This window comes from Hyperolius riggenbachi, chromosome 1 (assembly GCF_040937935.1).
Source record: "Hyperolius riggenbachi isolate aHypRig1 chromosome 1, aHypRig1.pri, whole genome shotgun sequence".
NCBI classification, from domain to species: Eukaryota; Metazoa; Chordata; class Amphibia; order Anura; family Hyperoliidae; genus Hyperolius; species Hyperolius riggenbachi.
In genome coordinates, this window is record NC_090646.1 from 55,782,012 (window position 1) to 55,926,190 (window position 144,179).

The window sequence follows — 144,179 nt, forward strand, 5'->3', positions numbered from 1 at the left end:
TTTGTATAGATTCTTTCCAGGGAGAACCTTTGTAAAAAAATAAATTGAATACTGAGAATCCCCATGAAGAGATGAACTAGTTAAAAACCTGTCACTTCCGTTATGACAGCAACTTAGGAGAAAAGTAATTTATGGCTCATTTTACTCTGGAAGACACATATTTCTTATACGCACATGTTTACATGTATTTTACACTAGCTGGTGGCCCGGCGTTGCCCGGGTGTGTATTTGGCCGGTGTTGGCTCTGCCCACTTTTCCTAACCCTAACACACAATTACTCAATTACTTAATGATGAAATGTGTGAGCTTTGTGGTCTTTGGCATCAATAATTTGCATTGAAATAAAATAAATCTGATTGGCTGTGGCTCCACCCCTTTTCTGAATTAGAACCCCAATCACCCAATGGCCAACTGTACCAGGTACAGGTGATTAACAGTGCAAGAGGCTTGTGCCATTAATAGTGCAAGAATTGCAGCAATTAAATATTCCCCCTTGAAAATCAATAGGTGGATTTTGATTGGCTTTCATAGGCTCCACTCACTTTTCTGAATATTAATCCCTCCCAGTCACCCAGTGACCAACTGTGCAAAGTTTGAGAACCCTGCCATTTACAGTGTAAGAATGGCTGCAGTTTACAGTTTATCAGTGAAATTTGTATTTGTCTCTGCCCACTGATGACCCGGTATTGCCGCTTATGTATTTGGCTGGTGTTGACTGCGCCCACTTTTCCTAACCCTAACACACAAACACACAATTACTCAATAACTCAATGACCAAGTTTGTGAGCTTTGCGGTCTTTGGCATCAATAACTTGCATTAAAATGAAACAAATCAGATTGGCTGTTTGTGGCTCCACCCCCTTTTTTAATGTAAACCCCAGTCACCCAATGACTAACTGTACCAGGTTTGAGGCTTGCGCCATTAACAGTGCAAGAATGGCAGCAATGAAATATTCCCCTTAAAAATCAATATGTGAATTTTGATTTACTTTTGTAGGCTCCACCAACTTTTCTGAATATTAATGCCAGTCACCCAGTATTCAACTGTGCAAAGTTTGAGAACCCTACCATTAACTGTCTAAGAATGGCTGCTGTTTACATTTTCCCAGTGAAATTTGTATTTTGTCTCCGCCCATTGATGACCTGGTTGTTGCCCGGTTATGTATCTGGCTGGTGTTGGCTGCGCCCACTTTTCCTAACCCTAAGGGCCCTTTTACACCTAATCAGTTGCTCTCAGTTAAAACGGAAAGAAAACTGATTTTCAAAGTAATGCCCATGTTTTCCTATGGCACCTTTCACACTTAAAGAGAAACTCCGACCAAAAATTGAACTTTATCCCAATCAGTAGCTGATACCCCCTTTTACATGAGAAATCTATTCCTTTTCACAAACAGACAATCAGGGGGCGCTGTATGACTGATATTGTGGTGAAACCCCTCCCACAAGAAACCCCTCCCACAAGAAAAGTACGTACTTTTTTTGGCAGTTTCCTGTCTGTGAACCTTGTTGCATTGTGGAAAATAGTTGTTACAGCTGTTTCCAACTGCCAAAAACCATGCAGCAGCTACATCACCTGCCAACACTAAAATGTTCACTGGAGTTCCTCTTTAACGCGTTTTAACTGAAATATTCTTCCCAATGCACTGCTATGGAAAAAACGCGTACCAACGCGCACTAATGCATACCAACTGATTAAGTGTAAAAGCACCCTCACACACAATTAATCAATTACTCAATTACCAAGTTTGTGAGCTTTGCGGTGTTTGGCATTAATAATTTGCATTGCGATGCAACCAATCTAATTGCCTGTTTGTGGCTCCACCCCCTTTCTCAATTTGATCAACTGTACCAGGTTTGAGGCTTGTGCCATTAACAGTGCAAGAATAGCAGCAATGTAAATATTCCCCTTGAAAATCAATTGGTGATTTTGATTGGCTTTTATAGTCTCCACCCACCTTTCTGAAAATTAATCCCAGTCACCCAGTGACCAACTGTGCAAAGTTTGAGAACCCTACCATTAACAGTGTAATAATGGCTGCAGTTTACATTTTCCCAATTAAATTTGTATTTGTCTCCGCCCCCTTTTTGGTTATGGGAATAAAAAGTATCCTATACTTTATTCCAGGTAGTGTACTATGTGTGTGCCAAATTTCATTCAAATTGTTCAGCCATTTTTGCGTGATCGAGTAACAAACATCCAAACTTTCCCATTTATAATATTAGTAGGATTTTATTTAATTTTTCACAATAGAGGTCCTTTAACTAATTATAAGTAGTTTCCCTTCATTTTTTGGGGTGGCGTGGTAGTTAGCTCTCTCGCCTTGCAGTGCTTTGTCAGCGGTTCAAATCCCAGCGAGATCAACATCTGCAAGGAGTTTGTATGTTTTCCCTGTGTCTGCATGGGTTTCCTCCGGGCACTCTGGTTTCCTCCCATATCCCCAAAACATACAGATAAGTTAATTGGCTTCCTCCTAAATTGGCCCAGACTATGATACATACACTACACAATACATACATAGACATATGACCATGGTAGGGACTATGTAATAGACAACAGAGGCGCCAATAGGATAAAATGAGAAACTGTATTAAAATCAATAAAATGAAGGGGGGCAAGGGTGGACTTACCTCCCCAAAACAACACAACCACTGTGATCAAATGGTAAAAACATTTAATCTGAACTCCAACAATAAAGAACAATTGCAACGCGTTTCGCGGGTCTCAAGCCCGCTTCCTCAGGCAAAAATACAAAAGACAAGGAGCAGCTGTAACAAATAGAAAAAAATAATAATAAAAATAAAGTATAATGTAAAAAGATGAAAAAAATAGAAAATACATACAATACAGTACAATGCGTCCACTCGTAGACGTCCAATAGAACGCATATAATAAAAAATGCAATAGTATCGAAGTACACAACACATAATTGATGAAATAGATGTCTCTATAAATATAGATGCATCCATCCTTATACATGAAACAAATTTAAATATAGCATGGTCATAAAATAAATAAACATAAATAATCCATACATAAACATAGGGGTGACATATGTTTATAAATATACATATACTATTCCTATTTAGTGGGAAAAAATAGGGGAGGGGGGGGAGGGGCTTCCACCACTACCCTAAGTACCAAATTATAGTGCTATTGTGTCCCTTAACGGGTCCGCTCTAAGCCTATTTTGTCCTTAATACTATACAGATCCCTGGGGTTGTTGGTATCCCCCATGTTATGAATAATCATCACTGTTACATATAATAGATGGTCTGTTACCTTCAATGCCTATTTTACCTTAATGCACACGGGTATATCCCCATGTCATAAATATAGATGTCCCATATGAGGTGTCTCTTACCTTTACGTTGTGTAGTGACAGCGTAGCGCCTCTGTAACGGACAGGCGCCGCGCTGGCTTGTAATATACTTTCTGGATGTAGTTCTCGTGTGGGGCTGGCGGGAAATTTTGTGCAGGGGGCGTGGTTGGCGTGGCCGTGTCTCTGCTGATAGGAGTGTAGGTGTGTAGGTCCCAGCGGCAGAGCGGAAGTGCGTCACATAAGGGCACACTGTCCGCCGCCGCCATGCGTGAAGAGGGCATGTATGGCTGTGCCGCTCTGCTTTCCGATTCAGCGGGGGGTATAGGGCGGAAGTGTGTTGTACATAGTTTAGGCGGAAGTGCGTCAACGAAGGGCACACTTCCCGCTATCCCCATGTTACAAGAGGGCTGATGTTGATGTGGGGCAAATGACCTATATGTACTATATTGGCACTATTTGTATAATTTTGATTGCTATCATAGTAAACCTGAGGGAGGTTAGGTAATAACCAAATTAATTCAGTGTTCTTACTATTAAATACTCGAGAAACCTTACAATCAATGGATTAGGGTGGATGTATGGTGTTATGCCGCCATCTAGTGGCGGCGGCGGACAGTGTGCCCTTATGTGACGCGCTTCCGCTCTGCCGCTGGGACCTACACACCTACACTCCTATCAGCAGAGACACGGCCACGCCAACCACGCCCCCTGCACAAAATTTCCCGCCAGCCCCACACGAGAACTACATCCAGAAAGTATATTACAAGCCAGCGCGGCGCCTGTCCGTTACAGAGGCGCTACGCTGTCACTACACAACGTAAAGGTAAGAGACACCTCATATGGGACATCTATATTTATGACATGGGGATATACCCGTGTGCATTAAGGTAAAATAGGCATTGAAGGTAACAGACCATCTATTATATGTAACAGTGATGATTATTCATAACATGGGGGATACCAACAACCCCAGGGATCTGTATAGTATTAAGGACAAAATAGGCTTAGAGCGGACCTGTTAAGGGACACAATAGCACTATAATTTGGTACTTAGGGTAGTGGTGGAAGCCCCTCCCCCCCCTCCCCTATTTTTTCCCACTAAATAGGAATAGTATATGTATATTTATAAACATATGTCACCCCTATGTTTATGTATGGATTATTTATGTGTATTTATTTTATGACCATGCTATATTTAAATTTGTTTCATGTATAAGGATGGATGCATCTATATTTATAGAGACATCTATTTCATCAATTATGTGTTGTGTACTTCGATACTATTGCATTTTTTATTATATGCGTTCTATTGGACGTCTACGAGTGGACGCATTGTACTGTACTGTATGTATTTTCTATTTTTTTCATCTTTTTACATTATACTTTATTTTTATTATTATTTTTTTCTATTTGTTACAGCTGCTCCTTGTCTTTTGTATTTTTGCCTGAGGAAGCGGGCTTGAGACCTGCGAAACGCGTTGCAATTGTTCTTTATTGTTGGAGTTCAGATTAAATGTTTTTACCATTTGATCACAGTGGTTGTGTTGTTTTGGGGAGGTAAGTCCACCCTTGCCCCCCTTCATTTTATTGATTTTAATACGGTTTCTCATTTTATCCTATTGGCGCCTCTGTTGTCTATTACATATTGTTATCCACCTGGTGGATGGGTGTGTACGCCCACTCTTTTTTCTACTACAGAGAGCGACTTCTTAACCTGAGTGGGGACAGGTCTAATATCCCCACCTGCGATATAAGTGGTTGCCTGACCCTTGGCAACCCGTGTTTGTGAGTATACATCTCTTCCTTACTTATTTATCCATCCCATCACCAATAATACACTATTGGGGGCTCCCGTCTCTGTTTTTTTGTCTTCTTACATGGTAGGGACTAGATTGTGAGCCCCTCTGAGGGACAGTTAGTGACAAGACAATATACTCTGTACAGCGCTGCATAATATGTTGGCTCTATATAAATACTTAAATAAATAAATACATCTTTAGTTTGACCTCAGTTTGTGTTTGGCTGCTACATGCTGAACATTATTTGACATCAGACTGAATTACCGTATATACTCGCAAGCAAGCCGAATTTTTGACCCCCCAAAAGTGGGCCAAAAGTTGGGGGGTCGGCTTGCTTGCGAGTCATGTGTGGGTGGGTGGATAGGTGCTGTCCCTCCCCGCTCCCCCCGCGGCCACCGCTGCTATTACCTTAGGCGGCGCCGCTGCCTCTATCCCCGTCCTCCTCCGGTAACTCATTCACAGCAGCGCGCCCCCCGCTGCTGTGATGACGCAGGAAACCATAGAGAGCGGTTCCCATAGTAACGGCATCACGCTACAGGAAGCCGCTCTCTATGGTTTCCTCGTCATCACAGCAGCGAGAGGCGCGCTGCTGTGAATGAGTTACTACCGGAGGAGGACGGGGATAGAGGAAGCGGCGCCGCCTGAGGTAATAGCAGCAGCGGCGGCCGCAGGGGGAGCGGGGAGGGACAGCACCTACCCACCCATACTGGGGCACTATGCTAGCTATATGGGGCACTATACTAGCTATAATGGGGCACTATACTAGCTATACTGGGGGCACTATAGCTATACTGGGGGCACTATACTAACTATACTGAGCACTATACTAGCTAAACTGGGGCACTTCACTAGCTATACTGAGCACTATACTAGCTATACTGAGCACTATACTAGCTATACTGAGCACTATACTAGCTATACTGGGGCATTTTACTAGCTATACTGAGTACTACCTACCTATACTGAGCACTATACTAGCTAAACTGGGGCACTTCACTAGCTATAATGAGCACTATACTAGCTATACTGGGGCATTTTACTTGCTATACTGAGCACTACCTACCTATACTGGGCACTATACTAGCTATACTGGGACATACTGGGGGGATCACGCGGCCAGCGTTTCCTACCCCCGGCTTACATGAGGGTCAATCATTTTTTCCTGTTTTTTGGGGTAAAAGTGGGGGGGTCGGCTTACATGCGGGTCGGCTTGCTTGCGAGTATATACGGTAGACTATTAGCAATAGCAAGCTGATGCCAAAAGCCACTGTGCTCTGGCCCTAACGCTTCCTCTGTGGCGCTGTCCTTTCTGCCCCCCCTGACCCTATTCAGGGTCCTCACCACGTAGGCCAGCACCTTATGTTGCCTGCCGCTGCATGGAAATGCTCGTTTACCCAGGATATCGCAGTGTCGGGTTCACTTTAAGCATTTCATCTTTCTGGTCATGTAGAAGTCGGAGTTGGCAGCCGCCCGGCTCTGTAGCTGGAAGGGCAGAAGAGAGAACTCACAAGTCATCTCAGGTTAAGGGCTGGAGCTGCGTGACCTCACATAACCACTCGTACAATAGGCTGAGGCACTGCGTGTCTCTGGGCATCAGAGTCTGGAGCACATTCACTAGCATGTGCTGCCTGAACAGTATCCGAACTGCTGGCCCATCTGCTCCTTCCCTTCCATTTCAGGCCTGCCAGTCAAGGCCGGCTCGGATGGGGCTCTCAGGGTATAAATAGTGGCAGGCCCTTCGTGGGTCACCGCCGTCAGCCTCTCAGAGTCACATTCGATGTGGACCTTGAGCAGAGGGGCTCAGTCAGGCTTCACTGTGAGCGGGATGTTCCGCTGCAGCCTGTGCGCTGAATCTGACATCGGCTCGCTGTGACCTTGCCTTGCCCTGTATCTGATCTGATAACGGGGCTGCCTGTTCTCATCAGTATAACAGTCAGTTGTGCGCTGTGCCTACTCCCCATTTGTTTGCCAACAGTCAGGTGTCCCATGGATAGGTCCTCCGCCAAAGGCACCAGCGTCTAAAGTGCTGTATTTGCATTGTTTGAAGTCAATGGGAATCGAGAAAAAAACAAGAACCAATACTTATCTAAGGAGAGGGAAGGCTCTGGGTCCTATTCAGCCTTCCTGCTCCTCTCACGGTCCTCCTCCAGCGCTGGCTCCTCCGGTAGCAGTTTTCAATTGATCGTTCAAATACTGCCCTCTGCTGCCGCTGGAGGCTTCTGGAGTCATTCTCCTGAAGATGGGCGGCTCCATAGTGTGCATGCGCGAGCCCGCTCTCTTGCATGCTCACGCATGTGCCAAGCTACCTGTCATTGTTAGCACTCAGACTCCCATGACTTCCAAAGCCTCGCGCGGCAGCAAAGGGCAGTATTCGACCGATCAAGTGAAAACTGCTACCAGAGGAGCCAGCGCTGGAGGAGGACCCAGAGCCTTCCCTCTCCTTGGGTAAGAATCTGGGGTTCTTTTTAAGCTTCCTATTAGCTTTAAAGAAACTCTAAAGCGAGAATAAATCTAGCTTCAGAGCTCATAGTTAGCAGGGGCATGTGTGCCCCTGCTAAAACGCCGCTATCCGCTATCCAGCGGCTAAAGAAGAGGGAAGGGGTATTGGAGTGGAGTTTTATTTGGTTTTTGTATTTTGAAGGAGAAGAATATGAATTTTTGTGCAAGTTAATTGTTGTGTTAAGAAAATATTCTCTTTTCTTTAATAAATTATATTAAAAAAAGAAAGTGTTTTTTGTGGAATACTTAATATTGTCTAACTCGGAAATGCTCGGTAGTATTGGGCCAATCAGAGAATGCAAAACTTTAACTCAGAAATTGGAAAATCACAGAAGATTTGGTAGTATCCGAGTCCCGTGATTTGTCTATAAATTACAGGAGAAATTTGATATCCATGGAAAAATCCAGCATTCTCTGATTGGTCCAGCGCTTCGGAGTTCTGTGATTGGCCTAAAATTTCCAAATTCCGATAATGTGGCATTCCGATGGATTTCCAATTTTCGAGTGCCGATTAAAAGCCAATTTCCCATCGGAAACTTGGAAATAGGCATTCGGCTGGAATGTTATGACCACCCCTAACTACAGGTGCCCTTTTGCGACCAGTTTTACACCTGGCCAGTGCGTGAGCGGTGCGATGCTCCGCCCCATCGCATTGCATCACAACTCACAAAATGTCATCAGAATGCGCTGATGATGGAAGTCCGACGGTAACACGCTGTTGAGTTTGCAACGGATTGGTGGCTGATGCGACATGGTGAGTGTGCTAGGCCCCATTGCCTTGCATTGCTGTTGCATTACCCTGTGGTAAAACAGGGTAACACAACGCAGGTTTGCGTTTCATTTTGCAACACACTGATTAAACAGCATGGTTTCCCTCTTTACAAAACATGACTCATCACAAGACTCTCTATTGGGAGTAATTGCTGGGGAAGGTTCATGCTTACCATTGTCCACACAGGTACTGTACATTGCATGTGACTACACACATTGGATATAGCAGGGGTCCCCAAACTTTTTCAGTCAAGGGCCAGGTCAACATACTTCAGACTGCTGGGGGGCCGGAACATACATAAAATGATGTTGAAAAACTTTACATTAAATCTAAGTATTGATTCCCCTCCAATCATGCCTGGTGGAGAACTCCCAGCAGCAGCCATTCAGTCATGCGGCGCCCGAAGATCATCTTTGTGCACCAGACAGTGAAGCATTCAGGTGACAACCTGCCATCCAGTTGGATAGTAGGGTCACCTGATGCAGAATTGGATTTGAAGCCAGCAATTGACTGCTCACTGGCTTCTACAGTATGTGGATGGGTGGTGCCAGCACTGCTATTCTATGTGTGGGGCGCCAACATTTAAAGGTGCAGTGGGCAGCATCTATAAGTTATACATTTTGTGTTTGGTGGGCCAGTGAAAAAGCCTTGGGGGGCCGCATTCGGCCGGCGGGCCTTAGTTTGAGGACCACTGGTATATAGAGATGGCCCGAACGGTCCGCCGGCGAACCAATTTGCGCGAACATCGCTGGTTCGCGTTGAACCGCGAACTATATGCGAGTTCGACCCACCCCCTATACTACATCTTTAGGCTAAACTTTGACCCTCTACATCACAGTCAGCAGACACATGGTAGTCAATCAGTCTGCACTCCCTCCTGGAGCCCCCCTTATATAAGGCAGCTGCTTCGGCCATTATTTCACTCGGTGTGGCTGCAGTAAATAGAGAAGGGAGAGAGGTTGCTGCACAGATTAGGGAAAGCTTAGTTAGGCTCTTGTTAGGCTTGTTAGCTTGCTCCTTGCTGATAGTTATTGCTAAGAAGCACCCCAAAACAGCTCTTTTGAGAGCTAATGTTCTTTTGATGTGTTTTTTTTTTTTGTGGTCACCGTGGTGCAGAAAGTACCAAAGAGAGTTGACCACACAGTTGAATTAATGGCAGACTTGCCCTCCATAACAGATTCCTGTTAAAGGATTGCAAGTGTACTCATCATTATATAGGGCCTCGAAAGAGTCCTGTATTGTTATTTTTCATCACTACCTCGAGTCTGGACTTGCACGCCGTGCCTGCTGCGTTCCTTGGATGTATGGTGGTAGCCGTTTCTCAGGCTCCCACTCCAGACCGGAATCCAACCCCGATTCCCCGGCCGTACCCTTTCTTTAAAAATGGTAGAGAAAGAACCATCAACAGTCTGAGCATCGATGAACCCCTGGACTACTGGGTGCAGGCTTGACCTGTGGCCAGAGCTGTCACAATTTGCCATCCAACTTCTGTCTTGCCCCGCCTCAAGCGTCCTGTCAGAAAGGAGCTTCACCGCAGCTGGAGGCATTGTCACTGAGAAGAGAAGTCACCTAGGTAAAAAAAAAAGTGTTCAGTACCTCACCTTTATCAAAATGAATGAGGCATGGATCCCGGAGTCCCCACACACACAGCATCTCTGCCTGCATGCCGTGTGACTGCCTGCCCCAAGACTAAGTTGGTCCCCACATAGCATCTCTGCCTGCACGCCGTGTGACTGCCTGCCCCAAGACTAAGTTGGTCCCCACATAGCATCTCTGCTTGCAGGCCGCTTGACTGCCTTCTCCGCCACCACCAACAGGGTCCAGGACTCCAGGCAGATTCCTGAATTTGTTAGCAGCGGCCGCTAACAAAACCAAAAACAATTTTTTTCTGGTGTGTGTACATGCCTGCCTTATTATTCTGGCTGCACTGCAGCTGCAACAACAAAACAAAAGGCATGTACATGTGTCAATTCCCCTTCATGATCGTTACCTTGCAGCGGTGAAGGGGCTTGCAATGACCGCCAGCTATATGAGTGTCTCGGGGGGGGGGGGCAAACCCAAGATAATAAGGTCGTTGCTTCATTGTGGACAGACCAAATTTGATCAGCTGGACACTCAGTCACTGTTGTTCTATCATTGAGCTACCTCAGCCCGACGACCATATGGGCTTGAAAACCGCTATTGCCTGCACTCTCGCCATGGCACGCACCAGTCCAGCACGGCCGTCACACCACAAACAGCTGTTTGCGATGCGTTACACAGTGAGTTTGGTCTGTCAGTGTGAAGCAGTACACTAATTACAGTACCTGATTGATGTATACACATGCAAGATGTTTTAAAGCACTTTACGCCTCCAATTTAGCATTCAATGTGATTTCTGCCCTTAAACGCTGTTGTGCGTCAAATAATTTTCCCCGGGACTTTTGGCGTGTATCCCACTCATCCATGCCCCCCTCAAGGTGTTAGACCCCTTGAAACATCTTTTCCATCACTTTTGTGGCCAGCATAAATGTTTGTAGTTTTCAAAGTTTGCCTCCCCATTGAAGTCTATTGTGGTTCGCAAAGTTTGCGCATACCCAAACTTTTGCGGAAGTTCGCGTTTGAGGTTCGTGAACCTAAAATCGGAGGTTTGAGCCATCTCCAATTGTATATCCTCCTCTCGTATCCATTGTGAATGGGGTTCAAATGTGCCTAGAACCAGGTTTGATGGGACATACACATATACTACTAATCAGAGGTGTAACTAGCTAGATATCATGGGTTCCCAAAGCAAAATTTTGATTAGGCTTACCCGCAAAAAAAATTGAGACAGTACCTTGTGCCCCAGGTCACCCCATCAGCATAGGTAGACACAGTATAAGTAGCTAGAAGTGCCCCAGTATAGGTATTCATAGGGGGCCCCAGTATAGGTAGCCAGAGGATGCCACAATATAGGTAGCCAGAATAGCCCCCCCCCCCCCCCCATTTGCAGAGTTAGCAAACGGAGCTCCACTGACAATCTGCCTTCTCCATGCAATCCACTGTCCTCTTTCATCATGTGACCTTTGTGAAGAGAGGAGGTACTGTAGTCATGGTTACAAGGATGCTACAAGGAATACAGATCATTGGTGGAGCCCACAGAGTTATAGTACATCCCTTCAGTGCTCCACTCGCTTATTCTGCATATGGGGGGGCTGCTGCAGGGCTCCATGAGGCCTGCTTTGAACACCGTTTATGCTAGCCAAGACAAACCGGCCTCCTCCTTGGCCATGGGCCCCATAGCAGACACTATGGCTGCAAAGGTGATCCCTACGCCACTGCTACTAATACACAGAGCTCTCTGGATAATTCTGAGGCTTTCTCCTCCCCCCCCCCTCCCCCAGCTCGCCATTAAGCACTTAGACCCTCTGAACCTATTTCACAAGGGCTTGACAAATAGTTTCACACAGCTGCGCTCCTGTATGTGTACGAGTGCAGCCGTATACAGCGCACGCCTGCTCAGTAACACGACCGCTTCACACTTGACCCTGCATCTCTCTGTAGATGAAGATGGACGCCAGCATAAAGACAGGGGTAAAGAGCAGCCTCCTGAAGGCAAGTAATGCCTGGTCATGCAGGGACTGGAAAATATGGTTCTGTAGCATTCTTCAATGCAAAGCTCTGCTGGACCTTCCAGTCTGGAGGAACATCTCCCACATGGACAGACAGCCAAATTGCTATAGTGGCTACTCCTAACCACAGTAACCCAGAAGCAGGTAGAAGGAGTTCCGCCATAGGCGGCAATGTTAAAAGACAAGATTAGCTGCTATAAATGGTAATTTGGGCGTTGTAGTTTATAGCCACTGTTTTCCATTTATATCCACTTGAAGTCACTATTTAGCCATTTATAGCTGCTATTTACCATTTATACCATCTAATTGCGGCTTTTAACATTTATCGAGGGTTAGGAAGTAGGGGTCTTTAGTGTTAAGAGTGTGAGGAGTCATTAGGGCTTAAAGAGAATCTGTACTCTAATATTCTTACAATAAAAAGCATACCATTCTATTCATTATGTTCTCCTGGGCCCCTCTGTGCTGTTTCTGCCACTCCCTGCTGCAATCCTGGCTTGTAATTGCCAGTTTTAGGCAGTGTTTACAAACAAACTGACCAGCTTGTGATAGGCTCACATAAGCAGAGTGTGTAAGTCATACAGAGCCTGCAGGGGGCCTGGAGAGGGTGTGTATAGCTTCTAGCCAATCACAAGCAGCCCTGCACAGTCCAGTCTGACTGCCTGAGCCCGACAGAGGAGAGAAGATTAGATCATATAACAGAGATAACACAGTCACTGTGCAAATAGGAAAGGCTGCAGTAAGACAGAGCACATTAGAACAGCTATAGGAACTTATAGGATAGAAGAACTAAGGATGAAAATGTTGTTACAGAGTCTCTTTAAGGTTAGGCACCACCAGGGAGTCTTAGGTTTAGGCATCTGTAAATGAAGGCTCTGTGTGGAAGGTAGGGTTAGGTAATTTTACCCATATTCTGGTAGCGGCTATCTTTGGCACCCTTCTTACCGGATTACTTTTTTACATGTACGCTAGGAGCGCTCATTCCGATTCACCGGAATTTAAATTTCTGCATTTCCGATCAGAAAACGTCATTTCCAATCGGAAAACAGTAATCCGAAATGGAATTTCTGTGGAAATACCACATTACCGCAACTCAGTAGTTTACGCCCAATCACAGAACTCGGAAGCATTGGACCAATCAGAGAATGAAGAATGTTCATCGAAAATCAGGTTACCGTGGTCATTTTAGACAAATCACATAACTTGGATACTACCGAGTATTCGCAAGTCTTGTGACTGGTCTAAAGTTTTCATGGTATTCCGATAACCCGGTAAAATTCTGCATTCTCCGATCGGTCCAATACTTCCGAGTCAGAATTTTGCCAGAGAATGCAAAAAATGACAGAAAAAAAAAAAAAGAAAGACTCAGAAATCTGCCGAATCAGAAATGGGCATTTCTGACCAACTCTAATGTACGTCGGTAATCCCAAATCCAGAGTAACAAAGCCACATACAGATGTACAACTTCTATCACCTGCAGAGATAGAGAGAGAGAGATATAACACGCGAGAGAGAGAGAGATAGGCCTCAATTCACTAAGGGCAGTTTGGTAAAATAATTTAGGTCGGTAAAATACAGCATTTGGTATTTTACACTTTTGTTTCCAAATTCACTAAGATTACCCGCAATTAGGCCCGGATTTACTACGCAGGAGCCTATAGGCACTGATGTCCTGGCACCCTAGACTTCGCCCCTCGTGAACCTACAAACACCTGCCGAATGCACCGCAAGTGTGCTGGCTGTCCCAGTTGTCACTTCTCCCTTACTTCCCTTGCCTGTCATAGGTAGCTACAGGTGTCCCTTAGCATTAGGTAGCCAGAGGTACCCTCAATATTAAGTAGCTACATGTTTCTCTTAGGCATTAGGTAGGCAGAGGTACCCTCAGTATTAAGTATTAATAGTCGTGCCTCCAACTGAAGGGAAATCTCGACAGTGGAACGTCAATAGGTTGTTGAATTCTCATTTACACTCTGTTCAAGACTGCATAGGGAAGGAGGGAGGCACTTGCGGAGGGAAGTGAACCGCCTTTCCATCATCAGGCGCCTGTAGGCATGTGCCTACAGTGCCTTATTGTAAATCCAGCCTTGCCCACAATGTGGTAGAAGTTTGGTAATATACCTAAAAAACATGCTTCAATTCACTAAGCCCTGCTCGGTAAGTCTCAGCAGCTGTGGAGCAGGTCAGGCAGGAAGTTGGGAGTCTTCCCACAAGGGTGTGCATGAGTTGAGTTTTTTTCTGTGAAGTGATTCCGCAGTACCGCTTAAAGTGATCACCGGCCGACAGGCATGGGAACGCGAGTGATTGTTCGCGTTCCCAGCCTGTATATCTATACAGGCCGGGAACGCGAAGAATCACTCGCGTCCCCATATACAGGCTGGGAACGCGAAGAATCACTCGCGTTCCCATGCCTGTCGGCCGGTGACGGCCAAAACGGAAGTGCTCGCCGGCGGGTCCTGGGACATCGGAGCGGAGCTGCGAGGGCACCGATCGGCTGCTGGTGGCTGAGGGAAGCCCCAGGTGAGTAAATCTCATTTTTTTACAGTTGACTTAAGGTTCACTTTAAGATGTGCTAAAGGGAGCTCTAGAGGGAGCTCTTCGGTATACCAGTAGATATGCACATCTCAAGAAATGCAGAAAAGCCTTTCTAAATGTATCCTCCTCCTGCTCTGCCTGTTCTGAAGTCCCACCCTCCAGAGTATCGGCTCAAATGGGGTGAGTATCAGGGTTGATAGGCTCTCCCTATTGGTTGCCTGGATCTCCCTATTGGCTTTCTGCTTTGCAGTGCTGGGTATCCGTTTGAATCTCAGGCAGGTCAACATCTGCATGAAGGTTATACTGTATATGTCTGTGTGGGTTTCCTTCAGACATTCTGGTTTCTTCCCACATCCAAAAAACATACAGATAAGTTAATTGGCTTCCCCCTAAAAATTGGCCTTAGACTACGATACATACACTGCACCATACATACATAGACATAGGACTAGGGATTAGATTGTGAGCCCCTCCAAGGGACAGTTAGCAACAACAAAATATACTCTGTACAGCGCTGCAGAAGATGTCAGCGCTATATAAATACTAAATGATAATAATAATAATGGAAGTCAGGTGACACAGGGGAGAGATCAAATTACAACTTGTGATTATATCCAAATGAAGGGGAATTAAACATGCTAAGCTTTCTAAACACATACAGGGTGCATTTTTCTCTCTTTAAGATAGCGATATACCTTATATAGCTTGTGTTTTGCTGCCCTCTGGTGGTAATGTTGGTTTTACTGTGTTGCGTTACAAGGAAGAAGGACTGTGCTGCATATCTTATGTCAGACTGACACCTTGTGGCAGTTTTAATAATTGCAAGGATGTACTGTTACATAATGACATTTGCAGAAAAAAACAAAGCTTAGTGTAAATTCTAGATTTGGTTTATAAAAGACACCGATATTCCTTTTTATGATCAGAAGTACTGTGTAATGTATGCAGGTGGATATCAGTGTTGCCAACTCATCCCTTTAATTACTGACACATATGAATTATACAGGTTTTGTGGCTAGGTAGATGCAGTTAAGGCACTGATTATGTGCAAATAGCCCCAGAACCTGTATAACTTAGATGTGTCAGTAATTAAAGGGATGAGTTGGCAACACTGGTGGATATGCATTTGTACACATGTAGTAGTATTGAGACACAGGTGAAGTGTGAGCTCCTAGGGTAGAAGCTCAGGATATGTTGCATTTGCTTAGAAGCTGTATGCCACCTGGTGGACTTAAGTGGAACTGATTTTTTTGTTTGTTGTACATTTTTGCATCAGGCTGGGTGCAAACATAGTAGAAACGCTAGCCTAGCGGGAAACGCTGCGTTTTATGCAACAATGTTAGCCTATGGGATGCAGAAGAAGCTGCGTTTCAATGCGTTTTTACATTATGCGTTTTGCAAACGCTGGTAGTGTTGCATAATATGCAGGCTGGCTGCCAAGACGCCCATAATGAAAGTCTATGGTAACGCCTATGCATTGCGTTTTGCATGCGTTTTTTAAAGAGAACCAGAGACGAAGCACCCTCATGTATTTTATTACATTTATCAGTGGGAACATGACAGTAAACACCTACCCTGCTTTTAGTTTTATTCTTCTCAGTCTAATCTATCTGTTATCAACTGTGATAAGAATCCACCGACTATTCAGTCGAGGTTTGACCTGGAATCATTATAGCTGAGTCACTCTTCTGTGGAGTCTTTTCAAGCCCAAGCCTTCCCCCTCCTGGCTCAAATTTCATGCTTTACATACTGAGAGCTGTGATGATATGGGAGGGGCTGATGCTGCAGGAAAAATCTCTGTCTAACAGACAAGTGTGGCTGTGTGATCTGTGTGCTCTGTGTGTGCAGCCTGTCATTATTATCTACTGTATGCAGTTTCATTATTATGAGAGACACTTCCTACAGGCAGCCACAAAGCATACCAGAATATGAAGTTGAAAGCACACAGATGAAATGCTGCAGCAGCAGCCCTGCTTGCCTATAGTCTCATATAGCCTAGACAGCACATCCAGAACACCTCATAACCTGGAAGCAAAAGGAACATGAGCCGGCGGCCATATTGGATATTTCCTGGAGCAATAATGGATAAAAAGCACTCAAAAAGGCACACCAGAGCGGCGAAATTTTCGGGTAGAGCATTTATTCTTTACAAGCTATCAACTAATATGTTTATTTTTGTGTGAATCGTTCATCTCTGGTTCCCTTTAATGTGTTTTTGATTAAAAATTGAAGATTTCTGATGTGTTTCTGCTTCCTGTTTTCTTCCTAGTGATTTGCATAAATTTAAATTATAAAAGCATACAAAATGCACATGCGTTTTACAATGACGGACCGAAAACGCATGCAAAACGCATAAAAACGCAAATGTCAGTTAAATATATCATATAGGAGACACACATAGTGATATTTGAGAAGTGAAATTAAATTTATTGGATTTACAGAAAGTGCGCAATAATTGTTTAAATAAAATTAGGCAGGTGCATAAATTTGGGCACTGTTGTCATTTTATTGATTCCAAAACCTTTAGAACTAATTATTGGAACTCAAATTGGCTTGGTAAGCTCAGTGACCCCTGACCTACATACACAGGTGAATCCAATTATGAGAAAGAGTATTTAAGGGGGTTAATTGTATGTTTCCCTCCTCTTTTAGTTTTCTCTGAAGAATAGCAACACGGGGGTCTCAAAACAACTCTCAAATGACCTGAAGACAAAGATTGTTCACCGTCATGATTTAGGGGAAGGATACAGAAAGCTGTCTCAGAGATTTCAGCTGTCTGTTTCCACAGTTATGAACATATTGAGGAAATGGAATACCACAGGCTCAATTCAATTTAAGGCTCAAAGTGGCAGACCAAGAAAAATTTTCGGATAGCCAGAAGCGACGAATGGTGAGAACAGCCAGAGTCAACCCACAGACCAGCACCAAAGACCTACAACATCATCTTGCTGCAGATGGAGTCACTGTGCATCCTTAAACCAGTCGGCGAACTTTACACAAGGAGACGCTGTATGTGAGAGTGATGCAGAGGAAGCCTTTTCTCCGCCCACAGCACAAACAGAGCCACTTGAGGTACGGTAAAGCACATTTGGACAAGCCAGCTTCATTTTGGAATAAGGTGCTGTGGACGGATGAAACTAAAATTGAGTTATTTGGGCATAATAAGACGAATCCCGATTTCATTGGCTCCTGGCCGTGCCTATCAATGTAAGCCGCTCCCATTGGCTTACATTGATAGACACGGTCAGGAGCCAATGAAAGCGGCCCCTGACCGGCTAACATGACTCTGCCGTCATAGAGACAGCAGAGTGGATGTCAGGAGGATCCCGGCGTGCGGCGATGATGGTGGTTGCGGCAGGTATGCGCTGCGATTCGCCGGGATTCAGTCGTTCTTGTACCAGTGGTCTCTGGCAGGGCCGCGCAGAGGGTCCTTAAGTGGGAGGTGCTCAAATTTAAAAAAGTTCCTCACCCCTCACCAAACCCACCCCCTACCCCCAAAATGCACAGTAGTACCTACAAGTGGTGGGGTACCTCCCCCCCAACCAACTTGCTATGCAGTGATATGTGACCTTCACCCCCGGGCTCTCCTGTTACAAACCATACCCCTGATCCCCTCTGCTTGACACACACATGCTGGCTGCATGCAATGGTGAGGAGTCAGTCGGACCTGTCACAGGTAGTCGTACGTCCCCCCCCCCTCCCTCATTTCTGGCTAGCGGGGTACTGGTTGTCATGTGGGTGCTGAATGCAGATGGTGGGTGCCAAGTGGGTTCTGGGTGTGAGTACAGGTTGTCATGTGGGTTCTGGCTATGGGTAGGTATCTAGTGTCATGCGGGTGTCGATTGCAGGTACTTAGTGCCATGTGAGATCTGGGTGTGTGTTCTGGATGTCATATGGGTGCTGGGTGCAGGTACTGGGTGTGACATGGGTACAAATACTTGGCGCCATGCCTGTACTGGGTGCTGGCTGTAGGTGGGCATTGGGTGTCATGTGGGTTTTAAATGCCAGTATTTTGGGTGTGGGTACTGGTTAAGTGGGTGCTTGGTGAAGATAGTGGGTACCATGTTAGCGCCCTATTTTTACACATACCCATGCTGGGTGGGAGAAATATCTCTGTAAATGGACAATTGTGTGTAAAAAAATCAAAAGATTGTCATTTACAGAGATATTTCTCCCACCCAGCATGTGTATGTGTAAAAATACACCCCAAAACACATTAAACTACTTCTCCCGAGTGCGGCGATACCACATGTGTGGCACTTTTTTGCACCCTAACTGCGCTAAAGGGCCCAAAGTCCAATGAGTATCTTTAGGATTTCAAGGGTCATTTTGAGACATTTGTTTTCAAAACTACTCCTCACGGTTTAGGGCCCCTAAAATGCCAGGACAGTATAGGAACCCTACAAATGACCCCATTTTAGAAAGAAGACACCCCAAGGTATTCCGTTAGGAGTATGGTGAGTTCATAGAAGATTTTATTTTTTGTCACAAGTTTATTGATTTTTATAGTTTTTTTTCACAAAGTGTCATTTTCCGCTAACTTGTGACAGAAAATAAAATCTTCTATGAACTCACCCTACTCCTAACAGAATACCTTGGGGTGTCTGGGAGATATTTCTCCCACCCAGCATGGGTATGTGTAAAAATACACCCCAAAACACATTATACTACTTCTCCTGAGTACGGCAATACCACATGTGTGGCACTTTTTTGCAGCCTAACTGCGCTAAGGGGCCCAAAGTCCAATGAGCACCTTTAGGCTTTACAGGGGTGCTTACAATTTAGCACCCCCCAAAATGCCAGGACAGTAAACACACCCCACAAATGACCCCATTTTGACAAGTAGACACTTCAAGGTATTCAGAGAGGGCCATGGTGAGTCCGTGGCAGATTTCATTTTTTTTTGTCGCAAGTTAGCAGAAATGGAAACTTTTTTTTTTTAACGAAGTGTCATTTTCCGCTAACAAAAAATAAAATCTTCTATGAACTCACCATGCCTCTTTGTGAATACTTTGGGATGTCTTCTTTCCAAAATGGGGTCATTTGGGAGGTATTTATACTATCCTGGAATTTTAGCACCTCATGAAACATGACAGGTGGTCAGAAAAGTCAGAGATGCTTCAAAATGGGAAAATTCACTTTTTGCACCATAGTTTGTAAACGCTATAACTTTTACCCAATCCAATAAATATACACTGAATAGTTTTTTTTTTAATCAAAGACATGTAGCACAATAAATTAGGACAAAAATGTATACAGAAATTTTACTTTATTTGAAAAATGTCAGCACAGAAAGTAAAAAAAAACATTTTTTTTGACAAAATTCATGTCTTTTTTGATGAATATAATAAAAAGTAAAACTCGCAGCAGCAATCAAATAGCACCAAAAGAAAGCTGTATTAGTGACAAGAAAAGGAGGTAAAATTCATTTAGGTGGTAGGTTGTATGACCGAGCAATAAACCGTGAAAGCTGCAGTGGTCTGAATGGAAAAAAAGTGCTTGGTCCTTAAGGGGTAGAAAGACTGTGGTCCTCAAGTGGTTAAAGGGAACCAGAGATGAAATAAAGAAAAGCTTTTATACATACCTGGGCCTTCCTCCAGCCCCATACGCACGGATCGTTTCCACGCCGCCATCCACCGCTACCTGCAACTACGAGTACCGGCTCCCGCCACTGACGTCATCTGAGCCAGCTACGCAGGAGAAGTGCGCCCTCTACGTATCTCTCCAGCGGCTGCTGCAGAGATACGCAAAGAGCGCACTTCTCCTATGCTAGACTGGCTCCGACTGACGGAAGGGCGGGGACCCGGTGCTCGTAGATGCAGGCAGCGGTGGACGGCAGCGTGGGAGCGATCCGTGCATATGGGGCTGGAGGAAGGAAGCCCCAGGTATATATAAAAGCTTTTCTTCATTTCATCTCTGCTTCCCTTTAAGGGGGCAGAGACTGCTGGTGCTTAAGTGGTTAATGTATTGCGAATTTTACGCTTTGACATCCCTTGAGCATGCTCAGTGGACACAAGCACATGTTCAGCAAGCCACAAACATTTTTTTTTGTTTGGTCGATTTTTTTGCTTTTGTGTTTGTTGCTATTTATTATGCAAGAAGAAAACCTTTCGCATAACTTTTGGAAAGTAATTATCAGAATTAAGTGAATTCCAAATCTCAATTTGAAATTGTGAAATCTGTGCACTCTTTAGTACATTATATGTAAAGGCAGTGTAGGAGAGTGATCAGTAGGCCTGGTGCATTGCTGAAGGTGCAACCTCTGACAGCTCCTGCAGCATCATTCTCGCTTTGTCATCATGTAGGTTAGGGATAGGTATCAGGGAAGGATTTACATTTGGTAATTTGTTTGTCCCACACTGTGGCCCATATCTGTCACCCTGTGCTCCCTCCTGTCTCTCTGTGTCCCCTATGTGCATATTCCTGTCCTCTGTCTTTGACAAGACAAGACAAATCACATTTATATTGCACTCAAAGTGCTAGAGCTGCAGCCACTAGGACATGCTGTATAGGCAGTAGCAGTGTTAGGGAGTCTTGCCCAAGGTCTCCTACTGAATAGGTGCTGGCGTACTGAACAGAAAGAACCAAGATTCGAGCCCATCTTGTGTCAGAGGCAGAGCCCTTAATCAGTACACTATCCAGCCACCTGCATACTTTGGTCTCCCTGTGCCCCATTCTCTCCCTCTGGGCCTCCTCCTATACATATGTGTCCCCAACTCTCTGTGCTTTGTCTGTTGCCACCTTCAATCTTCCTATGCTCCCTCTGTGCCTCCTCTCTGTCTGTGTCCCCTCTTTGCCTCCTCCTGCCCCCCTCTGTGCCTCCTGCTCTCCGCCTTTTTGCCTCCTCCTGCCCCCCTCTGTGCTTCCTGCTCTCCACCTTTTTGCCTCCTCCTGCCCCCCTCTGTGCCTCCTGCTCTCCCCTTTTTGCCTCCTCCTGACCCCCTCTGTGCCTCCTTCTCTACCCCTCTTTGTCTCCTCCTGCTCCCCTTTGTGCCACCCTCTTTTCCATCTCTAACAATTGTGCCCCCGGTGTGACTCTTCCTGCCCCCCTGTGTACCTCCTCCTCTCCATCTGTGTCCCCTCTTTGCCTCCTCCTCGCCCCTTGCATACACTTCCTTCACTTACCAGTTCCTCTTCTTTTGAGACTCCTGCAGCCATGTTTTGTAGTCCTATATCAGTTATGCAGGACTCCGGTGGCCATTTTTTTTGTAGTGCTATATTAATTACCATGGAACTACAGGGGGAGTGGAGGAGGTGGCAGAGATACCAAAATGGATGCTTGAGGTGCCACAGCAAATGTCTATTGGCCACATTTAAAGAATCAAGAGGGCTTTGGGGGCCACAAGAAAAGGCTTGGCGGCAATGGTGGGGCCATGCCGCACTTGGCCAGACTTTGGACATGCCTGCTCTATAGGATCCAGAGCCTTTTCTCTTCCTAGGTGAGTATCAAAGTTCTTTGTCAGGTTGCTTCAGGGGCCTTTCACACTAGGACGGTGCAGTGCAGCATTTTTACTGTACCCCACCGCAGGGCAATGCAAGTGTATGGGGACTTTCATACTGACAGGGAGCGGAGCAATGCAATGGAAGTAAAGTTTTTGCCGCATCCGCAATGCAAGGCCATAACTACGTTACCGTGTGGCTCTGCGGCAACGTGTGGTGGACCGGAAGTCATGTAAGTCTATGGTGATGCGTGTTTGCTAAAATGCCCGCTGCAAATTTTAAGTGGCGCGCATGCGCAGAGGCAAATTTTAGCAATATGCTTCCGTGCATGTGATCACTTTGGCCACAGGAAGTGAATGTCACTTCCTGCCAGGTGGTGATTACTACTGGAGGCCTGTTTTTAGCGTAGCAGTGCGGCCCCTAGGCCACACCACACTGCACTGCTACCGCCAATTCTCAGTGTGAAACCGGCCTCAAGGTTGCTTTGAACTTTCCCAAACTTGACTAGATACACAAACCTCTGTCTGTCTGAATTAGTCTGTAAGTTAAACAGCGATTTACAGAAATAAAATATGTAATAACTGTTCATACTGTGAAATGACGGCTGGTTTATTGAGTGTTATGCAGATGTGAAGGTTGGAAATAGCCTATATTTGTCAGTAAATGTCCTCAGATTTGTCGGTAGAAGTGTTTTATGAAGTTGGCGGTGCTGCTGCTCTCCGGGCCTCTGAGCGGTACATTCCATCTCTAGGAGATAGACAGACACACCAGTCAGTATAATAATGGCATTTCCAGCAGGTAGAGTCGCCACTACTAATCACTGAATGCCTCAGCATTTTCCCGGGCCGTCCTCTCCATCTGTCAAATCAGAATGTTCTGCCTGTAACTGGAGAAAATATCTGTAATTACAACTCATGTAAGTTAAAGAGCAACTCCAGGGAAAATAATGTAATAAAAAAAGTGTTTCATTTTTACAATAATTATGTATAAATGATTTAGTCAGTGTTTGCTCATTGTAAAATCTTTCCTCTCCCTGATTTGCATTCTGACATTTATTACATGGTGACATTTTTACTGTTGGCAGGTTATGTAGCTGTTTTGGCAGTTGGAGACAGCTGTAAACAGCTTTTTCCCACAATGTAACAAGGTTCACAGACAGGAAACTGCCAACAGTACCTCGGTCCTCAGAGCTTCTTGTGGGAGGAGTTTCACCACAATATCAGTCATACAGCGCCCCCTGATGGTCTGTTTGTGAAAAGCAATAGATTTCTCATGTAAATGGGGGTATCAGCTACTGATTGGGATAAAGTTAAATTCTTGGTTGGAGTTTCTCTTTAAGCTAGGCCTGTGCAAAGCAAAGTCATTGTAATGACACCTTTTTTTAATTCAATAATTTTTTTTAGAAATATCATACTTTTAGAAATGATATGGGGAGGGGGGGGGGGGGGGGGGTACTAGGTTATTTTAATTTTATATTTGGATAATGTGGCAACGGGATAGAAATGTTTAAAGCGGACCTGAACTCAGAACTTCCTCTCTGCTCGAAGAGATAAGCAACAGCAAATTAACCTTTACAGGAAAACATGCATTTGCTGCAGCCCACAGAACCTCTGCAATAAATCTGCTATGTGTACTACAGTGGGGTTCTCTAGAGAATGAGCCGCGCATGCACAGGAGGCTTACGGCGACCGGCGTGATGATGCGATGTGCACGCGTCTCCTTACCCGAAGTCGCCGATTACCGGAGCCACCAGCGGGACGAGGAGAGGGAAGAAGAGGATGCTGGAGGACCTCGCAGACTACAGGGGACAGCCCCAGGTAAGTCCAAATTTCAATTTTATTTACAGTTCCGGGTCACTTTAAACAATACCTGTTGCCCAGCTGTCCTGCTGATCTTTCTGGCATCCGTAGAATCCGAATCACACACCTGAAACAAGCATGCAGCTAATCTTGTCAGATTTTTGTCAGAAACATCTGATCTGCATGTTTGTTAAGGGATTATGGATAAAAGCACTAGAGACAGATGATTAGCAAAGCAAGGGCAGATTGACCATCTTTGGTAATGGGCAAGATGGTCTCCATAAGAAAAAAAAAAGATCAATCTACCCGGGCTTCTTCCAGCCCCTGGCAGCCGACATGTCCCTCACCACAGCTCCGCTCTCAGCCGCCGGCCTGGGGTCCTTTCCATGAGGTCGTCCTCTACAACGCCTGCACGAGCGCTGCTGTCAATTGAGTACACTTTGTCCAGAGTGTACTGCGCAGACGCAGCAGTTCTGCGTCTGCGCAGCACACTCCGGACAACGTGTACTTGATTGACAGCGGTGCTCGAGCAGGCGCAATAGAAGTCGACCGAGCAAGGTTGGCCTCTGCAGCGGAAGGGACCCCGGGCCAGCGCTTGGGAGCGGAGCTGCGGCGTGGGACATGTCGGCCGCCAGGGGGCTGGAGGAAGCCCAGGCCAGTTGATTTTTTTTTTTTTTTTTAACAGAGCCTGGACATGTCCTTTAACCACTTCAGGATCACAGGTTTTCTTCCCTTAAAACCAAAACAACTTTTACATTTCAGCGCTCCTCCCATTCATTCACTGATAACTTTATTGCTACTCATCACATGTGAATGATCTATAGGTTGTTTTTTTCGCCACAAATTAGGCTTTTCAAGGGTGATATTTTATTTTAGTAATAATGTTATTCTCTATGCATTTTAAAAAGAAAAAAGAGAAAAAAATGAAAAGATACACTATTTCTATATTTCCAACCATAAAAAAAAAGCAAGGGAGGCTAGGATTAGATCAGGGTTAATCAGGGTTGATCAGAGGTATATAGTCCTGGTATATTTATTTATAAGTCCTGGTATATTTATAAAATCCTCTAGGTGGCAGTCAGAATACAAGAAAAGAAGATCCAGTTACCTTGTAATCCTCTCAGGAGTGATTACAAGGTAACTGTATCTTCTTAAGTGCTGGCAACATTGTTTGTAAACCTCACAAATGAATGAGCACTGCTATTGGCTTATAGCAGTGCTCATTCATGGTTACAGGCATCTGATTGGTGATGGGAGTAATTACTCCCATTCATCAATCCCACCCAGAGATAAATGAAGCTGGTGCACGCGCATGTGCACGCACGGGGGCGCGCACCCGCGGGCGGGAGCGCGCGGGAGCGGGGGCGCGCGGGAGCGCGCGCGTGAACGCGCGCGATCGTGTCCGCACAGCACAATAGCGGCAGGGGCGTTTATCAACGCCCCTGATCCGCTCATTAAGTCAATAGGGGCGTAGTTATGCGTCTGGGAAATCCGAAAGTGGTTAAGACCAATTTGAATTATATATCTTGTGTTGAGTCTTCTTCTTGCCCATTACCAAAGATGGTCAATGATATAGGAATAAATATGGTTGCGAATTGTATGCAGCTTGGGGGTTGAGCCCATCAAAATTGGACAGGCAATGCATCCAATCGGCCTAGTTCTATGGCGCATACAACTTGCATTTAATCCATCTATCCCTGGGAGCACAGTGATGTTCAGAAATTCCCAATCAAGGGCCATGTGGAACACATAAGTGTAAAGCCTGGCAGGTGTAATCTAAATTGCTTTAATAAATATAACCCTATGCCATATGTCCCCCTATTACACTGACTGTTGAAAATATTCTGCCCATCTCATTCTCTTTGACCTTTGGAGGCCAGAAAATTGAGATTAGAACTCCAGTCGCGGGCTACTGCACAAGTGCGGTCCCGTCTGCACACCTCCTCCCATCGCCGAGTGGGTGTGTTCTGCACATGTGCAGTAAAATTAATTAAAGAACCATGTATGTGCATGAACAAGGAGATAATGTGCATGACATGACATGTGCGGTAGCCTGGGGATGGAGTTCTAGTTGCAGACTTTTCACGGGGGGCAGCGGCACAGGTAAGAAAGATCTTCTTTTTTGGTCCAGTTCAGGTGTGTTTTCAGTTTTGCTTTAGACATACAGGTACCTGTGTGGTGTCCTTGTTGTTCATCTCCATAGAATCCTCCTCTGTTTTCAAAACAAACCTCTCTTTAATCCTGCGAGTAAAATACAAAAAATTAGAATAGAAGGAAGTGACATGAGTATACTATGAATCAGGCCTGTCAAGCTGTCACCCTGTGGCTGTACCTGGCCCGCCTAGCCACCTAATGCTGTGTACATTTTACATGGGCAACATTTCATTTAGGTTTCAATAGTGCAATAGTTAGAATATAAGTAAAGTATAGTTACTGATATTCTACTATTAGCTTAGTGATTTTATTTTGTTTGAGGTTTTGTTGCTTGTCCTATGTTGACTGAATATACAGTAGCAATAAAAAGTATGTGAACCCTTTGGAATTACATGGATTTCTGCACAAATTGGTCATAAAATGTAATCTGATCTTCATCTAAGTCACAACAATAGACAATCAGTCTGCTCAAACTAATACCACACAAATAATTAAGTATTTCCATGTTTTTTTATTGAACACACCAACATTCATAGTGCAGGTGGAAAAGGTATGTGAACTCCATACATGCCATTGTTACCAAAATTGCTAATGTAATTAAGGAGAAGAGAGAAAACTGATTTTAAAAATGCAAAAAAAAAATGTTTTTAAAACTCACAAAAAATGACAATTTTAAAAACCATTTTTCCTCTGCATTTTTAAAATCAATTTTCTCCAAAACTACAAAGTCTTTTTGAAAAAACATGACATGTGACATGATGAGATAGACGTGTACGTACAGTGCCTAGCACATAAATAACTATGCTGTGTTCCTTTTTTTCTTTCTCTGCCTCAAAGAGTTAAAAATCAGGTATCAGTATTTCCAAAGTAGCAGGCACACCGTCAAAGGCTCTTCGTGCTTGGTGAAATGACTTATGGCAATTGGCAAAGTCACAGTAATCACAACAGTCAACACAAGTCACCAGCACACCAGTATTTTCATTAAATGCTTTGCACTTTTATTGTGCAATCATTTCCACACAGTATCCGACAATTATTTTGGGAGCCTCATACGGTCCCCCTTTATCACATGCCTTGAGAAAGGGGGACCGGGCAAGGCCCCCGAAACAATTGTCGGATACTGTGTGGAAATGATTGCACAATAAAAGTGCAAAGCATTTAATGAAAATACTGGTGTGCTGGTGACTTGTGTTGACTGTAAAAGTCAGGTATGGAAGTGACAGTTTCTGTCCGGGTCGGGACCGGGTCGGACTAGGTCAGACTATAGCATAACCCTCACTGATAAGTAAGTACAGCCATAAAACACTTTCCTGTCAGTAAATGGCTTCTGAGAGCAGGAAACAGATAAAAAGGGTTCATAGATTTGAGCTCTGGCATACTGAAATGAAGGTGTCATTGAGCAGAGACAATGAAACAGTAAAAACTAGATTTACTGTATATCCTGGCGTATAAGACTACTTTGAAAATTTTCTGATAAGTCAGGGGTCGTTATACGCCGGGTGTCATTGATGCCGGGTGATACGCCCTATCCTGTTACCGCCTCTCAGATCTCGCTCCTGAGGACTGTAGTGAAGCGGCGCAGGCGCACATGTGTGAGATCTGAGAGGCAGAGAAGGAGGTAAATGGGATACAGGGGCGGGCCAGAAGGGTGAAAGAGGCGTGTTTTATGGGCCCAGCAATATCTATTCTTTCATACTTTTCTGATAAACAGGGAGACAAGGAGAGCTGACCAATCCACTAGAGGGAGAGGGAGAGCTGACCAATCCAACCAGTCACTCGCCAATATACTGTTATATACTGGGTACCACATACAGTACAGCACCAGTATATGTATATATCACATCCAGTCGTCTTATACGACGGAATATACGGTAAATATAAAATAAAACTGTGGGAAATCTAAAAAGAAGTTATTTCTAGGAGAAGGAGGATAGATACAATTGTTTTTCTCATCAGTTTATTTTCACCTTGGATGTCCTTTAACATATATACATTCCATATATTTCTCCATAACATAATTTTGATGACAGTAGTATGTATGAAGGGCTTTGCTATTAACCACTACAGTTGGCACAAAATTATGCGAAAATTGCGCAAAATTACGGATGGATTATACAAAATCAATTGAATGTCCAAATCGTAATTACATATGGCCATAATTGTGAAACATTATGCAAAACGTCACGTAATCATAATTAGCAGATTAGGAACATCACTACTTGCTAATACCTAACCCTATCCTGCCCCAATGGAAGACCCAATCCATATGCCTAACCCTAACCGCTCACCTGCAGAATGTAATCCTTGCTTAACCTCACCCAACAATTGTCCTTCCTCTCTTGCACAGCTCAGAGGTTTACGAGAATCCCCCTTTACACCAGCTCATAGAAAACAACAGGGCAAATATACCGTAGCAATACAAATATCAAAAAGTTTTCAAAACATACACATCCAGCCTGGTGGTGGACAGGATTGATTGAATGGACTGGGGGTATCTTTAGAAGACAGGCTGGAAATAGGCTTCTGTACACAGGAGTACTTACCTGTCCCAGTACAGAATTCCAATGATGCCAGCAACCAGCAGTACAATGCACACGATTGCAACCCAGGATGTGATCTTGTATGGGGAATCTGCTTTCTTTGCCTGGAGTGCTGAAACCGGCGAGAGAGAGTCTGGGGTGGAGAGAGGGAAAAGACAAGGAGAAAGTTAATGCTTTTGCTTTGTCTGTCCTTAAAGGGACCCAAGTACCTATGTAATAAAATACATAAAGTGAACCACCCCTTAAAGGGACTCTGAGCAGTAACTCAAAATCTTAACTTACCTGGGGCTTTCTCCAGCCCTGTGTAGGTCGGGAGGTCCCTCTGCGTCCATCTGGCTCTTCTCCCAGGCCTTGGTCAGAAATGGCTCCCGGCGACACTGGGCCCGAGTGTTGGGGTCCTTCCTGAAAGATGACGTCAGTCGTCACCACGCCGGCCGCCTCGCGTCATCTCGGCGGCCGGCGTGACAGTACTGTGCATGCGCAATTAAACCGCTCATGCGCAGTACTGTCACGCCGGCCACCGTGATGACGCGAGGCGGCCGGCGTGGTGACGACTGACGTCATCTTTCAGGAAGGACCCCAACACTCGGGCCCAGTGTCGCCGGGAGCCATTTCTGACCAAGGCCTGGGAGAAGAGCCAGATGGACGCAGAGGGACCTCTCGACCTACACAGGGCTGGAGAAAGCCCCAGGTAAGTTAAGATTTTGAATTGAGTTACTGCTCAGAGTCCCATTAAAGGGAATGTCCAGGCTACCAAAAAAAAATGATTTTACTTACCCAGGGTTTCCTCCAGCCCCTTGCTGCCGACATGTACCACGCTGCAGCTCTTCAGTTATATAGGTTTTGCTGGTTCCCTGAATTTCTCCATTGTTTAACTTACCTTTGGAGGGCTGCTCCCTAGCCCCCATCTGTATGAGTTCCTTCATCTTCTCCAGGGAGAACCACACATGCTGCAGACTCAAGCTCTCATGGAGGTGTTGTCACCCCCAATGGCCACAATGTATGGCAGAAGATGTTGTCTTTCAATTTGTGTACATCTCCCAACAGGACCACATCTCCCGGCATGCATTGCAGTGGTCAGGAGCACATGACAACGCCGGTAACAAAATGCTGCAGCTGGGTGTCTGCCTGGAGAAGATAGGAGAGCCCATAGAGAAGGTGGGCTAGGGATCAACCCCACCAAAGGTAAGTAATGCCTGTTACCAACATCCAATGGCCCAGTCTAATTTACAAATCTCCCTTATATATTTTGTTACATGGGTGCTCGGCTCACGTTATCATACTGGCAAGAATTTTACCATGTGATTGGCTGAGGAGGTCTTTGTTAGTACCAGGAAAATGCGTCATTACTCAGTAGAGTTGGCGTTACCTGGTGCGGAAACTCATTGTGTCACCCCTCTCTTACCCCCTAAACCTCCAACCTTAGTAGCTTACAATAATCCTACTAATATAATAAATGGGAAAGTTCGGATTTTTGTATGTTTGGATGTTTCCATATTTGGATGTTTGGATATTTGGATGTTTGTTACTCGATCATGCAAAAATGGCTGAATGGATTTGAATGAAATTTGGCACACACATAGTACATTACCTGGAATAAAGTATAGGATACTTTTTATTCCCATAACCAAAAAGGGGGCGGAGACAAATACAAATTTCACTGGAGAATGTAAACTGCAGCCATTCTTACACTGTTAATGGCAGGGTTCTCAAACTTTGCACAGTTGGTCGTTGGGTGACTGGGATTAATATTCAGAAAGGTGGGTGGAGTCTATAAAAGCCAATCAAAATTAACCTATTGATTTTTAAGGGGGATATTTACATTGCTGCCATTCTTGCACTGTTAATGGCACAAGCCTCAAACCTGGTACAGTTGATCATTGGGTGACTAGGGTTCAATTTCAGAAAGGGGGTGGAGCCACAAACAGACAATTAGAATTGTTTCATTTCAATGCAAATATTGATGCCAAACACCGCAAAGATCACAAACTTGGTAATTGATTAATTGTGTGTTAGGTTTAGAAAAGTAGGCACAGCCAACACCAGCCAAATACATAAGCGGGCAATGCCGGGTCACAAGTGGGCGGAGACAAATACAAATTTTACTGGGAAAATGTAAACAGCAGCCATTCTTACACTGTTAATGGTAGGGTTCTCAAACTTTGCACAGTTGGTTACTGGGTGACTGGGATTAATATTCAGAAAAGTGGGTGGAGTCTATAAAAGCCAATCAAAATTAACCTATTGATTTTCAAGGGGAATATTTACATTGCTGCCATTCTTGCATTGTTAATGACACAAGCCTCAAACCTGGTACAGTTGATCATTGGGTTACTAGGGTTCAATTTCAGAAAGGGGGTGGAGCCAAAAACAGCCAATTAGATTTGTTTCATTCCAATGCAAATTATTGATGCCAAACACCGCAAAGCTCACAAACTTGGTAATTGAGTAATTGATTAATTGTGCGTTAGGGTTAGAAAAGTGGCCACAGCCAACACCAGCCAAATACATAAGCGGGCAATGTGGGGTCATAAGTGGGTGGAGACAAATACAAATTTTACTGGGAAAATGTAAACTGCAGCCATTCTTACACTGTTAATGGTAGGGTTCTCAAACTTTGCACAGTTGGTTACTGGGTGACTGGGATTAATATTCGGGAAAAGTGGGTGGAGCCTACAAAAGGCAATCAAAAGTTACCTATTGATTTTTCAGGGGAATATTTCATTGCTGCCATTTTTGCACTGTTAATGGCACAAGCCTCAAACCTGGTACAGTTGATCATTGGGTGACTGGGGTTTAAATTTATAAAAGGGGTGGAGCCACAAACAGCCAATATGATTTGTTTCATTTTAATGCAGGTTATTGATGCCAAAGACCGCAAAGCTTACAAACTTGGTCATTGAGTAATTGATTAATTGTGTGTTAGGGTTAGGAAAAGTGGGCGCAGCCAGCACCTGCAAAATACATAATCGGGCAATGCTGGGTCATCAGTAGGCGGAGACAAATGCAAATTTCACTGAGAAAATGTAAACTGCAGCAATTCTTACACTTTTAATGGTAGGGTTCTCAAACTTTGCACAATTGGTCACTGGGTGACTGGGATTAATATTCAGAGAAGTGGGTGGAGCCTACAAAAGCCAATCAAAATTCACCTATTGATTTTTAAGGGGAATATTTAATTGCTGCCATTCTTGCATTGTTAATGGCACAAGCCTTAAACCTGGTACAGTTGGTCATTGGGTGACTGGGGTTCAAATTCAGACAAAGGAGTGGAGCCACAAACAACCAATCAGATTTGTTTACTCTCAATGCAAATTATTGATGCGCACAAACTTGGTCATTGAGCAACTGTGTGTTAGGGTTAGAAAAAATAGACGGAGCCAACACCAGCCAATTATTATTATTATTATTACTATTATTTTTTATTTATATAGCGCCAACATATTCTGCAGCGCTTTACAAAGCACAATAAGACGACAAGGGGAACATAGATACAACTAACAAATGTACAGCAGAGTTCCAAGCAGCACAAATATTGTTACAAGAACAGTAAACATTAGGAGGATGACCCTGCCCTTGCGGGCTTACAATCTAATGGGTTGTGGGGGACACACTAGGTAAGGGGGTGGAGGATGGATGAGGCAATTAGCGAAATACATACCTGAACAATGTCAGGAAATCAGTGGGTGGAGAAAAATACAAATTTCATTGGGAAAATGTAAACTGCGGCCATTCTTACACTGTTAATGGTAGGGTTCTCAAACTTTGCACAGTTGGTCACTGGGTGACTGGGATTAATATTCAGAAAGGTGGGTGGAGCGTACAAAAGCCAATCAGAATTCACCTATTGATTTTTAAGGGGAATATTCAATTGCTGCCATTCTTGCACGGTTAATGGCACAAGCCTCTTCCACCGTTAATCACCTGTACCTGGTACACTTGGCCATTGGGTGATTTGGGTTCAAATTCAGAAAAGGGGTGGAGCCACAGCCAATCAGATTAATTTTATTTTAATGCAAATTACTGATGCCAAAGGCCGCAAAGCTCACAAACTTGGTCATTAAGTAATTAAGTAATTGTGTGTTAGGGTCAGGAAAAGGGGACGGGGCCAACACCAGCCAAATACATACCCGGGCAACGCCGGGCATCCAGCTAGTTAGTAATAAACGTCTTAGCCTGGAGCTTGGTGTCACCACTTCTGCTGGTGACATCTGGTGCAGTCCACACCTACTGCACCCCCAGTGAAGCCACTGGCACCAGGACTAAGATTCAAACTGTCCTCTCCAGTGGTTCTGAAGATGTACTGTCCATGTCACAGCCAACCTCAACAGGTAGACTTGAACACAAGAGATATTTACCTTCAGTATTGAGGAGTATGGATGAGCTCGTAGTGCCTATTTTATTTTTAGCAGTGCACACGTAATTCCCAGAATCCTCAGGGGTGATGTCTCTTATCTCTAGTCTCAGGTAGTTATGAGAGATGAATGTCCAATACTTGTCACCCCGATCAGCATGGGTTGGCACTGAGCTGCTGACCTGAACATCATTCTGCATCATCACAAGAGTGGACGGGGGGTCACTATCAGCCCGGCACACAACGATGGCTCGTCTCCTGTCATGTGTCTCAAGGTATGAGATCAGTGTCAGGTTTCGAGGACTATCTGCAAAATATCATTAATGCCAAAAATGTCAAAGAACTCTATCCAAAAAGAAACAAAAAAGAGAGAAACCCTAAAAAAGGCATAGGAATGATACACTTCCCATCAGCGTAACCAGAGGGGAGCAGCATCTGCAATCCAAGGGGGGGCCGAGCTTTGGGGGGCCCCAACTACCAACCCTCCCTTCCTCCAGTACAGGGGAACTATTCTGCAGAGTAGGTGTTTTTGTGGCCACACCTGTTATGGGTGTGAAGATCATGATGGCCACACTTGTTTATGACCCCTGTGAGATGGACCTCCTGGCCCTGAGGGGCACCAAGGATAGGCAAAGGAATGGGTGGGAACATTGGGGGGGGAGGGGCACCTATCAAAGTTTTGCTGGGGGGCCCCATAAATTGTAGTTGTGCCACTGCTTCCCGCTTAGCTTTCCATTATTTGTTTAAATTGCAACCATCCAGCCTACAAAATCTGCCTACATAGCCATATTATAGAGTATGAGAAAACTGATATGACTACTCATCTAATTGAAGTAAAATATTCCTGTCATCACCCAATGAAGCTTTAGTATAGTATTAGGGCATATTAAATGAGGGCATAATGTCAATATGCTGAAGATGCTAGTTGGACCAGTGCTGGGCCGAAATTACGCATGCGCGTAATTACGCATCGTAATTTACCGTTTTTTTACGCGTAACTTACGGTCTTACGCGTAAGTATGTACGCGTAAGCCGTAAAGTGTATTGTAATTACGCCGCCTACCGTAATTGCTAGGCATGCGTAATTTTACGAACACTTACGCGTAATTTTACGCGTAATTACTAACGTAAAATCTCCCATTTTCTAAGAGTAGCCAATCAGTCAACATCCTAAGCAACCAATAGTATCTTCTCCCGCCCTTCAGTATAAGCGTACGTTTTGACGCATACGAATGATATGTACGCAATAACTGTCACATTGATGGCTATTGCGTACATATCGTACGCATGCGTCAAAAAATACGCATTAATGGGTATTACGGCACTACGCGTAACATCGTAGTGTAAGCGCCTTCATTACGGTATCCTTACGCGTAATTACAGTGATGTACCGTAGATAATTTCCTACGCCGTAACCGTAATTGCGTAATGTGTAATAGCGTAAAATTACGCGTAATGATCCGTAAGCGTAGATTTTTCCATTACGAGCAGCACTGAGTTGGACTGGGTTTATGCTGGGTTGGCTAGTTAGGCCTTGCCCTGGAAGCCTAGGACCACCAAATGTAAAAGCCAACTTCTGTTCTGAAGTCCGATAGGAAAAAGCAGTAGGAGAGGATACCTTCATGGTACTCAGTGATTACAAGTAGGGCGTCAGTAAAGTACAAATTAAGAGTTTTCAATACATAACCTAGAGCATGCAACCAAATGAGTGGCGAGGGTGGGGAAAATGTATAATTGTTTTTTAGACAGGGCCATTTTTAGGCATAGGCACTAGGCAGTCCAGGCAGATGCCTGAAGTGACTACTATAGGAGGGGGCATCACAGAGCTAGTTTTAGCACACTGTAATTTATGGAATTCTTATAGCCAACTACTTGTTTCATTAAAAGAGGGATGGATGGTAATTTTAACACCTAGATGATCACTGTTGTGTCGATTATTGCAACTTTGATTGGATTTCCAGGACAATATTGTAATCTATAAAGATTCAGGCCAGGGGCGTAACTAGGCCCCACCGGGCCCCCCTGCAGAATTTCAGAGCGCCCCCCCTGGGGCCCGCTCGTGGCCGTTTTGTGGGGGCTGGAGGGGTGGCAGCACTTCCGGAAGTGATGTCAGCCGCTAGAGCGAGGAGTCTGCGGTGGAACGCATGGAAGAAGGTATGTATCTGCCCGCCGCTGCCCACACACTGTAACTAGCTGGAGGGGAGCGCAGAGGGGAGAGCCCCGAGGTGAGGGAGAGGGGGGGAACTTCCCCTCTCCCCTCCGACTGTGGCCAAGGCTTTCCCCTCATGCTGCCACCCCTCCAGCCCCCACAAAACGGCCCTGAGCGGGCCTTGGGGGGGGGGGGGCCCCCCGCGGGAGCAGGGGCTGCAGGGCCTATTGTTACGCCACTGATTCAAGCTCTACATTAACAGTATAATGTTTATAAAGTGAATACTCACCCTTTATAACCATTATTGGAAGGTTTTGTTATATGGGTCCAGTAGAGTTTTGGCCAGTGTGATGCACTGGTAATAATTTATGTATCCTATACAGATTTATTTTGAGAAACAACATTATTTCTATGTAAGAAAGAAACACCGAGAGCCCAATATAGTGTAGTATGCGGAGGGTAGGTTGAAACAATGTAAAAAGTGAGAGTATTATACTCACCATCAAGGGTCACCACTAAGGTAACCACTGTAAATGCAGGTGAGGAGATTTGACCTGTCCTCACTCAGGGTTAAAATGTCGCTTTCTGTAGAATTGAAGAAAGGTAGGGGTGGGTCCCCCTTCCACCAGGGGTGGACACTCTGAATGTGTATGTAAACAGAGGCGCCAGCAGGATAAAAGCAATCACTAATAGTTTTAAAATATGCTGGGAGGCAGCGGTGGACTTTCCTCCAAAAGCAGACTAGACAACTGTCTGATATAAATAAATAAATAAATACTTTATTGGTGCCCCATTGGATGCAACGCGTTTCGCAGGACAAGGCCTGCTTCATCAGGCAGTGGATAGGGGACAAACTGTAGACAAAGGCACAGAATACAGTACTGTAATGAGCCACATAGAATGCAAGTCGTCCTTGTGTAGGGAGACAAAATTTGTCTTGCCTGGGGTGTCGGAATTGCCAGAAACAGCCCTGCAGACAGTGAATGTGTTGCTATTATTCATCTGATGAATGCCATGCATCTGCTTTGAAGTGGCAGTGGACCTCTGCAATTGACCACAGTGCATATGCCATATGGATATGGTACTGCCCATTGTAGTGTGAACCACACCCAACGCTAAGCCCTCTGTGGAGTTGGTTAAGGCGTAACAGCCATTTTACAGTCACTGGCTTTTGGATGGACAAGTGGTTGCAAAACAACTGTCTCCCTTCTCTTGGACTTGGTTTTACAAACATCTTGCCTCTTTACATAGTTACATAGTTTGTTTGGTTGAAAAAGACATCCGTCAATCAAGTTCAACCAGGAACAAAACAACAACAAAAAACACCATCCTGAACCCGCAAATATCTCATTTGATCCAGGGGAAGGCGAAAAAACTTACAAGGCCTGGGCCAATTAACCTTAAAAGGGAAAAATACTTTCCCAATTCCAGAAAAATCCCTGGATCAAATCTCCCAGGAATTATCTAGTAATTATAGCCATGGATGTCCTTCAATGCAAAGAAACCATCCAAGCCCCCTTTATTTGCCTGCATATATGTAGGACCAGGAGCCTCTAAGCATGTGCCTACTGCGCCTATTGGTATATGCAGCCCTGTTTGAATGATGGGACACTGGTGCTCACCATTTTTCCCATTTTCACTTCAGATGTTTTTGAAATCTGATCAGTTGCTATAGGTTTTCTATCTGCGAAACAGATTCTTACACTGAACACTGATTCCAACCAATGGGGAAATGCTGTCTCCGGTCTGGTGTTTTGCCAAGCAGTGATAGGAGCCTGTATCTGAGGAGGATACTCTGGGCAGCACCAGAGCATTCTGGGAACTTTCATGAAGCCATCGGTTATTCTTGTACCAGGTGTAAGATGTATTGCTGGTCTTGGGAGACTGACATGTCAGAGTCACCGACTGACCCTCTCGTATCTCTCCTGATGGACTAACCTGCATCCTGGCAGCTGCAACAGAAAGACGAAGATGATTTAGAAGAGAACTTAGCAATAATTTATTATTGGTCACTGCATAAATATATTATTTGCAGTTTAAACATTTTAAAATGCATGCCAAACACATGACCCTGCGCCAGATTGCGCTGACCAGGTCATGTGTATAGCGTTGCCCCCGCTCAGTGATGTACACTCTGCTGGGCATGAAGTACAACACTGGGATTCCCATTGGTCCGCACTTGCGGGCCGCCACTATGTGTGTCGCCAATACACTTGCATCACCCCAAGCACTACATATTAAGTGCAATGCTTCCAGTAACGTGATGTTGTCCTTGCATCGGATTGGATACTTCCAACAAACTACAAGGGGCTGCAATAAGTGTGAAAGTCTCCACACATAATAGCTTTTGCAGCTCTTTACGGCAAAATAGAGTCAAGAGACTAGCTCACAGGTGACGAACTCCCCTCCCCGAGGGCCATATCCATGCCAGTGTTTAGGATGAACTGAGAAATGGAGAAATGTATCTTGAGGAACCACATCTTTCCTGATTCAGTCCCATTAACTGATTTGAGCTGTGCTAAAAATGTGTGAGGACCTCGGGCCTTGAGGACTGGAGTTGGACTGCCAGTCCTCAAGGGCTGGACAAATAAATCATCTTCACTGTTTTCTTTCACCTCCAGGCTCCATATGATCTGTCGTACTTACTTTGCACAGAGAAGTGTATGGATTTTTCTGAGGTGCCAAAGGAATTATTAGCTTGGCACGTGTAGTCTCCTTGGTCACCCATGATTATATCTTTAATTTCCAGTCTCAGAGAGTTACGGGATGGTGACAGCTTCACACGGTGAGCAGAGCCCTGATCTCTTTCTGACGATACAACTTCCTTCCCTCTGAGGAGAAACAGCTGGGAAGGGGGCTCGCTGTCCACACTGCATATTATCACAGCCAGCTGTCTCTCCTGCAGCTCCAAGAAGGACGTCACCGAGAGGTTCCTCGGAGGATCTGTCGTGATGGAAGAAAATGAAGACATGAATGTGATCAGAGAGTGACCAGCAGAATGATAGTACAGGTCAGCCCTTAAATTTGGTTTCAGCCTCGCTTCTAGAGGCACAAAGAGATGATCTGCATATTCAGGAGTGATGCATTATGGGAAACCACAGTTGCTCACTTAAAGCTGAATTATCACATCCCCCCACCTTAGATTGTAAGCCTCTGGCAGGGTCCTCCTTTCCCTAGTGTAGTCTACAGGATTGTGTGCTTCTTTCCTATGTCCGCCTCATACTAGTATTACTGGGCCTACCTAACCAGCCCATAATCGCATGATCATGAATCTTGTACCGTTTGCCTTGTATAATTTTGTCCTATGTTATACTTGTTACATCTGTCATTCTTGTATCATTGTACATACAGTATTTATTGTCCAGCACTGCGTAATATGTTGGTGCTTTATAAATACAATAAATAATAATAATAATAATAATAATATATACCTTTTGTTTTAAGAAGGCAAAATTAAATTTAGCATTGCTTTTTAATAGTGGGCTTTTTTTGGTCTCTTTTAACTCTTTATACCTTCCAGGGCAGGTGGTTCTGATGAGTTGTCTGGGTGTTCCTTATTCAGTGGAAGGAAAGAACATCAAACAAGGAATGATGTTGAGTGCTATATATGATTGTTTTGCTCTGGGAAGTTGTTCAGTAACCAAGTTATGAAACAGATAAGGCAAGCTGTCTGGGCTGTCCTGCAGTTTGAGGTTGTTGGGGAATTAATAGTCTGGTGTAGTCAGGAATGGTACGTAGTACTCATACAGCACAGAGAGGGAGATGGGTGGATAGGCCTTGGAGGAACCACCAATACTATTGGCTAAGTCTGGTGTGATCAGGAAAGATACTTAGTACTCACACAGCGCAGAGATGGAGATGGGTGGAGAGGCCGTGGAGGAACCACCAAATACTATTGGCTATGTCTGATGTGGTCAGGAATGGTACTTAGTACTCACACAGCACAGAGATGGAGATGGGTGGAGAGCCCTTGGAAGAACCACCAATACTATTAGCTAAGTCTGGTGTGGTCAGGAATGGTACTTAGTACTTACACAGCACAGAGATGGAGATGGGTGGAGAGGTCATGGAGGAACCACCAATACTATTGGCTTTACAGGCGTAGGATCCCGCGTCGCTGCTGCTGACTTGCTCAAAACTGATAGAGCCCAGAGCGCCTTCCTGGAGCCACCTGCTGTTCTTATACCAGGTATAACCAACCACTTCTTCAGGACTATCCATGACATCACAGGTCAACATGACAGACTGACCTTCCTCTATTTCTTCTGATGGCTTAACAAGGACATGGACACCTATAGAGGCAATGCAACAATAGACTTTAACATAAAACAAACTGAATTAATTCAATATTATTCACATCAACTGACTTACTATTTGTACTTCTCTTATACTATAAGTTGTTATGACCATTTTCATACAATCACTATATATATTGACCCTTTCCAATCCTTTTCCGATCACCCAGGCCTCACCTTCCCCTGCACTTAATTTTTTCCAGTGTGCTGGGGGATGGGGACGTGGGTGATCAGGATTTGTGATGACGGCAGTGATGTAAAGGATCTGTACCTCCTCGCACTAGAGCAAGAAAGTGAATCGCCATCTTTGGTGGGGGGCAGGGTCAGCGTCTGCTCGCGCACTAACTTTGTCCCCTTGCATACGTCCCAGTGTCGAAGTTGTTGTACTTCTTAGAACAAAGTACATCCGAATGAGGAATAGGTGTGTAGAGCATACTTATAGACAACACGCACAACTTGCATTCAAACTAGGTGCAACCAAATTACCATAATTGTAGGATGTTAGATTCCAAGATAGTTTGCATACAAAATACTTCGTACTGAACCCTTCCACCATGATGAGGCCACCCCTCCTGGGAGGGAACCTAACCTCTAACTGAATGAACAAACATGCACTACACAGGCTCTGCACACCTATGCAAAAAGTCATTGGGATGTAGTTTGTTCTAAGAAGTGCTGCCTTTCTCTGCTGCGTATAAAAAAAAAATATTTTATGGCCATCTGCTCTAATTTAGTTTTGCAACTAGTGCATATGCATAGCTTCTGTGTTGGATACAAGGGGCTCGATTCACAAAGCGGTGCTAACCCAGTTAGAGACTTTAGGCATGATAACCATTGCACCACGCTGGTGAAAAGCCAGTTTAGGTGTGATAAGTTTAGGCATGATAAGTTTAGGTGTGATAAGTTTAGATAAGTTTAGATCGCTTGCAAAGTACCGCACGCAAAGCAGCGCCATTAAACTTTATACAAAGTGCACCAGACTTTGCTAGCGTAAAACTTTTGATCAGCTGTGCACTGCGGTGCTAACCCAGTTGGCGCTTAAACTTATCATGCCTAAAATTATCACAACTAAACTTATCATGCCTAAACTTATCACACCTAAACTTATCACACCTAAACTTATCATGCCTAAACCGAGTTTAGGCATGATAAAGGGCTTTTCACCAGCGTGCTAACTGTTAGCACCGCTTTGTGAATCAGGCCCAAGGTGTGTATTTTGTCTTGAAATACCGACTATGGTAGGGATTAGATTGAGAACCCATCTGAAGGATAAGACAATATACTCTGTACAGCGCTGTGGAAGATGTCAGAGCTATATAAATACTAAATAATCATAATAATAATACCTTCGACATTAAAAGTAACAGAACCTTGGCTCATTCCATGGGTGTTTTTGGCCACAAACACATAGGTCCCTTGGTCACTTGTTTTGACACCCCTGATCTCCAGCCTCATAGTGTCTGGGGAGAAATAGGCAAGTAGCCTATTGCTGGGTCTACTGCCTTCGGTGGAGGACACCAGCATCTGCCCATCCTTATATAGGGACATTTCTGATGGAGGGTTACTGTCCACTACACCGAGTATAATGATAACCTTCCCATTCTCTGTGTCCAAAAACGACTTGACTCGAACATTCCTTGGTGGATCTAAGAGGAGAAATAATGAGCGATGAATAATCAGTTATTCACAAAATAAATCAGTCAAGAAAATATCTCACTAATTTTCAGCACCTGACTGTTGTGTGGTTGTGTTCAATAATCATGGAGGCAATATAACTGAAACCAGGTTTATGCGATCTTTCGATGCGATTTTAATGATCGAACGGTATAGACAATTTGCCGCTTATGAAGGCATTCTATAAGGAATGATTCTTTGGTCGATTGTTAAATAGGATAAAATTGATCTGAAAGTTGGATTTTATGATCGAATTTGAAGAATTGTTCGATGATTACCTTCCGATTATTTCTGATCATAAAAATCGCATCGAAAGATTGCATAGAGTGAAAAATTGTCCCGTTAATGGGCACCTTACAGGATACACCAACTATCTACTACGCAGGGCCAGCGCTGCCATAGAGGCAAAGGGGGCAATTGCCCCGGGGCCCCGCGCTGTTCTCCCTGTGAAATGCTGCTGCCCGGGTCCCTGCAAGTGTGCTTCCTGTAATTAATTATCTCAGTGGGCGGGCAGGCAGCGGCTGCAAATACTGTGCACTCTGAGGCTGGCACGCTGTCTCCTTCCTTCTCTATGACCCGGCGCGTAATGTGTAAACACGTGCCGAGTCATAGCGTGTGTATGAGAGCCTTTAGTCACTGAACTTCACCAACTCACTACATAAGTAGCATCTTTTCTCCATTTCCCTAGCAAGGCAGAACAGGAACCAATGATGACTCACAACAGTCTAGATAATCTTATGCAGTAATACAAGTAGAACAGTGACATCTACAGGCCAGATGCATGAATACCACACTGACAGGATTAGTTACAGCAAAGTTATAGAGTGAATGAATGATGCAAAAAGTTATAAGGATCGTATACAAAAAGGCAGCTGAGACCTACTTACACTGGATGTCCAGAGTGACAGACTGGGAACTTTTACTTCCTTGTTGACTGTGAATGGTGCAGGAATACGATCCTCTGTCTTCACTGGTGACATTGGCAAATGTCAGACTTCTTGAGGAACTTGACAGATATGTATTGCCGTTTTTATACCATGTGTACGTGGCACTATCTGGGTGTTCAGTGTCTACCACACAGGTCATGTTTACACCGTGTCCTTCCCGTACAACTGATGATGGACTAACCAGAACTCTCGTGGCTTTAAATGAATACGAGAGAATATGAAATAAACAGACAATTGATGTTTTCAATTTTAAGAAGTACAACCATCCAACAAAGCTATTTCATTTCTAGCTAGAAGTGTAGGAACATCAAATAGCCGCTAATATAATTTAGGGGCTTCACATCACACAACACACATTATGGTCCACATGCAATTCCCGTTCTCCTCTAGGAGATATTTTTTTCATCTTTGATTTAAAATACTTTTTTTTTAGCACTTTGCAATGGGAAAAGTACCAAAAAGTAGGTGAAAAAAGTACTGTCAAAATTATTTTGAGTATTTGTTTGCTTACTGGTGGTTTAAATTGCATTTTATTTAAAAGTTGTGAAAATATCACCTAGGATAAAACTCAGGAGAAGAGGTAAATCGCATATACCCGTAGCTCCCAACTGTCCCTCTTTTGGAGGCCTGTCCCTCTTTCCTCCTCAATTGTCCCTCTTTCAGGGCTTTGTCCCTCTTTCTATGTAAATATATTCATTTCTCTACTAAAAATGTGTTTCATTGACTCTAAACTTTTTCCCATCCTTTAAATTGATATATTACTAATTTTAAAATGTTAATGTGAAGGAAAATGAACCAGGATAGAAAGGACCAGTGTGGCTTGAATTAGAAAACAACGTATTTTTCTTAAGAAATTTTTATGGTATGCGTGACTAGCGGTGTGATGGGGGTGTGATCAGGGTTGTGGCAGGGGCGTGGTTTAAGTGTCCCTCTTTCTCATTTCAAAAAGTTGGGAGGTACGCCCATACCACTAACTGTAAGGTTGTTATTCTTCACAGTGAGCTAAGAGGTGAAGCTCTCAAAGTGGACAATTATTATTAACTACTTTCTTGTACTACTTGCATTACATGCTTTTTCTTTCTAACTTATTATTGCTCAGAACAAGTAAAAGTATTAGCCACTTACTTTGTGCTGTGAAATTAATTGAAGCTTCTGATTCCCCGATGGTGTTTCTGGCCAGACACGTATACAAGCCCTCGTCCTCCACCATTACCTGATGAATCTCCACCTTTAACATGTTCTGCATGGCCGTTAGTTTCCTCCTGGGACCAGAAGATTCAGAAGTATTGGAAGAAGCAATCATCACGGCTTTGAAGAACATGGCCAATATGGATGGTGGGTCGCTATCTACTGAGCATTGAATGACACCAACTTGTGCACTGGATGCTTCCCAAAAAGAAGACACGACTGGCCTCGTAGGGGCATCTGTAAATCATAAGATTGTATATCAGTTCAATATAGAGAAAGCATAGATGGCTATTGACCTTTTGCTTCTTCAGTGGTATTAATGATTGAACAAACACTAATAACTGTATGTATTAAGATACCTTAAAATCGAGATCTTTTTAACCTTTCTTGGGAGAATAAACCTCTAAGAGTTCAAAACATGATCAATGCTTGATTCAAGATTGTTGTTCTGTGGTCTAATCAGAACGGTCAGCCTCCCTTGCAAAAAGAATGAATAAAGAGAATGGGATTTAGGATCTGCCGTCTGTAGGCTCTCTTGAGGCTGGAAGAGTACAAGCCAACATCGACCTGTCTGAAGAAGCTCCGTGATAAGAGCAAAATGTTGCATACCCCAGTTCACACCTCCGGCTCCTTCCAAACATCCACTAATTATGGGTTCCAGTCTTTCAAGCAGGGGTCGAGTGGGGCGTGGACGCGGGGGGACAGCTTCCACTTACTATTTCCCGAGGGTGGACGCCGTCCCCCCTGGCATTTGTGGAGGGGAGCAGCGGAGTGGAAGGAGAGCTGTGAGCAGCGGGGGGGGATGGGCGGACATCCCCCCCCCCTCCCTCAACTTGGGGCTCTCCTTCCCTCGCGCTCCCCTCCAGAAGTAATGTGCGGGCAGCCGGCAGCGGGCGGGACTTACCTCTCCTCGTTCCGGCGCTGGATCTGCGTGCCGCTGCTCTGGTCTGGACCAGACCAGACTTGCGGCACGCAGATCCGGTGTTCCGACGACGAGGAGATGTAAGTCCCGCCCGCTGTCCGCACATTACTTCTGGAGGGGAGAGCGAGGGAAGGAGAGCCCCAAGGTGAGGGAGGGGGGGATGTCTGCCCTCCCCCACCGCTGCTCACAGCTCTCCTTCCACTCCGCTGCTCCCCTCATGCTGGGGGGACACATGACTACTTATTCTGGGGACATACTGTATACCCCTGACTACATATACTGGGCACATATACCCCCTGACTACATATACTGGGCACATATACCCCTGGCTAGATAGATATACTGGGCACATATACCCCCTGACTACATATACTGGGCACATATACCCCTGCCTACATATACTGGGCACATATACCCCCTGGCTACATATACTGGGCACATATACCTCTGGCTACATATACTGGGCACATATACCCCCTGACTACATATACTGGGCACATATACCCCTGGCTAGATAGATATACTGGGCACATATACCCCCTGACTACATATACCGGGCACATATACCCCTGCCTACATATACTGGGCACATATACCCCCTGGCTACATATACTGGGCACATATACCTCTGGCTACATATACTGGGCACATATACCCCCTGACTACATATACTGGGCACATATACCCCTGGCTAGATAGATATACTGGGCACATATACCCCCTGACTACATATACTGGGCACATATACCCCCTGACTACATATACTGGGCACATATACCCCTGGCTAGATAGATATACTGGGCACATATACCCCCTGACTACATATACTGGGCACATATACCCCTGCCTACATATACTGGGCACATATACCCCCTGGCTACATATACTGGGCACATATACCTCTGGCTACATATACTGGGCACATATACCCCCTGACTACATATACTGGGCACATATACCCCTGGCTAGATAGATATACTGGGCACATATACCCACTGACTACATATACCGGGCACATATACCCCTGCCTACATATACTGGGCACATATACCCCCTGGCTACATATACTGGGCACATATACCTCTGGCTACATATACTGGGCACATATACCCCCTGACTACATATACTGGGCACATATACCCCTGGCTAGATAGATATACTGGGCACATATACCCCCTGACTACATATACTGAGCACATATACCCCTGCCTACATATACTGGGCACATATACCCCCTGGCTACATATACTGGGCACGTATACCTCTGGCTACATATACTGGGCACATATACCCCCTGGCTACATATACTGGGCACATATACCCCCTGGCTACATATACTGGTCACATATACCCCTGCCTTCATATACTGGGCACATATACCCCCTGGCTACATATACTGGGCACATATACCTCTGGCTACATATACTGGGCACATATACCCCTGACTACATATACTGGGCACATATACCCCCTGACTACATATACTGGGCACATATACCCCCTGACTACATATACTGGGCACATATACCCCCTGGCTACATATACTGGGCACATATACCTCTGGCTACATATACTGGGCACATATACCCCCTGACTACATATACTGGGCACATATACCCCCTGACTACATATACTGGGCACATATACCCCCTGGCTACATATACTGGGCACATATACCCCCTGGCTACATATACTGGGCACATATACCCCCTGGCTACATATACTGGGCACATATACCCCCTGGCTACATATACTGGGCACATATACCCTCTGACTACATATACTGGGCACATATACCCCTGGCTACATATACTGGGCACATATACACCTGACTACATATACTGAGCACATATACACCTGACTACATATACTGGGCACATATACCCCTGACTACATATACTGGGCACATATACCCCTGCCTACATATACTGGGGACATATACACCTGCCCTGCCTACATATACTGGGCACATATACCCCTGACTACATATACTGGGCACATATACCCCTGACTACATATACTGGGCACATATACCCCCTGACTACATATACTGGGCACATATACACCTGCCTACATATACTGGGGCACGTATACCCCTGGCTACATATACTGGGGCACATATACCCCTGGCTACATATACTGGGGACAAATACATCCCTGGCTACATATACTGGGGACACATACCCCTGGCTACATATACTGGGCACATATACCCCTGGCTACATATACTGGGACATATACCCCTGACTACATATATGGGCACATATACCCCTGGCTACATATACTGGGCATGTATACCCCTGGCTACATATACTGGGGACATATACCTCTGGCTACATATACTAGGCACATATACCTCTGGCTACATATACTGGGACTACTATACTCATGGCTACTTATACTGGGGACACCTATAGACCTGGCTACCTATGCTGGGGGTACCTATTTTGGGGGAACTGCTGTCAGATTATCTGCATTTTTGTGGAACCGCTGTTATGTATTTTGGGGAACAGCTGCCAGATTATGTGTATGTTAGGGGAACGTCTGCTGCCAGATTACCCGTATTTTGGGGAACTGCTGCCAGATTGTGTATGTTTGGGGGACCACTGCTGCCAGATTATATGTATGTTGGGTGTTGCGTGTATTTTGGGTGATCCGCTGCCAGGTTTCGCGTATTTTGGGGAACTGCTTCCAAATTATGTGTATGTTGGGGGAACTGCTGCTTCCACAATGTCTATTTTGGGGGAACCACTGCCATATTATCTGTATTTTAGAGGAACTTCTACCAGATTATGTGTCTTTTTGGTGAAATGCTGTCAGATTGCATCTATTTTGGGGGGATACACTACGGCAGAGCTCAAACTTCCCCGGCAGACCTTTTACATCACTGCTAAGGTCATGTATATTTGGCCCCACCCGTGACCACGCCCACATTATGCTTGACCACGCCCATTTTGGTGTGTTTTTCGAGGTGAGTCCACTCACTTCTTTTCCCAGGACTAGACCCCTGCTTTCAAGCCATGTGGCTGACTCAGGGAAGAAGCTAGCATCCTAATGTCTAAATGGCCTAAGGTGGTTGCACAATGTATGTGCATGTTGAGGTCATTTGGGTAATCCTGAGAGGTAAAGGTGCGTATTAACGGTACAATCTCCTGAACGAACAACCGGACGATTTAATCAGCTATTGATCAGACACGATCTTTTGGGAGCAAGAACGGGGCAAAGGAACTGCCTACGGAGTGCGTCTTTGTGGCTGCTGCTCTGGTGCTTTGAGTCCGCCAGGAGAAAAGCCCAACATAAATGTTCTGTTTCTTGTCTTGACAACACATCTTGCAACAGCATATAGCAATATAAAAAGTGGAAAGCAGTGGGACCAAGCATCCATAAGGACGTGAAACGGACGTCGCTTGGCCCACCTTAGTCCCTCACCTCCCACCTCCACATCACCAGCTTGCACACGGAGTATCTAATATGCTGTGAGTACATCTTGAATCTTACATGTTACCACTTGTTGCAATAAATTGGACTGGATAAAGGACGGAAGGTGTGCGTATCCTTTTTCTTCTGATTGCAACAGCATATAGCATATGGGGCTCTTAGGAGATCTTTACCAATGTGTTTTTGCCTCTGATGAAGCTGTCTGTAGAACCATAAAATGCACATCCAGATAAGTTATCACCACCCATCAAGCCATAGTTTATAATTCCAATACTTTATATATTATAAAAAGCTTGAAACTGAAAATGGCAGCTTGCGCCAAAATGGTTTTGTTCAGCAGCTGATTTGGACCAGGCAATCCTCAAAACCTCAAACTTATGAATCTCAAAAAATGTCCACAGCGCTTAAAAGAAAAATATCTTTAATAATCCAGATAAATTAAAACAATGATCACTGATCCTAGACCACAAAAAACCTTGTAGCACCTTCCCCACTTCACACAGACATTCAACTCTCACACCACTCACTCAGCCTCACTGCAGTGAGTACGTGCAAAAAATGCTGAAAAAACAGGGATCCCAGTAAAGAATCAAAAAACCAAAGTTGCACAGGCACATAAACAAAGTTAAGCATATAATCTTCAATGTGTATAAGCACAAATGCTAGGCACTGATGTGCACTTCAAGTTTTAGGTGTCACACTGTTTCCAATGTGGATCCCAATCAGCCCGCCTGCCCGGCAATGGCTGACCCAAAGTTCAGTCTTCAATCAAGGTGCAATTGTAAAGTTGCTCATACGTTACCCTCCTGTGTTAGGGCAAGATCACAGCTCCACGTTCTGCCTCAATCCAGCACCTGTTTGGCCAATAACGTGGGTGCGGAGAGGCTAGAAGTATAGCAGTGTCAGGGTCAGGGCTAAATTTCCGGATTCCGGATAGATGCAAGTCCGTATGCGGAAGTGTAACGCTCCACAGCGGTGGATTCGTTTTCAGTGACGTCACTCTTTCGTGCGGCGCAGGGTTGCTGACGTTTCAAGGGGTACGCCCCTCTTCTTCAGAGCTGTCCATTCGCCGCCTGTCCACCGCTTATGAGCGTACACTCCTCCTCAGAACTCCGCCCCTTCACCCTAGAGATTGATTAGCATGCTGCGACTTCCTTATTCCACTGCTGGCACACAATTTGGCCCATCCATTTCCACATACAGATGATCGCTGGCGTCTCCCCAGCATTTTCCTAGCATTTCTCTGGCATTTTCAGCATTTCTTAGCATTTGTCCAGCATTTTTATAGCGTTTTTTTGGCATTTCTCAAGCATTTTTCGGCAGTTTGTGAATATCATTCTGTGCTTGGTGCCACACTGATTAAATAATTTGTATAAAAAGTCTCTATAATGTGATTCATTTTATGCATTAGCTATATCCAGTCTAATTCTCACAATAAAGTGACTGCTCTGATTCTCTTATTTCGCCATAAAAAACTAAATTCTAAAAATATATGTATATACATATAATAACCCGGAAATTCTTTTAATATGTGTAAATACACAATCATTGCAACAATCATAAAAAACTCCTCCCCCTTTCCGCAGACAGTCTGAAGAACACACTATACATCAGCCTAAAAATGCATACAATTCAAAGTCACAGTTTAGCCCTTTTGGGGTCATAGCATCCATTTTAAAAATCCATGCAGATTCTGTGCGGGATAATTTTTTACTATAATCCCCTCCTCTCCATTCTTTTTCAACCTTCTCCACACCACAGAATAAGGAGCCCCGTACTTGGCAATTGTGTGCCATCTTATAGTGCATAGATAGCGGATGTTTTTCATACCCTCTTGATATATTATAGAGATGCTCTCCCATTCTTTTCTTTAGAGTACGTTTCGTACGCCCTATATACTGCTTGTTACAGGGGCAGCTGATCATATAAATTAACCCCTTAGTGGAGCATGAAACGTTACCCTTAATCGGAACGGTTTCCCCATTATGGAATGAAGTGACCTCCTGTGTCACTCTCGAACCTCCAGCTGCTTCACACATCCCACAATCTCCACACCTTCTAAATCTGCCTCCCCTGCGGTTGGAAAGGCAGGGGGGATTTGGCTCTGTAGGTGCTATTATTTGCCCCACATTAGTACTCCTCCTATATATAATTCTAGGAAATTCCTCTAAATATGCATTCAGTAACTCATCCTCTTTTAATATTCCCCAATACTTGTTAATGATATTTTTGACCTTTCCGGCCTGTTCACAATAATCCATAAGGAGGGCTGGGTAGAGATCTGATCTGGTGACTGAGCCTCTCTTTCCTGTCAAAAGTACATCTCTATTCATCATCTCTGTTTCTTTCAAAGCTGTTTCTAACAAGTTGTCCTCATACCCCTTTTCCCTGAAACGTTCACTTAAAGCTCCTGCCTCTTGCATAAAATCTTCTGGCCTGGAACAGTTGCGCTTCAGGCGAAAAAATTGACCTTTAGGTACATTTGTAAGCCACCTAGATAGGTGACAGCTGTCAATATTAATAAAACTGTTACAATCCACTGGTTTAAAAAAAGTTCGCGTATGTAGCAAATCTGCTTCTATAAAAACGGTGAGATCCAAAAAATCGACCGATAATTCACTAAATTCGACCGTAAATTTGAGATTATAAGTATTGATCCCAATCTCCTTGAGAAAAATCTCTAGAGATGGGGCTCCACCCCGCCAAATAAAAAATACGTCGTCAATAAAACGTCGCCAGAATACGAGGCCCGCGCCGGAGCACAACGCCCACTGGTCAAGGGTATGAGCCTCCCAGTGGGCCATGTACAAATTTGCAAACGCCGGCGCGAACCTCGTACCCATAGCTTTTCCAGTGCGTTGAAGATAAAATGCACCATCAAAATAAAAATAATTGTGTTTAAGGATAAACATCATACTGTCTAATATAAATTTAACCTGTTCATCCCTCAACTTTCCATCTTTCCGAAGAAAATATTCCGTTGCCAAAATACCTTTATCATGCTCTATGACTGTGTATAAAGAGCTCACGTCTAAAGTGCATAGTATGTCACCTCTAGTCTATTCCACCTTCTCCAACTCCCTTATAAAGTGGCCCGTGTCCTTCAAATAGGCTGGGGTTAAAACTACCTGTTTTTGCAAAAAACCATCTACGTATTTCGAAAGATTGGCAGTCAAGGAACCTATGCCCGATATGATCGGGCGACCTGGAGGGTTTGTCAATTGTTTATGCACCTTGGGGAGGTGGTAATATACTGGTATTCTGGGGTTATCATTCATTATGAACTCATATTCTTTTCTGTTTATTATCCCCACATCCTTCCCCCCATCTAGTAGGTTCTTTAATTCTCTCTTGTATTGATTAGTTGGATCCCCTTTCAAGGACTTATAGGTATCTTCATCTGTGAGTTGCCTCTCGGCCTCTGTCATGTAATCTTCCAACCCCTGAATAACCACCCCACCCCCCTTATCTGCAGGTCGTACTACTATAGACTCATCTTCTCTTAACGATCTCATAGCCCTTCTCTCTGTATTGGTTAGATTATCCTGTATTCTATTCTTGATGTTAATCCTTTTGAGGTCTCTTACAACCATTGTTTCAAAAGTTGTCATAGCTTTGCTGTATTCACAGCTAGGAAAAAAACAAGATTGTGGTTTTAGATTTGAATGACAAAAATAAGATTCATTAATGGGGCTTTCACCACCTTTAGCATGTTTCACCTTGATTGAAGACTGAACTTTGGGTCAGCCATTGCCGGGCTGATTGGGATCCACATTGGAAACAGTGTGACACCTAAAACTTGAAGTGCACATCAGTGCCTAGCATTTGTGCTTATACACATTGAAGATTATATGCTTAACTTTGTTTATGTGCCTGTGCAACTTTGGTTTTTTGATTCTTTACTGGGATCCCTGTTTTTTCAGCATTTTTTGCACGTACTCACTGCAGTGAGGCTGAGTGAGTGGTGTGAGAGTTGAATGTCTGTGTGAAGTGGGGAAGGTGCTACAAGGTTATTTGTGGTCTAGGATCAGTAATCATTGTTTTAATTTATCTGGATTATTAAAGATATTTATCTTTTAAGCGCTGTGGACATTTTTTGAGATTCATAAGTTTGAGGTTTTGAGGATTGCCTGGTCCAAATCAGCTGCTGAACAAAACCATTTTGGCGCAAGCTGCCATTTTCAGTTTCAAGCTTTTTACTATTTCCTCAAGTAGTGCAACTGTGCAGCCAAATGGAAGGATCTATAGCCATCAGTGCAAATTTATGGCAGTACAGACGTGATAGATATTCACGACTGGAACAATTTTTTGCCCAAGATTCACTCACTATCCAAAACAGTGGTTTTGAAGCAGAAACCATAAAATACCAATGCAGATCTTTAGAGAAATTGCTTATGGCAGAAACAAGAAACCTTTGGGAAATCCATACACTTGATCAATATATTCAGAACGACAAATGTCCGGTCGGTTTGGCCCTATATAGGAATTTATCTTTAGATCTGCAGTATGGTGACAATCAGAGAGAATGGGACAAAATGTTCCATGGCTTCTCCATGCAGGTTTTGGGGTTCTTATCAGAGGTGCGCAGGATTTAATTACTTGAATCTGGGGAGGCCATTAGAAAAGCATATACAGATTTGGAACAATATCAGGAATCCGAAGTGTAAAAAACCATGGAGACTAATATCCAAGTGAGATTAACATTGTTGGAGGAGGATATCATCAAGAGAAAAACTAAGAAATTCCAACGAGATGGGATGATGAGTGAGAGGCTGGATGAATTAGACCCTTTGGAGGATATTGTTGTTACAACAAACCTTAAGGATGGGGGGGAGGCTACTGAAGGAGTGGAGGAGCAGCTGGCAGACGCCGCTTTTGAGTTGCCATCCAAGGTGGATGTAATTGTAAATGGCAATCCGCCAGGTTTGACAATTGGAGGCGGAGCTGTTAGTTTTGGATCCTCTCAGGTTGATCCGTAAGTTCAGCTCGACTTGGCCTGTGATTTGATGAGGTCGCAGACCGAGATGGACGTGAATATTTTAGGAGGTCCGTCTGGGACTGCACACCATCTGCAGGCCATAGGAACTGAACAAATAGGGACTCAGGGACTCAACATCATGTATGAAAATCAGAGGGAGAATTTGTCCTTAGAAGGTAGCTCTAAACAAGGGGACGTAGTACGAGATGTCTCTGGGGGATTTACATCAATAGACAATAGGAAGGGGAATGACATGCAGAATCCCCCGAGGAATAAACATCTAGAGGGAGCTATTCCTAAAGTAAGCAGTACCAACACAACTAAATTACAAAACAAATGTTTAACACTACCAGTGGGAATGCTTCCCAATAAGACAATGAGCCCAAAAACTCCGAAAATACGAAAATCCAAACCCCAATTTCTGGATTATAGGACAACTTTAATGTTGGGTACCCCCAATCCAGAGAATAAGGAAGCATCAGGATTAAAAGAGAAACCATCGAGAAGCTCTCTAGGAGGTAAGAGTAAAAATAGAGATAAACAGAAAATGAGTGAAAAAGAAGGAACGAATCAGACCACCATGTTGCCTTTTTTAGGGAAGGGCAAAAGAAACAGAAACACGTTAGAGGGCGGAGAGGAGGGAAGCACTCCAAAAAAATCAAAAGAGTAATATCCTCCAGCTCAGTTCCAGAGGCAGACCTTACATCAATGGTGATTTATAATTTAAGTAATAGGGTCCTCACAGAGCCTGAAATTACAATATTAGGTAAGGGTCTAAAATTTGCCCCCTCATCGAAGGTTAATAAGTTCAGTACTTATATTGACATAAAAAGATATATAAGGAAATTATGCCTAAAGAAATATTTCATGAAACATGCTAAAGGTGGTGAAAGCCCCATTAATGAATCTTATTTTTGTCATTCAAATCTAAAACCACAATTTTGTTTTTTTCCTAGCTGTGAATACAGCAAAGCTATGACAACTTTTGAAACAATGGTTGTAAGAGACCTCAAAAGGATTAACATCAAGAATAGAATACAGGATAATCTAACCAATACAGAGAGAAGGGCTATGAGATCGTTAAGAGAAGATGAGTCTATAGTAGTACGACCTGCAGATAAGGGGGGTGGGGTGGTTATTCAGGGGTTGGAAGATTACATGACAGAGGCCGAGAGGCAACTCACAGATGAAGATACCTATAAGTCCTTGAAAGGGGATCCAACTAATCAATACAAGAGAGAATTAAAGAACCTACTAGATGGGGGGAAGGATGTGGGGATAATAAACAGAAAAGAATATGAGTTCATAATGAATGATAACCCCAGAATACCAGTATATTACCACCTCCCCAAGGTGCATAAACAATTGACAAACCCTCCAGGTCGCCCGATCATATCGGGCATAGGTTCCTTGACTGCCAATCTTTCGAAATACGTAGATGGTTTTTTGCAAAAACAGGTAGTTTTAACCCCAGCCTATTTGAAGGACACGGGCCACTTTTTAAGGGAGTTGGAGAAGGTGGAATGGACTAGAGGTGACATACTATGCACTTTAGACGTGAGCTCTTTATACACAGTCATAGAGCATGATAAAGGTATTTTGGCAACGGAATATTTTCTTCGGAAAGATGGAAAGTTGAGGGATGAACAGGTTAAATTTATATTAGACAGTATGATGTTTATCCTTAAACACAATTATTTTTATTTTGATGGTGCATTTTATCTTCAACGCACTGGAACAGCTATGGGTACGAGGTTCGCGCCGGCGTTTGCAAATTTGTACATGGCCCACTGGGAGGCTCATACCCTTGACCAGTGGGCGTTGTGCTCCGGCGCGGGCCTCGTATTCTGGCGACGTTTTATTGACGACGTATTTTTTTATTTGGCGGGGTTTATTTGGGATCAATACTTATAATCTCAAATTTACGGTCGAATTTAGTGAATTATCGGTCGATTTTTTGGATCTCAACGTTTTTATAGAAGCAGATTTGCTACATACGCGAACTTTTTTTAAACCAGTGGATTGTAACAGTTTTATTAATATTGACAGCTGTCACCTATCTAGGTGGCTTACAAATGTACCTAAAGGTCAATTTTTTCGCCTGAAGCGCAACTGTTCCAGGCCAGAAGATTTTATGCAAGAGGCAGGAGCTTTAAGTGAACGTTTCAGGGAAAAGGGGTATGAGGACAACTTGTTAGAAACAGCTTTGAAAGAAACAGAGATGATGAATAGAGATGTACTTTTGACAGGAAAGAGAGGCTCAGTCACCAGATCAGATCTCTGCCCAGCCCTCCTTATGGATTATTGTGAACAGGCCGGAAAGGTCAAAAATATCATTAACAAGTATTGGGGAATATTAAAAGAGGATGAGTTACTGAATGCACATTTAGAGGAATTTCCTAGAATTATATATAGGAGGAGTACTAATGTGGGGCAAATAATAGCACCTACAGAGCCAAATCCCCCCTGCCTTTCCAACCGCAGGGGAGGCAGATTTAGAAGGTGTGGAGATTGTGGGATGTGTGAAGCAGCTGGAGGTTCGAGAGTGACACAGGAGGTCACTTCATTCCATAATGGGGAAACCGTTCCGATTAAGGGTAACTTTTCATGCTCCACTAAGGGGTTAATTTATATGATCAGCTGCCCCTGTAACAAGCAGTATATAGGGCGTACGAAATGTACTCTAAAGAAAAGAATGGGAGAGCATCTCTATAATATATCAAGAGGGTATGAAAAACATCCGCTATCTATGCACTATAAGATGGCACACAATTGCCAAGTACGGGGCTCCTTATTCTGTGGTGTGGAGAAGGTTGAAAAAGAATGGAGAGGAGGGGATTATATTAAAAAATTATCCCGCACAGAATCTGCATGGATTTTTAAAATGGATACTATGACCCCAAAAGGGCTAAACTGTGACTTTGAATTGTATGCATTTTTAGGCTGATGTATAGTGTGTTCTTCAGACTGTCTGCGGAAAGGGGGAGGAGTTTTTTATGATTGTTGCAATGATTGTGTATTTACACATATTAAAAGAATTTCCGGGTTATTATATGTATATACATATATTTTTAGAATTTAGTTTTTTATGGCGAAATAAGAGAATCAGAGCAGTCACTTTATTGTGAGAATTAGACTGGATATAGCTAATGCATAAAATGAATCACATTATAGAGACTTTTTATACAAATTATTTAATCAGTGTGGCACCAAGCACAGAATGATATTTACAAACTGCCGAAAAATGCTAGAGAAATGCCAAAAAAACGCTATAAAAATGCTGGACAAATGCTAAGAAATGCTGAAAATGCCAGAGAAATGCTAGTAAAATGCTGGGGAGACGCCAGCGATCATCTGTATGTGGAAATGGATGGGCCAAATTGTGTGCCAGCAGTGGAATAAGGAAGTCGCAGCATGCTAATCAATCTCTAGGGTGAAGGGGCGGAGTTCTGAGGAGGAGTGTACGCTGATAAGCGGTGGACAGGCGGCGAATGGACAGCTCTGAAGAAGAGGGGCGTACCCCTTGAAACGTCAGCAACCCTGCGCCGCACGAAAGAGTGACGTCACTGAAAACGAATCCACCGCTGTGGAGCGTTACACTTCCGCATACGGACTTGCATCTATCCGGAATCCGGAAATTTAGCCCTGACCCTGACACTGCTATACTTCTAGCCTCTCCGCACCCACGTTATTGGCCAAACAGGTGCCGGATTGAGGCAGAACGTGGAGCTGTGATCTTGCCCTAACACAGGAGGGTAACGTATGAGCAACTTTACAATTGCACCTTGATTGAAGACTGAACTTTGGGTCAGCCATTGCCGGGCAGGCGGGCTGGTTGGGATCCACATTGGAAACAGTGTGACACCTAAAACTTGAAGTGCACATCAGTGCCTAGCATTTGTGCTTATACACATTGAAGATTATATGCTTAACTTTGTTTATGTGCCTGTGCAACTTTGGTTTTTTGATTCTTTACTGGGATCCCTGTTTTTTCAGCATTTTTTGCACGTACTCACTGCAGTGAGGCTGAGTGAGTGGTGTGAGAGTTGAATGTCTGTGTGAAGTGGGGAAGGTGCTACAAGGTTATTTGTGGTCTAGGATCAGTGATCATTGTTTTAATTTATCTGGATTATTAAAGATATTTATCTTTTAAGCGCTGTGGACATTTTTTGAGAACTTTATATATTATGCATGTCATATATCCCAATTGTTTAATAAACAATACATTTTATATACTGTTTGTTTTGTCTCCTAAAAACCCCATTCGTTATGGACATTTTCTTCTTTGCATGCTTACCCTCATGTGAAGCTGAATATGTTTAAACACATTCTGTTTTAGGAAAGCATGCGTGTACCAGGAATAGGAATTTTAAGGACAACTATTGCTAAAAAAAAATGTAAAATTTAAAATGTAAGTCTATAATTATGTATAGAATGGACATTTGTTCAAGAGTAAAATGCACTATAAATTTATTTTTCCTATGTTGCAGTCACTTACAACAGATTGTTGACATCTGACAGATCTGTCAAGTTTATGGACTATTGAAACTCCTCATGGCATAGATAGCTACAGGTGCCCTTTAGTATTAGGTAGCCAGAGCTATCCTCAGTATTAAAGCTAATAAGAATCCATGTGTTACTAAAAAAAAGTCAGATACTCACCTAAGGAGAGGGAAGGCTCGGTCCTAATGAGCCTTCCCTCTCCTCTCCCGGTGCCCTCGGTGCTGCGGTGGCTCCCCCGTTCAATTCCCCCGCCGCGGGGACTTCGGAAGTCATCGGGAGTCGAGTCCTCCCAAAAACAGGTGGCTCCATACTGTGCACATGCGAGTGCATCATAGAGGGCAGGGCGCTCGCGCGTGTGCAGTGTAGAGTGGCCACTCTTCGGGAGCACTTGGGCTCCTGAAGCATTTCCGAAGCCTCCCTTCGGCGAGGAAACAGCGGTATTTGACCAAAACGTTTGAATACCGCTACGGGGGAGCCAGCGCAACAGTGGGGACCGGGAGAGGAGAGGGAAAGCTCTACGGGACCCAGAGCCTCCCTCTCCTTAGGTGAGTATCTGACTTTTTTTTTTTCAGTGTGGGTTCCCATTAACTTTAAGTAGATAGAGGTGCCACCATGTAATAGGTAGCTAGTGGTGACCCCGACTGAAGGCAGATCTGGTCAGTGAAACGTCGAGACCCGGGGAAGTAACCTCTCATTTACACTTCACTCGGGACTCAGCATAGGTAAGGCTGGAGGGAGGCACTTGGGGAAGGGAGTTAGCTGCCTTTCCAACATCAAGGGCCTGATTCACAAAGCGGTGCTAACAGTTAGCACGCTGGTGAAAAGCCCTTTATCATGCCTAAACTCAGTTTAGGTATGATAAGTTTAGGTGTGATAAGTTTAGGTGTGATAAGTTTAGGCATGTTAAGTTTAGGTGTGATAAGTTTAGGCATGATAAGTTTAGGTGTGATAAGTTTTTAGGCATGATAAGTTTAAGCACCAACTGGGTTAGCACCGCAGTGCACAGCTGATCAAAAGTTTTGCACTAGCAAAGTCTGGTGCACATCGCATAGAGTTTAATGGCGCTGCTTTGTGTGCGGGACTTTGCACGCTATCTAAACTTATCTAAACTTAGCATGCCTAAACTTATCACACCTAAAATTATCACACCTAAACTGGCTTTTCACCAGCGTGGTGCAATGGTTATCACGCCTAAAGTCTCTAACTGGGTTAGCACCGCTTTGTGAATCAAGCCCCATGTGTCTGTAGGCACATGTCTACAATGCTTTATGGTAAATCCAGACCTGCTCTCAACTGTCCCTCTTTTGCAGGGACAGTTCCTCTTTGGGAACCAAATCCTCTGTCCCTCTTTCTTCCTCATTTGTTCCTCCATTAAGACTGATGTACAGATCTGTTTTAATCCATGCATTTTTCTACATAAAAATGTGTTTAACTAACGCTAAACATTATTCCCATCAATTAAATTGATATACTGTATTTCTTATTTTTATTTTATAATGTTCACATGACAACAAAATTAATGATAGAGAGGGTGTGGTTTGAGTGATGAAACTACATTTTTTGGGTTATGAAAAATTTCTGAGTTACAAAAAGTTTCCCATTCTCCTAATGCTTCCTGGAAGCATACGATCACGCTTCCAGGTCCTTTGGCTGTGGCCTTCTTGTGGCCAAATAGTAAAACTACACCCACATCTATTTTTTACTAAACAAATACATTTTACATTTAAAATTAGATGTTAACCTCCCACACCACAAATTACCCAAATTAAATTTTTAATAAAAAAAAAAAAAAAATTACAATGAAAAAAAACAACAACAACATAAATAGTTACCTAAGGGTCCATTGTGATAGGGACATAATTTAAATATGTGTAATTAGCGGGACAAATGGGCAAATAAAATACATGGGTTTTAATTACGGTAGCATGTATTAATTTCCAACTATAATGGCCAAAAACTGAGAAACAATAATTTTTTTCCATTTCTTTCTTAATATGCCTGTTAAAATGGATTTAGAATAAATTAATTCTTAGCAAAATGTATCACTCAAAGAAAGCCTAATTGGTGGCGGAAAAAACAAGATAAAGATCAATTCATTGTGATGAGTAGTGATTAAGTTATTGGCAAATGAATGGGAGGTGAAAGTTGCTCAGATGCAAAAAATAAACAACCTTGCGTTAAGTTTCCATCTTTCTTATTTCAAAAAGTTGGGAGTTGGGATTCAGATTTTCATGTCTATGCCTGGAGGTGAAATATATGGTTGATTGATGACAAAGGGGTGAGATGGAACTTACATGACACGTGCAGTGACACCGGCGGAGAGATACTGCCGTCTTCATCGTCCTTAGCCAGGCAATGATAGACTCCACTGTCACTTCTCTTCACATGTTCAAACAGCAGAGTGCGGTCACTGCTCTTCTCCAGCCGCTTGCTGTTCTTGTACCAGATGTATTCCATCCTGTCCAGCTGGGACCCCAATACGTCACATGTCAGCGTCACTCGCTCCCCTTCCGAAGCCTCTGTGGACGGGCTCGCCAGGACTCTTGCAGCTGCAACAGATAATGGTGTGTGGTCATGGGCGTGTGCTGTCACTTTATCTTTACACTAGAGGTGGCCATCTATCTTTTGCAGGCCGATTGACCATTGGATTCGATCATTTTATCAAATCGGATGGAAATTGGCCCTACAAAATGTCCGCTTGATCAATGATTTGATATATTTTATGCTTAAATCAGTCAAATGCATCGATTGTACATGCTGGAAAATATTGGTCAAAAGCGCTCGACTGACTGTGCGGCAGTATCACTAAAAACACTAAAAGTAAAATCTACACTACGTATGCAAAAAACCTTTATAAGGGTTGGCTTTGGCCAACTGGCTTTAAAATGGAAAAATAATTCTCCCTGAATCCAGGTGGCAGTCAGATAAAATCCCTCGATCAACTCTGCCGAGAATGACCTAGTAATTATGGTCCTGGATGTCCTTCAATGCAGTGAAAGCATCCAGACCCTCATTGAATTCAGGTTTAACATTTTGGGTGCAACTGACCATACTCTCATATGCTGTAGTTTCTGGACGTAGATGCTTTTATGGTCATGAAGAGATCTAAGGTACTTCAGAGCAGATAAGCAGATCATGAATGACATAGACTAATATTAACTATACATACTCTGCACAGTAAACTGTAACGTCTCTGATATGGATCCAATGTCATTTAGGGCAGTGCAGTTGTATTTTCCATCATCCTCCATCTTAATGTTATGAATGTTCAGCGACAGCTCATTGTGAGATGAGGAAACCGTGTATCGGTCATTTGTAGAGCGTATACTTCCTCTGGAAGCCACCAGCTGGTCCTCTCTGTACAGCATTAGTTCAGCTGCTGGATAGCTCTCTACCACACAACGGATGAAAGCCGACCGACCGTTTTTCGTGTCTTGGAAAGATCGGACCTGTAGGTGTCTTGGAGCATCTAGAGTATGGAGACCAACAACAGACCAACAACAGAAGCGTTAGTCTTTCCATGAATGGCAGCCATAATTTTGTAGTTAGATTTTACAGTTTCATTACCAATTCATTTGTAAACCTAGATGCCCTGAAATTACAGCCAGAGTCTTGGATAACCGAACACTACAGCATGGAGCTGCTGGACTTGTCAAGCAGGTTGCTTGACAAGTCCATCAGGAGCAAAGATGTTCAAATGTCTGGAGACTCGTATAACCACAAATTAAATCTGGAGACCAGTATACCCCAACAATTATGCCTGAAGACCAGTATACCAAGCAATTATGTCTGGAGTGGAGACTGGTATACCCAACACTTACATTGTCGTCTGGAGACTAGCATACCCAACAATTACAACTGGAGATTCGTATACCTAACAATTACATCTGGAGACTAGTATACTCAAAAATTATGTCGGGAGATTGTTCTACCCAACAATTATGTCTAGAGACTAGTATCCCTAACAATTATGTGTGGAGACTAGTGTACCCAAAACATTATGTCTGTAGACTGTTATATCCAACACTTATGTCTGGAGACTAGTATATCCAACACTTATAACTGGAGACTAGAATACCCAACAAATACATCTGGAGTCAAGGATATCCACCAATTACGTCTTGATCCTGGGGGTGGGGGGTAGGTTAGACATTAGAAAGAGGTCCACACTGAATATGTAGGTTATTTTTAGGCATTAGGAACAGTGTACCACATTGACGGAATGATTGATACATTACCACACCCAAAGGCAAAATACAAGAGTGGCTGTATTAAACATACCAGAGGGAAAGACAATAAGCTCAGTTATATTCCGTTTAAGTTAGTTTTTAAGTGGGGTTTCATGAATCATGATTAATATAAAAGTGGTACTGGGGGCCAAAATAAAAAAATACGTTTTTAAACGGAGGTAGTAATATAGAGTGAGTAGAGAACATGGTCAAAAACAGAGCCTTGTGTAACCCGAACAGAGAGAAATGAGGAGAGGAGGAGGCACATTTGAACATAATCTTGAAGGATCATTTTAATAACTATGATGAGTCCAGTAGAGTGCAGGACTTCCAGCAGCTGTTTAGCAGATGTAGGGACAAGGGATATCTCTAAAGCAGGGATGTCGAACTCATGTCCTCAAGGAGTGAGGACCTCACACATTTTTGGCACTTCTCAAGTTAAGGTGTGGTTCATCAAGTAGAACATATTACTCTATTTCTCAGTCCATACTAAACACTGGCTTGACTATGGCCCTTGAGGACTGGAGTTTGACACCGGTGCTTTAATGAGACTGCGGAATTCTGCAATAAGCGATACTCATTTCTACAGCTGTTGATCAAGCGATAGGAAATTTGATGGAGAAGCGCAAAAGCACCTCACAGCAAAAGGCTGTGTTGTATCATTTATTCACCAGTTATGATAATGAATCAATGTCTAGTTAATCAAGGACTTCTTTATGATCCTGGTAGGACTTCATACTCACATTTCACCAGCATAGTGACTGGGGCTGAGGTTTTGCTGATCTCATTGTTCCTCGCTTCGCAGGAATAAGTCCCAGATTCAGAACTAGAGACTGAGGCAAACTGAATCAGAGGATCCTGAACCTCCTCCAGCAAAGCATTGTTTTTGTACCAGCTGAAGGTGTAATCTCCACCCTCTGATGTGCTCTTCAGGGAGCAGGTGAGGTTCACTCGGTCTCCTTCTTGTACATCTGTAGAGGGATCCACCACGATACTTGGCACTGTGCAAGAGGGAAGAAGAGACAGTGATCTTTCACATCAGCTCTTAGCTCATACAAGACGTAAAAATAGCTGAATAATATCTCTAATACCTCATACTTCCCTTCCTAAGATCTCATTAGAAAACACCATGAACTGAGACGGGGTTCCGGCTGATACGGGGTTCCAGTGAATCTTATTTAATTGACAATGGCCTCAATTCACTAAGCTTTATCAAACACTTTATCAAACATTTGATAATTTACCTCATGGGTAAAATCTAATTTTGAATTCACTAAGGTGTTATAGATTTATTGAATGTTTTATTGATAAAACATTCGATAAATCTATAACACTTTAGTGTTTATAGTGTTTTATAAAGTGTTTGATAAAGCTTAGTGAATTGAGGCCAATGTGTTGCGACACTAACGTTTAAGCATTAGCGTACCTATGTGTTTTTTAATGTACACCAGAGATGCATTTTAGCACGGTGGCTTAGTGGTTAGCACTCTCGCCTTGTAGCGCTTAGTCCCCGGTTCAAATCCCAGCCAGGTCAACATCTGCAAGGAGTTTGTATGTTCTCCCTGTGTCTGTGTGGATTTCCTCCAGGCACTCCGAATTCCTCTCACATCCCAAAATATACAGATAAGTTAATTGGCTTCCTCCTAAATCGGCCCTAGACTATGATACATGCACTACATTATACATACATAGACATACGATTATGGTAGGGATTAGATTGTGAGCCCCTCTGAGGGACAGTTAGTGACAAGACAATATACTCTGTAAAGCGCTGCGTAATATGCAGGGCTGTGGAGTCGGAGTCGTGGAGTCGGAGTCGTGGAGTCGGGCAATTTTGGATGCCTGGAGTCGGAGTCGGAGTCGGGAAAAAATGCACCGACTCCGACTCCTAATGAATTTGTAACTGTAATTAAAATAGAAAATATGATAAAATGTTCTATTTCTCAGATAATAGTCATTAAAAATAATGTATATTACAGTATATATACAGTAATAGCTGTGCTTAGTCCACAAAAATGAAATAAACCAATCAAAATTAGTTACTTGTGCTGCTTCAATAAAGCAGTCCCCGTATTTTTAAGGTCAGATATACATATCTGATTGTGACTGTATATATGATGCGTACACAGGAATCTCTTATATATACTAAATAACATCTATGCTGTAAGAATAAAGCCTGATGTGTAGCTGTGTCACTAATAGAGATGGTCAACGAGATGGAAATAATTCTGCATTGATGCTGATTTATGCAAATGTATGCACTCCCTTTGCTGATAAAATAATTTGATATGTTATTAAAATTTGGTTTGGTGACTACAAATTAAAGGGTAACTGAGACGGATGAAAAGTAAAGTTTTATACATACCTGGGGCTTCCTCCAGCCCCCTTCAGGCTAATTAGTCCCTCACTGTCCTCCACCACCCGAATCTTCTGCTATGAGTCCTGGTAATTCAGCCAGTCAGCGCTGTCCGGCCGCATGCCGCTCCCACAGCCAGGAACATTCTGCACCTGCGCAATAGTGCTGCACAGGTGTAGTATGCTCCTGGCGGCGGAGTGCGTGCATGCGCACTACGCCTGACTGGCTCAAGTACCTGGACTCATAGCAGAAGATCCAGGTGGTGGAGGACAACGAGGGACTGATTATCCTGAAGGCGGCTGGAGGAAGCCCCAGGTATGTATAAAACTTTAATTTCATCTGTCTCAGGTTTACTTTGTTACACAGTAGTACTATACTCTACATATGCACTCCCCACACAGCCGCAGGGAATCCACTGAGAATGCTGTGCACATTGAACACAGAGGTGTTGTCTGTCACCCATAAACCTTGTTCAGATTGTGCATGAAGAACGTGTAATAGAGGAAGAATCTCCTCATTCCCCTGCAGAGTACCTGCACATCATTCTTACATGTACCCACACTTACATTGCCTAGGGCCTGATAGATGTTCTTTGTTCCGGTCTGTACCTTTTACAACTACTCTTACCAAGGACTAGTTTTAGTCTAAAGGGAATAAATATAGTAGTCTACATATCCTTCTCACTTCAGTTGTCTTGTAAAATTCCTAAGCGTTGGCAGTTAAGAGATGAATTTCATGTTACATACTTTTAATCAACAAAATTGTAATATGCAAATTAGAGGAGTCGGAGTCGTGGAGTCGGAGTCGGAGTCGGTGGAATCCTAAACTGAGGAGTCTGAGTCGGTGGATTTTTGGACCGACTCCACAGCCCTGGTAATATGTAGGCGCTATATAAATACTAAAATAGATAAATAAATAAACTTTAAGGAAAATGAATAATTCTTCACGTAATTGGGAAAAAAATCATACAAACAGATGGATTCATGGGCAACATTTAACATTTTTCTAAAAAAATAAATAAAAAAAATGTATGTATAAAAGCATGTTTAGTACATAACAAAAAGGCCAGTTTACCATTTTTTTTATTAGCAAAGACAAATAGAGGACCATGCCATTACTCGTGAAATATTTTCCCTTTTCTTGTAGCTGCTCCAGACTGAGCGAGCTGCCAGGAGAGTGAGTGTTCCCTCAACTAGTAAACAGCTATCACTTCCCAGCACCCCTACTCATTCTCCTCAGAATCACTTGACTCCGCCCAACACCTCCCTCTTCTGTTGATAACTCTTTGTGCTCAGCACTGCAGCTGCAGCACAGCAGTGTCTCATCATCTTCTTGTCAAGTTCCTCCCTGCTCCGTGTGTAACACTAATAAAACATTCATCTCCTCCCACACACTTCTCTTTTATTTAACCCTTTCTAGAAAGACACCGTGTAGGGTGTGGAAGGTGTTAAATGTGTTTTTTACATAGACTGAGTCAGGACAGGGAGATAAAACTCAGCTGAGCTGTAGCTGCCGTGCTCACCATAAAGAGTTAATTCCTCAGGAGAAGAGGGAAGTAGTGGAGGTGTCGGGTGATCAGCTCTGTGCTCATAAGAAAAGACACACTGTTCCCCTGTTCCATCTCCTTCTTGGCTACCTCATATAGGTGATGATAGGACTGGGGGGGGGGGGGGGGGGGAGTTTGAACAGCGGCTAGAGGCCTGGTCTGTCCAATTAAACTGCAACTATTTCTCAACAAGAAAGGGAAATAGAGGACCTAGCCAACCAAATGCTTCTTATAAACTGTAATAAGAAGTACAGGCTTTGTGCATTGCTAATTAGTACAAATTTACTATCAAATGCATTTAAAGGGAACCAGAGACGAAGCACCCTTGTGTATTTTACCATGTATATCAGTAAGAACATTAGAGAAAACACTTACCATGCTGTCTGTTTCATCCTCACTGCTAAAAGTGTCTGTTAGCAGCAGTCACAAGAATCCCAGACTGAGCAATTAAATCTGGCTTTGCTGGGAATGATTATTGCTGAGTCATTATAGCAAAGCCACAAGGGGGCAGGCTTGGGCTTGAAATAACACCACAGAAGACAGACTTAGCTATAATCTTTCTGTAGCAAAGCTAGACGGAGCAGCCTGACTTCTCAGTCGGGGGTTCTTATCAGTGGTGATAACAGTCAGATTACACAGAGAACAATGAAACAAAGGGCAGATTAGGTGTTTACTGTCATGTTCCCACTGATTTATAAGGTAAAATACGAGAGGGTGGTTCATCTCTGGTTCTCTTTAATGTGTACCTGAACTAAATCTCAGGTCAAAAGTCAAATACGTACCCATGAAGAGGGAAGCCTCTGGATCCTGTAGAGGTTTCTCATGCTGCCCTCTGGTCCACCGTTGCCAAGCTCCTCCCCCTCCCTTCCCCCCAGGAATCCGACAAGAGCTAGTCAGATACCAACCTTGCACCATGCTCCTCTTCAAGGACAAGGGCGGCCGTACTTGGCAAGCTACTACTGGTCAGGCATGGTCGTACTCCTGCGGGTGCAGTGTGACTGCTCTCACGCATGAAGAGCAGAGCGGTCTCAATGTGCAGGACGGTCCCGGGCAGTGGTGGAAGTCTGAAGGACAGTGTGGGAGGATCAAGAGGCTTTGTGGCATGACTAGAAAGGAACAGTCCCTGCAGGGGGGCCCAAAGCTGTTTTGGGTGCCCAACTTCTAACCTTCCCTTCCTCCGATACAGTCGACTATCCTTCAGATCAGGTGTTTTTGTGGCTACACTTATTATGGGTGTGAAGATCATGATGACCAGGCCCGGTCCGCCCATGATGCCAAGTGAGGCAACTTCCTCAGACGGCAGAAGTCTGGGGGCAGCACCAGGCAGAAACAGGAAGTGAAGAGAGTGCCTGGCCAAGCTATACTGAGGGCAACTATACCTGGCTACCTACCTATACTGAGGGTGTTGCGCATCCTCACAAGTTTGCTTCAAGGAAACAAAAAATCTAGAACCGGCCCTGATGATGGCCATGCTTGTTTTATGGCCCTTGTGAGATGAGCCCTAAGGCTGTGGAGGGCACTGAAGGGAAGCAAGGGAAGGGGTGTGAACATTAGGCGGGCCTTATCAAAGTTTTGCTGGGGGCCCCCATGAATTATAGCTACGCCCCTGAGAGGCTTCCCTCTCCATAGGTAAGTATTTAATTTTTGACCTGAGGTTCACCTCGGGTTCACTTAAAAAGAAATGGGAGGCAGAACTAGGGTTGTATAAAATATTCAGTCTCTAGGAAATTCACTTCTCTTATCTCGACTTGCACCTATAAATGATACCACATATAAAGCTGTAAACACGGATCAGTCATGTGCTGCTCACTCGGAGTGATGAATCTTAATGAGCCGGCTGTCTGGCCGTAGGAGTTGTTGGCGTGGCAGCTGTAAGTGCCCTCATCCTCCATGACCACATCCAGAATCTCCAGCTGTAAAACGTTAGCAGAAGACTGAACTTTGTATCTTTTGTTGGAAGGACTTTGCAGGCTTGAAGCCACCAGAGTTCCTCCTCTGGACAGGAAGAGCTGAGAAGGCGGGTCACTGCGCACTGCACAACGAATGGCGGCTGTCAGCGGGTCATGGCTGGACACCAGCGACGTTACAGAGAGGTCTCTAGGAGAATCTGCAAGAAAGAAAAGGTCCGGGTTACTTCTCTGGTAGACAATATATGGAGACCCACATGAGAGCAAACAAGCTTTTCAACACTTTTTTGCTGGAAAATGTTGACATTTGTGGTATGGTGCTGATAGTGAATAGCATTCTCCTATTGCAGTGCTAGGGAATTCCTGGTTCAGTCCTTGGCCAGTGAACAATCTGCTTGGAGTCTGTATGTTCTCCCATGTCTGTGAGGATTTCCTCTGATTAACGCATTGGCACCAGGTGCGTTACCGCAATAAAGCATGCATTGCGATAGGTGTTGTTCCATGCATTACCATAGCAACGCACGTGCTGTTGCAATTATGCGCATGGCGCTAATGGGTGGTGCTCCCATGGCACTAGTAAAGGTAAATTTGCCAAGTGCGCTCCCGGCAAGGCAACTTTACCGCAGTTTAACTGCATCAGATCCATAGGCCCGTAATCAGCACACAGTGGCGTAGCTAAGGAGCTGTGGGCCCCGATGTAAGTTTTACATTGGGACCCCGCAAGCACTCTATACATAGCAATTGATACGGTGCACCAAAACCTGCCAATGGCAACTACAGTGTCAGAGGTGCAAGAAGGGGATGGGGAGCAGTTAGGAACAATGTAATCCTACCGTGGATTGGTATGAGTGGCAGCGGGTGCAGGGTGCAGTATGGGCAGCCTAACGGCCGTTTCGCACGGCGGTGCTTCTTTTGAGGCTAAACCTTTCTCTTCACCTGTGACAATTACCTGACATGTATGTCCTGAGCACGCAGTGTGCCACCGTGGATGTCTAAATTGGATGTATATTTTCCTGCTGACACATATAGGGCCAATTTACGTAGTGCCGACCATCTGTGAGTCTTTTTTCTCCTGGAATACGATATCACTTTGTTAGTGGGTGTGTTTATAGATAAGGGCAGTTTGAGCTGTCATTTTTTTCCCCATGCCTGCCAGTAAAGTTGCTGACCTCATGTTGGATCACACAACATGAACGAATTACAAGGCAAGCATCAGTCATTTCTTGATCTATCTTTTATTTTTTAACTTCTGCCTTTGCAATGTCTCGAATTTATTTTTTACCCCATACTACTATCTTCTGGTAAAGGTGGTCTCTAATTACAATCAGAGAGAATAGACCACTGCGGGAATGGGAGGAAATGGAACTTACAGAGCACATGTAGCGTGACCGGCGGTGACGTGCTGCCACCCTGCTTGTTATGGACTCTGCAGTAATAGGAGCCAGCGTCCTGCGGTGACACCCTGAGGAAAGTGAGGCTGTTCCCTTCTGGGTCCTCCATCAGCCGGTTGTCATTCTTGAACCAGGAGTAGCCACTTCCTTCCTCAGAGCTTCTTGTAGCCGCACAGGTCAGCCGGACCTCCTTGCCTTCTTCTACGTCTGCAGATGGCGACACCACCACCCTGGCCACTACCAAGGAAGATAAAGTGCACTTAGTTACATGGAAACACCACAAAGGAAAGGAGACAGACAGGATGCACGATTTCCCTATGTTCTTTTATCATCAAATTACTGATTTGTTGAGTTATTTCCTGTGTTTTTTATTGTAATTCAAAGAACCACTATCACAAAAGAAGTAAACACTTCACTTTTGTGCTGTGACGTAGCTAACGAGCTTTGGGCCCCATTGCAAGTTTTTCATTGGGCCCCTCAAGCATCCTATACAGAACAATTCATATGAAGACAAAAATCCTGCCAATAACATCTACCACATGAGAGGTGTAAGCCAGAGGTGCCCACACTTTTTCATCTTGAGAGCTACTTTAAAAATTAGCAAGTCAAAATGATCTACCTATGTACAATTTTAGGAGCACGCTTGTATATACAGAATGGAAAATGTAGTGCGCTTGGGATCTACCATGAAGTCCTTTGCGATCTACCCAATGGGCACCACTGGTGTAAGCAGAGGAGGGGGACTGTTTGTTAACAACCGCCACTATTCAAAGCATATATAGAAGTGATCATTCTCAGCATAGCGCCATTGAAAAGATAATATTGTGGTTGAGGAAGGCCCTTGAGTGAGCCCCTCTGGTCCAGGGGCCCTGGTGCATTTGCAACCTCAGCAGTCATATATTAGTTTCACCTTTTACGTTGCATTACTGAAATAACTGGACTTTTTCACAATATTCTCATTTTTCGAGTTTCACCTGTATATATTCTATTGTAACTCAACTGCACAAGGCAATGTATAAAATGAATATTCTAGCCGGGGTTTGGGACTTGGAGGTGGCTGTTTCCAGAATAGCTGTTGATGGAGCTGCTGACAGTCAATGATCCTAATCATCTTCACATGGTCCTGATTGTCCATCACTCACACTTTATGCATTTAACTCAATTACAATACGGGCAATTAGCAGGGCAGCTCATTCGCTATTGTGCTGTCACTGTGGCTCTCAGCACACTGAGCCAGGTCATAGCTCAGGACAACACTCAGAATCATATAATGGCAGAGTAATGCCCAGCGGGAGGCCTGGAGTCTCTTATTCCAATGCAAGAACTGTTACCAGGAATCATTGCTGGGAGATGAAATAACACAACCTGTCTGTAAGGGAGGAATTTATACCTTTGTGTCTTAAAGGACCACTATTGCGAAAATTTTTAAAATGTAAAATACATGTAAACACATACTAATAAGAAGTACAGTTCTTCCAGAATAAAATAACCCGTAAATTACTTTTCTCCTATGTTGCTGTCACTTATAATAGGTAGTAGAAATTTGACAACGTTGACAGGTTTTGGAGTAGGCCATCTCCTCAAGGGGGGATTTTAGTGTTTTGTTTACTTAAAAAAAAAAACAACAACCCTGGAAGAGATCTATACAAATATGCCAAATGCCCCCCCCCCCCCCTCATACTCCACTCCCACCACGATATTTTGGAAGTTGGAAGGAGCAACTGCCAATCACTGAGTGCTCTTAAAATAAATATATAGACAGCATTGGAGGTTCACTTCCTCATCGGCTAAAGCTCTGTAGCCCATATGCAAATATGCAATTAACTCTTTCTGCCAGGTAATATTTTCAAATGTGTCATTAGAATGTCTTTTAAACCACAAGCAAGCAAAAAAAAAATAAATTTCAAAATAATTTTGATTGTACTAATTAACCGGTTCAGCACCGCAGTGCCGAAAATCTCATGCATCCGAGCAACGTTCACCTCCCATTCATTCGCCAATAACTTTATTGCTACTTATCACAATTAATTGATCTATATCTTGTTTTTTCTGCCACTAATTAGACTTTTTTTGGATAGTACATTTTTCTGAGAATTATTTTTTTCTAAATCCATTTTAACAGGAAGCTTAAGAAAGAAATGAAAAAAATTCATTATTTCTCAGTTTTTGGCCATTATAGTTTGAAATCAATATACGTTACTGTAATTAAAACTCATGTATTTTATTTGCCCATCTGTCCTGCTTATTACACCATTTACATGATGTCCCTATCACAATTTATGGCGCCGATATTTTACTTAAAAATAAAGGTGCATTTTTTCAATTTGCGTCCATCACTATTTATAAGCTTATAATTTTAAATAATATAATAACATATTCTCTTGACATGCATATTTAAAAACTTGGGTAACTATTTATGTTGTTTTTGTTTTGTTTTTTATTGTATTTTTATAAAAAAAAATTATAAAAAATGTATGTGGGTAATTTTTGGTGTGGGAGGGAAACTGCTAATTTTAAATGTAAACTAATAGAATTGTTTAATTAAAAATGTATGTGGGTGCAGTTTACTATTTTTATTACAGTAAAAAAAAAGTCCTGGATGCGAACGATCTCGCATCCAGGAACTAAAAAGAAGAAGAGAAGTTTCCTGGGGGCAGAAATACAGTGCTCTCTGAATAGAAAGCGTCGGTATTTCTCCGGGGAAGTTAGATCGGTGAATGGGAGTTATATTCCCATTCACTGATCGGGGAGCTAGCGGCGGGCGGCGGGAGCGTGCGTGGGGGTGTGCCCGATTGCGCGCACCATTAGGCGGCAGCAGCAGTGGCTATCTGGACGAGTAAGCCGAACTGGTTAATCTACTTTTTGGTACTTTTTCCATTGCAAAGTGCTAAATAGTGAATCTAAAGCGAAGATGAAAAATTATCTTCTAGGGGAAAACTCAGGAGAAAAAGTTAATTGCATATGGGCCTGTGTCTCTTTACCTAATGTCTCCAACCCACTTCCCTCTAGATTGTAAGCTCACAAGGGCAGGGGCCGCCTCCTAGTGTTTCTTATTCTGCTGTAATTTATCATATGTACGTGTGCCAGTATTGGTGATGTCTCAATCCACTCATCAACTATCTATGTATTTCCTGTCTGCTGGATGTCCTGATTGTACAGAGTTTTGAACATCTCATGTATCTATGTCCCCCACTGTTTGTTTTGTACTGTGTACAGCTCTACGGATGATGTTGGTGCTATGTAAATAAAAAATACTAATAATAAAATGTACTAACGTTCTACGGTGAGCTGGATGCTGGCAGATGAATTCCCGATTGCGTTCTTGGCTAGGCAGCTGTAAGTCCCTTTGTCGAGTATCTTCACCTCCTGGATGGCCAGATTGAGGTAGTTCTTGGCAGAGGTCACCTGAAGCCTCTGGTTGGGAGCCCCATGAGAGGTGGTGCTGGCAATGGCAATACCGTTCTTGTACAGCGTCAGATCTGAGAAGGGGTTGCTGTCTACAGTGCAGCGGACCTGGGCCATGTCCCCAAGCTGAGTCTCCAGGAAGGATGTGAGAGATGGGGATCTTGGGGGATCTGCAATAGAAATAAAGAAGCCTGATCTCCCCTGCAAACTCTTACCGAAGTCCAATTATTTTTCCTTGTGATCTAGAGGCAATTGAAGCCATAAAATCAAATTCTATTTACCCACTGCTCTGTGTTTAAAATGTAGTCTACATCCTGACCTTGCATGGCAAGCATTCCAATATAATCATAAATGTGTCTGCTGTAATGAATCTTATTTCATTCAGCCTGTCTCTATTCTGGTACATTTCCAGGGAGAGGGAAGCTTGTTATCTCCCAACCCACAGTCCTGCTCCTCACTGATTAGCTGAGGGCAGTTCAGTGTGACACAAAGCTGAGAAGGGAAATACACCACACCCTTTTGCAAAAGCTGGTGAAGTGCAATTTATGCTGTGCTCACATGTGTTTACAAAGCAAGCTAGTTATGACAGTGCAGTTCCTACAGAGCGGAGAGTGGAGAGAAGGGCTAGCAATGCATACACCATTTAAGGCAGGAGAAAAAAAGAGTAAGGGATTAAATGACATCAGGATTGGCTTCAGTCAGAGGCAGTAAAGATGGAAAATGCCTGGAACAGTTTTCTGTGTATCTCACTAATATTATGAATGCAAAAGTTTGGATGTTTGTTACTCGATCACGCAACAATGGCTGAACTGATTTGAATGAAATTTGGCACACACATAGTACATTACCTGGAATAAAGTATAGGATACTTTTTATTACCATAACCAAAAAGGGGGCGGAGACAAATACAAATTTCACTGGGAAAATGTAAACTGCAGCCATTCTTACACTGTTAATGGCAGGGTTCTCAAACTTTGCACTGTTGATCAGTGGGTGACTGGGATTAATATTCAGAAAAGTGGTTGGTGCCTACAAAAGCCAATCAAAATTCACCTATTGATTTTAAAGGGGAAATTTTCATTGCTGCCATTTTTGCACTGTTAATGGCACAAGCCTCAAACCTGGTACAGAAAAAATGCACTTTTATTTCCAAATAAAATATTTGGTGCCATACATTGTACTAGGGAAAATTTTTAAGCGTTGTAATAACCGGGAAAAATAGAGCAAATCATTTTTTTCCCTTATTATTGCGATTAAAACGTGTTTAGAATAAAATAATTCTTAGCATAATGTTCCTACCAAAGAAAGCCTAATTGGTGGTGAAAAACAAACAAAAAAAAAGGATATAGATCATGTTGTTGTGATTAGTTGTGATTAAGTTATTGGCGAAAAAAAGGGAAGAGCGCTGACAGGTGAAAATTGCTGTGGTCCTAAAGGGGAAAACCCCTTAGTGGTCAAGTGATTAAGGGGAAGAGTGGGAACAAGGCAAAAAAATAATTCAAAAAGACCTTGAAGTTTAAAAAAAAATCAATTTTAAAAATGCAACTCAGAAAAATATCAGTTTAAAAACCATTTCTTCTTTGCATTTTTAAGATTGCTTTTCTCAAAAACTACAAGGTCTTTTTTTGCCATATTCTCCTCCCCTTACATACCAATTTTGGTGACCAAAGCAAGTATGAGGGATTGGCTATTAACCTCCCCGGCGTTCTATTGAGATCGCCAGGGCGGCTGCGGGAGGGTTTTTTTTTTAATTAAAAAAAAACTATTTCATGCAGCCAACTGAAAGTTGGCTGCATGAAAGCCCACTAGAGGGCGCTCCGGAGGCGTTCTTCCGATCGCCTCCGGCGCCCAGAATAAACAAGGAAGGCCGCAATGAGCGGCCTTCCTTGTTTTGCTTAGATCGTCGCCATAGCGACGAGCGGAGTGACGTCATGGACGTCAGCCGACGTCCTGACGTCAGCCGCCTCCGATCCAGCCCTTAGCGCTGGCCGGAACTTTTTGTTCCGGCTACGCTGGGCTCAGGCGGCTGGGGGGACCCTCTTTCGCCGCTGCTCGCGGCGGATCGCCGCAGAGCGGCGGCGATCAGGCAGCACACGCGGCTGGCAAAGTGCCGGCTGCGTGTGCTGCTTTTTATTTGAAGAGAATCGGCCCAGCAGGGCCTGAGCGGCAGCCTCCGGCGGTGATGGACGAGCTGAGCTCGTCCATACCGCTCAGGAGGTTAACCTCTAAAGTTGGCACGAAATTACATGAAAACTACACAAAATTTCCTGATTACATTTACAAACGAAATTACTTACGATTTTACCTGAAATTTTGCATTACAATTTTGCACTGTGATTGCGAAATTATGATGCTAAATTACGATTATGTGAAATCTGTGCTCATCACTAACCATCTTGCATAATAATATAAAATCCAGTTCAATCAGAAAGCTATGCAGTCAAAAGAATACAGGTACAATCACTGTAATTTGCACATTAAAGGTCAGATAATAATAATATGGTAGGACATTAAACTATGACTATGGTAGGATTAGACTGAGCTCCTCTGAGGACAGTCAGTGACATGACTATGTACTCTGTGCAGTGCTACAGAAGATGTCAGTGCTATATAAATACATAATAATAATAATATAGGAGGACATTAGCCTATGACTATAGTAAGGGTTAGATTGTGAGGTCATCTGAGGACAGTCAGTGACATGACTCTGTACAGTGCTGCAGAAGATGTCAGTGCTCTATAAATACATAATAATATGGTACAACATTAGACTATAACTATGGTAGGGATTCGATTGTGAGCTCTTCTGAAGACAGTCAGTGACGTGACTCTGTACTCTGTACAGTGCTGCAGAAGATGTCAGTTCTATATAAATACATAATAATAATATGGTAGGACATTAGACTATGACTATGGTAGGATTCGATTGTGAGCTCTTCTGAGGACAGTCAGCGACATGACTATGTACTCTGTAAAGCAGGGGTCCAAGGCCCACTGCCAGTCCGTGGGCAGTTTGCGGGTAGTCCACGGGTCTAGCCTCTTGCCTTCACCTCTGGCCCGCGGCCGCGCTACTGTTACCTTAGCTGACGGCCGCTTTCTCTCTTATATTCTCCTCTCCTGCATGTTATTTGGATTCACAGCAGCGTGCCCCGTGGCTGCTGTGTGGAGGCAGAAAAGGAGAGCAGCTTCCTGTAGCGGCAATGTGTATCGCCGTTACCAGGGCAACCGCTCTCCTGCTTCCTGCCTCATCACAGCAGCTGTGGGGTACGCTGCTGAGAAGAAAAATAACACGCAGGAGAGGAGAATATAAGAGAGAAAGCGGCCGCCAGCTAAGGTAGCAGCATCGGCGGCCGTGGGGAAGGGGGGGGGGTCAGGGGGGAGGAGGAGCATATACTGGAGCAACAATTCTGGGGAACTATACTACCCATACTGGAGTATTATACTAGCTACACTGGGGCACTATACCACCCATACTGGGGTACTATACTAGCTATACTGGAGCAACTATACTGGGGCACTTTGATACTAGCTATACTGGGGCACTATACTACCCATACTGGGGCACTATACTAGCTATACTGGGGCACTATACTAGCTATAGTGGAGCAATTATACTGGGGAACTTTGATACTAGCTATACTGGGGCACTATACTACCCATACTGGGGAACTATACTAGCCATACTGGGGTAACTATACTAGCTATACTAGGGCAATTAAACTCCCTATACTGGGGCAACTATGCTAGTTATGCCTCCGCACCCGATCCCCCGCCCCCCCACTTAACCCGCTGCGCACAACACTGTCCAACCTCGAACACTCCTCCCCCCGATCCCCAGAGAAATCTTTGGTCGGATAGCGGTCCCGAGCTGAAAAAGGTTGGGGACCACTGCTAAAGTGCTGCAGAAGAGGTTAGTGCTATATAAATACATAATAATAATATGGTATGACGTTAGACTATGACTATGGTAGGGATTAGATTGTGAGTGCCTCTGAGTACAGTCAGTGATATGACTATGTACTCCATGGGAGGACTGGCCAGGGGGGAAAGGGGGAGATTTCCCCCCAGGCTGCCTCTCATTTAATGATTTAGGGCTGGTACAGTGCCTAGTGCTTTCATGTTTTTGTATAAGGCAATGTGAACCACTAGGCTGGCTGAGAGAAATAAACGCCCAATTTCAGAGCAATTAGAGGGCAGGCAAGCTGGTAAATATGCACAGCATGATGCAGAGCAGAAGCTTGCCAGCAGGGTCCATGGGAAAAAAAATCTGTCTAGTCTCTCATCATTGTTAAAATGACTGCATGTGCACAGCTACATACGGTATTGTCTAGGTTGAAAAGTTTTTGACAGTCAACAGACTCCAGAAGGGCTGCTTGCAGGTGAATTCTGATGATAAATTCTGAATGCGACGAAAACCCCAGCCGTTGTCCCTCAAGGGTTCTTACTGCATTTCCCATGTGACTACTGACATATAGCACGTGGAGCACGTGTGTGTTGTCATTTGGGCTTGGGCAGTGGTGAAAACGGGCCTCTAGTTTGTGTTTTCCCTCCAGGCCAAAATGTCCCAGTCCTCCCCTGATGTACTCTGTACAGTGCTGCAGAAGATGTCAGTGCTATATAAATACATAATAATAAGTAGTCTTTCACAGACAGAACAGAGAGATGGCTTACATATGACGTTTAGTGTAATTGGTGGAGAGGTGTCGCTGCCCAGGTCATTTTGCACCTTGCAGTAATAGTAACCGGAGTCACTGCTAGTAATTTCATGGAACATCAGAGACCTCACGGAACCCTCTTTGATCCAGATATTGTTCTTCCACCAGCTGTAATGGACCTCCTCAGGTCTGACCCCCAGAACTTCACATGTCAGCGTGACAGGTTCTCCTTCCTTCACATCAGCATAAGGGCTCACGATGGCTCTGGCAGCTACAACACAGACAAAAGTTAGCAAGTTAATAAGCAGCAGAACACAGAACACAGACACAATGTAGGAGGTTTCTGGTTGCTACAGTAATCAGTACATTGTGTTTTGGGTACCTGTTGGACCTCTTAGGAGTACTTTAGAGACTTCTCTGCCTTGCTGGCTGCTGTGCAAAAACGTAATTTTGCATTTTACAGGTATATCACTATTTGCAGTGAAGCCCTGAACTGACATCATTAGGGGGTCATTTGACTAATAAGCTTATCATTTGTTTTAGGTAGAATTTGAGCTGAATCTGCTAACCCCATTGTGTATTCCCTTAGTGCCTTCACCCCACTGCCCTCTAGATTGTTAAGCTATGTACACATGCTGGTCAGGGGCGTGACTACAGGGGAGCAGCTCCTGCGACTGCAGGTGGGCCCAGAGCTGTCAGGGGGCACCAACTACTACATCACTCCCTCCGATACAGGGGTCCACGCTTCAGATCAGGTGGTTTTGTGGCTACACTTGTTATGGGTGTGAAGATTACCATGCCCACACTTGTTTTATGACCCGTGCAGAATGGGCCCCCAGGCTGTGAGGGTCACCAGGGGGAGGCAAGGGAAGGGGTGTGAGCATTGGGGTACCCTTCAAAGTTTTGCTGGGAGGCCCCATGGTTTTTAGTTACTCCCCTGAAGCTGGTGTGAACTTGACTATGGTGAACGATAGCGACCGCCATGGGCGAAAATCGTGAGTCAGACCAGCGTGGGTACAGCGGCCACACAAGATCGGATGAAGATGGGGCCCTGGGTAGTGATGTGCAGAAATTACGCCCATGCATAATACGCATCGTAATACGCAATTACGCATCATAATCGTAATGTGAAATTTCAGGGGAATAGCGTAATTAATTTCGTAGTTATTTGTTACCATTCGTAATTAAGCTTGAATTTATGCGTAACTTACGTTTAATTTTGTGGGAACTTTGGTGGTGCATAGCAAAGCCCCCATACATGGTATAGCTACCAAAATTGCTACATATGTTAAGGAGAATAGTTGGTACAAGTTACAAAAATAATTGTTCAAAAAGACCTTTTAGTTTTTGATTCGATTTAAAAAATACAACAAATTTTTTTTTTTTTAATTATTTTTCTGGGTGTACAAACCATTTTTATTTTTATTTTTAAAATCGATTTTCTCAAAAATGACAAGGTCTTTTTGAAAAATATCTTTTTTTTTTACTTGTACCCACTATCCTCATTAACATATGTAGCAATTTTGGTAGCAATACGATGTATGGGGACTTTGCAATGCACTGTCAAAATCGGCACGAAATTACGCGTAAATTACACGTAAATTAATTCGTAATTACGAATGATTATACAAAGTCAATTGAATTGCGAATTTGTAATTACGTATAGACGTTATTGCGAAAATGTATGCGTAATTAGGCCTAATCGTAATTAGCAGATTGCGATCATCGCTAGCCCTGGGGGAGTTTGGCAGACATAAAAAGGAACCCTGCAGGGAAATGCTGCTAGTGGGGGTCAGGTCTGTTGGGGGGGAAGGGTCTGCCAGGGGGCCTCCAGGTGAATTTTGCCCCGGGGCCACATTGTAACTACAACTTGATCTGTGTGATGCTGAGATTACACCATACAATTTTCTGTTAGATTCTTCTGTTAGATTTTTCTGTTAGATTTTCTGTTAGATTTTCTGTTAGATTTTCTGTTAGATTTTCTGTTAGATTTTCTGTTAGATTTTTCTGTTAGATTATCTGTTAGAATGCATAATTCGATTATTTTCTGTAGAGACTGGTCATTATCTCTGGTGCATTGTCTTCTGGTCATCTCCTAGTGCTGAGTAGAACAATGCCTAATTGCTCGGCAGATAGATGGTAAGATAGATACATTTCCAACATGTTGAGTTTAGAGAATCTAACAGAAAAATCTAACAGAGAATTGTACGGTGTAATCCCAGCATGAGGTGAGAGGAACTTTCTCCAGACATTATCCTTGATCCATCCCAGTATTAGTACTCTCATAATTATACAAGTGAAGTCTACACACCCAGAATAACAGTGATTTGTGGCTTCCGACCCGTATCTGATTTACAGAAATATGCAACCACTGTAAATATTTATTTATTGTTACATATCGCATCCCCATTTAGCCACAGGCATGAAAGGAAACTTCCACTTGCGTGAAAATAAAGAAACAAAACTATAAATGCCCTTTTATTAAAAATGAAAAAACAAAAAATGAAAAAACAAAACAAAAAAAAACCTCCATGGAAATAATGTTCCCATAAATTGTTTTTAGCAAAAGAGGAAGTGATACAATTTAGTACATTCTACATTTCCTTTTTTTTTTTTTTTTTTTTTGCAGAAAATAAATAGAACGTTTGCAGGACTGTTCTTTAGTCTGCATCCAGATAAAAACTTCTTAAAGAGAATCTGTATTGTTAAAATCGCACAAAAGTAAACATACCAGTGCGTTAGGGGACATCTCCTATTACCCTCTGTCACAATTTCGCCACTCCTCGCCGCATTAAAAGTGGTTAAAAACAGTTTTAAAAAGTTTGTTTATAAACAAACAAAATGGCCACCAAAACAGGAAGTAGGTTGATGTACAGTATGTTCACACATAGAAAATACATTCATACACAAGCAGGCTGTATACAGCCTTCCTTTTGAATCTCAAGAGATCATTTGTGTGTTTCTTTCCCCCTGCAGCTATCTTCCACTGAAGTGTCAGGCTGTTTCTTCCTGCAGAGTGCAGACAGCTCTGCCTGTATGTAATTCCTCAGTATGTGAAAGCCCAGCCAGCTCAGAGGAGGATTTATCCAGCTTGTAAAAGATAAGAGAGAAGCTGCCCTAATCTAAATAATACACAGGCAGTGTGCAGAGAGGGGCCTGGAGGGGGGAGATGCATCACAGAACCACAACACTGAAGAACTTGGCAGCCTTACAGACACAGGCTGACAAGTCTGACAAGAGAGAGATAAGTTGATTTATTACAGAGATGGTGATAGCAGAAAGTGCTGCAGTAAGCCAGAACACATTAGAATAGCTTTTGGAACTTGTAGGATGATAAAAAATAGGATGCAATTTTTGTTACGGAGTCTCTTTAATTTAGGTTTTATGTAAAAGACCCAGTTTTTTGTTTGTTCTTTGTTTTTGTTTTTTACTTTATTGGCCCTACCATCAGTTACATTTCACCCTTAAAGAGGAACTTTGGTGAAAAGGGGAAAAATAAATCAATACATTGCAAAGTGAAAAGTTAAAAAATATAAGTGAGATCAAGAAATGGGATCCGTTGAAAAGGGCACCTGAGCTGCCAGTATGAAAAGGGCGCCTCCATAGACATCAATGTTATTACTGCAAATATGGGCTACAGGGTGGTAAAAAAAAGGGCGCCCGAGTTTTGATATAGGCTAAAAGAGGGCGCCCCTTGGTAGCCCATATTTTATTTGGCTACTTTCGGCTACAGTAGGGCACCCCTTTCTAGCCCATATTTTTTTCGGGCTACAAGGTTTTCGGCTACAGTAGGGTGGCCCTTTGTAGCCCATATTTTTATTTCCGGCTACAAGGTTTTTGGCTACAAGGTTTTTGATTCAGCTACAAAAGGGCACCCATTTATAGCCGAGATTTTTGATTCGGGGTTCAGGGGGGGGGGGGTAGGATTAGGCATCACAAGCGGGGGGCAGTCTTAGGGTTAGGCACCACTAAGGGGGTTTAGGGCTAGGCACCACCAGGGGGGACATAGAGTTAGGCACCACCTGGGGGGGTCTTCGGGTTAGGCACCACTTGGGGGGTCTTAGGGTTAGGCACCACCTGGGGGGTCTTAGGATTAGGCACCACCTGGGGGGTCTTAGGGTTAGGCACCACCTGGGGGGTCTTAGGGTTGCTGATGAGAATTCAGCTGGCTTACTAAGATATGATAGCGACTATGGTGAGACCGTTTTATTTTTCTATTCTGTTGCACCCATGACAAGTTTAACACGGACTTAGACGGCAGTACAACATACAGCTCCATGAAGTTTATGTCATCTTATGCCTGCTAACTGGAGATACTTGATACGCGGACCATGTGTTATAGTAGAATCTGCAGTGTGGCTCTAAATCAATTAAAGGAGAAGGTGATCTATTACATATGAAGGAATTATTTTGGGATATATCTTTTCTCCTCATTATCGCATCCAATTATTTGCAGTTTGGATAGTACATGGACTGTGTCTGCAGGCCTCAAGTAGGTTGTTTAGGCGATTTAATTATCCCCGCCCCTACTTACAGTATATTGCAGTGCGCATTGCGGGACTTTTACTTGGCTCACCTTATTAAGGGCGTTTTATATTAGATGGTTTTGTATATGCGTAATAAAAGTTATTTTTTATGGCATGAGCTCATGTTGTGGTTATGATATTTCAAAGATATATACCTGAATCACATCCCAATAGTGTTAGTGTACTCACCAGTCACCACCAGGGAAGTCTTAGGGTTAGGCACCACCAGAGGAGTCTTAGAGTTAGGCATCACCAGAGGAGTCTTAGGAATAGGCACCACCAGCGGGGTCTTAGGGTTATGCACCACCTGGGGGGTCTTAGGGTTAGGCACCACCTGACCTTGGGGGGGGGGGGGTCTTAGGGTTAGGCACCACCTGGGTGGTCTTAGAGTTGGGCACCACCAGGGCAGTCTTGGGGTTAGGCACCACCAGGGGAGTCTTAGGCTTAGGCACCACCTGGGGGATCTTAGGGTTAGGCACCACCTGGGGGGGTCTTAGGGTTAGGCACCACCTAGGGGGTCTTAGGGTTAGGCACCACCTAGGGGGTCTTAGGGTTAGGCACCACCTGGGGGGTTAGGGCTATGGGAGGGTTTTGTGTGAGAGTAGGGAGAAGTTCATAGCAATCACCAGGGGCTGTCTTCGGGTCAGGCACCACCAGGGAGAGGTTAGGGTTAAGTACCACCAGGGGGGGTTAGGGTTAGGCATAGTGATGGGCGAACACCTGGATGTTCGGGTTCGGGAAAGTTCGCCGAACATGGCCGAGATGTTCGGCATGTTCGGGCTGAACCCCGAACTTTCCGAACATCCAGCTTTTGGGGGCCATATGGGGTCGCAGGCATAAGGGGGGAGCATGCCCCGATCGCGGGGGGGGGGGGGGTCGGAAATTCCCCCCACCCCCTCCGCTAGCGCTCCCCCCTCTGCCCGCTTCCCCATACAAAAGTTTAAGCAAAGTACCTGTAGTGGATGGCCTGGCAGTGGGCGGCACTGTGGAGTGAGGAGGAGGAGTCCGGAGAGTGACGAGTTGAGGGAGGCCGGGCAGCGGGCGGTTCAGCGGAAGTACCCTTGTGGTACTTCCGCCCTTTCTCTGACCTCACGCCCGCTGCCCGGCCTCCCTCAACTCGTCACTCTCCGGACTCCTCCTCCTCACTCCACAGTGCCGCCCACTGCCAGGCCATCTACTACAGGTACTTTGCTTAAACTTTTGTATGGGGAAGCGGGCAGAGGGGGGAGCGCTAGCGGAGGGGGTGGGGGGAATTTCCGACCCCCCCCCCGCGATCGGGGCATGCTCCCCCCTTATGCCTGCGACCCCATAGGGGGGCAGTATTCGGCCGAACAGGGGCCCTGTTCGGCCCTGTTCGGCGGCCATTAGAAGTTCGGGGCGAACCCGAACTTAAAAGGCCGAACACCATCAGGTGTTCGGCCGAACGCGAACATCACCCGAACAGGGTGATGTTCTGCAGAACCCGAACAGTGGCGAACACTGTTCGCCCAACACTAGTTAGGCACCATCAGGGGAGAGTTCTGTGTGAGACTAGGGAGATGTTAGGTCATAGTAATCACTTTTCTCAGCTCTAGAGCTCTAGAGCCCTTTTATAGCCCAACAAATTTTGCCTATAACAGCATCCTTTTTATAAACTAAAACTAGCTTTTTTGGCTATACCAGGATGGATCCCTATGTAGCCGCATTTGGCATATATGAGCTACACCAGGCACCCTTTGCAGCTGAATTTGGCATATATGGGCTACACCAGGCACCCTTTGTAGCCGAATTTGGCATATATGGGCTACACCAGGCGCCCTTTTTACCAGGCGCCCTTTTCAAATAGACGCCAAGAAATGATTGATATTCGCCATGTCATTTGTTCATATTGTTTGATCCACAATCAGCCTGCATGTCATCATCTTTACTACTGGCATGAAGAAAACCAGACAGCACTAACTGCCATTATCTGTATCCACACCCCCTAACAAGCTAAAAAGTATTTTTTTTAATACCTATAGATATGCACAGAGGGAGATACTGGTTGCTTGGCAGTTGGAAACAGCTGTTATTTCCCACAATGCAACTGTTAGGACCTAGGTTTTCACACCACACTATGGGAGTATAGGAGGGGTTTAACTATGTCTGGGATACAGTTCAATCCTTGGTCACAGTTCCTCTTTAAGGTAAAGCTAACTCCAAATCCCACATCATCATACATTGCGGACCAATGGTAAATTGGCAGAAGGGTCAGAATTACTCACAGAAAACGATGAGCCTCGCAATATCCGAGGATGTTTTTCCAATAGCGTTCTCGGCTTCACATTGGTATTCTCCATGGTCTTCTTTGGAAATGCTATGAAAACTCAGAAAAGGCTGGCTGGCAATCTGGTTACCATCCTTGTACCAAGTGTACCTGGAGATGGCCGGGTTACTGCCATTAGTCTGGCAGCTCAGAGTCACGGAATCCCCCTGTTTAATATTTTTCCTGGAAGGTTGGATGAGAACGCTCACTAGTTTAGGAGAATCTGATGGGAGAGACGGAAGAGAGATTAGATTAGTATTCTGCTCCATAAAATAAAAATACATTCAAAGGGTACATGAAGTGACAGGTAGCATGATGAGATAAACATGTAAGTAAAGTCCCAATCCTACATAGAACTAACCTGTGTTCCTTTTTTCCTGTTTTCATAACTGTAAGGGTTACGAATCCAAAGCTGTAAATTACAATTTTAACTGGCTAGACTGTAGCACAGCTGTCAATGATAAGTAATTAGTGGTTGTAAAACTCCTGAGTGACTGGCAAAAACACATTTGAGTGCAGGTAATGGATACAAAGTTGAATAGTTGAAGATTTGCCTGTATGGGAGATAGATTTTAACCTTCAAAACAAAAGAAGCCTATGATGTTCCAGGAAAGTTCTGTTTAGGATTAGAACCATAGATAGAAATGTTTATCTAATCAGTATAGATTCACTTCAGGTGTGCATTAAAGTGAACCTGAACAGAGTAAAATATTTTAAAATAAATACATGATGTACTGTACCTGCAAATACCGGTAAATATTACATACTTACCTTGCTGTCAGTTCCTCTCAGAAGCTCACCATTATCTTCTAACAACAATTCCTTCAGTTCCGGCAAGATTTTGTTAGAACTAAAATATATCAGTTGCTGTCAGTTCTAACTGAAAAGACAACTGATGAGCAAGGTAGTGTCCATTTCTCTCTATTGCTCAAGTGGGCAATATTACAGTTTAACAGTGTGCTGACCAGAAAGCTGTATGGCGTAATGGCCAAAATGGAGGACAGAATCATTTTTTTAAAAGCAGTTCCCATTGACTTTAAATAGGTTCCCCAGTCCATTAATTAGCCCCTCGTTGATCACCTCTATAGCACAGCTTTTGTCCCTTCAATTCCAGTGAAGTTAGAAATCCAGGCCAGAGTCTCCTCCCATAAAGCACTGAATAACCTAGGCCACGTCCCTCATTCACAGAGCTTTGAGCATGGAAGGGTGATTGGCAATCCTGGCTATGGCATTTTTACATAGGGTTTTCTCTATGGGAAAGTAATTGACCATTGAGCCCATGCCCCACCCACAGTGCTCTGCCTATGGAAGGAAGTGGGGGAGGGAGATTGGCCTGGCTATGCTATCATAGTCCAAAGCAGTGCTGTGGGGGACCTCTACTACAAAATTTCCCTTCCTCCAATACAGAGGACAGGAAGAATTCCATTGATCACAGTGGACAAACAGGAAGCAGGAGAGGAGAAAGAGATTAATGAGTAGACTACACGGGAGGTAAGTACGGTATGTCATGTGTATATTTATTTTAACTTTTAATGTTCAGTTCAGGTTTGCTTTAAGGCTTGATTCACACTATAAAGTGTACTTGCATACATGTTTTTCAACTTATATCATGTGGGCTCATAGGTGTTAAAATGAGGGCAACCTCTAAAGTAAACAAAGACAGTGCGGAACTGCGGATGGAAAAACCTGTTAGATTTGAACGAGAACTTCAGTTTTTGTGTCATTCCAAACATTTGTTTTGAAGCACATGCACTGTTTGAATAAACATTTGTTGCCAATGATTCTCAGGTTACTGTGGGAGAAGGATCAGATCAGACTAGCGTACCAGCAAAGGGGTGGACAATGTGAAGTCAGACAGTGGTCAGACAATGTAGACCAAAGTCAGGGCATGCAGCAGCACTCAAACAAAACGGTGAAAAAGCTGAGGTGGGATCAGGCAAAGTACACTCCAGACAGCCTGATCCCACCAAGCCAAGGTCAGTAAATGGAAAAGCAATGAGCAGTAGTCATGAGATACATTCAAGTTAATGAGATGAAGCTAGGGCAACAGGACACACACTGATGTTGTATAATCTTACATCTAGGCTGGAGGTCTGGCTTACACGTGGAGACACTGCATGAAAGGGCACCAGCAATGCCCATTCCTCTGGCTAGGGCAGCAGGCCCATCATGGACATGTGGAAGAATGGTGGATCAGGGAACCTAGTATTATTACAGATCTGGTGGTAAATCTGTGTGGTAAGGTAGGTTTGCGCCAAGGTTTTAGAGTCTCTCTTGGCATAGGAGTGTGCAGGGACGTAGCAGCAATAGCCATATGGGGCCTTGGGGCAGAGGGGGCCCAATGGTATTGACGTATTAACTTAACTTTCTTGTTTTCATTTACCCTTTGACATTGTCTCAGTGCCCATAGACTATATGCAGTGTAGATTGTAGATTAGCTCATATCCATAGGGTAGGGGCAGGTGGCATTGCTCAAGAGCACCTACATCTGATGGCCACATTAAAGTTTAGCTATGGGCCCTAATAATAGTAGAACATTAGTAATTATGAAAAAATGCTTAGGGTACAACATCATCATCATACCAGGTGAGGCCAATTTTTCATGTTTAAGTTTGGCGTTTGTAATACATCATGGTTTTGCTCCATCAAAGTCAGAACGTTTCGAACTTACAGGTAACATTGAGTGTAATCTCTTTAACTGCTATCTTGTCCCTTACAGACACCGCACAGAGGATCTTCTTCTCGTTTTCCATCCAAGTGAAACTGGTGGTGAGGTTCTGCGTCATGAGAACTCCGTTGGTCTCCAACTGAACGTTCATAGATGTAAATGACCTCTCGGCGACATAGTTCTGCCAGTTTAGTGACACAGAACCGTCTGGGCAAAAGTATGGAGATGAGCATTGAAAGGTTACTGAAGCACCTTCGGTTATTTGAGGTGGAACATTGACCTCTGGTGGAAGAATTTCATCTGCAGAGACAAAGTGATATTATGAGGAAACTTGAGTGCAGTGGTCCTCAAACTAAGGCCCGTGGGCCGAATGTGGCCCCCGAGGCTTTTTCACTGGCCCCCCCAAACTAAAATTTATAACTTATAGATGTGGCCCACTGCACCCTTAAATAACGGCGGCCCACATATAGAATAGCAGTGCTGGCACCACCCATCCACATACTTTAGAAGCCAGTGAGCAGTCATTCACTGCCTTCCAATTCAATTTTGCATCAGGTGACAATGCTGTCCAACTGGACGGCAGGGTGTCACCTGGGTATGCTTCACTGGTGCACAAAGACGTTCTTTGGGGTGCCTCATGACTGAATGGCTGCTGCTGGGGGCTCTGCTCTGTGCATCACTAGGGGGAATCAATTCCTAGATTCAGTGTAATGTTTTTAAACATCATTTTATGTATGTTCCGGCCCCCCGGCAGTCTGAAGTAGAGTTGAGCCGAAATTTTCGTAATTTCGCATTACTATAATTACGCATGCGAAATTTGCGATTACGATGCGAAATTACGGTAGCGTAATTGCCATTAAAATCGTAATTGAAAATACCGTAAGCGTAATTTTCAACGCGTAATTTCGCGTTTCGTTCATGCCGTAATTTCGCATTAAACGCTACCGTAATTTCGTGTTAAACCGCAACGCTCCGTATAATATAAAAAAGCCGCCGACTTTAAGGGTTAATAGCAAAGCCCCCTTAAATGCTAAGAGCCTCAAATTTGGAGAAAATATTAAGGAGATCAGGAGGAATAAGAGGAACATTTTTTTTTTCAAAAAGACCTTATAGTTTTTGAGAAAATCGATGTTAAAGTTTCAAAGTAAAAATGTATACATTTAAAAACCCGCCGACTTTACCGGTTAATAGCAAAGCCTGCTTAAAGTTTAGGAACACCAAATTCCTAGGGTATATTAAGGGGATCAGTGGGAATAAGAGCAAACATTTTTTTTCAAAAAGACCTTATAGTTTTTGAGAAAATCGATTTTTAAGTTTCAAGGGCAAAAATGTCTTTTAAATGCGTAAAATGTCAGGTTTTTTTGCACAGATAACAATAGTGTATTATTTTTATAGATTCCCCCAAGTGGGAAGAGTTTTACTTACTTTGTTCTGAGTGTGGGAAATATAAAAAAAAACGACGTGGGGTCCCCCCTCCCAGACCCCTTTAACCCCTTGTCCCCCATGCAGGCTGGGATAGCCAGAATGCGGAGCACCGGCCGCGTGGGACTCCGCACCCTGACTATACCAGCCCGCATGGTCCATGGATTGGGGGGTCTCGGAAGGGGAGGGGCAGCCAAGCTTTCCCCTCCCCCTCCGAGCCCTTGTCCAATCCAAGGACAAGGGGCTCTTCTCCACCTGGTGGGTCCCCCAGATGCCCACCCCCCCTCCCAGGAGAAATGAGTATAGAGGTACTTGTACCCCTTACCCATTTCTTTTAAGAGTTAAAAGTAAATAAACACACAAACACTTAGAAAAAGTATTTTAATTGAACAAAAAACATAACCACGAAAAAAGTCCTTTAATATTCTTAATTAACCATTAATACTTACCTGTCCCTTTAAATAAATGATCCCTCGCAATATCCTCGGAAATGTAATGTTACATTGTAACTGCGCCGCACCCGACGCCACTCGCCGCTCAGCCGCCGCATACGCGTCCATGCTGCACGGACCCGACAGAGCTCTGAGCTATATAGCTCAGAGCTCTCTAAGCATCTTTGTATTTGGGCTCCAAGGAGCCCCATTGGTCCTTAGCAGACCTATGGGGTTCCTTCTGATTTGAAGGAACCCCATTGGTCTGCTAAGGACCAATGGGGCTCCTTGGAGCCCAAATTCAAAGATGCTTAGAGAGCTCTGAGCTATATAGCTCAGAGCTCTGTCGGGTCCGGACTCCGTGCAGGACGCTAAGTCCCCGCCGGCTCCGCTGCCCTCCCTGCCTCTCCCACATGTCACCCACATGTGGGCGAGGTGGACAGCGGGGGCCAGCGGGGACTTAGCGTCCTGCATGGACGCGTATGCGGCGGCTGAGCGGCGAGTGACGTCGGGTGCGGCGTAGTTACAATGTAACAAAGTTGTTACATTGTAATAACTTTGTTACATTGTAACTGATAGAACATTTCCGAGGATATTGCGAGGGATCATTTATTTAAAGGGACAGGTAAGTATTATTGGTTAATTAAGAATATTAAAGGACTTTTTACGTGGTTATGTTTTTTGTTCAATTAAAATACTTTTTCTAAGTGTTTGTGTGTTTATTCACTTTTAACTCTTAAAGGAAATGGGTAAGGGGTACAAGTACCTCTATACTCATTTCTCCTGGGAGGGGGGGTGGGCATCTGGGGGACCCCTTTTTAAAGGGGACTCCCAGATTCCACCATGAACCCCCCCCCCCCCAGGAAATCGCGGCCTCCACCTCCACCGCCCATCGGAGGTGGAGAAGAGCCCCTTGTCCTTGGATTCGACAAGGGCTCGGAGGGGGAGGGGAAAGCTTGGCTGCCCCTACCCTTCCGAGACCCCCCAATCCATGGACCATGCGGGCTGGTATAGTCAGGGTGCGGAGCCCCACGCGGCCGGTGCTCCGCACACTGGCTATCCCAGGGACAAGGGGTTAAAGAGGTCTGGGAGGGGGGACCACACGTCGTTTTTTTTTTATATTTCCCACACTCAGAACGAAGTAAGTAAAACTCTTCCCACTTGGGGGAATTTATGAAAATAATACACTATTGTTACCTGTGCAAAAAAAACTGACATTTTCCGCATTTAAAAGACATTTTTGCCCTTGAAACTTAAAAATCGATTTTCTCAAAAACTATAAGGTCTTTTTGAAAAAAAAAAATTCCTCTTATTCCCACTGATCCCCTTAATATACCCTAGGAATTTGGTGTTCCTAAACTTTAAGCAGGCTTTGCTATTAACCGTTAAAGTCGGAGGGTTTTTAACTGTATACATTTTTACTTTGAAACTTTAACATCGATTTTCTCAAAAACTATAAGGTCTTTTTGAAAAAAATGTTTTCCTCTTATTCCTCCTGATCTCCTTAATATATTCTCCAAATTTGAGGCTCTTAGCATTTAAGGGGGCTTTGCTATTAACCCTTAAAGTCGGTGGCTACCTAACATTGATCCATGCGTCAACTTTTCCGCTTGGGAGCATGGCCATACGCATTAATTTCGTAATACCTACAGTAATGCGAATAGTACGTGAAAAATTGCGCTTACGCGAAATTTCGCGAAATCCTTCTTCATTACGATTATGTACTTACGGCCATAATCGTAATTACACTAATTACGCGAAATTTCGCGAAATCGTAATTACGTCATTACGCTCATCTCTAGTCTGAAGTATGTTGACCCGGCCCTTGACCAAAAATGTTTGGGGACCTCTGCTTTAGTGTCTCAACTCGGGTCAGTGAACCTTTTAGGTTGAGACTGTTGACTTTATCTGATTCTAACCCATAATGCTGCATTCTTATCTTGACCATCTTTCTTGTGAAATTCTAGGACTTAAAGTCAATGGGAATCGCTGTATAAAAAAAAAAAGAAGCATATATTGCTGAAGCAGATAGAGTTTTCCGGATCCTCTCCTGTTCCCCTCTGTCAATTGCTGGCTCCCCGGTTTGAATCCCCCACCTCAGGGGACTTCGGAAGTCTTCTGGAGCCCAAGTTCTCCTGAAGGCAGGCAGCTCCATACTGCGCATGCGCGAGTGCCTGAAAGAGGGCGCTACTGAAGACTTTTGAGGTCCCCCACGGCGGGAAATTAGAGCAGTATTTGACCAAATTGGTTGAAAACTGCTACCTTGGAGCCAGCGCTGGAATGGGGGCCGAGAGAGGAGCAGGAAGGCTCTATAGGACCCAGAGCCTTCCCACTCCTTAAAGAGAACCCGAGGTGGGTTTAAAGAATATTATCTGCATACAGAGGCTGGATCTGCCTATACAGCCCAGCCTCTGTTGCTATCCCAAACCCCCCTAAGGTCCCCCTGCACTCTGCAATCCCTCATAAATCACAGCCACGCTGCTGACAAACAGCTTGTCAGAGCTGGCTGTGTTTATCTCTATAGTGTCAGTCTGCTGCTCTCCCCGCCTCCTGCAGAACTCCAGTCCCCGCCTGCATCCCTTCCCTCCCTGCTGATTGGAGGGAAGGGAAGGGGGCAGGGACCGGAGCTATGCAGGAGGCGGGGGAGCAGCTGAGACTGACACTACAGATGTAAACACAGCCTCACAGCATGGCTGTGATTTATGAGGGATTGCTGAGTGCAGGGGGACCTTAGGGGGGTTTGGGATAGCAACAGAGGCTGGGCTGTATAGGCCGATCCAGCCTCTGTATGCAGATAACATTCTTAAAACACACCTCGGGTTCTCTTTAAGAAAATATCTGCTTCATTTTTTTTCAAAGCAGTTCCCATTGACTTTAAATAGGTCACCCAGTCCATTAATTAGCCCCTCATTGATCACCTCTATAGCACAGCTTTTGTCCCTTCAATTCCAGTGAAGTTAGAAATCCAGGCCAGAGTCTCCTCCCATAAAGCACTGAATAACCTAGGCCACGTCCCTCATTCACAGAGCTTTGAGCATGGAAGGGTGATTGGCAATCCTGGCTATGGCCTTTTTACATAGGGTTTTCTCTATGGGAAAGTAATTGACCCGTGAGCCCATGCCCCACCCACAGTGCTCTGCCTATGGAAGGAAGTGGGGGAGGGGGATTGGCCTGGCTATGCTATCATAGTCCAAAGCAGTGCTGTGGGGGACCTCCACTACTAAACTTCCCTTCCTCCAATACAGAGGACAATCCCCCAGATTAGGTGCTTTTGTGGCTGCACTTGTTATGGGTGAGATGATCATGATGGACACACTTGTTTTATGACCCTTGTGAGATGGGCCCCCAGGCTGTCAAGGTCACCAAGGGGAGACAAGGGAAGGGGTTATAAACATTGGGGGCCTTATAAAGGTTTTGCTGGGGGAGGAGGCATGAATTGTAATTATACCACTGTATGGTAATATTTCTTCACTAGGCTCTACAGCAAAAGAGAAGAAATTCCAAAGGGTACCTCTCTATAACTCCTCCAGTGGCATCATAATTAGAGACGCTGCTGGAGGAGCCATAGAGAAGGGAAGGTGTGTAAACTCTCTATCATGCTCTGCTCACAACTCTGTCATTACTGTGGCTGGGGGTGGGGGGTCATGCTGCACTTTCACAGCTCTGCTCCAAGACCCTGGCACCTCTTCAACCTCTGCCTCGGTCCAGCCCTGGCTATTAGGGATGGTCCGAAATGCAGATTTCCTATAACACGGAAATTCTGATTTCCGCAAATGCCGATTTCTGTTACTCTGGCACACTGACGATAATGCGATTTCTGAATTCTGAAAACATACTTTTTACGGACATCTGCAAAATATGGATACCACTAAAAAATAATACTTTATATCCTAGGTTCTCAACGTGGGGTACGCGTACCCCAGGGTATACTTCAAAATTGTTTAGAACCAATTATCATGTATTACAATTAAATACAGTGGGTTGCAAAAGTATTCGTCCCCCTTGAAGTTTTCCACATTTTGTCATATTACTGTCACAAACATGAATCAGTTTTATTGGAATTCCACATGAAAGACCAACACAAAGTGGTGTACATGTGAGAAGTGGAACGGAAATCATACATGATTCCAAACATTTTTTACAAATAAATAACTGCAAAGTGGTGTGTGCATAATTATTCGGCCCCCTTTGATCTTAGTGCAGTCAGTTGCCTATAGACATTGCCTGATGAGTGCTAATGACTAAATAGAGTGCACCTGTGTGTAATCTAATGTCAGTACAAATACAGCTGCTCTGTGACGGCCTCAGAGGTTGTCTAAGAGAATATTGGGAGCAACAACATAGTGAAGTCCAAAGAACACACTAGACAGGTCAGGGATCAAGTTATTGAGAAATGTAAAGCAGGATTAGGCTACAAAAAGATTTCCAAAGCCTTGAACATCCCATGGAGCACTGTTCAAGCGATCATTCAGAAATGGAAGGAGTATGGCACAACTGTAAACCTACAAAGACAAGGCCATCCACCTAAACTCACAGGCCGAACACGGAGAGCGATGATCAGAAATGCAGTCAAGAGGCCCATGGTGACTCTGGACGAGCTGCTGAGATCTACAGCTCAGGTGGGGGAATCTGTCCATAGGACAACTATTAGTCATGCACTGTACAAAGTTGGCCTTTATGGAAGAGTGGCAAGAAGAAAGGCATTGTTAACAGAAAGCATAAGAAGTCCTGTTTGCAGTTTGCCACAAGCCATATGGGGGACACAGCAACCATGTGGAAGAAGGTGCTCTGGTCAGATGAGACCAAAATGGAACTTTTTGGACAAAATGCAAATGTGTGGCGGAAAACTAACACTGCACATCACTCTGAACACACCATCCCCACTGTCAAATATGGTGGTGGCAGCATCATGCTCGGGGGGTGCATCTCTTCAGCAGGGACAGGGAAGCTGGTCAGAGTTGATGGGAAGATGGATGGAGCCAAATACAGGGCAAACTTGGAAGAAAACCTCTTGGATTCTGCAAAAGACTTGAGACTGGGGCAGAGGTTCACCTTCCAGCAGGACAATGACCCTAAACATAAAGCCAGGACAACAATGGACTGGTATAAAACAAAACATATCTATGTGTTAGAATGGCCCAGTCAAAGTCCAGATCTAAATCCAATCGAGAATCTGTGTCAAGATCTGAAAACTGCTGTTCACAAACGCTGTCCATCTAATCTGACTGAGCTGGAGCTGTTTTGCAAAGAAGAATGGGCAAGGATTTCAGTCACTAGATGTGCAAAGCTGGTAGAGACATACCCTAAGGGCCCGTTCACACTGCACGCGTTTCCAGCCGCGTTTTGGAAACGCGTGCAGGTGGCCAAAACGCACGACATCAGACATTGCATAGAGTGCAATGTCTGATGTTCACACAGCATGCGTTCCGGACCTGTGCGGTCCGGGAACGCATGCTGCACGCAGATTTTACAAAAACGCGCGGCTGTCCCATTCACTTTTCAGTGATGGGATCAGCCACGCAACGCATACGAACGCGGACATGCGTGCGTTCGTACGCGTTGCGGTCCGCATGCGTTGCGGTCCGCATTTTGTAGTCTGAACGGGCCCTAAAAGACTGGCAGCTGTAATTGCAGCAAAAGGTGGTTCTACAAAGTATTGACTCAGGGGGTCGAATAATTACGCACACCCCACTTTGCAGTTATTTATTTGTAAAAAATGTTTGCAATCATGTATGATTTTCGTTTCACTTCTCACGTGTACACCACTTTGTATTGGTCTTTCACGTGGAATTCCAATAACATTGATTCATGTTTGTGGCAGTAATGTGACAAAATGTGAAAAAACTTCAAGGGGGCCGAATACTTTTGCAACCCACTGTATATATTTGTCAAGGGGTACTTGTGATAATGTTTACTATGCTGGGGGAACTTGGTGAGTACAGGGTTTTAAAAGGGGTACATGCCAATAAAATGTTGAGAAACACTGCTTTATATTACAATATACTTGTGAACAGTTAATTGGCTAAATACTAACTCAGAAGCAGGGGCGTAGCAATAGGGGGTGCAGAGGTAGCGACCGCATCGGGGCCCTTGGGCCAGAGGGGCCCCGAAGGGCCCTCCCTCAACTACACTATTAGCTCTCTATTGGTCCTGTGCTCATAAATCACTTCTATAGGTACTTTGAATAGTGGTTATCATTAACAAACTGTTCCCCATCCCCTTCTTGCACCTCTGACACTGTAGTTGCCATTGGCAGGTTTTGGTGTGCCGTATCAATAGTTATGTATAGAGTGCTTGGGGGGCCCCATTGTAAAACTTGCATCGGGGCCCACAGCTCCTTAGCTACGCCACTGCTCAGAAGCATTCAACCAATCAGAGAATGCAGAATTTTTACAACAAAAATCGGGTTGCCGCAGTAATTAGAGGCCAATCAAAAGACTCGGATACTACCAAGTATTTTCAAGTCTTCTGATTGGCCTAAAATTTCCAAAGTTTTTCCGATTTTTTGGGTGGTAAATCTCCGTATTCGCTGATTGGTCCTATACTAGAGAGCATTTCCGATTTTCCAAATTTTTTGGAAAACAGAAGACTTGAAAATAGTAGTTTCCAAGTAGAGATGGGCCGAACCTCTGATTTTAGGTTCGCGAACCCCTTCGCGGAAGGTTCGGTTCGCGGAAAAGTTCGCGAACTGCAATAGATTTCAATGGGGATGCGAACTTTGAAAAATATAAAAAATTATGCTGGCCACAAAAGTGATGGAAAAGATGTTTCAAGGGGTCTAACACCTGGTGGGGGGCATGGCGGAGTGGGATACACACCCAAAGTCCCAGGGAAAAATCTGGATTTGACGCAAAGCAGCGTTTTAAGGGCAGAAATCACATTGAATGCTAAATTGCAGGCCTAAAGTGCTTTCAAACATCTTGCATGTGTATACATCAATCAGGGAATGTAATTAGAGTTCTGCTTCACACTGACACACCAAACTCACTGTGTAACACACCGCAAACAGCTGTTTGCGTAGTGACGGTCGTGCTGGACTGGTGCGCACCGTGGCCAGAGTGCAGGCCGTGGCAGTTTTTCAAGACCATATGGTCGCCGGGCTGTGGTAGCTTAATGATAGAACAACAGTGACTGTCCAGCTGATCAAATTTGGTCTGACCACAATGAAGCAACGACCTTATTATCTTCTTGTATGTAGGTAGGCATAGGTAGGAGTCCCAGTATAGGTAGGTAGGCATAGGTAGGAGTCCCAGTATAGGTAGGTAGGCATAGGTAGGTGCCTCAGTAGTTAGCTAGGCATAGGTAGGAGACCCAGTATAGGTAGGTAGGCATAGGTAGGTGTCCCAGTAGTTAGCTAGGCATAGGTAGGAGTCACAGTATAGGTAGGTAGGCATAGGTAGGAGTCCCAGTATAGGTAGCTAGGCATAGGTAGGTGCCTCAGTAGTTAGCTAGGCATAGGTAGGAGACCCAGTATAGGTAGGTAGGCATAGGTAAGTGTCCCAGTAGTTAGCTAGGCATAGGTAGGAGTCCCAGTATAGGTAGGTAGGCATAGGTAGGTGCCTCAGTAGTTAGCTAGGCATAGGTAGGAGTCCCGGTATAGGTAGGTAGGCATATGTAGGTGCCTCAGTAGTTAGCTAGGCATAGGTAGGAGTCCCAGTATAGGTAGGTAGGCATAGGTAGGTGCCTCAGTAGTTAGCTAGGCATAGGTAGGAGTCCCAGTATAGGTAGGTAGGCATAGGTAGGTGCCTCAGTAGTTAGCTAGGCATAGGTAGGAGACCCAGTATAGGTAGGTAGGCATAGGCAGGTGTCCCAGTAGTTAGCTATTCATAGGTAGGAGACCCACTATAGGTAGGTAGGCATAGGTAGGTCCCCTAGTATAGGTAGGTAGGTAGGTGTCCCCGTATAGGTAAGTAGGTGCCCCAGTAGTTAGGTAGGCATAGGTAGGTGTCCCAGTATAGATAGTTAGGCAGGGCCTAGCTGGCACAGTAATAACAATTACCAAGGTCCAGCTGCAACAGATAGGGCTGTATAATGTCAGTGTCAGTGAGCAACACACACAAAAAAAACCACATCAGGAAAACATTAGCTCTCAAAAGAGCTGTTGAGGAGTGCTATTTTAGCAATAACAATCAGCCAGGAGCAAGCCAAGAGCCTAACTCATCTTTCCCTAGGAGAAAAAATCTGCAGCAGCTCTCCCTAGTCTGTCTATTTGCAGCAGGCACACGAGTGAGTGTCATGGCCAGCGAGCCTGCCTTATATAAGGGGGGGGGGCTCCAGGGCTTAGTGTAGCCTGAATGGCTACAATGTGCCTGCTGACTGTGATGCAGAGGGCCAAAGTTGACCCTCATAGTGCATTATGGGGCGAATCGAACTTCCGCAAAAGTTCGCATGGTCCAGGCGAACGCGAACCACCAAAGTTCGCCTGGAACCGTTCGGCCCATCTCTATTTACAAGTAGTAGCCGAGACTTTTAAATGGCTTATTACTGTGGCAATCCGATTTTCTCCATTCTCTGATTGGTCTAATGCATCCGAGGGCTGTCGTCAGGGCCTGTTCACCCATGAGGCGGGGTGAGGCGGGTTCCTCCGGCGGCAAAGTCCGGGGGGGGGCGGCACCAGCCTGGCCGTTGGTGTGGGGGCCGTCGAGGTGGAGGAGGTAGCAGGCAGGAAGGAAGGGGGTATTGGGAACAGCGCCAGGGAGGGGGGTTGGACCCTCCCTCCCTCACCTGGGTCCCCCGATCTGCGCTCCCCTCTAGCTTTTAAAATGTAGCAGCGTATTAATAAGAGGCAGTGGGCGGGGATGACTCACCTCTTCCGCGTTCCGCGTTCCTGCAATGCCGTCCACTTACAATACAGTGGGTGGCATTGCAGGAAGTGACGACAGTGAAACACACGCTGGAACGTGGAAGAGGTGAGTCATCCCCGCCCGCTGCCTCTTGTTAATACGCTGCTGCTGGACTTAAAAGGTAGAGTAGGAGTGCAGATCGGGGGACCCGGGTGAGGGAGGGAGGCGTTTGCTCACAAGTTTGCCTCAGGCGGCAAAAAGTCTAGAACCGGCCCCCCTGGCTGTCAATGGCATAAAATTACAGAGTTGAGGAAAATCGGATTTCCGCGGAAAATCCCATTTTCCTATGCTGTTATTTTCCATTTTCTGATTTTCGGATCGGAAATTTCCGACCATCCCTACTGACTGTGGTACTGGCCCTCTTGTGTTCTGCGTTTCAGAGAGTCTGTGGTAAAGTTACTTATCTTTCAGAAGACACTGCTGGAGTGCAGAAAAGGTCTTCTGGACACCCCCATTGCGCTCCCATGGCGGGGAGCGTTCCGCGCAAACAACTCAGCCAGGCATTTGCCCTGTATTGCGAGGGGACATGAGCCACCTGGGGAGACAGTGAGGGACTGAGCGGCCTCAAGGGGGCTGAAGGAAGCCCCAGGCAAGTATAGTACCTGAGATGTCTTTTATGTTAGGTTCACTTTAAGCACAGCAAAGCCTACAAAAAAACCAAAGAAGTTGGCCTTCACCACTGTGAGTACTCTCTGCAATTTGTGCTGGTTGGTTGAGACTTCTGGTTAGTTGAGTTCCGGATAACTGAGACTCTACTGTATATAACTCATCAATTTTCCTGGTTATGCCAGGCACTGTGCAACCAGAATTGCTGTCAATCAGCTGAACTTGAACTGGATCACTATTTAGAAGTAAATGTCCTACTTTAACTTACCCGTCACTTCAAGTCTGACTCCCCTTTTGTCCGCCCATTTGTTTACATCTATGATCTCGAATCTGAAGTTATATGTCCCTTCATCGGCCTTCTGGAGGGCTTTCATGAGGACGGTACAGTTCTTTGGAAAAGCGTCTCCCAGGAATTCCACCCGTCCGGTGTACTCCGCATCAGGTGGATCTCTAGGATGAGAGACCACCTTCCGATTACCATCAAAATCCTTGTACCAGATCTTGTCAATGCCTTTCTCATCGCTGATGTCACCGGGGTAGCCAAAGGAGCATGGGATGTAGACACAAGATCCTGAAACAGTCTTCATAACTGCTGGACACTCCACTTGCCATTCAGCATACGCTCCTGCAAGAAGAGAGAGTTCCAGTCTACTCTAAGTAGTATCGAGTCACAGTGGAAAATACATAACAATAAACCAAGAGAAGACACTTCTGAAGGTGACCCCAGCGAAGCAAGCAATGTGGGCACCCGCTAGAGCTGGAAGTTTGGGCGCCACCATAGGCGCCTATAGAAATATCAACATAGAGGTGTAATTTAGGCGATCGCGGCGCCCAATAAATACCAGCACCTGCTATTTATCAAGCACCGAAGGTGCTCAAATTACGCCTCAATGTTGATATTTCTATACAGGGCCACCATCAGAAATTTTGGAGCCCCTCACACATCATCATGCCTGGGTCTTCCCTCCCTGGGCCCACCCACTGGTTGCTGTGCCCGCCCACTAGCCACCCAACCCCGTGTCCGTGCACGAAGTGCGCTGCAGCGAAAAATATGCATGGCTCCAACACTGGAGAAAGCAGCATGCACAGCGTGATACGGTGAAAAGTGGGCGTGGCCATGGCATGCTGTGGGTGGAGCCAAATACTAGCAAAATACAGGTAGTCCCTGGTTAACAAATTAGATAGGGACTTGTAGGTCCGTTCCTATCCTTTATCCATTCTCTTTTGTCCCCCTCTTTTCTTCCTGTGCCTCTTTTGTCCCCCTCTGTCTCACCTCAGTTTGTGCCTCTTTTGTGTTCCTCTGTGTGACCTCATGTTCCCGTCTCATCTCTTCTGCCTCTTTTATCCCCCTGTGTTACCTCTTGTCCCCTTCTGTCTCAGCTCGTCCCCCTGCCCTAGCCAGGTATAGGTGCCCCCAGTATAGGTATCCAGGCATAGGTGCCCCCAGTATAGGTAACCAGGTATAGGTTTCCCCAGTATAGGTATCCAGGCATAGGTACCCCCAGTATAGGTAACCAGGTATAGGTTCCCCCAGTATAAGTAGCCAGCTATAGGTGGTGCCCCAGTATAGCTAGCCTGGTATAACTGGTGCCCCCAGTATAGGCCAGAAAGATGCAGGTGCCCCAGTAACGGTAGGTGGTAGCCTGGTATATTTGCCCCCAGTATAGGTAGCCTGGTATGGGTGGTGTACTAGTATAGGTTAGCCAGGTACAGGTGGTGCCCTCAGTAAAGGTAGCCAAGTATAGGTGGTGCCCCAGTATAGGTAGCTAGGTATAGGTGGTTCCAGCCCCCAGTATAGGTAGCCAGGTATAGGTGGTGGCCCAGTATAGGTAGCCTGTAGCCAGATATAGGTGGTGCCCCAGTATAGAAAGTACACTGTAGCGGGCTCACTCATCTGCTCCCCACATTCAAGCGCTGAGGTCACTCTTCTCTAAGTGCTGGTAGGCGGTGTGCTGGTTAGTGAGCCACAAGGCGGCAGCCAGCACATAACGGCTCTTCGAGAGCTTTGGGGGGGGGGGGGGGGGGCAGAAACCCTGGGCCCCTCACTGCAGTGTCAGTTGTACCCCCTGTTGGCTGCCTGTTTCTATAGGCGCCTATGGCGGTGTCCAAGAAATTATATTTTTTTTCTTGCAGTTGGGTTGGTGGTAATCGGCGGCAGGGGGTTAAGGTTAGGCCTCAGGTAGGAAGTTTGTGCTGGGGGGAGGTTATGGTTAGATGTCGGGTAGGAAGCTTGTGTGGGGGAAGGGGCGGAGAGTAGGGTTAGGCATCGGGGGGAAGGGTTTTGTGTGAAAGTAGGCTTAGCCATAGTCAGGGCCGGCCTTAGATTTCACAGCGCCCTGAGCGAAATCTGATTTTTGTGCCCCCCTTCATCCTCTTCGTGCATGCGTACACACACACACACGCACACACACACACACCCCCCATATGCAATTCCTTTTCTCCTGAGATATCTCCTAGGACAGTGGCTCCCAACCTTTTTTGACGTTGTTACACATCACGCCAAATGCTCAGATCTCTGTGACACGTCACATATGTATAATAGAAAAAATATACTATTAATAACCATGAATGGATGGAAAGAGTGCATTATCTTAAATATACTTAAAAATGAAGGCTAGACCTTTCAGGAATATTAATAAAAACAATCAGTGAGACAGTTAGCCGCCCCCCTACCATTTAGAATGACAAAGAAAGACAATTTGCACCACGTGCTTATAGCCGCAGTGTCGTTCCCCCCCCCCCCCCCCAAAAAAAAAAATAAACGCCCTCAGACTCAGTATAGGTAGGTGGCCAGGTATAGGTGCCCCCAGTATAGGATCTCATGTGTAGGTGCCCTCAATATAGGTTGCCAAGCATGGGTGCCCCCAGTACAGGAAGTCAGTTGATGGTCTTCATCCCCCCCATAGGTAGCCAGGCGTAGCTGCCTCCAGTATAGGTAGCCAGGTGTTGGTGCTTTCAGTAAAGGTAGCCAGCTATAGGTGCCCCAGTATAAGAAATCAGGTGTAGGTGCCCTCAGTATAGGTAACCAGCTATAGGCGCCCCTGGAAGCCGGCGCCCTGAGCGACCGCTCAGGTCGCTCATATCAAAGGCCGCTATGGCCATAGTAAAATATTGGTATTTAATACCGATATTTTACACTTTAATATCGGGATTACTAGGTGCCCAAAATTCCCTGTGTCTTTTTTCGATAGGCGTAACCCCAGATGACGTAGCATGCAGTGGATACCAGGTATTTCAGACACTGCTGCTGAATCCACCAATCACCGCACAGGAAATGCATAAAAACCTTAATAAAACCGATTATTATTGTTGCTATATAAACTGCTTCTCGTATCTCATTTGCTTGGATTTTGCTGTCAGTAAATTTGGCATTGCAATTTGGGTGCTGGATATGGAGCAAATTAGCATTTCATACTGTATATTGTAACACTAACCTTATACATAACCTGAATACAGTCCTGTTTTCTGAAGCACTTCAACCGCCAAGAAACAGTGAGAGACCGCTTGTGATAAAGTTTTAATGCAGAAAAGTTGAACGGGTCATTATTTCTGCTTTGTTTTATAGCTTAGAAAGACAGAGTGTGGTTTTAAAACTGCAACTGTGACAGTATTATGCATAATATAAAAAAAAAGCTATATAAATAAAAATAATATATAAGACCCCTTTTCTTTGCTGCTAGCATTCTATTCATTATCTGAACTACACAGGCAATTCATTATGTATGGGGGGGGGGGAGAGGGGGGGGGGGGTTGCTTCAGGTTTAATTTAAACTTAAAGGACTGCTATCTCGAAAAATTGTAAAAACGTTAAATATATAACATTTAAGAAGAAACCTTCTTCCACAGTAATATGTACAAAATATTTTTTTTCTTGCACTGCTTTCTTTCACATACAGAGTAGGTATTTAAAATCTTAGAGATCGAACAGGTTTGGACTAGTCCACCTCCTCATGGGGCATTCTTGGGGCTTTTCCACAAGCTCTTACTGAACAGCAGTTGCTTAGCTCATACTGCCAGTGTGCAGATGAGTAGTGATGGCAGCAGGCATCTTTGTACAGATCTTTTCCAGGGAGGTCTTTTGTAGAAACTAAAGGAAATACTGAACCCCCCCCCCCCCCCCCCCCCCCCCCCATGAGATGGACTATTCCAAACCCAGACAGATTTGTCAGATTTGTACTACTGTAAGTGCCAGGGACATGGAAAATCTCTGGATTCAAAAATTGATTCAATGTTGATCGAAATCATGAGAACAGCAGCTGATTCTTTTACAATTGACCAATATTTCCCATTCTGCCCGATCAAGTAAATTGATCAAATCGACCAGATATCTGCCAATCGATCGAGCAGAGCGGAACATAACATCCTTACATCCTTCAATTTCAAGATACTACTCTGCACAGGGCTTCTGGTGTCCTCTGCTTTTTTGTTTTTTTTGTTTGTTTCTTTTCTGGAAGGAACATCCTGACCTCTGGAACCCCCGTATAAGCCATAAAGCTATGGACATGCTCTAAATTTCCATCACCTGAAACAACCACCATGTTTAGGTGAAAGTTTAGGAATGACTGTCGTACAGACACACTGTATGTCTCTCTGCCAAGCACTTTATCCTGTCCTATGGAGAGGGGAGGAGCAGGAAAAACAAGAAGTGCCCAAGGCCGGATTTTATGTGCCTCTAGGCCAAGTATGTTGTGGGTCCCCTTTCATGTGCAGCAGTGCCCCTCCCATTCCATGTGCAGCCCCCTCTTCCATGTGTATCTTCCGTGTAATAATAATAATAATTGCAGTATTTGTATAGCGCTTTTCTCCTGTCGGACTCAAAGCCCTTTGCGAGGAAGCCACTAGAGCGCACTCAGTAGGCAGTAGCAGTGTTAGGAAGTCTCCTCCAAGAACTCCTACTGAATAAGTGCACCTTACTGAACAGGAAGATCCAAGCTTTGAACCCAGGTCTCCCTTGGGCATCATGTGTTGCCTTTTTCATGTGTTGCTCCCCATTTTCAGCCTCCTCTTTCACACGGTAGCAACCCCTCTTTCATGACCAGGTGCCCCATCGGTCTGCAGCCGCCCAAGGCCCGGGTGTTACTGGCCTTTCCATAAATCCGGCCCTGGAACTGCCCCACTGTGAAGATTGGAACAGATGTTCTTGCAGTTCTTGCAGGACTATAGACTTTGGCCATTAGAGATCCAGCACGTTGGACCTCTAAGGCCACCACTATATTTGATGGACACACTGTCATTTTGGCAGGGGAAAGCCCAAAACAAGTGTAGCTTTAGGAAAACTGGTGTTACTGAGATGAGAGTATTCTGTACCTGAAGCAGAGAAAAGAGCCAGGAGGAGGAGCTTCAGCATCATCATTTGCTGTAGACAACAAGAGGAAAAAGCGTTACATTCAGATGACATTTATCTCAGATTATCACACAGGCATGGTGGACTTTCTCCAGGAGGAGGGTAGAGACACAGGGCTGATGACTTCAGCCTTTTTCAAGCAGTTATTAAGTTACTATTTTCTTATAACTTTGGTAGATTCTACCTAGTCCCTAGTCAGTCAGTGGAAGTCAGCCCAAGGGAATTCCGCCCCGACCCACACACGGACCATATCGGTTTGGCTAAAACAGAAGACACAGACAGTCAACAAAAAGGTCAAAAACGACTAAATATATTTTTCAACTCCACTGTTACCATCCGTGACACATAGGCCCATTTTACTTGAGTTTTCTACTAGGAGATAATTTTACAAATTATTTTTAAAATACGTTTTCAGCATTTTGTAATCTAAAAAGTACCAAAAAGTAAAGAAAAAGTATTATCAAAAATGTTTTTGAGTATTTTCTTGCTTGGCTTAAAGAAACACTGAAGTCTCGTAAAATACAGCGTTTTATTGCTGTTCAACATTATTGCCCTAACTAAAACGCCGCATCCCTGCAGCTGAAATCTAACTAAATCCCCCCAAACTCCCCTTGCAAAATCCACGACTTTCTCGGTCGTGGATTTTGCTGCTTTGTGCGCTTCCGTGAGAGGCAGAGCTTTCAGCTGCAGCTCTGCCTCTACACGGGTTTATCAGCGCGTATCTCCGCCTCTCCCCCGCCCCTCTCATTGAAAGAAGACTGGGAGGGGCGGCCGGAGGTGGAGATACACGCTGATAGACGCGTGGAGAGGCAGAGCTGCAGCTGAAAGCTCTGCCTCCCACGGAAGTGCTCTCCGCAGTGTGCCCTGGGGAGTTTGGGGGGATTTAGTTAGATTTCAGCTGCGGGGATGCAGCGTTTTAGTTAGGGCAATAATGTTGAACAGCTTTTTCCAATAAAAAGCTGTATTTTAGGAGACTTCAGAGTCTCTTTAAAAGGGATTTTATAATGACAAGGTGTTAAAATGACAACTTGGAGAAAACTCAGGTGAAAAAGTTAAATGCATATGGGCCCTATTGGTTACAGTTTAGTGAGAAATGTAAAAAACTGAAAATGGAATATTATCATTATGTAATAAACATACACTAAACAATGTCTTTAGAAAAAGAAAGAGGCCATTGGGGCAGGCCTGGATTTACATAACAGGAGCCTATAAACACAGATGTCCAAACCGACTATGGAATTCCACAGTAGCAGTGGCAGGTATAGTATCCTGGGATTTGCCGGTGCCAAGCCTCGACCGGATTGCTCACACGGTCTCTTGTAAATGCTCAAAATAAATCACGAGGCGGCACACCACTGGCTGCAAAGATGCGTATATTATGAAACAGAAGCACTACATGTTACGGAAAATCCTTCATCAGGTGCATTATCCCTCTTACCTCCAGTATATGTAGCCAGATGACCCCTCCCCCTTCCCACCAGTACATGTTGCCAGATGACCCCTCCCCCTTTCTCTCTAGTATAGGTAACCTGATGACCCCCCCCCCAAGTATAGGTAGCCAGATGACCCCTCCCCCCTTTCCCTCCAGTATAGGTAGCCAGATGATTCCCTTAATCCCTCCTTTTCCCACTCCCCCATTCAGTATAGGAAGCCAGCTCGCCTTCACACTGCAGCAGCCATCAGTGTCACTCACTTCTCTGCTCATCTCCAATGCAGAAGCTTCCTTTTACTTTCCGTCTCCAATGCTGCCCATGTCCATAGCCACCAGACACAATGCAAACATGCAGAGAGAGCAAGGTGGCTGCTGCACAGGTGGCTAGCAGCAGAGTACAACCTGATCTCCCTGCATTGCTGCATTTGCAAGCTTGCAAATGCTGCACCAGTTTAGCCTGCTGCTTTGGTGCTCTTGCTTCTGTGGTGCCCTAGGCCATGGCCTCGGAGGCCCCTTCCTAAATCCGGCCCTGGTATTAGGTAGCCAGAGCTATCCTCAGTACCTAGAGGTGCCCCCAACTGAAGGGAGATCTGGTCAGTGGTCACTGGAATGCCAAGATTCGGGTGAGAAACCTCTCATTTACACTCCACTCAATACTTTGCACAGGTAAGGCAGGAACTTGGGGAGGGGCATGCGCCGCCTTTCCATCATCAGGCGCCTGTAGGCACGAGCCTACAGTGCCTTACGGTAAATCCAGCCCTTCATTGGGGAGAAGGGAGCAAAAGTTTGCTGGGGGCTCCACGGTTTATAGTTACAACCCTGCCATTCACAATTTTGCATTGCGTTTTTATGCAATTTTTGGCACTTGCGCATTGCAGTTATCATTCAGTGAATGAGAATCGCATCGTGATCACTCCTAAAATGCTGCATGCAGCTGTTTTGTGAGAATTACCCCATAGAGATACATGTGTCACATCGCTTTGATACAGTTATTCACAGCTCCCAACTGTCCCTCTTTGGAAGGACAGTCCCTCTTTGGGAACCAAATCCCTCTGTCCCCCTGTTCTCCTCATTTGTCCCTCTGTCCCCCTGTTCTCCTCATTTGTCCCTCTTTGTCTCCCTGTTCTCCTCATTTGTCCCTCTTTGTCTCCCTGTTCTCCTCATTTGTCCCTCTTTCAGGACTGATGTAAAGATATTTGTGAATATTTGTATTTTTACAACGTATAAATGTGTTTAATTGACTTTAACCACTTGAGGACCCACCCTTTACCCCCCCTTAAGGACCAGCGCTGTATTATGTGATCTGTGCTGGGTGGGCTCTGCAGCCCCCAGCACAGATCAGGGTGCACGCAGAGCGATCAGATCACCCCCCCTTTTTCCCCCCTATGGGGATGATGTGCAGGGGGGGTCTGATCTCGTCTGCGTGCAGGCATGTTGCGGGGGGGGGGGCACCTCAAAGCCCCCCTCCGCGGCGACATTCTCCCCCTCCCTCTCCTACCTCCCTTCCCCGGAGATCCGGGCTGCACAGGACGCTATCCGTCCTGTGCAGCCAGTGACAGGACGTCCCCTGTCACATGGCGGCGATCCCCGGCCGCTGATTGGCCGGGGATCGCCGATCTGCCTTACGGCGCTGCTGCGCAGCAGCGCCGTACAATGTAAACAAAGCGGATTATTTCCGCTTGTGTTTACATTTAGCCTGCGAGCCGCCATCGGCGGCCCGCAGGCTATTCACGGAGCCCCCCGCCGTGAGTTGACAGGAAGCAGCCGCTCGCGCGAGCGGCTGCTTCCTGATTAATCAGCCTGCATGGTCCTGCAGCTGCCACTTTGCCGACGCACGGTATAAGCGTGCGGTCGGCAAGTGGTTAAACTTCCTCTAAATTGAGAGATTTCTTATTTCCAAACATTACCTAAAGACCGTGTCACGCCATTGGGCGAGACCGCGGCGGCAGCCCCAGGACTCCCTAACGCTAATTAGCATCAAGTCCTGGGGCCGGCTACTGCAGGAGATCGCACACGCGGATGCGCGCATCACTACTCGGAGACTGTGAGACGGTGTAACCGCCGTCTATAAATCTTGTACAGTGCTGCGATCTGCAGCAGCGCTGTACTGGGGACAGCCGTGTGACACGGCTGTCCCTCCATTGGCTCAGGAGTGATCGGCTGTCATAAGCCTATGACAGCCGACCACAGTGATTGGCTGGTGGGGGGAGGGAGGATGGGAATAAAATAAATAAATAAATTGTAAAAAAATATTGTAAAAATAAAGAGATAAATATCTATATATATATAATAGACTAAGTGCCTCAACCTTCGAGCAAGAAGAAGAAGTACTTTGCATGAGAAAATGTATGCGTGCTCAAACACCAAGTTTAAGGCCTCTTTTCCACGGACTGTTGAGCTGTGTGCTCAGCAAGCAGTAACCAGGCAGCAGCAAGCAGTTACCAGGCAGCAGCAAGCAGTTACCGGGCAGCAGCAAGCTGTTACCGGGCAGCAGCAAGCAGTTACCGGGCAGCAGCAAGCAGTTACCGGGCAGCAGCAAGCAGTTACCAGGCAGCAGCAAGCTGTTACCAGGCAGCAACAAGCTGTTACCGGGCAGTAGTGAGCAGTTGTAAGAGTTTGAGAGGCATTTTACTGCCTATCAACTGTCCATGGAAAAGAGGCCTACCCTAGCAAGTCTGGCTTTGCAAATCTGGCTTAATTGGCTATTCATGAGGCAATGTTCATGCAAATTTGCTTTTGCGTGCCAAACTATGCAGGGTCAAAAAACCAATACCGCAAAGCGGTCGCCCTGCTACATGCCAGTGATGAGCGAAAATGCAAACATTTGTTTCGATAATTTTTTGCTGAATTTTCGCCTAATTTCGTTTTGACAGGCAAATTTTCCATCTAATTTTTTCGCGTTAATTTTCGCCTAATGCCAGTCATTTTCACGTTACTTGCGTATTATTGCTGACATTTTCCGCATAAGGGCATTAGCGTCCGCATTCAGAGAAGTTTCTTGCGCATTATTGCGGACATTTTTCCGTATAAACATCCGCATAGACTGAATTTCCATGCGGATTATTGTGGACATTTTTCCGCATAAGGGCATAAGCATCCGCATACAATGAATTTTCGATGCTGGTCGAAAACGCAAATATTTCTGAAGATTTTCATGAAAATTCGCCAAAAATGAAAATGGGATTTTCGATGCGAAACTGCTACATGCTACATTAGCACTATCCAGGAGCACCACAGGGAGGATTCCCAATGCCCCCCTTTTTATACAACCGGGGGGACCGCGGGTCCCAGGCTCTCTCACTGCCTAGGAACCACAGCGGCACCCCGGAGGGGGATGCTAGGTGGTGCAGGCGACCCCCCCCCCCCCCAAGCGTGGCCAGCGCCGGGAGAGCCGTCTGCACCCACCTCCCAATATTAAAAACAGTCACTTACCTTAACGTCCATTGCGTTCTGCTACATGCGCATTAACTTGGGGGCACCACATGAGAAAGGAGTGAAGCATGGGTCACCCCGAGCTTTAGAGCTCAGGGCTGGCTCACATACAACACTCCGGGGGGGGGGGGACAAGCACAGACAACTAACTCCAGGGCTCACACCGCCGGAGCAAGCCATCCACCACTTGCCTCCAAAGGATACAAACTGCAAAAAATGCTTTCCATGAGAAAATGAATGCGCATGCAGCAGAACGCAATGGACGTTAAGGTAAGTGCCTGTTTTTAATATTGGGAGGTGGGTGTGGATGGCTCTCCCTGGCGCTGGCCACACTTGGGGGGGGGGGGGGGCGGCTGCGCCACCCAGCCTCCCCCTCCGGGGTGCCGCTGTGGTTCCTAGGCAGTGAGAGAGCCTGGGACCCTGCGGTCCCTTCGGTTGTATAAAAAGGGGGGCATTGGGAATCCTCCCCGTGGCGCTCCTGGATAGTGCTAATGTAGCATGAACTTATTCCCGCAGGGCGACCGCTTTGCAGTATTGGTTTTTTGACCCTGCATAGTTTGGCATGCGAAAGCAAATGCATATTTGCATGAGCATTGCCTCATGAATAGCCAATTAGGCCAGATTTGGAAAGCCAGACTTGCTAGGGTTAAACTTGGTGTTTGAGCACGCATACATTTTCTAATGGAAAGCCGAAAGGTGGGTACACACATAAGATAAAAGTCTTTGGAAAATGAAAGATCACAGACCAATGTTACCCCCTTCCATGTAGTATGAGAGCCATACCTACACAGTCTATTCTATTGAGCTGAACTCCCCATCAGATAAAATTTTTTGCAAGATGCTGCACACAAAGATGCTGCACACACGCAACAGATCAGTATCTGCAAAAGATCTGTTCCTGCAAAAAATCAGTTTCTGCAAAATGCATTCATAGTCTATGATATCTGCAGATCTCATGCTGGGCATACACGGTATGTTTTCTACCATGTAATCGAGCCGCTGATGGCTCGATTGATAATTTCCGACGTGCCCAATACCCCGCCGGATCGATTCTGCGCTCGATACCGGCGGGCAGGACAAAAGAAGAAACGAGTGGAAAATAAGAAAGTGCTCGCGGGGATGAGCAGGAATCGATCCGGGCGCCCGCGAGGAGGAGCGGGAATCGAGCCAGCGGCTCGATTACACGGTAGAAAACGTACCATGTATGCCCAGCATAATACACACCTTGTTTGACAGACATTCATCTGCAGATCAGACAATCATCTGCAGATCCAAAGATCCATCCTGGTGGATCTGATCTGCAGATGATTGTCCGTTAAACAAGGTGTGTATGAGATCTGCAGATATCATAGACTATGAATGTATTTTGTAGGTACTGATATTTTGCAGATACTGATCTGTTGCATGTGTGCAGCATCTGTGTGTGCAGCATCTTGCAAAGATTTCTGTCTGATGGGGAGTTCAGCTTCAAAGAATAGACTGTGTAGAGTATGGCTCTCATACTACATGGAAGGGGGTAAAATTGGTCTGTGATCTTTGATTTTCCAAAGACTTTTATCTGATGTGTGTACGCACCTTTATTTTTCTTGCTTCAAGGTTGAGGCACGTTCTCTATTAGATAGATAGAAGATGCGGCGTATGCTACGACGCGGGTCGGCTAGTTTACAATAAAAAAATAAACATCTGGGGGTCTGCTCTGTTGGTGGGGAGAAAAGGGATGGGGGGGGGGAATCACTTGTGTGCTCAGTTGTGCTACCCAGCAGCTTGGCCTTCAAGCTGCAGTGGCCCAATTAACTAAAAATGGCCTGGTCTATAGGTGGGTTTAGTATTGTGGTCCTCAAGTGGTTGGGGAAACCTAATGATGATAGAGAGGACCAGTGTGGTATGAATGATAAAACTACATCATTTGCTAATGGATTCTTTGCATGATTAGGGGTGTGGTGGGGGCGTGACTAGGGTAGGGGATGTGGCAGGGGCGTGTCTCAAGGTCTTCCTCTCTCTTATCTCAGAAAGTTGGTGGGTATGGTTATATACTATAATAATAATAGTGACAGGCTTTTACTTTTTAGGCAGCCTAGGCAAGGTTCACTCAGGGCTTGCTCACACCTAGAGTATTTTTGGGGTTTTCTAAGCGCCAGTGATTTTGAAAAACGAGCTTGAGCAATGATTCCCTATGAGAGTGTTCACATATGAGCAGTTAGGTTCCAAAAAGCGCTGCCTGCACCATTCTCGGGGCAATTTGGCTCAATGGAAGGTATAGGGAAATCTCAAAGCGCTTGAAAAAGCGCTTTGTATAGCGATTTCCCCAGCGCTTTCATGAATAAATACATTGTATTTATTCATTTCCAGGTGAAAGAGTTCACTTCCTGACTGACGACAGGAAGTGAAAAAAATGCTCTGCAAAAGCGATTAGAAAAGCGTTTATAAAGTGTAGGGAAAAGCAATTTTAAAAATCGCAAAAACATTGCTCAGCGCTTGAAAAAGTGCTGGCGGTTTATAATGTGAACATAGGCTATGAAAGTGCTACAGACTAGAGCAGCCTTTCTCAACCTTTTTACCTTGGAGGAACCCTGTAAATAACTTTTTGGATCTCAAGGAACCCCTGCAAACAATTTTTTGGTCTCGAGGAACCCCTACATTTATTTTTCAGGAGGCATGGTCTTTAAGTAGGTTAGGCTGCTAATTTCACTACTCCCTATTACACTGCCACTCATTATACTGTCTCCTGACCCCCAAATTTAGTGCTTCTTGTTACAGTACCACCAATTATAGTGTGCTCTATTATACTTCCCCCACGATGGGGTAAAATGCCAAGGAACCCCTGCAGAGTCCTCAGGGAACCCTGGTTGAGAAAGCCTGGACTAGAGTCATCGGCACAATAACAATCAGCAGTGAAATAGCCAATCATGTAATGCCGACCACTGTCACTGTACTGTGCATCACATGATACAGGGTAAGCAATGATGCAGCCAGAGAGTGGCAGGAAATTGTGCTCTGTGTTATAAGATGGAAGAGGAGGCAGAGAGTCCACCACCATCCACTGAACACAGCTCCCGCTCCGCTGCACTCTGAGATCTGCCACAAGGTTTCAGGAACGTCATAAGTTAAGGTACCCATACATTACACGATTTTCCGGTACAACCGATCATTCAATTCGATCATTTTATCAGGTTGGTAGATTATATTATATTCTGCCTAATTCATAGCTCTTTTGGAGGGACAGTCCCTCTTTGGCAGCCCTGTACCTCTGTCCCTCTTTCCTCCTCATTTGTCCCTCTTATAGGACTTTGTCCCTCTTTCTATGTATATGTATAATATATATATATATATATATATATATATATATATATATATATATATATATATATATATATATATATATATATATATATATATATATATATATATATATTTCTCTACTAAAAAATGTGTTTGATTGACTCTAAACTTTACTCCCATCCTTTAAATTGATATATTACTTATTTTAAAATGTTACTATGAAGGAAAATGAACCAGGATAGAAAGGACCACAGTGTTTGAATTATAAAACAATATATTTTCCTTATTAAATCTTTAATCTAGGGGCGTGTTGGGGCATGATTAGGGGCGTGGCATGGGCGTGGCTTAAGTGTCCCTCTTTCTCATCTCAAAGTTGGGAGGTATGCTAATTGTTTATATTTGTTCTGCTTAATCGATGGAAATTGGCCGATATCTGGACGAATCAATCATTTACTTGATCAGGCAGAGTGGAAAATATAGATTGTGAAGTAACCAACGACAGTTCACATGACACAGAACCAATTTTTGGATACAGAGAGCATGAAGGCCAGTGCCGGATTTAGCATAAGGCACTGTGGGCACCTGCCTACAGGCGCCTGATGATGTAAAGGTGGCTCAATCCCCTCTCCTAGCGCCTCCCTCCCTCCTTCCCTATGCAGAGTCCTGATGAGAGTGTAAATTAGAGGTTACTCACCCAGCTCTCTGCATTCCACTGACCAGATCTCCCTTCAGTCAGAGGCACCTCTAACTAATAAATACTGAGGGTACCTCTGGCTACCTAATACTAAGGGGTTCCTGTAGCTAGCTATGACGGGCAGGGGAAGTAAAGGAGAAATGACAGCTGGGACTTGCGATGCGGTTTGGCAGGGGTTTGTAAGTTCAAACAAAGTCTATGGTGCCAGGACATCTGTGCCTATAGGCTCCTGTTATGTAAATCTGGGCCTGATGAAGGAACACCATCGATCAGCTCGATCAGTGCAGGAGAATCCCCAGGATCTTGTCTGCAGTGTGTGGGCCACTAGTCGATTGACTTCTGATCAACCATACTGTAACTGGCTGCCCAATAAAGACATTCGCTTAAAGCGGACCTGAACTCAGAATTTCTTCTCTGCTCTCAAAAATATGCAACAGCAAAATAACCTTTAACCTCCTCAGCGATAACCCCGAGTCAGGCTCGGGCCGGAAATTCGCAGCTCAGGCTGGTAATTCCAAATCTGACTTGTGGTAGCCGCCGGGAGGTTAATGCAGATCCTGCGCGAAGCTGGCTTTGTAACTCACCTGCCCAGGGATCCAAGCGCCAGCAGCCATTCTTCTCCTGGTCGTCAGAGGCTCTCAATCCTATAATGGGTACAGCACCGCCCGGAGGACGAAGGGAGAATTGCAGCGCTGGATCCCAGGATGGTGAGTAAGTCCAGGGGCTGCCACAGATCTATCTAGCGGTATGATTGTTGGGTCTAAAAGCTTGTGTAAAAAATTGCTCCGCTTTTAGACCCTCAAATCCAGATGTAATCATACTGCCAGGAGGTTAAAGAAAAACATTTCTTTGTTATGGCTGATACAAATACTGCAATAGGACTGCCAAATTTCTGTGCTGACACAACTGAGAGATTAAATTACACTTGTGATTACTTACATATGAGAGGAATGAGACAGGCTCTTCTCTCTAAAAACATACAAGGTGCATTTCTCTGTCCTGTGCAAGAGTTCAGGTCTACTTTAAATGCTTAATGGAAAAGCAAGCAATATATGGGTACCTTTACAGGTATTTAGTATACAATGAAACTGTTCAGCAAGGTAATTTCTTTCTGACATTGTTTATTTGGTGATATCAGTAAAAAAAAGTTTTTGCAAACTTTCCCTTCCCGTGACGGTAGCTGGCAAATGCCAGGCAGGTTATGTGGGAAGAGGAACTTGTGAACTGTCCCAAAGCACATTTGTGAATAGGAGAAAAATCACATGATGAGAATATTGTACATATTTATTTGTTCGTTTGCTTGGAATTATTCCCCTTAGTTTTATTGTTGTCCGAACTTCCACTTCCCCTGTGACAAGCCCCACCAAAGTCCTTTTCACCTTAATAGCCACATCAATCATGCTGCTCTTCTTCTAAACGCAAAAGTGAGCCCGCTTAGCTTCCGGGCCCAGGAGCGTTTTTAGGCATAGACATTATAGGCCACTGCCTGGAGTGCCATTGGTCCTGGGGGTCACCATGCCGCTGATTAAGCCCTGCCCCTGAACTAAGCCACACACCCCGAAGTAAATTGTGCCTCCTGCGGCCATGCCCCTACTGGTGTCTGTATCTCCTTCTGTCCCCTTGTGCCTCTTTCTGTCTCCTTGTGCCACCTTCAGCCCCCCTGTGCTTCCAGAGATGAATTAAAGTGAAATGGTGCCCTAGGCAAGCAATGACTTTGGGCCCTCGCTTGATGGCCACCTAGCTTTTTTGACAAGATTTGCTGGGGGTTAGCATAAACCGGGCCCCTAGACTCTCTCCAGGCCCTAGGCATCTGCCTAAGTTGCCTTGTGGATAATCCGGCTCTGTGAGCGTCACTCTGTGCCTCCCTCTGTCCCACTGTGCCTCCTTCTGCCCCCTTGTCCGACTATCTGTTCCTGTCTCCCTCCTGCACCCCCAGTTCAGTGTGCAAAGGTAGAGTACAGCGCAGCTGAAGCTGTGCTCTAACCTACCCTCTGGAGTCCAGTGCTGTGCCTGCCTATTTTCCTCACTCTCGAGTGCTGGCACCTCATTCTCCTCATGTAGCGTGCGGTAGGAGATGCTGGGCACTAGGGCGAGTGGTGAGCGGATAGGGGTAAGCACAGCACTGGACTCCAGCGGAGAGTTGGGAGCACAGCTTCTGCTGCACTATACTCTGCATTTACACACTAAGCTGGGGTAGTGCAGGATGGGGGTAGTAGGCAATGAAGTGTGACAGTATCGGCAGGTTGTTTGTATCTCAGGACTCCCTGTATTATGCATCCACCCTATACGGCACATGGTCTATATTATCTAACGTGTTGGGGGGGGGGGCAGTACTTGTTGCCTGGAGTGACAAAAAGGTTAGAAACGCCCCGCAATGGTGGGGTTCGCAGGGACTATTGTTACGCCCCTGGTTGGATTTTTTTTTGTATTGTATTGTTAATGAGTACCTTAATATTAATATTATTATTTATTGTATTTAGAAAGCGGCAACATATTATGCCGTGCTGGACAATAAATACATGATGAATCAAAGGATGAGAGACATAACGAGGTTGCACAACACAGGACAAAGTTATACAGGGTAAGAAGGGTACAAGACACATGATCATGTGATTATGGGCTGTTTAGGTAGGCCCAGTAATACAAGTATGAGGTGATCACAGGAAAAGAGCACACGATCATTAAGAATATATTAGGGAAGGGAGGACCCTGCGAAAAGAAGCTCTAGTGTAGGATTCCAATTACTGGACATCACTACTATGGGATAAGTCATTTCTGCATGCAGGCAGTTTTTAGGCATAGTTAAAGCAGGCAGATGCTCAGTGACACCTACAGGAGAACTATTCTACACTGTGCCTAATGGAATTCTTATATACAACTGCTTGTACCATTAAGGAAGGGATGGATGGTAATTTTACTACTGCTGATTAGCATACAACAAATGTGTGTCCTCCACCTTTGAGACCACACCAACATTTAAATCCCTGAATAATCTGGGCCCTGGACAGGGGCGGCGCCAGGGGGGTGCTTGGGGTTGCTCGAGCACCCCCTAGAATTGTCCAAGCACCCCCAAAGCACCCCCTGGAGTGAACTGACTTCAGGCGTCTAAAAGACGCCAAGTCAGTTCACACAGCGGCAGCCCGGAGCAGCAGGCAGGGCTACGGTAAGATGGCCGCCCGAAGCCCTGTTCTGCAGACTTCGAGTCTGCAGTGCATGGCTTCGAGCGGCCATTTTCCCGTAGCCCTGCTCTCAGCATGCAGGCAGGAAGTCTCGTGACGTCGGGAAGGAAGAGGATCGTGGGCGCGCCACAAGGAGGTCGGGACAGGAGGTCGGGACTCGGGAAAGAAGGTCTTCTGGCTGTAGGTGAGTAAATGGGTTTTTCTTTTTCAGGTGGTGCTGATTGTGGTCAAAACTGCTGAGGAAGGATTGTGTATATTGGGGTCATAGCTGCTACGGATTGTGCATATTGGGGTCATATCTGCTACGGATTGTGCATATTGGGGTCATTTCTGCTACCGATTGTGCATATTGGGGTCATTTCTGCTACCGATTGTGCATATTGGGGTCATTTCTGCTACCGATTGTGCATATTGAGGTCATATCTGCTACGGATTGTGCATATTGAGGTCATATCTGCTACGGATTGTGCATATTGGGATCATATCTGCTACGGATTGTGCATATTGGGGTCATATCTGCTACGGATTGTGCATATTGGGGTCATATCTGCTACGAATTGTGCATATTGGGGTCATTTCTGCTACCGATTGTGCATATTGGGGTCATTTCTGCTACCGATTGTGCATATTGGGGTCATTTCTGCTACCGATTGTGCATATTGGGGTCATATCTGCTACCGATTGTGCATATTGGGGTCATATCTGCTACCGATTGTGCATATTGGGGGCATATCTGCTACCGATTGTGCATATTGGGGGCATATCTGCTACCGATTGTGCATATTGGGGGCATATCTGCTACCGATTGTGCATATTGGGGGCATATCTGCTACCGATTGTGCATATTGGGGGCATATCTGCTACCGATTGTGCATATTGGGGGCATATCTGCTACCGATTGTGCATATTGGGGGCATATCTGCTACCGATTGTGCATATTGGGGGCATATCTGCTACCGATTGTGCATATTGGGGGCATATCTGCTACCGATTGTGCATATTGGGGTCATATCTGCTACCGATTGTGCATATTGGGGGCATATCTGCTAACGATTGTGCATATTGGGGCCATATCTGCTAACGATTGTGCATATTGGGGTTATTGAACATGTTTATTGTTCAAATCTGCTCACATAACGTGTATTTTCTTGAGAAAACCTGCACAATTATGTACATTTTCTGGGGAAAGGGTCACCAAAACTTGGGCCCTCTGTCTTTGCGTTGCACTTTTAAAGGGAACTCGAGGTGAGAATAATATTGAGGCTGCCATATTTATCTCCTTTTAAGTAATACCAGCTGCCTGGCTGCCGTGTTGGTCATCTGCCTCTAATTCTTTCAACCATAGACCCTGAACAAGCATGCAGCAGGTCAGGGGTTTCTGACAATATTGTCAAAACTGACAAGATTAGCTGCATGCTTGTTTCTAGTGTAATTCAGTTCACTACTACAGCCAAATAGATCAGCAGGGCTGTCAGGCAACTAGAATTGTTTAAAAGGAAATAAATATGGCAGCCACCATATCACTCTCACCCTGGCTTCACTTTAAATTACAGTTAGCCCCGCCCTCATCCGGTCATTACCAAGCCCATTTTTTCAGCTCCCCCGGAAATTGGTCCAGCACCTGCATAGCGCCCCCTAAAAAAAATTCCTGGAGCCGCCACTGGCCCTGGATACATGAAAGATATGTTGCAGCCAGAGCCGGGACAAGGTCCTCCAGCACCCAAGGCTGAGACACCAAAGTGTGCCCCTCCATCCCTCCACCCCAGCCGTCACACACTGATTGCTATTAGACTAAGAGGCACCCCAGGGCCCCCAACACCTTAATCTCTAGTTATCTGGCTTGTAGTCACTTCCATGTATCTCCTTTTCTTATTTCTTTCTGCTTCAAACACAATTAGGAATGACAGCTGAATGAATTGTGCGCCCCCTCCTACACTGCGCCCTGAGGCTGGAGCCTCTCCAGCCTATGCCTCGGCCCGGCCCTGGTTGCAGCTGTGTAGCACTAGCAATCCCCACATTCTCAGATCCACAGGTTCTAATAATCTAGTCATACCCAGAGTCCACTTGGAAACTTTTGGTCCCAGAGCCTTCTGCCATGCTGCCCCTACGTTTTGGAACGCCTTAACTCAACAGATCAGGACAGCTCCATCCCTGGACGTGTCTAAATCCAGACTGAAAACCCACCTGTTCAGTTTGGCATTTGCAGAAATATAACTTTTGTTGTGTGAATACTTCATCCTACTACAAACTTCTGAATCTGAGAGAGCCTAAGTGCTTTGAGTCCTATAGGAGAAAAGCGCTATAGAAATGTTATTGTATTGTATTGTATATACATGAATGCATACTGTAAATAATCAATTTACTACATTTATTTCTGCACTAACATAATAAAAACAAATAGTAGCTTAATTGTATATGGTTATCATATGATTATTAATAATAAAATCACAAAATTGTGCCTATACATATAATTAAATCAATAAGATTTTAATTGATCATCTATGTAGACGATCAATTAAAATCTTATCGATTGAATTATATGCATATGCATAAGGCATGTAATTCAGGTATGTTGTTTTATCAAATATGTTGTTTGATAATCATATGATAACCATATACAATAAAGCTACTACTTGTTATATTGTATCAGTGCAGAAATAAATGTACTTAATTGATTATTTATTCATTAATTTATATTGATTTTATTCAAAATGTTTGTCACAAGCTAATTATAGCAGAAATACTAATTTAAGCGCGGTTTGATATCTGAATTAGCCATCATTACATTATATATTAGTTTATTACATACACTGAATATTCAAAGAGGAAAAATAGCACACAGAAGCCATCACTTACTTTTCAGAACTGAAAGAGGAAGTGGAACAAACAGCTGTAAACAAAGAAAAGAAAAGAAAGTGTGGTTAAAGTTCAGATTACTGCTGTGGGAACAGCGCAATTTAAAGGGAACCTGAAGCGAGAGGTATATGGAGGCTGCCATGAGTCTTTCCTGTTAAACAATACCAGTTGTCTGGCAGCAGGGCAGTTTCTAGGCTAAAATGCACCCAGGGCGAGGGTGTAAAAATTGTGCCCCCCCGCCAGGTATACGTGCTCGCAGTATAGGTTAGCCAGGTCCAGTTGCACTCAGTATAGGTAGCCAGCTATAGGTCCCCCCAGTATAGGTAGCCAGGCACAGGTTCCCCAGTATAGGTAGCCGGCTATAGGTCCCCCCAGTATAGGTATCCAGCCATAAGTGCCCCAGTATAATTGCCCCCAGTATAGGTTAGCCAGGTAGGTGCCTCCAGTATAGGTAGCCAGTATAGTTGCCCCCAGTATAGGTTAGGTAGGCAGGTGCCCAGAGTATAGGTTAGATAGGTAGGTGCCCCGAGTACCGGTTAGTTAGGTGGGTGTCTCCAATATAGGTAGCCAGAATAGTTGCCCCCAGCATAGGTTAGATAGGTAGGTGCCCCCAGTACCGGTTAGTTAGGTGGGTGTCTCCAATATAGGTAGCCAGAATAGTTGCCCCCAGTGTAGGTTAGATAGGTAGGTGCCCCCAGTACCGGTTAGTTAGGTGGGTGTCTCCAATATAGGTAGCCAGAATAGTTGCCCCCAGCATAGGTTAGATAGGTAGGTGCCCCCAGTATAGGTTAGAAAGGTAGGTGCCCCCAGTATAGATTAGATGGGTAGGTGCCCCCAGTGTAGGTTAGATGGGTAGGTTGGTGCCCCCAGTATAAATTGGATAGGTAGATGCCCCCAGTATAGGCTAGATAGGTAGAATCCCCAGGTACAGGTTAGATAGGTAGGTGCCCCCAGTATAGGTTAGATAGGTAGTAGCCTCCAGTATAAGTTGAATAGGTAGGTGCCCACAGTATAGGCTAGATATGTAGAAGCCCCCAGTACAGGTTAGATAGGTCGCTGCCCCCAGTATAGATTAGATAGGTAGCTGCCCCAGTATAGGTTAGATAGGTAGGTGCCCCCAGTATAGGTTAGATAGGTAGGTGCCCCCATTATAGGCGAAATAGGTAGGTGCCCACAGTACAGATTAGATAGGTAGGTGCCCCCAGTATAGGCTAGATAGGTAGCTGCCCCAGTATAAATTAGATAGGTAGGCACTCGCAAAATAGGTTAGATAGGTAGGTGCCCCCCCCCCCCACCACCATAATAAAGGGGGGAGTCAGCCGTGGGTAGGGGGCGACCTGACCTCTCCCTCCCTTCCTCTCCCGAGTGCCCTCCATGCTCCCCTCTCCGCTGCAGACTGGACAGTGAGCGCAGGGAAGCTCTGTATAGTGCAGCAACTCACCTCCCTGGTTCCAGATCACTTGCCGCTGGTCTCCTGCTACACATACAAATCAGAATCAGAATCGCTTTTATTTTGCCAAGCACGACTGGGTCGTGTCCGGAATTGGGCTTGGCACAACAGATACAGGGCGTATGCATAGAAACATAAGATACATCAGGACATAGAACATAGTAGACAATATTTCATCGCATAGACATAACCATAGACATCGCATAGAAATCATAATATCATCATTTTTTTTTTCGCTTCAGTGTCTCTTTAAATGCACAATTATCAAACAACTTGAAGAAATTAGACAACTTTTGCCAAGTAAAATATCACTGATAAGAGACGACCAATGACTGATAAGACGCAGCTCAAGTCAATCCAATTGGTGCCAAAATAAAATAGTTAAAAACAGTTTAAAAATATAAGCTAGAACCTCCTGTAACGATCGGTGTAACACAGAGAGAATCTGATTATTGGTGATCTGCAGTATCACCAAAAATGCATATATATACCTGATTATTGATGATCTGCAATATCACCGATAATCAGATATATCACTAACCTCTGGATACCTGAGTAATATGAGTGTTTGGTGCAACAGTAATACTTTGAGGAGAATACCTGGGGAACAGGTATCAGGGCAGCAGACACTACTGTCCTGGAGAACAAGTACCTTCCAGTAACCTGGGACTCTCCCGCAGGGAGGAGCCAGGCTACGGGTAGGAAGGGCCAGAGCGTGCGTGACACCAATGGCAGGATGTCACTGACTGATCTGTGAACTATCTCCTAAGTGAAAAGATAATTCTCGAGGTCGGACTAGCCAGGTCGGCAACACACGGACAGACAAAGTACAAAGACAGGAGACTGATTCGGTAATCCTAAGGGCCCGTTCACACTGCACGCGTTTCCATATGCGTTTTGGAAACGCGTGCGGGGGGGGCCGACACGCAGGACATCAGACATTGCATAGAGTGCAATGTCTGATGTTCACACAGCATGCGTTCCGGACCTGTGCGGTCCGGGAACGCATGCTGCACGCAGATTTTACAAAAACGCGCGGCTGTCCCATTCACTTTTCAGTGATGGGATCAGCCACGCAACGCATACGAACGCGGATGGCGTGCGTTCGTACGCGTTGCGGTCCGCATGCGTTGCGGTCCGCACTTTGTAGTCTGAACGGGCCCTAAGGCACGCAAGGTTTGGCAACAGAGTATCAGATATAGCGAGGTACCGAATCAGTGATCAGAAGAGTGGTCAGGAAAGCAGAAAGTCATAACAGATAATAAACAATGCCTAGTCTTGGGTGTAAGCTCCGTGATAATCAACACCCTGGAACTAGTCTGATTTATATATATATATAACAGAATGGTAACACAAGTCCCTAGACTTAGGTGTGAGGTCCTTGATCATCAACACCCTGGAACTAGTCTGAAAAATAACAATGGTAATACAGATTCCTAGGCTTGGGTGTGAGGTCCTTGATCATCAACACCCTGGAACTAGCCTGAATAATAACAGAATGTTAATACAGATTCCTAGGCTTGGGTGTGAGGTCCTTGATCATCAACACCCTGGAACTAGTCTGAATAATAACAGAATGGTAATACAGATTCTGACAAAAGGTCTGAGTGCTACCACGTAGTGATCGCAACGGCAGACAACCAGTGAATGACCAGCACCCAGTATATATAGTACAGCGCTATCCAGCGCCTCCCCTAAGTGCTGGACCAATGAGAACTGGTTGCAACGTCAGCTGACCGGCTTGGTCAGCTGACACGCTTCTGGCTGTCATAAAAGTTCTGCCTCTCAGCGCGCGCGCGCGTCCTTCTGAACCTGTGTGGACTATCAGTCCCAGCCACACCAGACATGTGTTGTGAACCACCCGCCGCGCTGGACGCGGAACCAGCCGCACCGCTATCAAAGCATGCGGCGGTTTCTCCGCGTCTAGCCACACAATCAGATGTAGGCCCACGCTTGCAAACCGCCGCGTTGGACGTGGAATCAGCCGCCTTGTCCTGAGCACACGCGGCGGCTTTTCCGCGTTTTCTCACACCTCCTCACTCAAGCATGAGAAAAATGAGCCCCATACACACACTCAACAGCAGTCTTTTATGCTTTCACAACTTCTGTTGTGAAACAAGTTGAAACACCTACAAAAAGTATTTTGCTATTGTACAAAGAGCTGATAAGACTGATAAGAAGTCAATCCAACTGTTAGATTGACTTCTTATCAGTCTTATCAGCTCTTTGAACAATAGCAAAAGATTGGTTTTAGGTGTTTCAACTTGTTGCACAACAAAAATTGGGAAAGAGTAAAAGAATGCTGTTGAGCGTGTGTATGGGGCTTAGGTACTGGGCATGCTTACAGCTCTTTTGGAGATTTGGGATTTTGCTCTCAACATTGGCCTGATGAAGCGGGGACCTAGTCCCCAGAAACGTGTTGCGTTCTATAATGGTATATTTTGGAACATTAAGGGACAGCTGAAGCAAGAGATATACGGAGGCTGATATATTTATTCCTTTTTAAACAATACACATTGCCTGGCTGTTTTGCTGATCTCTAATACTTTTAGCCATAGACCCTGAAAAAGCATGCAGCAGATCAGGTGTTTGTGACATTATTGTCAGATCTGACAAGATTAGCCGGCTGATGCTAATCGTCAGCGATCAACAAAGCGATGAAAAATCGCCCAGTGTGAACTAGCCCTTAAAGTGAACCTTAAGCCAACTAAAAAAAATGAGTTTTATTCACCTGGGGCTTCCCTCAGCCCCCTGCAGCTGTCCGGTGCCCTCGCAGCCTCGCTCCGATCCTCCTGGACCCGACGGCGACCAGTTCCGGTTTCGCCACCAGGACCCGACAGGCTGGGAACGCGAGTGATTCTTCGCGTTCCCAGCCAAAATAGCTCTCTCTATGTTGCTATAGCAGCATAGAGGGCTGCTATAGCAACATAGAGGGCGCTATTGTGGCTGGGAACGCGAAGAATCACTCGCGTTCCCAGCCTGTCGGGTCCTGACAGCGAAACTGGAAGTGGTCGCTGGCGGGGCCAGAAGCATCGGAGCGGAGCTGCGAGGGCACTGGGCAGCTGCAGGGGGCTGAGGGAAGCCCCAGGTGAGTAAAACTCATTTTTTTAGTTGGCTTAAGTGCCTCTTTAAAGGAAATAAATATGGCAGCCTCCATATACATACACCTCTCACTTCAGTTATCATTTAACTAAATATTACTAATTTAGAGTTTTAGAAAATGATTAATCCTATACAAAACATCACCAAATTAACATTTTAGCTAGCTGGAAGCAATAGTAAATGCTTGAAAATTATTTAGAACCAATAACCATGTAATACAATTGAATATATCTTTGTCAATGGGTACTTGATAGAGTATAACCTTTACCAGGTGATATTTGGTGAGCACAGGTCTTCAAAAGGGGTACATAGCGATAAAATGTTGAGAAACACTGCCTTAGCTGATCCTCCTACTGATCCACCGACTGGCAGATTCCGCGTGTAGAAACCATACATTTACATTTACTGCTATGTAGTAAAAATAAGATATTGGAATAAGTCTGTTGTGATCTTAAAGTGGACCTGAACTCTTGCACAGGACAGAAGGGAAACATAGAGAAATGCGCCCTGTATATATTTAGAGAGTTTAGCCTGTCTGATTCCTCCTCACCTGTGACTAATCACAAGTGTAATTTGATCTCTCAGCTGCGTCAGCTGGCTGCCTCGGTGAAACAGCTAATTTGTAAACACAGGAAGTGAACCCTCTGTCTGCTTTCATGAAAGCAGGAAGTAGACATTGCAGATTTATTGCAGGATTTGTATCAGCTGCAAGTTAACAAATACATTTTCCTTTAAAGGTTATTATGCTGTTGCTTATGTTTTAGAGCAGAGAGGAAGTTCTGAGTTCAGGTACACTTTAATTCCAAGGCGTAATTATCAGTCACCAAGTCTGAGGCGAGGAACACATTAGGCAGAATCGCTAGCGTTGTGGAAAACGCTTGTGCTTTTGCCACTAATGAAAGTCTATGGAACGCATATAAAACCTCATAGATGTGCGTTTTACCATTTGCATTTCTGAAAATGCACAAATTGCAGCATCAAAAAACGCATGTAAAACGCACATAATTTATCTCAATGGAGACGCAGAGGAATGTGTTTTTACATGTTTTTTTTTTTTTTATATATAAAAGAAAAAGTTACTGTACTTTACTCCATTACTCCATTGATTACGTAAATTAAAAAAAAAAAAAAAACGCAAACACAAAAACGCATGTTTAGTTATCTCCTAGGGGATCATTTTCATCTTCTGTTTAAAATAGCTTTTCAGCATTTTACAATTGAAAAGGTATCCAAAAGTTGAAGGACTAGTACCATCAAAATTATTTTTTGTACTTTCTTGCTTGCTGGTGGTTTACAGGGCATTTTTATGACAAGGTGTGAAAATATCACCTAGGAGTAAACTCAGGGGAAAAAAAGTGAATTGTGTAGGTATGGGCCATTGTAATTTGCATTCTTAAAGTGCACCTGAAGTCCTCACTGCTGTAAAAGATACACAACAGCATAATAACCTTTAACTTCTTGCCGACCGCTCCACTCTGATTGGGGTGGACACAGCGGCAGCCCCAGGACCGCTCCACGCTGATTGGCGTGGACGCGGCGGCAACCCCAGACCGCTCCACGCTGATTGCCGTGAACGGCGGATCTCTGCTTGGAAGGCGGAGCTCCACTCCGCCTTCAGTCTCCCAGCTGCGATAGCCACTCAGAGACTGTTAGATGGCTTAACCGCCGTCTACTATACATGCAATCTAAGGCAGCGCTGTACTGGGGACAGCCATGTGATACGGCTGTCCCCCTGGGGGACACAGAAGCGATCGGTGGCGGTAGGCTGAAGCCTATTACAGGCGATCGCAGTGATTGGCTGGCCGGGGGAGGGAGGGTTGTAAGAATGTAAAAAAAAAAAAAAAAAAAAACATTTTTATTCAAAAATAAATACGGTAATACGAATATTGAAAAATCAAACAAACATTGGGGGAGCGTTCAGACCCCACCAATAGAGAGCTCTGTTGGTGGGGAGAAAAGGGGGGGGGGGGGGAAATCACTTGTGTGCTGTGTTGTGCGGCCCTGCCTCTAGGCCTTAAAGCTGCAGTGGCCTTTTTAGTAAAAAAATGTCCTGGTCACTAGGCCGGTTTAACACCGCGGTCCTCAGGTGGTTAAGAAAGAAAAAATGTCTTTGTTACAGCTGATACAAATCTTAAAATAAATCTTACCTATTTCTACTTCCTGATTCATGGAAGCAGACATATTGTTAACAGCCTGTGCTTTTAAATTGGCTCTGCTATCTCTGCGATAGGCAGTCATGTGACACAGGGGAGAGATCAGATTACAACTTGTGATTATACACAAATAAGGGGGGATTAGACAGGCTAAACTCTCTAAATCCATACAGGGTGCATTTCTCTCTGTTTTTCTTCAGTCCTGTGCAAGAGTTCAGGTCCACTTTAAAGCAGAAGGTATTTGCGATATTTCAGCTGTGAGCAACTGTGGTTACCCACAATGCATCACTACTGAATATGCAAATTCCTTCAAGACTGAGGCTGCTTTCTCAGTGGGACGTTACAGGCGCACGTTAGAGCAGCCTGTAACGCAGCCCACCGCACAGTAATGATAAATCAATGGGCTGTTCACAGTGCCCACGTTGCGTTACATTGTAACGCAGCACGTCTACATAACGTACTGCATGCAGCACTTTACTGCTTGCACATGCTCAGTAATGTTGGGGAGGAGGGGAGAGCGGCCAGGCACATGGCTAATTAATATTCACTGCACGGGGTGACGTGCAGTGTTTACTTCCTGGAGCGGCCGCTCTGTGCGGCGATTGGCTGGCTGGACCACGTGATGCCGCATGCGTCCAAGAGTACGCATCACGGACGCCAGAGTGAGCTGCACAACGTGGCTCAGTCTGACGTCCACATCCAGCACCACCAGGCGTTGCGTTAGGGGCACGTTATGCGACCATAATGTCCCCTAAAACGCAACGTCCTGGTGGGAAAGTAGCCTAAAGCAAGACCAATGAAACAGACATCTGTAATACTTCATTCTTCCATCAATAGGTAAGAACAGTAAATAAAAAATGTATTTTTTTGTACTCCATACAACCCGCAAAGACAACAAATGTGTTAAAAACACTTTCCATTTCCATCAAAATGACTCAGTAGTTATAAGATAAAAAAGTACAGACCAGTAAAATCTCATAACTATAAATAATAAAATACAGCATATAGATGACTAGAGCAAGTCATGCAGAATACCTGCCTTAGGAAGCAGAGTCCCTCATCCACGTGCAGCTGCTGCAGCTGCTGATGATCCTGGTTTGGTGTTGGAGGAGAAAGATGTCCTTAATATAGAGTGGACAGCTTCCTCTTTTATTTTGGCTGTATAGCTCAGTCAGCAATTTTCGGATTCCTTTCTCTTGTTGGATGGTGAGGAAGAAACGAGAGTGCTGAGGGAAGTCAGTCGAGGATGTTGTGGAGGATTCACAAACCACAGATTATGAAGAAATCTGGATTTCTGTGCGGTGGCCCTATCCAGTGGCGTATCTCAAGGGGTGCAGGCATGGCTCGTGCCATGGGCGCCATCCCTGCCCCCTCTTCCTCATGCTGTGCTGCCATACTGAGGGGTGGCCTCTCATTACCTTTACTGAGGGGACACCTCTCACCACCTATACTGGGGGCAACTCTCACTACCTATATGGGGGGTACTCATTACCTATACTGGTGGGCTACTTATACTGGGGGGAGGGACACTTCTCACTGCCTATGCTAAAGGGGTGTATTTATACTGGGGAGACACATCTAACTAGATATACTGGGAGGGAAACCTAAACTGGGGGGCTACCTATACTGGGTGGGCTACCTCTGGCTACCTATACTGGGTGGACTACCTCTGGCTACCTATACTGGGTGGGCTACCTCTGGCTACCTATACTGGGTGGGCTACCTCAGGCTACCTATACTGGGTGGGCTACCTCGGGCTACCTATACTGGGTGCAGGGCCGGTTTAAGCAACAATGGGGCCCGAGGGTAAAATAAACCTGGGGGCCCCCAACAGATAACCCAGAGCAAAAATCGGCACTAAGGGACCTTTTTTGCAGCTGGTATAGTCAGGGTGTGAAGTCCCAATCGGTCGGAGCTCCACATTCTGGCTACCCCAGCCTGCATGGGGAACAAGGGGTTAAAAAGTTTCAGGAGGGGGGTCCCCACATAATTTTAAAAAAAAAAAATCCCACACTCTAAACATAAAAAAAAAATTGGGAAAATTGGAAAAAATGCCAGGGATCTTCATGCAGCCATATTGCGGCTGTATAGCGATCCCTGGCCAAAGCGCTGCGGCTGCGTATAGACCCCCTGGAAACCCCGTCAGGAAATGTATTGCTCTTTCTTTTGATGCATGTAAAATTACACTACCGTTGGGTTTGCTACTAAAAGTGACATTTACTGCATTTAAAACTATACTTTTTTCCTTCGAAACTTTAAAATCGATTTTCTCAAAAACTATAAGGTCTTTTTGAATAATTGTTTTTTCCTCTTATTCCCAATGATCTCCTTAACATATCCTGCAAATTTAGGGTTTCTAGCCTATAAGGTGGATTTGCTATTAACCATTAAAGTCGGCTGGTTTTTAAATGTGTATTTTTTTTCCTTTGAAACTTTAAAATCGATTTTCTCAAAAACGATAAGGTCGATTTGAAAAAATGTTTTTCCTCTTGTAGCCACTGGGGGCCCCTACAAGCTCTGGGGCCCTGGGGCAGCTGCCTCCTTTGCCTCTATGGTAGTGCCGGCCCTGACTGGGTGGACTACCTCTGGCTACCTATACTGGGTGAACTACTTCTAGCAACTTATACTGGTGGAGGGGGAGCAGTTTCAGTTTTTGCCATAGGCGCTATATTACCCAGATATGCCCCTGGACCTATCAGAATGATTGCATATGTTTCACATTGTACGGTAATGCTGAGAGAATATTGTTAAGTTACTGATTTTCTATAATCACCTACACCAGCCTCCCCCCACCTACTCCTAACCTAGCTAACACTGACCTTCAGCCGAGGGTGGATTTGGCTACATAATAGTTGAAGCCCCCAGGCACCCGGTCACTCATTTATTAGTTTTATTTCTATAACACCAATATCTTCCATAGCGCTGTGTGTAGTACAAAACAAATAGTGGGAAGCATAGATACATTTTACAAAAAAAGTTCAAAACTCTGTGCAATCAGGACATCCAGCAATACAAATACATACATAGAAGATGTGCAGTTTGAAACATCGCCAATACCGGTACATGTTCATATGATAACTTACAGCAGAAAAAGAAAAACTAGGTGGAGGTCCCTGCCCTTGGGAGCTTACAGTCTAGAGGGTAGTGACAGGAGACTTTAGGGAAGGAGATACAGAGGTTAGCGGATGAGACAGTGAGCCCCCAATGCTACCTATAGCAAATCATAGCCTTGTCAGATCAGGTGTGTTTCTGAGAGTATGCATAAAGGTTTCCAGTGTAGAGCATGATGGACCAACTGTGGGAGAGAGTTCCAAAGGAGAGGTGGTGTTAATGAGAAGTCCTGGATGGGGTAGTGAGAGGAGGTGACCAAGCTAGAGGACAAGAGGGTCTCCTGGGAGGAGTGAAGGTTGCGGGTGGGATGGTATCTGGGAATTAGTGAGGAAATGTACGGAGGTTGTCACTTATCCAAAAGTTTACATTTTTGTGTCTCGGTAAACTTTGACCCTATCCGGTTCTGGCTGCAACTTTTCCTTAATTGTAAGAAGAATTGCTTTATGTAGATTTTTTGAAATGCATCAGCTAGAATTCCGGAAGCTAGATGGATCCAGGTGTCACCACTAGTTGGAGAGATATGGACCCACCAATAATTGCAGACTTTAAGGATTATTTTTTAAAGCTTACTGGAACATTTAACCCAACTGAAATACAGCTAATTCTCTCTTTTACGAACAATCTGGGGAATCCAGCTGGCCAAGCATGTCTCCAGAAACCCTATTGAGCATGTGTGGGGCATCCTCAAGCGGAAGGTGGAGGAGCACAAGGTCTCTAACATCCACCAGCTTCACCATGGAGGAGTGGAAGAGGATTCCAGTGGTGACCTGTGCAGCTCTAGTGAAATCCACGCCCAAGAGACGGCGGCGGCTCCAGCCTCAGATTTTTTTGGGGGCTCACAAGGGAAACAATGGCTGGCCGGCGGGGCTCATGGGGGAAATGGGCGTGTTCATGGTGTCATGTGGGCAGGGCTAACTGTAATGTAGCTGTACCAGCTAATGTAGTTCCATAAAAGAAATATGAAGTAAATGCACATAATGACAGACAGCATTTCCCCAGTTAAAGCACATAATGACAGACAGCGTTTCCCCAGTAAATGCACGTAATGACAGACAGTGTTTCCCCAGTAAATGCACACAATGACAGACAGTGTTTCCCCAGTAAATGCATGTAATGACAGACAGCTTTTCACCTGTAAATGCATGTAATGACAGACAGCCTTTCACCTGTAAATGCACGTAATGACAGACAGCCTTTCACCAGTAAATGCACGTAATGACACACAGCCTTTCACCTGTAAATGCACGTAATGACAGACAGCCTTTCACCAGTAAATGCACGTAATGACAGACAGCGTTTCACCTGTAAATGCCCGTAATGACAGACAGCGTTTCACCTGTAAATGCATGTAATGACAGACAGCCTTTCACCAGTAAATGCATGTAATGAGAGACAGCCTTTCACCAGTAAATGCACGTAATGACAGACAGCCTTTCACCAGTAAATGCACGTAATGACAGACAGCCTTTCACCAGTAAATGCGCGTAATGACAGACAGCGTTTCATGTAGCCAGGTGTATAGTTGTCGCCAGTATAGGTAGGTAGGAGGACTTACCGTGTCCCCAGTATAGCCAGGTGTATTGATGTCCCCAGGAGGGGTGGTAGGAGGGAGCCGTGGGGACAGCAGTGGCTGGTGAGGAAGGGGGGACGTCTCCCCCCCTTCCCTCACCTTGGGGCTCCCCCTCTCTCCCCCCTCTAGAAATGAGCAGCTGGCAGCGGCGGCAGAAGACTTCCTCTCTTCCCAGCGTGGGAGAGAGAGATCGATCTGTGCGCCACTACTCTGGTCTAGACTAGACCAGAGTAGCGGCGCACAGATCAGCCGCGCTGGGAAGAGAGGAAGTCTTCTCCCGCGGCCTGCCACTACGCTCATTTCTAGAGGGGGGAGAGAGGGAGAGAGGGGGAGCCCCAAGGTGAAGGAAGGGGGGGGGGAGAAGTCCCCCCTTCTTTACTGTGCCCACAGCTCTCTCTTCTCTTTCCGCTTTCACCCCACCTCCTGCTTGGCAACCCTGCCGGGGGGGGGGGGGGGCTTTTGGGGGACTGACAGCTTGTCAGCTGGGGCTTAAGCCTGGGTAAGCCCCAGTGTAGCGCTGCCACTGCCAAGAGAGTAAAGACAGAGCTGGGAAATAATGTTGGGTTAACAAATCATTGACACATTAGGCAGAATTTTAACAATTTCACTTAGGGGGATGTACTCACTTTGGTTGCCAGTGGTTTAGACAGTAATGGCTGTGTGTTAATCTGATGGGACAGTAAATTTACACTTTTATACAAGCTGTACACTGACTACTTTCATTGCATCAAAGGGTCATATCTTCAGTGTTGTCCCATGAAAATATATAATAAAATATTTACAAAATTGTGAGATATGTACTTACGTATGTGAGATACTGTAAATGAAGAGCACAGGAGTGTATAATGCTTGGGTATGTACACTGTATGTACGGAGAGAGATTACTCATCATGGGCAGGGCTGGATTTACCATAAGGCACTGTGGGCACATGCCTACAGGCACCTGATGATGGAAAGGCGACTCACTCCCCTCCCCATGTGCCTCCCTCTCTCCTTCCTTATGCAGAGTCCCGCGCAGAATGTAAAATGAGAGGTTACTCAACCTGCTCTCAGCATTTCACTGACGAGATCTCCCTTCAGTCACAGGGCACCTCCAGCTACTTAACACTGAGGTTCCTCTAGCTACCTAATACTTGGGGGCACCTCTAGCTACTTTATACTGAGGTTCCTCTAGCTACCTAATACTTGGGGGCACCTCTAGCTACTTAATACATTACTGAGGTTCCTCTAGCTACCTAACCCTAAGGGGCATTTGTGGGTGTATGTGCAGTGCACAGGTGTGTAGAGTGTGGGTGTATGTGCAGTGCACAGGTGTGTAGAGAGTGTGGGTGTATGTGCAGTGCATAGGTGTGTAGAGAGTGTGGGTGTATGTGCAGTGCATAGGTGTGTAGAGAGTGTGGGTGTATGTGCAGTGCATAGGTGTGCGGAGAGTGTGGGTATATGTGCAGTGCATAGGTGTGTAGAGAGTGTGGGTGTATGTGCAGTGCATAGGTGTGTAGAGAGTGTGGGTGTATGTGCAGTGTATAGGTGTGTAGAGAGTGTGGGTGTATGTGCAGTGTATAGGTGTGTAGAGAGTGTGGGTGTATGTGCAGTGTATAGGTGTGTAGAGAGTGTGGGTGTATGTGCAGTGTATAGGTGTGTAGAGAGTGTGGGTGTATGTGCAGTGTATAGGTGTGCGGAGAGTGTGGGTATATGTGCAGTGCACAGGTGTGCAGAGAGTGAGGGTGTATGTGCAGTGCATAGGTGTGCGGAGAGTGTGGGTATATGTGCAGTGCACAGGTGTGCAGATAGTGCGGGTATATGTGCAGTGCACAGGTGTGCAGAGAGTGTGGGTGTATGTGCAGTGTATAGGTGTGCAGAGAGTGTGGGTGTATGTGCAGTGCACAGGTTTGCGGTGAGTGCGGGTGTATGTGCAGTGCACAGGTGTGCGGAGAGTGCGGGTGTATGTGCAGTGCACAGGTGTGCAGAGAGTGTGGGTGTATGTGCAGTGTATAGGTGTGCAGAGATTGTGGGTGTATGTGCAGTGTATAGGTGTGCAGAGAGTGTGGGTGTATGTGCAGTGCACAGGTGTGCGGTGAGTGCGGGTGTATGTGCAGTGCACAGGTGTGCAGAGAGTGTGGGTGTATGTGCAGTGCACAGGTGTGCGGAGAGTGTGGGTGTATGTGCAGTGCACAGGTGTGCGGTAAGTGCGGGTGTATGTGCAGTGCACAGGCGTGCAGAGAGTGTGGGTGTATGTGCAGTGCACAGGTGTGCGGAGAGTGTGGGTGTATGTGCAGTGCACAGGTGTGCGGTGAGTGCGGGTGTATGTGCAGTGCACAGGTGTGCGGAGAGTGCGGGTTTATGTGCAGTGCACAGGTGTGCAGAGAGTGAGGGTGTATGTGCAGTGCACAGGTGTGCAGAGAGTGAGGGTGTATGTGCAGTGCACAGGTGCATAGAGAGTGTGGGTGTATGTGCAGTACACAGGTGTGCAGAGAGTGCGGGTTTATGTGCAGTGCACAGGTGTGCAGAGAGTGTGGGTGTATGTGCAGTGCACAGGTGTGCGGAGAGTGCGGGTGTATGTGCAGTGCACAGGTGTGCAGAGAGTGAGGGTGTATGTGCAGTACACAGGTGTGCAGAGAGTGTGGGTGTATGTGCAGTGCACAGGTGTGTAGAGAGTGTGGGTGTATGTGCAGTACACAGGTGTGCAGAGAGTGTGGGTGAATGTGCAGTGCATAGGTGTGCAGAGAGTGTGGGTGAATGTGCAGTGCATAGGTGTGCAGAAGTGTGGGTGTATGTGCAGTGCACAGGTGTGTAGAGAGTGTGGGTGTATGTGCAGTGCATAGGTGTGTAGAGAGTGTGGGTGTATGTGCAGTGCACAGGTGTGCAGAAGTGTGGGTGTATGTGCAGTGCATAGGTGTGTAGAGAGTGTGGGTGTATGTGAAGTGCATAGGTGTGTAGAGAGTGTGGGTGTATGTGCAGTGCACAGGTGTGTAGAGAGTGTGGGTGTATGTGCAGTGCACAGGTGTGCAGAAGTGTGGGTGTATGTGCAGTGCATAGGTGTGCAGAGACTGCGGGTGTATGTGCAGTACACAGGTGTGTAGAGAGTGTGGGTGTATGTGCAGTGCACAGGTGTGTAGAGAGTGTGGATGTATGTGCAGTGCACAGGTGTGTAGAGAGTGTGGGTGTATGTGCAGTGCACAGGTGTGTAGAGAGTGTGGGTGTATGTGCAGTGCACAGGTGTGTAGAGAGTGTGGGTGTATGTGCAGTGCACAGGTGTGTAGAGAGTGTGGGTGTATGTGCAGTGCACAGGTGTGTAGAGAGTGTGGATGTATGTGCAGTGCACAGGTGTGTAGAGAGTGTGGGTGTATGTGCAGTGCACAGGTGTGCAGAGAGTGAGGGTGTATGTGCAGTGCACAGGTGTGCAGAGAGTGAGGGTGTACAAGCCTGGTTTGTAGTCACATGACCAGCCACCCAACTGACTTTCTGTAGCCTGGCTTGTAGTCACATGACCAGCCACCCAACTGACTTTCTGTAGCCTGGCTTGTAGTCACATGACCAGCCTCCCAACTGAGACTCTGTAGCCTGGCTTTTGATCACATGATCAACCACCCACCCAACCACCTCAACTGTCATTCTCAGCACAGTAGGAAGCTATCATCAGGCCAATATGGAGAATTGCTGCATGGTAGCCCTTCTCCTGCTGCTCTGCGCATCTGGCAGAGAGGCCACCTCAAGCCCTAAAGAGGATGGAGGACACATAAAACAAGCAAAGCATCCAGATACCATGGGTAAGCTGTGAGCAGCGGTCTGTGACACCCCAAAGGGCTCAGAACCGTAAGGCTACTTTCACACTGTTGCTTTGTAGTGGGATGTTATAATCTAATGTGATGCAATTATATTAGGTGCTAGTCTAGTTGAGGGGTTCCATGGCTGCTTCCTGCTCGTGGTAATTTGGTTGCGACCACAATTTTGTAAGACATAGGAGACCCAGCACAAAACACTGCCCACGCCACCAACCTAATAGGATGAGTAAAGATCCACAAGTGGAGGTGATGGCTGAAGCTAGAGTTTGTCCATCGCTAGTAACAGAGCAACAAATCACTCCCTTGCTAATTATGGAACTCACTCTATTGATTCAGACCACAGGCTTCTTGTTAATAGTGATAACTCACTAGCAATACTGTAGTCATAGGCTGTAATTGTACTTTTTACTGATTAAGCTGTCACCAACTGTCTCCTCCCAACAGCAGCTAACATCTATTTTGCTACCCAGGATCCATTAGTACTGGCTGCCTCCTCCCAACAGCAGCTGGCGTCCATTTTGTTACCCAGGATCCATTAGTACTGGCTGTCTCCTCCCAACAGCAGCTGGCGTCCATTTTGTTACCCAGGATCCATTAGTACTGGCTGTCTCCTCCCAACAGCAGCTGACATCCATTTTGTTACCCAGGATCCATTAGTACTGGCTGTCTCCTCCCAACAGCAGCTGGCGTCCATTTTGTTACCCAGGATCCATTAGTACTGGCTGTCTCCTCCCAACAGCAGCTGGCGTCCATTTTGTTACCCAGGATCCATTAGTACTGGCTGTCTCCTCCCAACAGCAGCTGGCGTCCATTTTGTTACCCAGGATCCATTAGTACTGGCTGTCTCCTCCCAACAGCAGCTGGCGTCCATTTTGTTACCCAGGATCCATTATGCTAGGTACACACCATACAATTTTCTGTTAGATTCTTCTGTTAGATTTACCTACAACATGGAAAAAAGCTATCTGGCAGATAAATCTAAGAGAAAATCTAACAGAAAATTGTATGGTGTGTACCTAGCATAAGTACTGGCTGCCTCCTCCCAACAGCAGCTGACATCCATTTTGTTACCCAGGATCCATTAGTACTGGCTGTCTCCTCCCAACAGCAGCTGACATCCATTTTGTTACCCAGGATCCATTAGTACTGGCTGTCTCCTCCCAACAGCAGCTGGCGTCCATTTTGTTACCCAGGATCCATTAGTACTGGCTGTCTCCTCCCAACAGCAGCTGGCGTCCATTTTGTTACCCAGGATCCATTAGTACTGGCTGTCTCCTCCCAACAGCAGCTGGCGTCCATTTTGTTACCCAGGATCCATTAGCACTGGCTACATTAATGTTTGTGTGCAGGGGAAGAATTGTATCAGAAAGGGCTGTTAAATCCCACTACAGGCGGTTGTGATGTGATTACAATGTGATCATGACTGGATTGCAAAACACTAGGTACACTTCAAACTAATGGAAACCCAGTGGGGCTGTTTTTATCAAATCGCAGCGTGATCGCGATTGTGATCACATTTTTCAGTGGAACACAATCCAAAGTCTTGGCTGCCTATAGCAACCACACAGTGGAAGCAGAAAAGAAAAATGATATGGTGGTTGCTGAGGGATAATGAGCCCTTTGAGGGGTGGAGCATAGTAAGGGTGATCAACAAGATGCAAAGGCTTGCATGCATATTTCATGCAAGTTGCATGCAGCTCAGGCCCAGATTTACATCACAGGAGCCTATAGGCACAGATGTCCTGGTACCCTAGACCTCGCCCCCCACAAACCTGAAAACCCCCGCCGAAATGCAATGCAAGTATGATGGCCAGCCCCGCTGTCCCTTCTCCCTTACTTCCCTTGCCTGTCATAGGCAGCTAGAGTGAGCTCAGTATTAAGTAGCTGGAGGTGCCCCTGACTGATGGGAAATCTTGTCAGTGGAATGCAGAGAGCAGGGTAAGTAACCTCTCATTTACACTCCACTCCGACTCTGCACAGGGAAGGAGGGAGGGAGGCATTCGGGGAGGAGAGTGAGCCGCCTTTCCATCATCAGGTGCCTGTAGGCACAAGCCTATAGTGCCTTATGGTAAATACGGCCCTGATGCAGCTTGAAATTGGGACAATTCAATTCCTGCCAATTTGGATTGGCTAATTTCAAACGGCATACAATCTGCCCTAAATTTGCAGGCAAAAAAAAATACATTTGAATGCCCATTTCTGCTATGTGCCATCCATTATCAGATTTTCAGACTTCCCATACACAAATGGTTAAAAATAACGACTACAGACGATCAACGGGATGCACAATATGTTCTCCTTGTAATAGTAATTCTGATATAACGTATTTGGTGTTTCCTTACTCAGATTTCCTTTCTGAGATCAAATTATTGGCTCGGCACGGACACACAGATAGTGATGCCCCGCCCATCCCCCTGCAGGTGAAAACAGGTATTACACAGCTTATTTTCTCAAGTTTTTGTGGCCCTGAGTTACAGAGATTACAACTGACCTGGCAAGCCTTGCCTGGACTCAGGGGCGTAACAATAGACCCTGCAAGGGATGCACCCGCAGGAGGGCCCAGAAGCCACAGGGGGCCCCGTCCTGAGAGACTGACAACCATGGGCAAGAAGAGAAGAGGCTCTCTGCACAATTGTTCTAATGACTGCATCTGCTCAGCCACTGATAAGGAAATATGCAAAGTTTTGCAGACAAAGATTTGTAGACAGTCCCTATTCAGTGTGCAGCAGGCTCTTGTGTACAGCGCCCAACCCCCTTGGTGGGAGGGGCCCCTATCCAAAGTTTTGCAGGGGGGCCCAGTGATTTCTAGTTACACCCCTGCCTGGACTTATTCAACTTTATTAAATGAGCATCCTCTCGCTTGGTTCACATCATGCCATAGAAAGCGGACCTGAACTCAGAACTTCCTCTCTGCTCTAAAAGATAAGCAACAGCATAGTAACCTTAAAGCCTCATCTACACGTGTAGATGAGGCGACGATCCGCGTCCCCGCCTGCCGCGTGTGCACCGGAATCAATACCTGCTCGATTCCCGCTCGCCCCCGCGCCACGCCGCTTATCTTCCGCTCGATTCCCTGCCATTGCCCCCTCGTGGGGAACGAGCAGGGAATCGGCGGTGGGGAGATCCGTCCTGTCGGATCTTATCAATCGAGCCGCATCAGCGGCTCGATTGATAAGGAACATCGCGGCCGCATCTACGTGTGTAGATGCGGCTTTAAAAAAGAACATTTCTTTATTACAGCTGATACAGATCCTGCAATAAATCTGCAGTGTGTCTGCTTCCTGCTTTCATGGAAGCAGACATAGGGTTAACATCCTGCGTTTACAAATTAGCTGCTCTGCCGAGATTCCTTACTGGCACAGCCGAAGAGATCAAATTACAACTTGTGATTAATCCCAGATGAGGGGAAATTACTTAGTCAGGCTATACTCTCTAAATAAATACAGAGTGCATTTCTCTGTTTTCCTTCTGTCCTGTGCAAGAGTTTATGTCCACTTTAAGGAAGAACTTTATTGAGTGACACGGTGGTCTTCCTTACCTGGAAGGAGGACATTGCTGGATCCATGGTGTTAAAGTTGTGGTGGTCTTTGTCTCCTGCACTTGTCTTCCTGCCAGTCCGTCTAGTCCCCCAACCATAGTCTGTGATTGGTCAAGTGTCAGGGAGCTCAGCAGGAGCATGCTCTTCCCCTGCCGGAGACAGCAAGACATAAAGAAGTGTGATCTGAAGATTATTTGTTGATACCGATCAGATCACTCTTTTAAGATACCCTTATTCATAAATGGTAATCACACAAATGAAGTAGGCACACCATCTATAGTTCTGGGTGCTTAATAAAGTAGCATAGGCAATGCCACAAGTCAATAGAGTCCACAAGTATTATCAGCACACCAAAGATAATAATAATTTCTTTTTTTGTATAGCGCTTTTCTCCTGTTGGACTCAAAGCGACTAGAGCGCTCTCAGTAGGCAGTAGCTGTGTTAGGGAGTCTCGCCCAAAGAACTCCTTAGAGAATAGGTGCAGCTTACTGAATAGGAAGAGCCGAGGTTTGAACCCAGATCTCCTACGTCACGGGCAGAGCCCCTAAAGGAACACTATCAATCCCAAGTGCTCTAAAATTACAATGTACAAATAATGTCTAAGTAGCTGTGTAAACATTTTCCTACTTTTCATGTTAAATATCAGAGGCAAAAGCTGTAATTTATTGTGTGTAGATTTTAGCTATGTTTGGAATGTCTCATTTGCATAGGTGAATTTCTGCAGTCTGACATGCTAAGAACAGTGTAATATTGAAGCAGAGTTATATTAGGTTTCACACACACAATTACAAATGTTTAAAGGGGAACTGAAGTAAGAGGTATACGGAGGCTGCCATATTTATTTCCTTTTAATCAATACCAGTTGCCTGGCAGCCCTGCTGGTCTATTTCTCTGCAGAAGTATCTGAATAACACCAGAAACAAGCATGCAGCTAGTCTTGTCAGATTGGACTTTAAAGTCTGAAACACCTGATCTGCTGCATGCTTGTTCATGGGCTATGGCTAATAGTATTAGAGGCAGAGGATCAGCAGGGCTGCCAGGCAACTGGTATTGATTAAAAGGAAATAAATATAGCAGCCTCCGTATATCTCTTACTTCAGTTCTCCTTTATGTTGCACATACGATACATTTCCTCTGCTCTCTGTGAGAGACAGCTCTGCTTATCTCTGACTGAGCTCTCTGCATACACAGAGTTAACAGATGCACTGTGCGGGAATTCCCCTCCCCTCATGGCTCACTCTGGCGTCAGATTAGAGAAGACTACCTTCAGAAAAGTGTGAAAGGAATTGAATAACAGTAAACAAAGAAATATGGATTCAAATATATACACCAGTACTTAGCAGCAGGGCCGGGCCGAGGCAGAGGCAAGAGAGGCTCCAGCCTCAGAGCGCAGTGTAGGAGGGGGCGCACAGCTCACTCAGCTATCATTCCCCCATGGTGTTTAAAGCAGAGAGAAATAAGAAAAGAGGATACATGGCAGTGACTGCAAGCCAGATAAGTAGAGAATAAGGTGTTGGGGGCCCTGGGGCACCTCTTGCTCTAATAGCAATCAGTGTGTGACGGCTGGGGTGGGAGGGATGGAGGGGCGCACTGTTAGTCTTATAGCAATCAGTGTGTGACGGCTGGGGTGGGAGGGATGGAGGGGCGCACTTTGCTGTCTCGGCCTTGGGTGCCGGAGGACCTTGTCCCGACTCTGCTTAGCAGCACTTCACAAACATTTTCTATCTCAATTGAAAAAAACATGTTAATCAATACTGCTCCTTTAACCTCTACACTATCCAGCCACCAAACTTTTATTGCGCCAGTTTCCACAATATAGTCCAACAATTGTTTCGGGCGCCACACAGGGTCCCTTTTATGGTAACCACATGCCTTGACAAAGGGGGACCCTGTGTGGCCCCCAAAAGAATTATATTGTGGAAACTGGCACAATAAAAGTGTGTGCTGATATCCTTGGTGTGCTGATAATACTTGTGGACCTTATTTATAAATGGGCAATCTCAGTGGCGTAGCTAAGGAGTTTGGGGCCCTAGTGTGAGTTTTGAATGGGGCCCCAAGCACTGTATTGATATGAACGCCAAAACCTATCAAGGACAGCTGCAGTGTCAGAGAGGTGTAATCAGAGCAAATAAATAATTAACCACTTAAGCACCAGGGCTGTATTGGCTGATCTGTGCTGCGTGGGCTCTCCAGCCCGCAGCACAGATCAGGATTGTGGCAGGGCGATCAGACTTCCCCCCTTTTTTCCCCACTAGGGGGATGTCCAGCTGGGGGGGGTCTGATCGCCGCCGCTCTGTGTGCTCGAGCGGGGGGCTCCTCAAAGCCCCCCTCCGCAGCGCTATTCCCACCTCCCTCTCCTTCCCTCCCTCTCCCTCTGGGCGGCACAGGGTGGTGATCCGTCCTGTACCGCCTCTAATAGGCTTCAGCCTATCAGTTGCCGGCGATCCCTGGCCAATCAGAGGCCGGGGATTGCCGATCTCCTTTACGGCGCTGCTGCGACAGCAGCGCCGTATGATGTAAACACAGGGGATTTCTTCACCGCGTGTTTACATTTAGCCTGCGAGCCGTGATCGGAGGCTCGTCGGCCGTTTCCATGGTAACACCACTTCGACCTGCCAATGCCTATCGGCGTTAGGCGGTCATTGATTACCACTATGCCATGCACACATATAAGTATTCATTACCAGCATAGCACTAGTGAAAAACTAATAAGATAAAGGAGGGCCCCTCTGGTCCAAGGGCCCCTGGTGCGGTCACAACTTCTGCATCACCTATTGCTACACCACTGGGCCCCCCAAGCACTCCATACATAGCAAGTCGTATGGCGCAACAAGCCTGCCAAGGACAACCACAGTGTCAGTCTGTCAGATGGGCAAGCAGAAGATGGGAATAACTTCAAATCAAAGCATCTATAAAAGTGATAATTATCAGCACAGGACCAACAAAGAGCTAATACTGCCATTCAGGCCCAGATTTACCTCACAGGAGCCTATAGGCACAGATGTCCTGGCACTTTAGACCCGCCCTCCATGAACCTACAAACCCCCACCAAACTGCACCACAAGTGTGCTGGCTGGCCTAGCTGTCCTTTCTCCCTTATTCCCCTTACCCATCATAGGTAGCTACAGGTGTCCCTTAGTATTAGGTAGCCAGAAGTACTCAATATTAAGTAGCTAGAGGTGCCCCCAAGTTTTAGGTAGCTACCGGAACCTCAGTGTTAAATAGCTTATGGTGCCCCAGACTGAAGGGAGATCTTGTCAGTGGAATGCCAAGAGAAGGGTGAGTAACTTCTCATTTACACTCTGTTCAGGGCTCTGCATAGAGAAGGAGGGGGAAAGGAGGGAGGCACATGGAGAGGAGAGTGAGCCACCCTTCCATCATCAGACGCCTGTAGGCACGTGTCTACAGTGCCTTATGGTAAATCCGGCCCTGCTGCCATTGAGGGAGAACCCCTTGGGGCCCCTCTGGCCCAAGGGCCCCGGTGCGGTTGCAACCTCTGCATCCCCTATTGCTACGCCACTGGGCAATCTGTTTGTATTATTGCAGCGGTCGGTATTTTTATTGCAACATCCTTATTACCAGTGTCCATCCAAAGCTCCAGTCACATGAATGGAACCTAATTGTCAAATCGCCAGCGATTGCTAGCACATTTTAAAGTGCTAGCACAATATAAATATATATGGCAGTGATTTCACTGCCGCCATCGCCAGTGATTTGTGAGTAATGGTGATCGCTAAACGTGCTACATGCAGCATTTTCTCGTGATTTTAGAGCAATCGTGATTACGTTAAAAAAGCGCTAAACGCAATTGTTAAAAAAAATTACGAGATTGTACAGTGATTTTACCGCATTAATCGCTGTAAAATCCTCAGCGAGAAACGCAAGCGCTAATCTTACACAGTTACATAGTTATTTGGGTTGAAAAAAGACATACGTCCATCGAGTTCTACCAGAGAACAAAGTACAACACCAGCCTGCTCCCTCACATATCCCTGTTGCAGGGCCGGGCCGAGGCATAGGCTGGAGAGGCTCCAGCCTCAGGGCGCAGTGTAGGAGGGGGCGCACAATTCATTCAGCTGTCATTCCTAATTGTGTTTGAAGCAGAAAGAAATAAGAAAAGGGGATACATGTCAGTGACTGCAAGCCAGATAACTAGATATTAAGGTGTTGGGGAGGTTGTGGGCCCTGTGGCACCTCTTAGTTTAATAGCAATCAGTGTGTGAAGGCTGGGGTGGGAGGGATGGAGGGGCGCACTTTGGTGTCTCAGCCTTGGGTGCTGGAGGACCTTGTCCCGCCTCTGCCCTGTTGATCCAGAGGAAGGTGACAAACCCTTACAAGGCAAGGTCCAATTAGCCCCAAAAGGGTAAAAAAAACTTCCTGACTCCAGGTGGCAATCAGAGAAAATCCCTGGATCAACATCATTAGGCATTACCTAGTAATTATAGCCATGGATGTCTTTCAACGCAAGGAAAGCATCTAAGCCCCCTTTCAATACAGATTTAGAATTTGCCTTAACTACTTCCTGCGGCAATGCATTCCACATCTTAATCGCTCTTACAGTAAAGAACCCTTTCCTAAATAAATGGCTCAAACATTTTTCTTCCATGAGCAGATCATGTCCTCTAGTCCTTTGTGAAGGCCTAGGGACAAAAAGCTCATCCGCCAAGGTATTATATTGCCCTCTGATGTATTTATACATGTTAATTAGATCCCCTCTAAGGCCCAGTGCACACAAAACCTCTAGCAGATCTGCAAAACGCTAGAGGAGGTTTTTGAAGCAGATTTCAGAGCGATTCTAGGCATGTTTAGGGCCTTTTCACACCTAAGCGGAAATTGTGCGATTCTCGATTAGCGCTAAAGCGCTAACGTCTTTTTAAAAACGCTAGTGCTCTATTAGTCTATGGCAGTGTTCACACTTGAGCGATTAACGATAATTGCGGGTGTTCCGTGATTATCGCTAATAGCAAAAAAGTTGCATGCAGCATTTTTCTGGCAATTTAGTAGTGATCGCCATTAGCATATATAGAAACGCTAATCGTGATCGCTCCAAAAACGCAAATTTGTACATTTATTTTTCCCCCTTAAATCGCAGAAAAATCACCCACAGAAAACGCTACCGCAAATCGCTAGTGGTTAGCGATTTTGGGTGTGAATGGGCCCTTAGAGAGATTTTCTAAACATGCCTAGCGGTTTTCGGAGCGTTTTTGTGTAGCAGATGTCATATATTGTTACAGTAAAGCTATTACTGAACAGCTTCTGTAACAAAAACGCCTGGAAAACCGTTCTGATCTAGCGTTTTCCACAGTGGTTTGAACTTTTCCTGTACTTTACACTGAGGCAGAAACGCATCTGCAAACCGCAAAAGTGCTGCAGCCTCCGAGTTTTCGTTTGTGGAAAAAAAGACCCGCTCTGGTGTGCACCATCCCATTCACTTTCATTAGCCAAGCGGTTATCCCCCTGCAAGCGTTTTAAAAAACACTTCAGAAACGCTCTGGTGTGCACCAGCCCTTAGGCAGCTTTTCTCTAGACTAAATAAACCCAGTTTATCTAACCTTTCTTGGTAAGTGAGACCTTCCATCCCACATATTAATTTACTTGCTCGTCTCTGCACCTGCTCTAAAACTGCAATATCCTACCTACACAATCTGTTCATAATATTCAAAATCTGTTGACCCTCATACACAGAGGTGGTAAAATTGGCCAACCATTGACTAATCATGATTAAAAGTGTGTGCCGGGCTTAAGTCTATAGTGCAGACTTTTGCCACCTGATAGCAGTCACAGGTTCATAGGATCAGTTGTGTCCTCCAATGATGTCCAGCCTGTGAGATACTAAAGGTGCATACATACATACAATTTTGATAGGCCAATCACTGACCAATTTTGCCACCTCCATACAGTATAAGGACCAACAGACTTTGAGGCTAGATTCACAGTAGGACGTTGCATTATGATGCGACATTCAAGAGGAACTCCAGTGAAAATAATGTAGTAAAAAAAAGTGCTTCATTTTTTACCATAATTATGTATAAATGATTTAGTCAGTGTTTGCTCATTGTAAAATCTTTCCTCTCCCCGATTTACATTCTGACATTTATTACATGGTGACATTTTTACTGTGGGCAGGTTATGTAGCTGCTCATAGCTGTTTTGGCTGTTAGAGACAGCTGTAAACAGCTAATTCCTGTCTGTGAACCTTGTTACATTGTGGCAGTTTGCCCAGAGTACCGCGGTACTCAGAGCTTCTTGTGGGAGGGGTTTCAGCACAAAATCAGTCACACAGCGCCCCCTGATGGTCTGTTTGTGAAAAGCATTATATTTCTCATGTAAAAGGGAGTATCAGCTACTGATTGGGATAAAGTTAAATTCTAGGTTGGAGTTTCTCTTTAAGGTCGTAACACAAAATTACAACGCACCAAAATGATGCAACACAACTTAACGCTGCGTTACCGTCGCATACAGTAGATATAGTGGAGCATACAGGCAATGTAAAGTATACTTCCCTGTATCTGCATGGGCAACAGGAAAGCGAGGGGCAGGCTGTGGGCAGCAGCGTGGTAGTAGCACTTAGCTTGCTAAACATTCATCCTGCTACACAGAGTTTACACATAGTGGTGGGCCGCTACCAACAGTCGGAACTGGCACTCGGGGCGGGGGATGAAGGGGCAGCGAACAGACACAGTGATTTCTGAGCTGCCTGGCACTCACTGAATGTGCCACTCGCCAAGGTGCTTACAATCTAGCCCCTGCCATCATGTCACTAACTGTCCTCAGAGGAGCTTATAATGTAATCCCTGCCATCACTTCACTATAGGTGCGTACACACATGCGACTATAGTTGTTTGAAGCGATCGCTCCCCAATCATTTCAAACGACGATCGTTTGAAAAAAAGCAGCCAACGACTATTAAGTCTAACGACGGACGAGCTAGATCGTTCAAAACGAACGATCTAGCTTGGCGGATAATTTTCCCAACGACGATCGTTTGCAAAAGTAGTACATCGTTGGAACCGGTCGTTTGTACTAGGCTGGACATGCGCATTTCACTATTTCTCCATAGAACTTTTCATTTTTATGCACACGCGCAATAGTTGCTTTACGTGATGTAACGTTCGTTCTAACGATCAGATCGTTACACACCTTTTAAAACCAACTTTACTTAGGTTGTTCCTTCTTCAATTAAAAGTTTGTTCATCGTTCATAACGAACGATCGTTGTCGTATGTGTGTACGTAGCTTAAATGTCTTCAGAGGAGCCTACAATCTAACGCCTGCAGTGTTGGGGGGGGGGGGGGAGTTTTGGATTCTGTTATCAGGGGGCAGCTGGTGATAGTGGGCCTTGGGCAGTGAAAAGTACAAATCCGGCCCTGTGTATCTGTAAATGTCTGCGTTACGAGGTAACACACTGCAGCAGTGCGTCTCAAAAAATGCAACATTTACACCACGACTGTGGGCGTCGCATCGGGTGTACATTGCCGTGTGGTAGCCTGCGTTATGTGGCTTTATTAACGCAGGACAATAATGTCCCACTGTGAATGTAGCCTCAATACTATGAATGAACGGATTGTATAGGTAACCTCTCATACTACATGGAAGTGGTACAATTGGCCAATCACTGGCTAATCACAATTATGGCCTCGATTCATAAAGCATTACCTCATGCGGTAATGCTGAAAACAGCAGACTTTACCGACCACTTAGCAAAATGTCAATTCATAAAGGCTGCTACCGCATGAAAAGCTGACATCAGGGCCGGGCCGAGGCATAGGCTGGAGAGGCTCCAGCCTCAGGGCGCAGTGTAGGAGGGGGCGCACAATTCATTCAGCTGTCATTCCTAATTGTGTGTGAAGCAGTAAGAAATAAGAAAAGGGGATACATAGCAGTGACTGCAAGCCAGATAACTAGATACTAAGGTGTTGGGGAGGATGTGGGCCCTGTGGCACCTCTTAGTCTAATAGCAATCAGTGTGTGATGGCTGGGGTGGGAGGGATGGAGGGGCGCACTTTGGTGTCTCAGCCTTGGGTGCTGGAGGACCTTGTCCCTGCTCTGGCTGACATTACCGACCAGGGAGATAAATTACCGACTTGGCTGCAGTTACC

The 144,179-nt window shown here is 45.1% G+C and overlaps 2 protein-coding genes across 7 annotated transcripts in view; one reads left to right on the forward strand and one right to left on the reverse strand.

Moving 5' to 3' along the window:
• Positions 1 to 22,537: 22,537 nt before the first annotated feature.
• On the reverse strand, positions 22,538 to 117,411 carry SIGLEC1 (sialic acid binding Ig like lectin 1). 3 transcript variants are annotated; one of them, XM_068274511.1, is made up of 22 exons: positions 117,376 to 117,411; positions 102,467 to 102,515; positions 97,428 to 97,784; positions 85,861 to 86,157; positions 83,149 to 83,412; positions 76,396 to 76,650; positions 71,595 to 71,894; positions 68,299 to 68,556; positions 66,832 to 67,128; positions 61,863 to 62,120; positions 60,060 to 60,359; positions 59,185 to 59,439; positions 42,987 to 43,286; positions 41,802 to 42,056; positions 40,587 to 40,886; positions 38,980 to 39,237; positions 37,592 to 37,888; positions 36,649 to 36,897; positions 32,801 to 33,103; positions 28,446 to 28,575; positions 25,920 to 25,989; positions 22,538 to 22,835 (listed from the first exon to the last, which is right to left on the reverse strand). In XM_068274511.1, exons 2-22 carry the CDS (start codon positions 102,510 to 102,512, stop codon positions 22,779 to 22,781), a joined length of 5,106 nt encoding a protein of 1,701 aa, XP_068130612.1. In that variant the 5' UTR covers positions 102,513 to 102,515; positions 117,376 to 117,411; the 3' UTR covers positions 22,538 to 22,778. The 3 variants fall into 3 exon arrangements, with proteins under 3 accessions (XP_068130612.1, XP_068130603.1, XP_068130618.1); XM_068274502.1 differs by lacking the exon at positions 117,376 to 117,411 and adding an exon at positions 102,688 to 102,752; XM_068274517.1 differs by lacking the exons at positions 32,801 to 33,103; positions 117,376 to 117,411 and adding an exon at positions 102,688 to 102,752.
• A 14,912-nt stretch (positions 117,412 to 132,323) lies between these two features.
• LOC137545280 (uncharacterized) overlaps positions 132,324 to 144,179 on the forward strand; it is a 37,326-nt gene continuing 25,470 nt past the window's right edge. Inside the window, exons 1-2 of one of the 4 annotated variants that reach the window (XM_068266395.1) lie at positions 132,324 to 132,528; positions 134,890 to 134,973. In XM_068266395.1, the coding sequence (XP_068122496.1) occupies positions 132,408 to 132,528; positions 134,890 to 134,973 (205 nt within the window). In that variant the 5' untranslated portion in view covers positions 132,324 to 132,407. The remainder of the gene's footprint in view (positions 132,529 to 134,889; positions 134,974 to 144,179) is intronic. The other 3 variants (XM_068266401.1, XM_068266407.1, XM_068266414.1) reach the window with 3 other exon arrangements.

What these genes read in the sequence shown, in the direction of transcription:
- SIGLEC1 (XM_068274511.1), bottom strand. Translation starts at nt 102,512, where the DNA reads ATGATGATGCTGAAGCTCCTCCTCCTGGCTCTTTTCTCTGCTTCAG. An exon ending in CATACACTTCTCTGTGCAAA is followed by an intron (nt 36,898 to 37,591) that starts GTAAGTACGACA and finishes TTTCTGTTGCAG; the next exon opens with CTGCCAGGATGCAGGTTAGT. An exon ending in GGTTGGAATCAGTGTTCAGT is followed by an intron (nt 33,104 to 36,648) that starts GTAAGAATCTGT and finishes GATATTTTGCAG; the next exon opens with ATAGTCCTCGAAACCTGACA.